The sequence below is a fragment of the Myxine glutinosa genome, chromosome 5 (assembly GCF_964187855.1).
Source record: "Myxine glutinosa chromosome 5, kmMyxGlut1.1, whole genome shotgun sequence".
Taxonomy (NCBI): Eukaryota; Metazoa; Chordata; class Myxini; order Myxiniformes; family Myxinidae; genus Myxine; species Myxine glutinosa.
In genome coordinates this window covers 80665615-80809793 of record NC_136265.1, presented here as the reverse complement: position 1 = coordinate 80809793, position 144179 = coordinate 80665615, and the positions used below count along the sequence as shown (strand labels likewise).

Here is a 144179-nt window from a genome sequence, read left to right as displayed (position 1 = left end):
CGCCGGCCTTCAGGACACGCCCATCGGTGTGCTCACCTCGGCCCTGGTTGGTCGCGCGACCCTCTGGCTCCGCCCTTGATGACGACGGGCGGGCACGCCCTTCTTCCCTGACCCGAGCACATGTTCAATGGTGGTTTTGGAGGGGATGTAATTTGCAACCGAGGCTTGGCAATGACGAAAGGGGAAATGGAGGTTTTGGGAATGGTAATGAAGAATGAAGGGAATCTATCTATTTCACTTGGTGCAATGGAGTGTCATTTTAATGGAAGACAACGCCTTAACCTAATACACAGAAAAAGGAAATAAACTACTGAACAGGGGTATTATAGTGTCCTTTATGTATGCTTTATGGAACTAACTACGGGAACGCCCTTTGACCTTTATACACACTGGAGCAAGGAGAGCTCAGAATAAAACAATAATAATAAAAACACAATAAAAAAACACAATCCTCATATCCACAACAATATATATCTATACATATATTTGTGCAGCGTCTGTCCTGTCCTGTGTTGTCACTGAACTACTTTCTCAAAGTTTTGTGAAATCGTACCAAACTTCTGGAATGCACATATCTCTCCCGTCAGTATGTCCTAAGGGTATTTTCTTTGAAAAATATTCCAATTTTTTTTTTTGGGGGGGAATTTTTTTTTTTCAACTTCAAATAAGCCCGTTCCTCAGTATCGACGCTTGGTGCGGCGAGCGCAGCGAGCCGAGCCAAGCTAGTATATATATTGTTACGGATACGGAGTACGGCTCTTCCCTCTTAGCAAGGGGTGGTTAGTCCCTTGTCTTGTTAAGCTGACCTTCTCCGCTCCTGGCACTTGTAACGCTATCCCGCGGGATGGAACGGATCAGGGTTATGGGTCCAGGGTTTATCCCGAATACCTTTATCCGTCCCTCCGCAGACTAGGGAGACAAGTACCGCTCGAACCCCGGTTTGGATGGTCTAGTTAGTTGCCGAGTGGTTTTTAGCAACCCGAAGTTCGAGTCATTAGCCTTCACTAAACCCGATCCTGAACGTTGGCCGAATCGCGCCACGTACACTCAATATGGAAACCTCTAAAGCGACCGAAAGAGCACGAAGAAGTAAAGACAAAGTAGGGAATAACAAGATTTATTACTATTTATACACACTAAGCAGAAAGGAAAAGAAAGATGATTTATAAGGCAATGGAAAGAGCAGGAGACATAGTGCAATGATTAGCTTATATATGGCAGTCTTAATTAATACCCCAAGACAACATGAAAGACGGACGAACAATCACACTTACACGGGGAAATGATGGCAGGAATCACTGGAGGGAGGAGAAGGTCCAAGCCGATGGCAGGGCAGGAAGGTCCAGGCAATTCCACACCGTCGAGGTCCACGTTCCGTGCTCGAAGCGAACAGCAGCTGGCAGCTCCGCGTCTCCACAACCGGCAATAGGGCCTAGAGGGTCTCGGCGTATTGCTGCAGTATCAGCACCCCCTCACGTCTCGTTCTCTCTTGGCTGCTTTAGCTGGATCGCGCATCTGCCGCACCTCTCTCTCAATCTTCTCCGGACCTCTCAATCTTTTCTCAGGACTCTGTGACTTCTCCAGGACCTCAATCTTCTCCAAAAAGCCCTATAGAAACCCGCACGTGTCCTTTTATAACGTGCTTTTGGGTTTCTTACCCGCGTGCGTTGTAAACGCCCATCGATCAGCTCGCCTCGGCCTTGATTGGTCGCGAGGGCTACCGATCCCGCCCCTCTTGATGACGCGTTGGCAAAGCCACGCATTGTTCCTCACGCTTGGCTGACTCCTCCCCCCGATGATGAGGTGGAGACACGCCTTTCTTCTCCGTTGGTTACCTCATGCGTAATGGAGTCAAATGCAGCAAACAGTGGACAGGGGATGAAATGCAGCAAAGTGGCTAAAGAGTCAATTGCAGCAAACCTGGCAAACCTGGCACTTGGAAGCTGCCATGGGGCGTCGGAGGGGCCTACTCTTATTTATTTCGGTGCAATGAAGAGTTATCCAAAGTTTATCCAAGTGCAAAGAAGTTTTATCCCTGGTGTTGGGCTAGCGGCTAGGGTGCCGGCTTAGGATCCTAGGATCCTGGGTTCGAATCTCGGTCGATCGCCGAATTAATGCCAGGGGGGTTGACTCAGCCTGTCATCCTTCCGAGGTCGGCTAATTGAGTACCAGTTCACTGGTAATTCCCTGTTTGTCGTTTAAGGCGGCAAAAAGGGTTGGCGTCAGGAAGGGCATCTCAGCCGTAAAACATTGCTTCAAAAAGGGGACCAAAAAAAACAACAACTACCACGGTCCCCGAAAAGGGCCAACCCCCGCTTTGCGGGGGAAAATGGCCTCTAAACGGTGTTGTTTGTGTTTTTTGTTTTTTTTTTTGTTTTTTTTTAATGAAGAGTCAAACTATTGGGAAACACATCCTTAACCTACATAAATAAGGGACTAACTATTTAAAAGCATATATGGTGTCCTGTGTGTAGGTTTATGGAATTAACTAAGAGGACGAGCTTACGACCTTTCTTTACATTACGGAGGGTGCCATTTACACACAACAAAACCTTAATTCTCACATTCTTACATTTTCTCAAATTCGTTACACTTCTCAAATTCGTTACAACATACTATATATATATATATATATTAGATTATATATATATATATATATACACACACAGACTTGGAATTTAATATGAATATTTTTTTTGTGGGGGTGAACTTACTTTTCAAGATGTCTTAGAACCAAAAGTTCATTGGAATTATGTTGAAATTATTCTAGATTTTGTTAATGTGACCGCCTGGGACCTGTTACGGTCCGCGGATTAGATGTTATTTTTACCGAGCGGAGGTACCGCGGCCAAACAGTTCTTCCCCGATTCACCCGATTCACCCAGACGTTGGCCGTATCGCGCCACAGCTACTCAATATGGAAAAGACTAAGACGACGAATGCAAAGAGGAAGAAGAAAAGGAAGACGAAGGCAAAGAAAGGTTTGGAAATACGATTACTATTTATTACTATTTACAGGCTCAAAATAACCAAGGAGAAGGAAAGATAAGAAAATAATATACAGAAGCTTTTTAGAGACACAGTGAATTCCTTATACAAGCTTAATTACCTACCCAGGACAGAACAAACAAAACAAACTCATGTACGCAAATGGGGAACTTGCAGGCAGGAATGGCTTGGACTTGGAGGATGAGCAGGCGGGATCACAGGGCACAGCGAGCAGGTCCACTCCGGGCGGGAAGCGAGGAGCCGGCAGCTCCTTGTATTCGGCTTTACACCGCACACCGTCAGGGCTTCACGCGGCTGGTTGAAACGGGGCTGGTTGAAGCGGCTCTTTGTCAAAGGCTTTTCATATCTCTCACGCAACAACCACCCAAAGGCTTTCCGTATCTCTCACGCAACTCCGGCGCAACTCGCAACTCTCTCCCGGTGGACTGCCAACCCTCTTACGCACCTGGACTCATCTGCCGTATATCTGTGTCTCTTCTCCAGCGATCGTCGCACCCTTCTCTCATACCTTCCGCGCGGGTCTGACACGCCCTCCTCCGTTTCGTACCGCCCTCCCCCCCCCCCCCCCCCCGCCCGTGCTCTGTTTCATGACCTTGTATGGTAATCCCACGGGCTTGTCTCCTTATTTGGGCATGGCGCCGACGGCACGCCCCTCGTGGCGAGCCACGGGCTTGTTTCCTTATTTGGCATGGGGCTGAACAGCCCCGCCCTTCGTGGCGCGCCCTGGGCTTGCCTCTCCCTGGCGACCCCGCCCCTCCTGTTCAAACAGAGCACGGAGCACATATTCACTATAGCAGCGAAATGAGAGGGCGTGCACCCCACGCTTGTGAACTGCTTTACCCGCAGATGGAGAGTTTGGCTGGGAAATGGAATTATTGAAGGGGAGCTATTCTTATTGATTCGGTGCAATGGAGTTTTTATTTAATGGAAGACAAGGCCTTACCCTAAAACACATATAAGATATAGCTACTGAACAGGGGATTTATCGTGTCCTTCAATGTGGCGTTTCATGAATTAACCTACCGAGACGCCCTTTTTACCATTACACAACTCTGGAGGCAGGAGGGCCATATCCAACCAATGTTACACAACAATTTACCACTAACAATACACACAATCAAAAAAATGCAATCCTCATATCCACAACAATATATATACATATATATATATATAATATATATTATATATATATATATACAGACTTGGCATTTAATATGGTATTCTTTTTTTTGTGGGGTGAACTTACTTTTCAAGATGTCTTAGAACCAAAAGTTCATTGGAATTATGTTGAAATTATTCTAGATTTTGTTAATGTGACCTTTAAAAGAAACAAAAACCACATTTGACATTTCGAAACAAATAAATTGATCCTTGAAAGTGAAGTAAACTGATATCGAACTCAAATTCATGGACAGTACTGTGTTAAACTTCTGTACATTTTCCAGAAGTATCTCTTTATTTTGCACATTAGCCAAAAAATTTTTAACAAAACAAAAGTAACATTACAACTGGGATTACGGACAGTAAAATTACAGTTCAGTACTTCGTGTAACCCCCACGAGCATTCAGGAGAGCACGTACACGTTGAGGCATGCTGTTCACGAGATTTGCCAAGGTTTGGACAGGAATCGCTTGCCATGCAGTGACAATAGCCTGCTGCAATTCACGCACAGAGGTCGGCTGCTGGTCCAAGTGGTCGATTTGACGCGTTAATTCTGCCACAAGTTCTCTATCGGATTCATATCTGGGGACATGGCAGGCCACTCCATATGCTCTACACCACGGTCAGAAAGAAAGTGTTGGATCATGCGAGCACGATGAGGCCGTGCATTGTCATCTTGGAAGACAAAGTTTCCTCGAAAGGCTGCACGAGCAAATGGAAGCAACGCTTCTTCCAGAATGACCCTGTACTTGAACTGGTGTCAGGTTTCCATTCAGAACAACCAGGTCAGTTGTGCCCCCTGCATGAAAAGCAGCCCAAACGGTCACCCTCCCACCACCTCCAGCTAAAATCTAGACTCGTCACTGACCAGATTTCTGGTCTTTTTTTTAGACCAGAAATCTAGACTCGTCACTGAAGATCACGTGATTCCAGTGTCCTGGCTGCCATTGACGGTGCTCTCTGGCCCACTGCAATCGGCACTGGCGTGTTGTCTGGTCAGGCGTGGCTTTCTCAGGGGACGCCTGCGCGATAGCCTGCTTGAACCAGGCGTTGGTTGACTAGTCTTCTGGATACAGGCACATTTGTCAGTTGCTGCCACTCAGCCCTAAGCCGATTAGCTGACTTGGTACGGCCATTGCGGACTAACCGGTGCAGCTGGCGATCATCCCTCCTTGTGGTTCTACGGGGACGTCCTGGCCTCGGTATTGGAGTAGGGACACCCCTCTGAGCATTTTGTTTCAGGATCTTTGACACCTGACCTTGAGTGATGCCATACTCTGAGCAATAGCACGCTGTTTCATGCTGTGATTTCGTAAAGCCACCACTCCATGACAAACAGCATTGTCGAGTTGACGGAACATCTCCAGAGGAAGCGGCAATAGCTTTTGGAGACGTGCAGCAGTTGTTTTCCACTAATACAGAACACAACAACCCTTGTATACCCGACTGTGAAGCCAATCATCAAATGCACCTGTCCGTACATTTTGCCATGCCACCTGTGATATAATCCTGTTGTTGACTTCTTGCCGCGACAGACAACCAGTGACATGGTTCTTTTAACAAATAAATCACCAAAGTGTAAAAGAAACTCACCAGATGATATACTGAGTTCAGAAAGTAAACCCAAGTCAAGAAAAAAAAATTCCATATTAAATGCCAAGTCTGTAGATATATATATTGTGAGAAACCCCCCGGTGAAACCACCTTTGTTCTCACCCAAATGAGTGCCCCGCCCACCACTGACGTAACCTCCTTGGAGCCTCACGCGATTGGGAGGCGAGTCGGGACGTGATTGGTGGAGGGTCAGAGAGCGCGCGGCCGCCATCGGATGATACGGACGCAGCTCGGAGGTTCGAGGCCTCGAGGCGAGGGAACTTTCGTTACGCCTCACGACAGCGAGTTGTGCTGATCGTTTTATAGTTATGGATTGTACGGTCGTGAGTGATTCCGGAAGAGAACGAGTGATTCCCGGAGATCGTAGATTGGAGACTGTGAGTCCTATATTGCCTGCTTCGTGTTGGAGCTCCTGGCCGACCGTTCCTGGCGGCCTTGTGTGGTATTCCATCCTGGTATCCTTCGAGTCCCGGAGCTCGTCGATTGGAGCCGCGAGGATCTTACCTGCGTCTTGTTGGAGCGTCTGTGGCCGACCGTTTCCTGCAGGCTTGTGCAGCCTATTCCATTTGTTACCTTTCATGGTTTTTGTGATCGAGCCAATAAAGCATCGTGCCTTACCCTAGAAGGCCGATTAAACACAATTGTGTTGATTACGTCTCTTTTGTCCACTCCGTGGATTACTTGAAGCCCGGACATTAACGTCCGTATTCCGTGCTGGGATACATTCCACAGACGGGATCGCGACAATATATATATTGTTGCGGTTTTGGAATAAAGGTTAATTCCCCCTCTTAGTTAGTTGCACCACAACATGTAGCCTCGCATAGTTCAGTTATTTCTTCGTGAATGTAAGCGTAGTCCTTTCCTGTGTTTAGTTTTGCGTTGATTAGGCCAGTGAGCTTAGGTGTTCTTTTGGCGCTTTGCTTTGGTGCTTTGGTTTGTCGCTGAAATTCCACGTGGTAGGCCTTCAACAAGTCTGGCAAGGACGAAGGGACGAGCTGCAGGGGGAGTGATCGGTAAGCAACGAGCCGCCAATCAGGGCTCGAGGGGAGTGGCTTACCACTGCGGCAGGAGGCAGGGCTTGGAACATTCGGGTAAGATCGGGGAGGTGCCATATAAGGCCCGGCCCCGAGCCCAATAGGCAGAACGCACGAGAACGCACGAGAGGAGAGAGCTGTGAGAGTTCCTGGGCGGCAGAACGGGTGAGATCAAGAACGAGAGACGAGGAGTGAAAGTCGCCCAGCCCTGAACAAGTCGAAGTGCTTCAATTGACTGATAACAGGAATATTGTTGTTGTTGTTGTTGTTGTTGTTGTTGTTGCCCAAACCTTTGACAAGCGAGGAATAACCATCAACGAACTCGCACTCCACTTTCACCTTCACAATAAAATCTGAAAATAAAAACATTACATTCAAACTCAACTTTAAAGAACATTTCTAAAGAAAATCATCACAATAGATACACAGAAAATGTGTACTTTTCAATCCCTGAAAAATATATTTTTGAAACTACTTGGAAAAGTACAGCGACAACATATTTTTTTTTTTTTTTTTTTTTTTTTTTTTTTTGTTTTGTATACTGAATCGAGGCTCGTGAAAGAGCTAACATTTATTTCACAAACAAAATCAACCAGACAAACAAAATACACAAAAAGAGGGAGCGGAAGACAAGATGGGGAGAGAAGGGGAAGCACACAACCACAACATTTGAGAGCAGGGAGAAGTGTGGGAGGGAGAGGGCTTGGGGGCAGGAAGCATGGGAAGGGGGGGGGGGGGGTGGGAGAAGTATAAAACACAAGGGGACCGAAATTAGCGGGGGTAGAAAAGATCAAGGTTTTGGATGGGGGAGGATAAGAGATGGTGGTGAACAGCTGTTTTAAAGACCTGGAGGGTGGCGTAGGATTGAAGAGAGTGAGGGAGTTTGTTCCAGAGGCGGGAGAAAAGAGGAATGAAGGAGTGAAGGTGAGCAGAAAGTCTTGATTTTGGCAGTTTAACCATAAGAGGGTTGCAGGCAGATCTTGTGCGACCTGTAGGAATATTTGGGGAACAGAGCCCAGAGAGGGCTGGGGGGGCAACGCCAGAGAGGAGTCGGTAGAAGACGGAAAGACCACCAACCTGCCTGCGGTGAGTGAGTGAAAGGCCCTTGGAGTTAGCTTCATCGCGGGAGATTCCAATGATTCTGAACGCTTTGGTTTCAACAGCGTGAAGACGGGCTAGGTGTGAGGCAGGAGCACCAGACCAGAGGGGAGAGCAGTATTCCATAGAGCTGCGGATGAAAGCCTTGTATGTGGTGAGGAGCTCAGGTGTGCCAAGGAAGGACTTCACACGACGGAGCCAGTCGGCGACTGGCTTTGGAGGCCAGATTTGAAATGTGGTTTTCCCAGGAAAGATCATGGCAAATAGTGAGACCCAAAAGCTTGAGTGACAGAACTTCTTGGAGAGGATTATTCAGAAAGTGGATGGGAGGGTTTTCCAGTCGGTCTTTTCGGAGGACATCGTAAGAGTGTGAGATTTATCAGGATTGAAAGACATGTTCCATTTGTTTGCCCAGTCTGTGATTTTGTCCAGGTCTGCAGAGAGTGAGGAGGCTGCAGACTGCCGATCTGAGGGATGAGGAATGGAGCGACAGAGAGTAGAGTCGTCAGCAAAGAGATAGAGAGGATTTTCAAGAGAGTCAGAGAGATCATTGATGAAGACCAGAAAAAGCACAGGGCCCAGAACACTACCTTGGGGAACTCCAGCCTGAACAGGTAGAGGAGATGAGAGAAACCCATTCAGGGCCACACGTTGACTACGACCAGAGAGGAAGTCCGCCAGCCATGCGTGGAGATTTCCATGGATACCAAAGGAGGAGGGTTTGGTGAGCAGAGCAGGGTGCCAGACCGTATCGAAGGCACGTGAAATGTCAAGGGAGACGGCTCTAATTTCCTGTTTGGCGTTGAGGACCTCCATCTATTGTTGAGAAAGCAGAAGCAGCATGTCCAGAGTAGAGTGACCAGGTCTGAAACCAAATTGATGATCAGAGATCAAGCCATTGGAGAAGAGGAAAGATTTCATATCTGAAGCAATGATGGATTCCATGACTTTGCTGATAATTGGGAGAAGGCTGATTGGTCTGTAGTTGCTGGGATCTGTTTTTGCACTTTTTTTGTGCAAAGCGGTGATGTTGGCTGATTTCCAAGCAGATGGCAGATGACCTTGAGCAAAAGAGAGGGTGAAGAGAACAGAAAGAGGGAGTGAAAGAGCGGAGGAACATGATTTTAGGACCCGTGGGCTGATGCCGTCAGGACCAGTTGCAGAATCAGAGTCGAGGGTTGACAGAAACTTTTCCACCTTGTCAGGAGGAAAGGACACAGAGTCCAGGAGCAGCTGGGTACGACTGGGTACGGTGGGTACAGAGAGGGATGGGTTTGGGACACAAGATTTAGAGGCAAACACAGAGTTGAGGCATTCAGCTTTTTCACGTGAGGAGTCAGCCGTTAAGCCCTTTGAGGTGAGGGAGGGGATGGAGGGGGAACAAACACCAGAAACAGATTTGACCAAACGCCACCAGGATTTGGAAGAGGGAGACAGATAAGAGAGTTCGGTCTTGAGAACGGTGAGATATTGTTTCCTGGCTCTCCTGAGGGTGGACACACACTTGTTTCGGGCTTTGTGAAAGGAAATGAGATTTCCTTCCGTTGGATTTGCTTTCCAGGAGACGAAAGCAAGTTGTTTCAGGGCAACAGCCTCACCACAAGATTCAGTGTACCATGGACGGGAGGAAGGGTATGACAACTGAAGACGAGATGGGATAAATCTGTGCATGCGAGAGAGCAATTTACTTTGAAAGAATTCCCAGGATGAGTTGATGTCAGAGGCGGTAGAGATGGGAGACCAGTCCAGATGATTGATGGCTGCTTGAAGACCGTGCCAGTTGGCCTGAGTGAAATGCCAGACTCGTCGATGCTGAGGAGGCTCTCTGAGAATGGTCAGAGAGATGTCCACTTTGACAAGCACATGATCAGATGAGCCGATTGGAGCAGAAGAAGAGCAGCAGACATTTTCAGGGAAGTTTGTCATAACCAAATCCAGAAGAGAAAATGCTCCGTTGACTGAGATCCGGGTCGGGAAATTGACAGATTGTGTCAGTCCCAGTGAGTCGCAGAAGTCCTTTGCTGAAGAGCCATGGCTGGTGAGAGAGGTACCCACACCCAGCCAACTGGCATGGTGACAATTGAAATCACCACATATGAGGAAGAGAGAGTTGGGATGGGTAGATAGAAGTTGGTCCATATTATCAGACAGCGAGATGTAGATGGAGTCATCGCTGTTTGGTGGACGGTACAACACACATATGAACAAAAGGTGGGAGCGAAGGGGAAGCCGTAGCCAAAGGTATTCCTGGGGGTGAGGTGGAGAGAGGGCAGTGGAGGGCGAGTGAGGAAGAGAGTTTTTTATAAAGATAGCAACCCCACCTCCAGGACGAGGCTCAGGTCTATCATACCGGAGGAGGGAGTAACCTGGGAGAGATACCAAGGCATCAGAGACATCATGAAGGAGGAAAGTTTCTGTTAAGCAGATCACATCTGGTTTGTCAGAAGCAACCTGTATGGAGAGATCAGTCAAGTTTGAGCGAAGGCCCCAGATGTTTGAGGTCCATACCGTTAATGAAGAGGAAGGGGGAGCATCGGGTCCAGAACAGGGGGGGGGGAGGGGTAGGGTAAGATGTGGAAGAGGAGGAAGAGGAAGGGAGAGCTGTTGAAGGTGTGTCAGAGATTTCAGAGATTTCAGAATAGCTTGGAGAAAGGGAAGAATGGGGTGGACAAAAGGTTTGATGGAGATTGGGTGAGGCACAGTGAGGTGTTATTTGAGGAGGGGGAAGAGCGAGGCAGAAGGTTGGGGGAGATGAAGGTGAAAGTTGGAAGGGGGAAGAAGCAGGGAAGATGCTTTGAGGAGGAGGGGTGAGAGGGGAGTCTAGGAGGGGAGGAGCAAGGGAGAGTCTCGGAGGGGAGGGGTGTGGGGGGAGTTTAGGAGGGAGGGGAGGGAAGGGGCAAGGGTGGAGATTTGAAAGGGATGGGTGATGGGGAGGATTTGGAGGGGAGGGGTGAGATTGGATTTTGAAAAGTGTACGATTCATGGGAAACGAACATTTTTTGCAAAATGAGTTTGAGACCTTCGAGTCAAAAATACGTTTGAGGACACTGGCAGAGGGGTGGAGTTCTGGATAGTTTAGGGAATGTAGAAAGGAGGAACTGTAAGAGATGGTATTATATATATTTTTTGGAATGAATAGATTTAGTGAGCAAGACGAAAGCATCCTTTTGTAGGAAAAGAAGAAAAGGGTGTTATAATATATGAGAGAAAATAGTTGTTCAGGGGAGAGATTATACATTTCTAACCACGTGATCGCGAACGAAGAACGAACGAACAAAAAAGAACAACAAATAAACGAATAAGATCTGGGAAGGAAAAAATGTTGGGGGTTTTTTTTTTTTTTTTTGAGTACAGATATTAAACAAGGAGGTATGGGGTGAACGACTGGGACGAAACAGAGAACGAAAATAAATGCAGCGCATTCGACGAATCGCTGAGAGAAAAACAAAGCCACAAGGTCGCAGACGGTACGGTAGCCAAGCCTACGAGTACTAGGCCTCAGAATACTCGATACGCATTAACCGACGATTGTGTATACATGTACGAAAAATTAACACCGAAAATTTTCCAAAAGATACGCTATAGGTACATACACCGAAAGATAGATACAGTCTCGACAAAAACACAATTGAGAAGGATCACTTAGCTTCGAAAGCGTCAGCGCAAGCGTCAGCTCGTCGCCAAAGCTCAAAAGACAATGAGCTTTTGCTAACACAAAGTACAGCAAACAAACCCAACGATCTCTTGGTAAATATTGACGAACTAACAAAAGGACTCGCCATTGCCGAGCAACACTCCCCCTCCCTCATCCAGCCACACCCTCAAGTACTCCCACGCCACGACTTCACCTCCATCCTGCTCCCAACCCCCTTCCCGACCCACACCATCTCCAAATTTTCGGCCTTTTCAATGACAAATTCTCAGCCTTTTCAATGACAAATTCTCAGCCTTTTCAATGACAAATTCTCAGCCTTTTCGATGACAAATTCTCAGCCTTTTCGATGACAAATTCTCAGCCTTTTTGATGACAAATTCTCAGCCTTTTTAATGACAAATTCTCATCCTTTTAATGACAAATTCTCAGCCTTTTTAATGAAAATTCTCAGGTTTTTCGTGGCAAATTCTCAGGTTTTTTTTTATGACAAATTCTCAGCCTTTTAAATGATAAATTCTCAGCTTTTTATGATATTCTCACCCTTTTAAATGATAAATTCTCAGCTTTTTTAATGACAAATTCTCAGCCTTTTCAATGACAAATTCTCAGCCTTTTCGATGACAAATTCTCAGCCTTTTTGATGACAAATTCTCAGCCTTTTTTATAACAAATTCTCAGCCTTTTTGATGACAAATTCTCAGCCTTTTTATGACAAATTCTCAGCCTTTTTGATGACAAATTCTCAGCCTTTTTTATGACAAATTCTCAGCCTTTTTAGTGACAAATTCTCAGCCTTTTCAATGACAAATTCTCAGCCTTTTCGATGACAAATTCTCAGCCTTTTTGATGACAAATTCTCAGCCTTTTTGATGACAAATTCTCAGCCTTTTTGATGACAAATTCTCAGCCTTTTTAGTGACAAATTCTCAGCCTTTTTGATGACAAATTCTCAGCCTTTTTTATGACAAATTCTCAGCCTTTTTGATGACAAATTCTCAGCCTTTTTAGTGACAAATTCTCAGCCTTTTTGATGACAAATTCTCAGCCTTTTTTATGACAAATTCTCAGCCTTTTTAATGATAAATTCTCAGCCTTTTTGATGACAAATTCTCAGCCTTTTTGATGACAAATTCTCAGCCTTTTTGATGACAAATTCTCAGCCTTTTTTATGACAAATTCTCAGCCTTTTTAGTGACAAATTCTCAGCCTTTTTGATGACAAATTCTCAGCCTTTTTAGTGACAAATTCTCAGCCTTTTTGATGACAAATTCTCAGCCTTTTTGATGACAAATTCTCAGCCTTTTTGATGACAAATTCTCAGCCTTTTTGATGACAAATTCTCAGCCTTTTTGATGACAAATTCTCAGCCTTTTTTATGACAAATTCTCAGCCTTTTTGATGACAAATTCTCAGCCTTTTTTATGACAAATTCTCAGCCTTTTTAATGATAAATTCTCAGCCTTTTTATGACAAATTCTCAGCCTTTTTATGACAAATTCTCAGCCTTTTTATGACAAATTCTCAGCCTTTTTATGACAAATTCTCAGCCTTTTTATGACAAATTCTCAGCCTTTTTGATGACAAATTCTCAGCCTTTTTATGACAAATTCTCAGCCTTTTTGATGACAAATTCTCAGCCTTTTTGATGACAAATTCTCAGCCTTTTTGATGACAAATTCTCAGCCTTTTTGATGACAAATTCTCAGCCTTTTTATGACAAATTCTCAGCCTTTTTAATGATAAATTCTCAGCCTTTTTATGACAAATTCTCAGCCTTTTTATGACAAATTCTCAGCCTTTTTAATGACAAATTCTCAGCCTTTTTATGACAAATTCTCAGCCTTTTTATGACAAATTCTCAGCCTTTTTGATGACAAATTCTCAGCCTTTTTATGACAAATTCTCAGCCTTTTTGATGACAAATTCTCAGCCTTTTTGATGACAAATTCTCAGCCTTTTTGATGACAAATTCTCAGCCTTTTTGATGACAAATTCTCAGCCTTTTTAATGATAAATTCTCAGCCTTTTTATGACAAATTCTCAGACTTTTTGATGACAAATTCTCAGCCTTTTTATGACAAATTCTCAGCCTTTTTATGACAAATTCTCAGCCTTTTTAATGATAAATTCTCAGCCTTTTTAATGACAAATTCTCAGCCGTTTTAATGATAAATTCTCAGCCTTTTTATGACAAATTCTCAGCCGTTTTAATGATAAATTCTCAGCCGTTTTAATGATAAATTCTCAGCCTTTTTATGACAAATTCTCAGCCTTTTTAATGATAAATTCTCAGCCTTTTTAATGATAAATTCTCAGCCTTTTTATGACAAATTCTCAGCCTTTTTAATGATAAATTCTCAGCCTTTTTAATGACAAATTCTCAGCCGTTTTAATGATAAATTCTCAGCCTTTTTATGACAAATTCTCAGCCTTTTTAATGATAAATTCTCAGCCTTTTTAATGACAAATTCTCAGCCTTTTTAATGATAAATTCTCAGCCTTTTTAATGACAAATTCTCAGCCTTTTTAATGATAAATTCTCAGCCTTTTTATGACAAATTCTCAGCCGTTTTAATGATAAATTCTCAGCCTTTTTAATGACAAACTGTCCATGAACGAATCTGCTCTTGGGAATCGAAATGTCCGTTAGAGCTCCGATTACAACAAACGGAATCGATTAAGGACATCAACATCAACTCAACACGGGCTCAGGACATCAACACGATCCTGTACGAGGGAACCCAATGAGGACATCAACACGTCCTTGTACGAGGAAACCCTACGGTATAGTCAGGTTCACTATGTTAACAAATTATAATTTCGTTCAAAATTTTGGTAGATTAGCAAAACTATACATTTTTGGAATATTCAGAGCATGAGGAATCCAAAAATTAATGTTTACATTTGCGTAGACACCTTTGCGAAAATGACACTCAGGACAGTGATGAAGATAGTCAGGTTCACTATGTTAACAAATATAATTTCTTTCAAAATTTTTGGATTAGCAAACCTGTACATTTTTGGAATCTTCAGAGCATGGAGAATCTGAAAATCAATGTTGGTATTTGCACAGACACCTGCATGGCCGCCATTTTGGATTTTGAAAATGGCCGCCATAAAATACATATTTTGCGCGATCTCGGCTTCTAGTCAACCTAGAGACTTAATTAAATATGCTAATCCTATGTTTTCTGGGTCAAGGAATCCAATAAAGGCCTCAAAATAGTGCTCAGGATTATAGAAAAGCAACAAACAAAGGTAATTGAAAACCATTGTCTTTATATTTGCGATATAACTGTATTACATAATACATGATATTGCAAGTCCTTTGAAGTTATAGGTTGTTATAGGAAGTTATAGGTAGTATCAGATTGAACTATAAGTCCTATACACAGGATCTACGAGGTCTATACCGTTCAGGAATATGCTTTTACAGATCTTCATCACTGTCCTGAGTGTCATTTTCGCAAAGGTGTCTACGCAAATGTAAACATTAATTTTTGGATTCCTCATGCTCTGATTATTCTAAAAATGTATAGTTTTGCTAATCTACCAAAATTTTGAACAAAAAAACATAGTGAACCTGACTAGTATCTAGACAACTCTTGTATGGTGCTGTTCTCTATTGCGTTCTCATCTTGTGTAATACTGCGCATTGTTATTTGCATATTCTGTATCTATTATCTTATTCTAATATCTACCATCGCTTTCTTTGTCTTGCAGATTGATTGTTCATCGTTGTTGCTAATAAACCTGCATTCAATTGATACATTCTTGTTTATGAACAATCAACTCATCTGAAGATGCCTGCTGCAGTCTGCCCCTTCCCGAGCTGTGTCTACGTTACTGACAGCACTGACAATGCCGTTGCTGCTATCCAGCTCTCCATCCACGCCATGACCCACACGTCCATTGCACCAGCCAAACCGGACAAAGTCAGCCGTCCTCGTATCCAAACCGGCGGTACCAGCAAAGATTGGCAATATTTCACCAGAAGATGGGATGGTTACAAGGCAGCGACCCAGATAATCGGCAATGATGTTCGCGTTCAACTCCTTGAATGTTGTGATGATAACCTACGACGTGACCTCCACCGCAGCAACCCACGCATTGAAATCAAGGACGAGGCAGCTATACTACAAGCCATTCGGTCCCTTGCTGTCCGAGAGGAGAATACCATGGTGTCCCGCGTAAACCTTCACAACATGCGACAGGACCGAGAAGAACCAATTCGTACCTACGCAGCCCGTCTGGCTGGTCAAGCTGAGATCTGCAAGTTTTCTGTTGTATGCTCATGCAATCCCCCTACTGATGTCAACTACACCAAGGACATGGTTCGCGATGTCCTATGTCGGGGACTCGCCGATCAAGATATACAACAGGACATTCTCAGTGATCAAAATCAGAACATGAGCTTGGAGGAAGTTCTCATTTTCGTCGAGGCCAAGGAAGCAGGGAAACGTTCCCAGAATGCCTTGCTCGATAGTGAAGGCGCTCATGGCGCAAGCCAATACAAAAACTGGAAGAACAAAAGAGCCCTGATCACTACCGACAAGCAGGCGGCCATTTGTAGTTATTGCGGCAAAACTGGTCATGGCAAACAGCCGAACATCGACCAAAGGCGTCAATTCTGCAATGCCTATGGGAAAACATGCAGTAAATGCGCCACTCGCGGCCATTTTGCACATGTCTGCTGGGGAGGCACGAAAAAGGCGGACAACAAACCTACGGACAAATCAATGGATGCTCATGATGTGGATGAAAGCAGCCAGGTCCACGATCTCCTCTGCTCTGTCACGGAACGAGAAACGGCCATTTGGAAGCCGCAAATTAAAAGGGCCATGGCCACCTTGTCAACTCCACTACACCTCGACCACCATATATTTGACCACCTCTCTGGCTGGACCAAGAAGAAGTCTCAACCACAGCCGTACATAAAACTCATAGCACGGATCGATAAGGAATCTTATGACCATTTCGGCCAGCCACTGTCATCCCGACCAAAATCGGCTAGGCTCCAGGCCATGGCCGACACTGGCTGTCAAAGCTGCCTCACAGGACTTAATATTTTCCACAAACTCGGGCTGCGTAATGAAGACCTGTTACCTGTCAACCTGAAGATGAATGCTGTTAACAGTGGAAGGGTCCGGATTATCGGCGCCATGCTCCTACACCTGTCTGGTCGCACAGCCAATGGCGACATTATTGAAACCCGACAAATCTACTACATCTCACCTGACACACGGAACATGTATCTCAGTCGTGAAGCATGCGTCGATCTAGGCCTCGTGTCTAGTAGCTTCCCAACCATTGGCGAATCCAACACAGTTGGTGCTGCAGTGGCAGCAGTTATCGATGCAAATTGTAACTGCCCGGTAAGATCGCTTCCCCCTACACTGCCTACATCTATCCCATTTCCGGCCACTGACGAGAACCGAGAGAGGCTGGAGAAATGGCTACTGGAGTACTACAAAAGCAGCACATTCAATGTCTGCGAACACCAGCCACTACCCCACATGGAAGGTCCGCCTCTCACACTGATGGTTGACCCCGAGGCAACACCAAAAGCGGTGCACACCCCAGTGCCTGTCCCCTTACACTGGCAGGCAGAAGTCAAGGCTGGTATCGATCGCGACATCAGGTTAGGGGTTCTGGAACCGGTGCCAATTGGTGAACCAGTGACATGGTGCAGCAGAATGGTCGTCTGTCCAAAGAAGGATGGGACCCCACGGAGGACAGTTGATCTGCAACCACTGAATGCGCACTGCACACGTGAGACCCACCACACCCAGTCACCCTTCCATCAAGCAATGGCGGTGCCACATAACACCAAAAAGACGGTAACAGACGCCTGGAATGGCTATCACAGCGTTCCAATCAGAGAATGTGACCGCCATCTGACAACGTTCATCACACCATGGGGCCGATACCGTTACTGCACCACTCCCCAAGGTTACATCGCTTCAGGTGATGGATACTCCAGACGATTTGACGAAATCGTATCGGACTTCAAAAACAAGTCCAAATGTATTGATGATACCATCATGTGGAGCGACACATTGGAAGAGAGCTTTTTTCAGACATGCAACTGGCTCGACCTGTGCGGCCGTAATGGGATTACGCAAAATCCGACGAAATTCCATTTTGGTCAGGACACGGTCGAATTCGCTGGATTCGAGATCACCATGGACAGTGTACGACCATGCCAAAGGTATCTCCAAGCGATACAGGACTTCCCCACACCAAAAACAATTACTGACATTCGCTCCTGGTTTGGGCTAGTCAATCAGGTAACATACTGCTTCAGCATGACCGAGAGGATGCGACCTTTTCGGGACCTCCTAAAACCATGCACCCCCTTCTACTGGGATGCAACACTACAATCCCTATTCAAAGAATCAAAACGACTCATCATATCTGAAGTCGCAAATGGGGTCCGGATCTTTGACAAGGAACGGACAACATGTCTCGCAACTGACTGGTCGAAGGATGGGATTGGCTTCTGGCTCCTCCAAAAACACTGCAGATGCCCTGGTGAAACCCCACAGTGCTGCCCCGATGGCTGGAAAAATCACCCTTGCTGGAGGCCGCTTCACCCATGCAGCGGAGTCGTGCTATGCTCCGATAGAGGGTGAAGCTCTAGCAGTGGCGGACAGCCTGGAAAAAGTAAAGTATTTTGTGTTGGGATGCAAGAACCTGATTATTGCCGTCGATCACAAGCCCTTAATCAAGCTTCTTGGTGACAGACGATTAGAGGACATCCATAACACGCGGCTTGCCAACTTGAAAGAAAGGACCCTAGCATATCGTTTCCGAATTATCCACATCCCGGGAAAACGACACTGCGTACCAGATGCGATTTCACGACATCCGTCGGGTGCCAGACCATCGGAACGACTGCCACTGGTGGATGACATTTCCTCCATTATGGATGTGGCCACATCGACTACACTAAGACAGCACACCTTGACTGGGCTGTGGACCACAGATGACGACTCTGGCATGGAAATGGCTATTTCTATGGCAGCCATCAAGACACTCGATTCTGTGCGGTCCGTCACTTGGGACGATGTTCGGGACGAAACAGCAAGTGACACTCAGATGCTGCAGTTACTCAATTCTATTGAGCAGGGTCTACCTGCCAGTCGGGACGATTTCCCTGTGTCCATTTTGGAATACTTTCCCTTCCGTGAACACCTCTACACTATTGATGGCATAGTGGTCTACAAGGGGAGGATTATCATCCCACCGAAGCTACGGAAGCTTGTCCTTGAGAATCTTCATGCTGCTCACCAAGGAGTCACGGCTATGACCACCCGGGCCAGCAGCTCGATCTTTTGGCCTGGAATCACTCCCCAGATTCATGAGATGCGCAATCGCTGCTCACACTGCAATCGGATGGCCCCATCGCACCCAAGTGCTCCACCTACAGCCTCAGCTGAACCTGCCTACCCTTTCCAGTACGTTTGTTCAGATTACTTTCATCACAAGGGTCGGAGTTATTTGGTCACCGTTGATCGTTACTCTAATTGGCCAATCATTCAGCTAACTACTGGCGGGGCACAAGGCCTAGTGAAATGTCTGCGGTCGAACTTCGCCACTTATGGTATCCCCGACGAATTGGCATCTGACTGTGGGCCAGAATTCACGGCACATGACACCCAAGACTTCTTGCGTCGGTGGGGCGTTAACCATCGGTTGTCATCCACTGCCTTCCCACACAGCAACTGTCGTGCCGAGATCGCAGTCAAAACATCGAAAAGAATGATCACCGATAACACTGGTTCCAATGGTGAACTAGACACTGATCGGTTCCAACGTGCAATACTCCAGTACCGGAATGCACCGGATCAGGACACTAGGTTGTCTCCAGCCATGATCATCTTCAAGAGGCCAGTCAAGGACTTCATACCCATCATCCCAGGCAGATACTTGCCATCGGACACCTGGCGGGAAACACGCAACAATCGTGAGGAAGCTTTGCGCATTCGGCATGCCAGGGAGATCGAAAGACTCTCTGAACACACGACAAAACTACCTCCACTGGCCGTCGGGGACCATGTCCGGATCCAGAACCAGACCGGCCTGGAACCACGAAAATGGGACCGGACCGGAACCGTGATTGAGGTAAAACAATTCGATCAATACGTTGTCAAGGTGGATGGCTCCGGAAGAATCACTCTCCGGAATCGTAAGTTCCTGCGACGTTTTACGCCTTTCAGCATGACAACTCCCACTACGACTGGCAAAAGTGGCATGCTGCCAACCGTTATGCCAAGTGTTATGCCAATCGTACCGAAATACTTAATGTCTGGTACCCAACCCATCGCCGCTCCAAGAGTCTGTCTCAATCCTGTTACCACTCCCCAGAAGGGTGAACCCCAACATGTCATTGCGCCGGGCTTACCATCACAGACACTCCGCTCCACCACCGCGATGACACCACCCGCGAGAGTCGCTAACCAACCACATGTGCAGACCACCGCCACACCTCCACGGTCACTGCCTATTTCTGCCCCCTTGACGGTTCGGGTGATGATGGACCAGCTGGAGGGGACTCCGGCGTCGGACAGGGCGATAGTGAACCACCCACCGGAGACTCCCACAATGGACCAGGAAATTACGAACTGCCCTCAGAGGACTCCGACGATTGATCGGGTGGTGACGGGCCGCCCGAAGCGAATTATCAAACCACCAGCCCGATTCAATTCAGAAGAATATCAATTATAAACTCATGTGATCCTTTTTCTCGGTCTCCAGTTTCGTTCTATTCTGTGTCACAATTGAACGTTTTTGGGAAAGGGAGATAGACAACTCTTGTATGGTGCTGTTCTCTATTGCGTTCTCATCTTGTGTAATACTGCGCATTGTTATTTGCATATTCTGTATCTATTATCTTATTCTAATATCTACCATCGCTTTCTTTGTCTTGCAGATTGATTGTTCATCGTTGTTGCTAATAAACCTGCATTCAATTGATACATTCTTGTTTAGTATCCGTATATCAACCTGATCTTGTACAAGGAAACCCCATTCGTAAATCGACACAATTTTTTACGAGGAAACCCGATCAGGACATCGACATGATATTGTACGAGGGAACCCGATCAGGAGATTGACACGTCTTGTACGAGGGAACCCGATCAGGACATCGACACGATATTGTACCACGGAACCCGATCAGGAGATCGACACGTTCTTGTACGAGGGAACCCGATCAGGAGATCGACACAATCTTGTACGAGGGAACCAGATCAGGACATCGACACAATCTTGTAGTTGTACGAGTGAACCCGATCAGGAGATCGACACGTTCTTGTACGAGGGAACCCGATCAGGAGATCGACACAATCTTGTACGAGGGAACCAGATCAGGACATCGACACAATCTTGTAGTTGTACGAGTGAACCCGATCAGGAGATCGACACGATCTTGTACAAGAGAACCCGATTCGTACATTGATGGTGTGATTCTCCATCTAAATTATTATTTATTTAAATAGTACACAGCACGGACTCCGCACGGGAATGAACAGTACGGCACGTACCGGGTCCAGACGCTTCATCCCCGGGGGAACGTCCCGGACTGACCCCGTTTCCTCCATCGGAGCCGCTCCTCCATCCCGGGGGGTTCATTCTCTGCTCCACCATGGACAAATTTTCGTTCATTACGTACAGTACATGCAGTACATGGGGTACAGTATTGTATAATACCACAGAGTTCAACACAGACAAACACCGCGTGAGTAAGACCACGTGAATGTACACGGAGGAATGAGTGAAGACCGACCGAGTGAGTGAAGAGTCAGTGAAGACTGAGTGAGTGAAGTGAGTGAGTGAGAGCGAGTGAGTGAGTGCGTGAGTGAGTGAGTGAGTGAGTGAGTGAGTGAGTGAAGAAGACCGAGTGAGTGAAAGTCGAGTGAGTGAGTGAACACCATGTGCTTAAACATTATCTTGAAAAGTTTATTCATCTATTCCAATCGGCAGATTCGTCACAAATCAAACACTTCGTTTCAAACATTCCGGGTTTTGATTAAAACCAAAGATACCAGGGATTCTGGATCTAACCCAGGCTCGTTTTGTACTATCACTCCGATAAGGTTGAAAACTATCCTTGGTTATCTTCCCGAACAGTAACCATAAAGATCGTTTTCGAAGATTTTAACACAATTGAGCATGGGTGTGACCATTAGTAAGCGGCTTGCAAAGCGGTTGATGCGGAACGGATGGCTTGGTAAGCTGTTTGCTTATGAAAAATACTTGATATACATCAACAACTTCGAGAGTGATAAAAGAGCATTAAAAGAGTTGGACAGACTGTACATCGACAAAAAGCCTCAATTCAGTGGCTGAAAAGAGAAAACATAAGCTCAACTAGGATGGCGATCGACTCATATTAAATTCTCAAGAACAACGAAAAAATACAAATCGCTTTAACCAAATACGTTAATCAGACAGGTGTTGCTTCTGCAAGGTGGAAACACAAAGTAGACATCACCTCCTCGCAGGGTGTGAAAAACTCATGTCAGAACAGCTGTACGCACAAAGGCACAACAAAGTATGTCGAGCAATCCACTGGCACAACAACAACAAAAACTTCAGTATTCCAGTTCCAGAAAACTCATGGAAACTTGAAATTTGTCCTTTGAACAAGGAATCGACTTTGACCTCTACACGGCATCAAAGTTTAAGTATTTTCCCATTTGTGTCTTTGTCAAATTTCCTCTCTTTATTTTATTGTGTATGTGTTACTGTGTGTTTCGAGTTAATCTTGGTTTGCAATTCGTGCAAACTTGTGTATAATTAAATCGTTTTCTGTTCGCACTGCGTACGCGGCCTGTTAACTTGAGGCTTTCCTCCCCCTTTTCCCTCTAACTTCCCTGAACATCAACCCTTTGTCTAACGTTTTAAATGCAACATTTTTTTTTCTTTCTCTCCTCGCCCCACCCCCTTATCTCCTTTTCTTCCACCTCTTCCTTCCATCTCCAGCCGTAACTCCGCTTTCAAATCCGAGTTTCCTCCATCTCATTCAACCCTTTCTCCTTTCTCTGATCCACGCCCTCACTTCAAGGATTTTTCCGATTGTTTTTCATGGTTTTGTTTAAATATGTTTAAACTTTCACCTGCAGAGTTTTATTCAATGGTTTATTACAACACGCTATTTTTTTCTTCCTATTTAAAAGGCTTTTTTCAATTTCCTCTTCAAATCATTCCACTTCAAAAAAAAATTCAATCTCTTAGTCATTCCTCCCGACATTCTCCAAACTCACCTTCATTCCACCCCTCCTCTATTGTTCTCAAATGGATCTCTGACTTGAAAATCACAATAAACACAGGTTGTAATAAATGTTCGTTTTTCATCAATCGTCCACTTTCTAAACTCCCCCCTCACCCCTCCCCTCCTAAACTCCACCTCTCCCCTTCAAAACACCCCTTCACCCATCCCCTTCAAAACTCCCTCCTCACCCCTCCCCTTCAAAACTCCCCCCTTACCCCTCCCCTTCAAAACTCCCCCCCTCACCCTTACTCTCTCCACCCCACCCCCAGGAGTACCTCTGGTTATGGCTTCCTCTCTGCTTCCACCGTTTGTTCATACGTGTTCTGTACCATCCTCCAAACAGTGATGACTCCATTTACATCTCCCTGTCTGACAATATGGACCAACTTCTATCCACGCATGCCAACTCTCTCTTCCTCATATGTGGTGATTTCAACTGTCATCATGCCAGCTGGCTGGGTGTGGGTTCCTCTCGCACCAGCCAAGGCACCTCAGCAAAGGACTTCTGCGACTCACTGGGACTGACACAATCTGTCAATTTCCTGACCCGGATCTCAGTCAATGGAGTGTCTTCTCTTCTGGACTTGGTTATGACAAACTTACCTGCAAATGTCTGCTGCTCTTCTTCTGCTCCAATCGGTTCTTCTGATCATGTGCTTGTTAAAGTGGACATCTCTCTGGCCATTCTCAGAGAGCCTCCTCAGCATCGACGAGTCTGGCATTTCACTCAGGCCGACTGGCACGGTCTTCAAGCAGACATCAATCATCTGGACTGGTCTCCCATCTCTACTGCCTCTGACATCAATTCTTCCTGGGAATTCTTACAAAGTAAACTGCTCTCTCATACACAGATTTATCCCTTCTCATCTTCATTTGTCATACCGTTCCTCCAATCCATGGTACACTGAATCTTGTGGGAAGGCAGTTTTTTTTTTGTACACTGAATCGAGGCTCGTGAAAGAGCTAACATTTATCAAACAAACACACAAACAAACAAGCAAACAAAGTATATGAAAAGGGGAGCGGCAGACAAGATGGGGAGAGAAGGGGAAGCACACAAACACAACATTTGAGAGCATGGAGATGTGTGGGAGGGAGAGGGCTTGGGGGGAGGAGGCATGGGAATGGAGGGGGGGGGGGGTGGGAGAAGTATAAAACACAAGGACACCAAGGACTTCCAGGACAGAAGTTAGTATTTCAGTTGCCCTGAAACAACTTGCCTTCACCTCATGGAGGTCTAATCCAACTGGAGGAAATCTCAGTTCCTTTCACAAAGCTCGGAACAAGTGTGTGTCTACCCTCAGAAGAGCCAGGAAACAACATCTCTCCACTTTCAAGACTGAACTCTCAAACCTGTCTCCCTCCTCCAAATCTTGGTGGCATCTGGTCAAATCTGTTTCTGGTGTTTGTTCCCCCTCCATCCCCTCCCTTACTTCAAACGGCTACACAGCACACGTGAAAAAGCCAAATGCCCCAACTCTGTGTTTGCCTCAAAATCTTGTGTCCTGAACCCATCTCTCTCTGTTCCCACCTGACCAAGTCGTACCCAGCTGCTCCAGGACTGTGTCCTTCTCTCCTGACAAGGTGGAGAATTTTTTGTCAAACCTCGACTCTGATTCTGCAACTGGAGCAGACAGAATCATCCCACGGGTCCTAAAAACCTGCTCTGCCGCTCTATCTCACCCTCTCTCTGTTCTCTTCACCCTCTCTTTCGCTCAAGGTCATTTGCCATCATCTTGGAAATCAGCCAACATTACCGCTTTACACAAAAAGGTGCAAAAGCAGATCCTTGCAACTACAGACCAATCAGCCTGCTCCCAATTATCAGCAAGGTCATGGAATCAATCATCGCCTCTGACACCAAATCCTTCCTCTTTTCCAATGGCTTGATCGCAGATCATCAATTTGGTTTCAGATCAGGCCATTCTACTCTGGACTTGTTGCTTCTGCTGTCTCAACAATGGATGAAGGTCATTAATGCCAAACAGGACATCAGAGCTGTCTCCCTTGACATATCACGTTCCTTCGATACGGTCTGGCACCCAGCTCTGCTCACCAAACTCTCCTCCTATGGTATCCATGGAAATCTCCACGCATGGCTTGCGGACTTCCTCTCTGGTCGTAGTCAACGTGTGGCCTGAATGGATTTCTCTCCTCTCCCATTCCTGTTCAGGCTGGAGTTCCCCAAGGCAGTGTTCTGGGCCCTGTGATTTTTCTGGTCTTCATCAATGATCTTTCCGACTTTCTTGAAAATCCTCTCTATCTCTTTGCTGATGACTCCACTCTGCCACTCCACTCCTCCTCCCTCAGATCGGCAGTCTGCAGCCTCCTCACTCTCTGCAGACCTGGACAAAATCACAGACTGGTCAAACAAGTGGAACATGTATTTCAGTGGTAAATTCGTGTGATCCCTGCGTTTTCTTGATCCCTAAGCTTCATATAAGTTTAGCTTTATAGCAGGAGTGAGGCAATGTATTTTGAAACCATTTTCAGTTATGGTTAATTTATGGTTACGGGTTGTTAGGGAGCAATTTCGGAAATATTGTTTCGCAATTAGTAAGAACTAGCCGAAACCCGTGGAACATCCACGGAAGGGAGGATGTGGTGTATGGATGGAGTGTACCATTATGGATGGCAGAGGGGATTTGCTTGTCCGAGTAAGAGTTAGGAAGAAAGATGAGAATGAAGAGTGCGAATATGTACAACGATCGCCGACACCGGCACAAATGCATGCTCTGGATTGTCCACTCAGTGGACGGCTTGCTTTCACCTTCGCCTGTCCAATCAGCAGACGGCTTGCTTCGCCTTCGCCCAGCAGACGCCAATACGATGGCGTTGTAAGATGGCGTCGTATCGGCAGTTAATCGGATGCTTTTGGGCCCCAACGTCGGCTAATTCAGATTTTTCGAGTATGGCTGTACGTGATAAACAAAGAGCGCAGTTCGTAGATCGTAAATCCATTCGTGCCGTGGGCATCGGGTCACTGGGTGCGGCGTAAAAGGGATAACAAAGTCGAGTCCTTACGCTATTATTATATAGATTCTGGTGTTTTTTTTGTGTTTTTTTGTACACAGAATCGAGGCTCGTGAAAGAGCTAACATTTATCAAAAAAACAAACAAACAAACAAGCAAACAAAGTATATAAAAAGGGGAGCGGCAGACAAGATGGGGAGAGAAGGGGAGGAAGCACACAAACACAACATTTGAGAGCAGGGACATCGGGAGATGTGTGGGAGGGAGAGGGCTTGGGGGGAGGCAGGATAGGTATAAAACGCAAGGACACCAAGGACTTCCAGGAAAGCAGTTGGTATTTCAAAAAAGTGGATTTTGGGTGAAATTAGCGGAGGTAGAAAAGATCAAGGTTTTGGATTGGGGAAGATAATATATGGTGGTGAACAGCTGTTTTAAAGACCTGGAGGGAGGAGTGGGATTGAAGAGAGTGAGGGAGTTTGTTCCAGAGGCAGGAGAAAAGAGGAATGAAGGAGTGAAAGTGAGCAGAGAGTCTTGATTTTGGCAGTTTAACCATAAGAGGGTGGCAGGCAGATATTGTGCGACCTGTAGGAATATTTGGGGGACAGCAGACAGGGCTGGGGGAGCTCGGCCGGAGAGGAGTCGGTAGAAGACGGAAAGACCACCAACCTGCCTGCGGTGAGTAAGTGAAAGTCCCTCGGAGATAGCGTCATCGCGGGAGATTCCAATGATTCTGAACGCTTTGGTTTCAATAGCGTGAAGACGAGCTAGGTGTGAGGCAGGAGCACCAGCCCAGAGGGGAGAGCAGTATTCCATTGAGCTATGCATGAAATCCTTGTATGTGGTGAGGAGCTCAGGTGTGCCAAGGAAGGACTTCACATGATGGAGGATGCCCAGTCGGTGACTGGCTTTGGAGGCCAGCTTGGAAATGTGGTTTTCCCAGGAAAGATCATGGCAGATAGTGAGACCCAAAAGCTTGAGTGACAGAACTTCTTGGAGAGGATTGTTCAGAAAGTAGATAGTGGGGTTTTCCAGTTCGTCTTTTCGGAGAAACATAGTAAGAGTGTGGGATTTGTCAGGATTGAAAGACATGTTCCACTTGTTTGACCAGTCTGTGATTTTGTCCAGGTCTGCAGAGAGTGAGGTTGCTGCAGACTGCTGATTTGAGTGATGAGGTATGGAGCGACAGAGAGTGGAGTCATCAGCAAAGAGATAGACAGGATTTTCAAGAGAGTCGGAGAGATCATTGATGAAGACCAGAAAAAGCACAGGGCCCAGAACACTGCCTTGGGGAACTCCAGAAGGTTAAGTTTAAGGTTAAGTTTAAGTTTAAGGTTAAGTTTAAGGTTAAGTTTAAGGTGAAGTTTAAGGTTAAGTTTAAGTTTAAGGTTAAGTTTAAGGTTAAGTTTAAGGTTAAGTTTAAGGTTAGGTTTAAGGTTAGGTTTAAGGTTAAGTTTAAGGTTAAGTTTAAGGTTAAGTTTAAGGTTAAGTTTGAGGTTAAGGTTAAGTTTAAGGTTAAGTTTAAGTTTAAGTTTAAGGTTAAGGTTAAGGTTAAGTTTAAGGTTAAGTTTAAGGTTAAGTTTAAGGTTAAGTTTAAGGTTAAGTTTAAGTTTTTAGTTTAAGTTTAAGTTTAGAGTTAAAGTTTAAAGTATTTAAAGAGTATCTTAAAGAGTATCTTAAAGGGACAGGATGTATCTTAAAGTGCCTTAAAGAGTTTACTCCACTCACTTGCACCTAACGTCCTCACCTTTCCAAGTTGGAGCAAATGTTACCAAGAAATGTGGAGCTTCAAATAGTGAGGATGGATGGGCAAATTATCAAATATTCAAAGAAAAAGGGAAATGAGGCAGAAAACTGTTGCAAGACATTTATGGACACCATTAAGAAAAGCATGTTTTTGCAAAACAACAATCAAGGTACATCAAAGCATTTTCTACCATCTTCCACCCAGTGTTTTCACACAGCAGGAATTTCCAGTTCAAACCGATTATCATTGAAAGTGTCAAAGCAAATATGCACTGTCCACGTGAAAGTTGTGCGGTACACATTTCTTCGTAACTAGGCGAGTTTCCCTTTCAACACTACGTACTTATAATAGACATAAGTACCAAGAAAGTAATGCCCATTTACACATGTGGAGAAAAATAAACTCATTTGGCAAAGCATATATAAACTTGTTGGCCAGAAAACAATTCCCAGGGAAAATACTCCTGATCATGACCTGCTCAACCAAATACTCCTGCTCATGACCATTCACTTTTTTATTCTTGTCTGCACTCATGGGCCCATCCTTTTCTCGATCGACACTGGCATCCACCGAACTTGCTTACATCCTCTCGATCTGGGGTCTATCATCATAACAAATGGTCGATCATTCCATAACAGCCTCTCTTACATCCTTTCTGTTCTGTCTCTAAAGCTCCTTGCTGAGTGAGGTGTTCGTAAATTTCATCGGTAATGAATCCTGTTAAAAGTTTGTCTGCTGTTGTTAAGCATGTTATTGGTCTATACTTGTGGGGTAGATGGGTTTCATTCGATTTTGGGATGAGAACAGTGTTGCCTTCTGTGAACGATTGATCCATTGGCTGTTCCCCTTAGATGATTTCGTTAAGTTTTTGAGCGAAGTGAGGGTGGAGAGCATACAGTTGTTTTTACCAAAGGTTTGGTATTCCATCTGGGCCAAGGATTTTGTAGTTTGCCATCTTTGCAAACTGCTGTCTTGTGTTTTCTGCATCAATTTTTACTTGGTGCAATTCTTCGAGATGTTGTTTCTTCTCTTCCAGGTTACGGATCCAATCTGCTTCCTTGTTGTGTTCTCTTTCGTCCCTTTCCAGAATTTTTAAAGATCCTCTTTTTTAGGGGGAGTTTTGTTTCTTTCCCTAGTTCTCTGTATAACTTTTTTGGGTTGTTTTCAAACTGTTGATTTTGCTTTATTCTGTTGTTGGTCTCATCATGGTTCCCACCCCGCCTGCTATCTGTTATTTGGAGCTTAATATGGGCAGCAAATGGTTTTACCCATTGTTTTCGATATTTTATTTCTTTTTTTATTCGTCTGATTCGTTTATTGAGCTTTGGACTTCTGTTTCCCTTCTTGAATTGTTCTATTTGTCCCGTTACCTTCCTCAGTCGGTCTCTCTGCTTCTCCAGTCTCTGTTTCCATGGTGGCTTTTTGTTTCTGTTCAGATTATCAGATGTATCTTTTTTGTTGTGTTGTTATTGTATGAAAGATCGAGGCTCGTGTAAGAGCTAACCTCGTTTGCTCGTGTAAAATCACATGAAAACAAATTCACACATAAAACATACGAAAAAGGGAGCGGGAGACAAGATGGGGAGAGAGAGGTAAGCACAGAAGTACAACATTTGAGGGCAGGGTCATCGGGAGATCTGTGGGGGGGGAGAGGACAGGGGGAGCGGGAGCATGGGAAGGGGAGGGGGGAGGTGGTAGAGGTATAAAACACATAGACACAGCTAGGACTTCCAGGAAAGAAGTCGATATTTCAAAAAAGTGGATCTGGGGTGAATTAACGGAGGTAGAAAAGATCAAGGTTTTGGATGGAAGATAAGAGATGGTGGTGAACAGCTGTTTTAAAGACCTGGAGGGAGGAATAGGATTGAAGAAAGTGCGGGAGTTTGTTCTTGAGGCGGGAAAAAAGAGGAATGAAAGAGTGAAGGTGAGCAGAGAGTCTTGATTTTGGCAGTTTAACCATAAGAGGGTTGCTGGCAGATCTTGTGCGACTTGTAGGAATATTTGCGGGACAGAGAACAGACAAAGCTGGGGGAGCTAGGCCGGAGAGGAGTCGGCAGAAGACAAAGACCACCAACCTGCCTGCGGTGAGTGAGTGAAAGGCCCACGGAGTTAGCTTCATTGCTGGAGACTCCAATGATTCTGAAAGCTTTGTTTTCAACAGAGTGAAGCCAAGCGAGGTGTGAGGCAGGAGCACCAGCCCAGATGGGAAAACAGTATTCCATTGAGCTGCGGATGAAAGCCTTGTATGTGGTGAGGAGCTCAGGTGTAGCAAGGAAGGACTTCACATGATGGAGGATGCCCAGTCGATGACTGGCTTTGGTGGCCAGCTTGGAAATGTGGTTTTCCCAGGAAAGATCATGGCAGATAGTGAGACCCAAAAGCTTGAGTGACAGAACTTCTTGGAGAGGATTGTTCAGAAAGTAGATGGGAGGGTTGTCCAGCCGGTCTTTTCGGAGAGACATAGTGAGAGTGTGAGATTTGTCAGGATTGAAAGACATGTTCCACTTGTTTGACCAGTCTATGATTTTTTCCAGGTCTGCAGAGAGTGAGGAGGCTGCAGACTGCTGATTTGAGGGATGAGGTATGGAGTGACAGAGAGTGGAGTCATCATGCAAAGTGCAAAGAGATAGAGAGGATTTTCCAGAGAGTCGGAGAGATCATTGATAAAGACCAGAAAAATCACAGGGCCCAGAACACTGCCTTGGGGAACTCCAGCCTGAACAGGAATGGGAGAGGAGAGAAATCCATTCAGGCCACACGTTGACTACGACCAGAGAGGAAGTCCGCAAGCCATGCATGGAGATTTCCATGGATACCATAGGAGGAGAGTTTGGTGAGCAGAGCGGGGTGCCAGACCAAAGGCACGTGATATGTCAAGGGAGACAGCTTTAATTTCCTGTTTGACATTAAGGACCTCCATCCATTGTTGAGACAGCAGAAGCAGCATGCCCAGAGTAGGGTGACCTGGTCTGAATCCAAATTGATGATCAGAGATCAAGCCATTTGAGAAGAGGAAGGATTTGATATCCGAAGCAATGATGGATTCCATGACTTTGCTGATAATTGGGAGCAGGCTGATTGGTCTGTAGTTGCAAGGAGCTGTTTTCGCACATTTTTTGTGTAAAGTGGTAATGTTGGCCGATTTCCAAGCTGAAGGCAGATGACCTTGAGCAAAAGAGAGAGTGAAGAGAACAGAGAGAAGGTGTGAATGAGTGGCAGGGCAGGATTTTAGGACCCGTGGGCTGATGCCGTCTGGTCCAGTTGCAGAATTCTTTTTTTTGTGTTGTTCGCCTGTTATTTTCTCTTGCACATACAGTGCTACTGATTAGGTGATTTGAGGAGATTAAGTGACTGCTTGGTTTATTCTCCTTACTTGTATCTTCAGTTTTTTGTTGTTTTTTATTCGGTGAAGTTGCGGTCTTTGCCGAGATGATATTAGTCTGATTTCCTCTATTTTATTAGCCAACGCCTCTTCAGGTCTATGCCGTTTGCCGTCAACCTCCTCTTCCCTGTGATCTGTCTTTGATGGTCTAATTTGTTTTGTTTGCAAGGTGGTATTTGGGCTGAGTTAGTAACTTCAAGTTGTTCTTCCTTTAGAGGTGGTGCTGCTGCAGCATTTGCTTTTGTCAATCTTTGATCCATTTGTAGAATTTCCAATTTTGGTTCCCGATTCAATTCGCCAATCTGTTGTCCAATCTCTGTCTCCGTTATTGCAACTAAACTTGAAATCCCAGCCGCTTCTGCTCTCCTCTCTTCCTGTTCTATCTCCTGCTCAACACCAGTAAGTTCCGTCAGTTGCCCCCTTTCTTTGGGATTTTGGACTCTGGGAATCTCATCCCATGTGTACGTCCCCTCATTCCGTTTCGGCATTAGCGGTAGTGCGCCATCTCTAGGTGACCAATTATTTCTTATTGTCTCGTCAATTTCTTCCTCTCTTATTCTAAGTTCCTCTGTGAATATTTTCTGATGGATGAAATTGTTTTCCCTTGAATTTAGTGTTGTGCATTTAAAATTAACTTTGTCAGGACACATTCTTTGGAATATCTGTTCCCAAGTGTTCCCCCTTTCATTTCTCATGGGTTTTGCTCTGGCATACTCCATTGCCCACAATAAGATCCATTTTCCTTCTTTGTCCAGTTTTTTTACATTCATTTTAATTCTCTCTTCTTGGGTCATCCAATTCATGTCTTCAAATGCTTGCTGTCTTGCTTTTTTGTTATTTCCATTATTCTTTCCTGAGTGACATATTTTTCCTTCATTGATGCGACTGAATTGAGGTTCCCTAATGGAACTATTTCAATCTTGGCTGCCAGCTTTGTTTGTTTCAACTGGTTCATGAATCTTTCTCCTTCAGCGTTAATAACCCATGCTTCATGCGCAGCGTACAGTTTGCACTTGAGGATGATATCCTTCTCCTCCTCTAAGCTCCAGCTCTGTTCATTTAATCTTCTCCCATTTTTCTGGAACCTGGTAGTTGTGGGTTGTGGAACAGGCGACTCTCTCTTGTGTGAATTCTTTCATGTCTTTTCATTGTTGAGGAACGAACAAAATTCTTGTTGCAAACAGGACACTTGTGTGGCTTCTTTCCTGTGTGTATTATTTCATGTCGCTGCAAATGTGATGAATAAGCAAAATCCTTGTTGCAAACAGAACACTTGTACGGCTTTCTTCCACTGTGTATTTTTTTATGATGATACAAATGTGAGGAATGACCAAAATCTTTATTGCAAACAAAGCACTTGAAAGGCTTCTCTCCTGTATGTATTCTTTGATGATTCTTCAAACTTGACAAAAGATGAAAAGCTTTAAGACACACAGAACACTTATGTGGCTTCTCTCCAGTGTGTATTTTTTCATGCCTTATTAATGCTGATCTTTCAACAAATGCCGTAAGACACACAGAACACTCATAAGGCTTCTCATTTGTGTGCATTTTCTGATGTCGCTGCAAATGTGAAGAAGAAGCAAAATTCTTGTTGCAAACAGAACACTTGTGTGGCTTCTCTCCTGTGTGCATTTTTTTATGTTGATGCAAATATGACGAATGAGCAAAATGCTTACTGCAAACAGAACACTTATATGGCTTCTCCCCTGTGTGTATCCTTTGATGATTTATTAAAGTTGCTTTATGACCAAATGCATCAAGGCACACAGAACACTTGTAAGGCTTCTCTCCCGTGTGCATTTTTTGATGTTGATGTAAGTATGATGCATAAGCAAAATCCTTGTTGCAAACAGAACACTTGTAAGGCTTCTCTCCCATGTGTATTTTTTGATGATGATGTAAGTATGATGCATAAGCAAAATCCTTGTTGCACACAGAACACTTGTAGGGTTTCTTTTCCATGTGTATTTTTTGATGTTGACGCAAATGTGATGAAGAAGCAAAATCCTTGTTGCAAACAGAACACTTGTAGGGTTTCTCCCCTGTGTGCCTCCTTTGATGATTTATTAATGTTGATCTTTGAACAAATGCCTTAAGACACACAGAACACTTGTAAGGCTTCTCTCCCGTGTGTATTTTTTGATGTTGATGCAAATATGACGAATAAGCAAAATCCTTGTTGCAAACAGAACACTTGTAAGGCCTCTCTCCTGTGTGTATTTTTTGATGCCTTGTTAATGTTGCTCTATAAATAAATGCCTTAAGACACACAGAACACTTGTGAGGCCTCTCTCCCGTGTGTCTTCTTTGATGACTTATTAAAGTTGCTCGATAAACAAATGCCTCAAGACACATAGAACACTTGTAAGGCTTCTCTCCGGTGTGTATCCGTTGATGTTGATGCAAATGTGATGAATAACCAAAATCCTTACTGCAAACAGAACACTTGTATGGTCTCTTCCTTCCTTGTATATTCTTGAGAGTCTTTGCACAGCTTTTACAACTGCGGTTGGAAGGTGCGTTACTAAACGTGTCAGTTTCTTGACAAACAGTCTGTGTCATGTGACGATTTAAAACTTCTGAGCAGAACAACTTAGAACAGTTGGAACAAGAAACGAGTTTCATTTGTTTCACTGAAACGACAAATCACAAAAAGCATTCAAAATTTACCAACACTTCAAAATGTTGGACAATTGATAATATTTCACTCAGATTAGATTAAACATTTGCTATATTTCTGTGCCTCACTCAATGGAGAAGCTCAATATCAAGGATTCAAAAATGGCAGAATTTTCCATTTTCAAAAATGTATCTGACAGTGACTGGGTAAACACAAGCTACCTTACCAGAGGTTATTCGATTATTCTTGCAGCGGAAAATGGCAAGGAGTGATGTGTGGTCCTTATTTATATTTTCTAAGGTCTCCCTTTATCCTCCTCAGAAAGTAATTCCAGATGCATAATTTTTCAGTCCAACATGACAAAGGAGGGACAGTAATTGAAAGGAAGAGAAGGTATAAGATGAAACTTTCACCAACTTATCCTCAGCAAGAGCAGAGTTTGTGCCTCAAACAATGATTTTCAAACCTTTGGCCTCTACAACCCAAGTGGAAAACGCATCAGCTTACTTGCAATCATCAGTAAATTACTGGAATCCATCATTCATCCGCAGCTTGATCGAGTACTGCTCTCCCCTCTGGGTTGGCGCCCCTGCATTATACCTTGCTCAGCTTGAGGCAGTGGAAACCAAGAGCTCCAATATTATTGGAATGACCCGCAATGAGGCAGAGGTTATGGGCCTCTTACTTTTCCATCACAGACAGGTCTTTGGTCTCTTTGTCTTCTACAATCTCATTTTTGGTCTTACATCCTCTGCTCTTTCCGTGCTCTTTCCGTGCTATATCCTATCCTCCCCTCCCCACACCCCCAGGTTTCTGCAGGATTCCTCTTTTCCCTTCAAACCTAGATGGTATTGTTATGTTTTTGGGCTATGGATGAAATACCTTAATTAAGTTCAGAATGTGTCGATTAAAATGCTCCGTATGCCGCGAAAAACCCATCTTGATGTATATAAGTAAGCCGTCTGTCCTGGTAAGAGCGTTTGTATATCGCCATGAGGGGCGTGGCTTCGTGTTAAGTAATTCTAGGGCTTGAAGATTAATTCCCCAGTGTGTAATTTGCCCCTGTAATCTTCCCTCCGTCCTTATTGCAATTAAAAAGCCGAAAAAAACCTATAACAAATGGACTCATTCGCTCACCACGCCGCCAGGTCCAACAAACCTGGCACATTTGCCGATCGTGCCAACCAGGTCCCACCTCACGGTCTTCGACTTCATCCGAACATTCGCGAAAGAGATTGGACTCTGCCCCCCACGACTCCCATGTCATTTTATTTTCAAGGAGTTTTCAAGGAGGCCATGCCCCAGCCTTCGTGATTGGTGGAGGCGTGATGGATGATGGGATAGCGCTCAGTGATTGGACAGTGTGTGACGTCATCGTGGAACATTCGAGAGTGAAGGGGAAAAAAAAAAAAGACGCAGTGGCGCCATCTTACTCACTCTTCTGGTCCTGGCTTTGATTGTGGGCAATCGCATTTCCTCCTTGTTCCAGCTTGGTCACGGGCATGTGGTCTTTGGTTCGTGTGCGCTCCTACAAAAGGGCTGGTGAGAAACAGCGGTTCAGGACAGTCGGAACGACAATGCACAGGATCGATGTCGGTGGTGGACTGGGTCCGCGTTGTGTTTCCTCTTGACGTTGAAGGGCACCACTCCGTGTCATTTTGTGTGTTTCCCGCACGGTGGTTTGGAGGCGACGAGCAACCGGCAAGCCTTACCAGCCATTTGGGGACACAAAGCTGAGTGCCGGCCGATTACCAAAGGATTATATATTTTCTTTTACTTTCGTTTTCCTCTTGTTTGGATATAGTCCAGATGCCAAACAGGCATTTCAAGGCAAAGCGTGCTTGAGCGTCATTATGAAGTTTTTTGGTCGATTCATTATCTCTGACCTATCCTGAAGCATAATCAGCCGGGTGCCAGATTGGCACCCTTGAGGAATTTTTTTTAGAGGCGAAAAACAAAATGGCCACCACGACTTTCCGATAAATTCTGTTTTTGCCAATATCTTCACTTCTAATGCACTTATAAAGACAATTTTGGTGTCTACTTCTAAACTTCTATGTTTTCATTGTCAAGGAATCCGATAATGATAAGATTAAAGGTGTATATATTAATCCTGTATCATATTTTCAAGATGGCCACCATTTCCCGATATAACAAGCGTTACGCCTAGGTCCCCCGTCGGGGAAGTGATGTGAGTTGACAAAGTGGAAGACGCAGAAAACATGCTATGATATGATATTTCGCTCACAAGGTTCAGACATACATGGAGGCGGCCATCTTGGATTTTGACATGGCGACCCAGTTTTCAATAGCATTCTTCCTTATGCCTAGATACACCCACACACCAGATTAGAAGTTGGTACTTCGCTTATTTCTCAAGATATTCTGCTCACAAGGTTCAGACATACATGGCGGCGGCCATCTTGGATTTTGACGTGGCGACCCAATTTTCAATAGGGTTGTTCCGTATGCCTAGATACACCCACACACCAGATTAGAAGTTGCTACTTCACTTATTTTTCAAGATATTTCGTTCACAAGTTTCAGACATATATATGGTGGTGGCCATCTTGGATTTTGACGTGGCGACCCAATTTTCAATAGCGTTCTTCCTTATGCCTAGATACAACCACACACCAGATTAGAAGTTGGTACTTCGCTTATTTTTCAAGATATTTTGCTCACAAGGTTCAGACATATATATGGTGGCGGTCATCTTGGATTTTGACGTGGCGACCCAATTTCCAATAGGGTTCTTCCTTATGCCTAGATACACCCACACACCGGATTAGAAGTTGGTACTTCGCTTATTTTTCAAGATATTCCGCTCACAATGTTCAGACATACATGGCATCAGACATACATGGCGGCGGCCATCTTGGATCTTGACGTGGGTTGCACCCACACACCAAATTCGAATGCGGTCCTTTGCTTACGCATGTACGCACGCCCGCACGCACGGACGGACGGACACACGGACGGAGGGAAAAAACATAGTCCCCCTTTCGCTCCGCCGTGCGACGGGGGACAAAAAAGGGGTTATGTTTGCATGGATGAGAAATATATATTGGGGAAGTAGCAGAGAAAATACTCCAATATCTGTTAGTTGCATTGGTAATTGTGCTGGCAGTAATTGTGGTAGCAGTCTGTATAAAAACTCTGGTGACAATTGGGTTAAAAAATTGATTATGTCCACCTGTGAATTGTGAAGTTTGAGCACCTGTGAATGAAATGAGATATTTTGTTAGTAAAATATGAAAGTAAGTTTGATGAAAGAAGACGAATAATTTGAAAGTTACAGTAATGATTGATTTTCTTCTCACCTTGTGGTGAGAGGACCACATGATCGTGCAAATGTTGATTAAATACATGATAAGCTTTGAGATTTCTGAGTGATATAATTTTGGATATTTTTTTTTGTTTTTGTTTTTTTGTATACTGAATCGAGGCTCGTGAAAGAGCTAACATTTACTTCACAAACAAATCAACCAGACAAACAAAATATATAAAAAGAGGGAGCGGAAGACAAGATGGGGAGAGAAGGGGAAGCACACAAACACAACATTTGAGAGCAGGGAGATGTGTGGGAGGTAGAGGGCTTGGGGGGAGGAGGCATGGGTATGGGGGGGGGGGGGGGGTGGGAGAAGTATAAAACACAAGGACACCAAGGACTTCCAGGACAAAAGTTGGTATTTCAAAAAAGTGGAAAATTTACTGCGTGGAAAAGTGGAAACAAAAAAAAGTTTTGTGAGGAAAAAGGAAATTTACAATTTTTGAAGATTTATTTAATACATTCAAATGTACTTTTGAGCCTGGTGTTGGCTTAGCGGTTATGGTGCCGGCTTAGAATCCTAGGATCCTGGGTTCGAATCCCGATCGATCGCTGAATTAACACCAGGTGTGTTGACTCAGCCTGTCATCCTTCTGAGGTCGGCAAATTGAGGACCAGTTCACTGGTAATTCCCTGTGTTGCAAGAGGCGACTAACAGGGTTGGTGGCAGGAAGGGCATCCGGCCATAAAACATTGCTTCAAAAAGGGGACAACGGTGGCCAAAAAAGGCCAACCCCTACTCTGCGGGGGAAAATTGCCTCTAAAGGTGGTTCTTCTTCTTCTTCTATTCATATGTACTTTGTTTATGCTTGAAACGTGTACACCCCTGATTTCATGTTTTGTTCGGGTGTTACACATGAAATAAATAATCTTTCAAATGTTCTCGGGGAACCTGTGAACCAATGTAAATTGTTATAAGGCAGAACATAATCGGAATATTAATTACATCGTCAGTTATAATGTGTTAATTCCATGTTTTTAAATGATTCTGCTTGATCCAGTGTGTCGGAAACAGGCTCTGGTGTGATTAAATGAAAGAGGAGAATAACCCACTTGTAAGATTCGAAATTAGGCTTTTGGAAGAGTTGCTGGAGATTAAGATCAGTGAATTTGGCTCAAGATGAAATTATTATGGCATGTACCTCCAAAACATGGAAAGACACCTTCCTTTGGAAAATTGATAATTGTGGTTAAAAAAATGATATCACCTACCCCCGCAGGAGTTTCAAGTGACCATTTGCCTGAACCACTGTTATATGTGGGTTGAAAGTGACCACCTGCTTCAGTAAACATCCATCATGTCAGCACCTGTTTTGGAGCTCACATCAACAGCCAAAGTTTCTTCTTCCATTGGCATAGCAACTTGCAGGTCCTGCCTGATGTTCCAGCATGACATCGTGACTCTGCTGATTGCCAAAAGGAGGATGAGTCCTGGATGGGACTGCTGGCCTGAGCTGGACACTGGGCCTTCATGGCTCCACTGGTTGTTCCTGGTGTGCACCATGGATCACCTGGACATCATGATCCTGGAGCCTTCATCGATGCACCTCCAGCTTTGGTCCATACCTCACACAATTCTGCTGATTGAGCGGGATTTGTCCAGTTCCTCACACTCTCTGCTTGAGGGCAGGTCAGATGAAACTGGATGGCAGCCTTGGTGAAGATCTGCTAACACTTGTTGTAAGAATGGCAGTGATGCTGCATGCTGTGCAGGGTCATTTTGTGATCTTGCCCATCTGCAACCATATTGGTGATTCAACACGCAATGGCTTGTGTGCTGCTGAAACGTGGCAGATTGTGCATTGCAAGCACAGAGAAGATTGTGACCTGTGCCTGGTTCCTCAAGCACATGAGATATTGGGTCACTCTTTGATGACAGGAGCACAGAGTTTCAGCGTTCATCCTGCCGCAGAGCATCACACATGAATAATCGCCAAATGTTAAAGGTGTCAGAAATGGATGATGTTGATATTGTCACCCAGATTGTGATGGAAATGAGAAGGGAAAATAGTAACTTTTATCGTGAACTGAAGTATTTTGTGCATTTGTATGAGGTGAAAACTTGTTTACAACCTCATATTTCACCAGGAAGTGGATCACTTGAATGAAAGGCTCCGCAACAAACTGAACTCTTAACGACGGAGGGATTCAACATGCAAGACGACGCCGAATAACAATCAAACTTTTCCATCAGGATGGTGCATGCATGCCTTAGGCCTGTCACACTGGATCGTACGATTTCTGGATCGTGCGATTGATGGCAATCTGGCTGAGGTACGACCAATCGTCAATGTTTGCTATGCTCTCCATTTGCGATCGCAAACAGCGATTGGTCTTAGGGATCATCGTACGATTGGTGGTACGCATGGTTGTGCGATCACCAACGATTGGAGAAGATCGATCGCAAGATCAATCGTAGGTAATCGTGCAAATAGTGGTGGTGATCAGCGACCAATCGTACGGTCAATCGTGGCGACTTGCGACCACTCGGACAATCAATCGTGGCGACCTGCGAACACTCGCACTACCGATCGTGAGGTTGAACGACAGGTGGCACCACCAATCGTCAGGTGGTAGGACCAGTAGCACGACCAATCGTGCGACTACTTGACCCGCGATCATGCACGACTGGTGGTGCGTCCATGCGCGACTGGTGGTACGACCATGCGACCATGTAAGACCTGTCTGCGACCTCTTACGATTTGGAATCGCAGGTCAGAAGTTTTGAACATGACCATCGACCTTGCTGCGACTGATTTTGCTCTGGCAATCACCCACGACCTCTGCAACCAGTCGCACGCTCTTTCTACGATTTGCCCACGATTCACAAAATTTTCGGTCGCAGCTAGGTCGTAACCTGATCGCAGGCCCGGTGTGACTGGGGCTTTAGGTAGAGGTGAATTAGACACCCAGATCCAAAAATAAAGGGTCTATTTTTATTTGGTTGCCCAGAGGGAAAAAGCGGGGACTGTGGAAGTCTATTTTTTAATGATGATGACTGAACACACATTGTTTACATATAAAGTCTGCAAGAACATCAGAGGCCTACACATATTCATCAATCAAAGGCGTGCCTTCTAGATGGATCTACGTGGGAGATGCAGGTGGACTTGCACCAGAAGCTAGCCTTTCCAGATATTGTGCATACAACCCTTCGGCCAGATGTTGTTATCTGGTCAACTCAGCGAAAGATCATCATCGTGATAGTTAGCAGTCCCATGGGAAGAAGGCTGCGAGGAGGCCTATGAGAGGAACAGTGCCAAGTACGCCGAGCTGATGGAGAGGTGTCAACAGAGGGGCTGGAAGACATGACTATTCCCTGTGGAGGTGGACTGTCATGGATTCCCTGCGCAGTCATTTTAGAGGATGTGCCAAATGATAGGTATTCGAGGAAGGCAGAGGAGGACAGTTATACGCAGACTAGGAGAGCAAGCAGGGAGGGCGTCATGCTGGTTATGGTATCGTCGCGAAGATCCCCATTGGAAGCCGCATAAAGACAAATGGGTCGAAACGTCCAGTGACAGTTGGCAACCATCTGATGATGTCAGCGGTGAAACAACGAGGGTAGTACGACGAGCAACCGGGGGGCATACAACTCCCAGAAGTCAGACGATACAAGCCTGACCAGAGTACGAACAGACACCATCATCGGTAAGTGGATTATTATATCATGTATATGAAATGACTGCAATCAAACGTATATCATTCTTCACCTGAAGTAACATAAAATGGCTCTACATTAAAATTTCTGTTTGCAAATGTCCCTATATATAACACACAACTTATAGATTGTATTCTTCAGTCCGTTTTTACGGATTTGAAGAATGTTTTTTGGGTGTAAATTACCCTCAAAATGCACTGGCACAGGGAAACTCTCCACAAGCGCACAGCCTATCAATTAAATAATTAATGACAGCCAGCAATGAAAAATATTCAACCTTCCCCAAGCTGGGCAAGTTGAGCATTTTGCATGAAAATTACACATTTTTTACATATTTTCCCAATTATCTCGACAGGTAGTGAACAAATTTCCTTTTAGTTTACTTTGAAATATGCCAAATGACATACTGAACATATCTTATGTAGGGTGCATGTGCCTCAGACCAGCCGATTAAAAGTTACGGCCAAATTTATGAGATATGAAAATTGATGAAATATGAAAATGGCGGCCATTTTATGGGTTTAGCTACCGAATTCAAATGTCCATCACATTTTTTCATACAGGCAATATGTAAGGCTAACTGAAAAATATAGTGGCGATTTGCCCTCTTTTTTGGTAGTCAAATTTTATCTGGCTCATGGACTAATGCGTGGAGATTTCCATGGATACCATAGGAGGAGAGTTTGGTGAGCAGAGCTGGGTGTCAGACCGTATCGAAGGCACGTGATATGTCGAGGGAGACAGCTCTGATTTCTTGTTTGGCATTGAGGACCTCCATCCATTGTTGAGACAGCAGAAGCAACATGTCCAGAGTAGAATGACCTGGTCTGAATCCAAATTGATGATCGGAGATCAAGCCATTGGAGAAGAGGAAGGATTTGATATCCGAAGCAATGATGGATTCCATGACTTTGCTGATAATTGGGAGCAGGCTGATTGGTCTGTAGTTGCAAGGATCTGTTTTTGCACATTTTTTGTGTAAAGTGGTAATGTTTGCTGATTTCCAAGATGCTGGCAGATGACCTTGAGCAAAAGAGAGGGTGAAAAGAACAGAGAGAGGGTGAGATAGAGCGGCAGAGCAGGATTTTAGGACCCATGGGCTGATGCCGTCTGGTCCAGTTGCAGAATCAGAGTCGAGGTTTGACAAAAAACTTCTCCACCTTGTCAGGAGAGAAGGACACAGAGTCCAGGAGCAGTTGGGTTCGACTGGGTAAGGTGGGAACAGAGAGAGATGGGTTTGGGACACAAGATTTTGAGGCAAACACAGAGTTGAGGCATTCAGCTTTGTCACGTGCGGTGTCAACTGTGTACCCTTTTGAGGTAAAGAAGGGGATGGAGGAGGAACAAACACCAGAAACGGATTTGACCAGATGCCGTCAGGATTTCGAGGAAGGAGACAGGTTTGAGATTTCAATCTTGAGTGTGGAGAGATAGTGCTTCCTGGCACTCCTGAGGGTAGACACACACTTGTTCCGAGCTTGGTGGAAGGAACTGAGATTTCCTTCAGTTGGATTTGCCTTCCAAGAGGCAAAGGCAAGTTGTTTCAGGGCAACTGCTTCACCACAAGATTCAGTGTACCATGGATGGGAGGAAGGGTAAGACAACTGAAGACGAGATGGGATAAATCTGTGCATGAGAGAGAGCAGTTTGCTTTGGAAGAATTCCCAGGAAGAATTGATGTCAGAGGCAGTAGAGATGGGAGACCAGTCCAGATGATTGATGGCTGCTTGAAGACCGTGACAGTCAGCCTGAGTGAAATGTCAGATTCGTCGGCGCTGAGGAGACTCTCTGAGAATGGCCAGAGAGATGTCCACTTTGACAAGCACATGATCAGAAGAACCGATTGGAGCAGAAGAAGAGCAGCAGACATTTGCAGGGAAGTTAGTCATAACCAATTCCAGAAGAGAAGATACTCCATTGACTGAGATCTGGGTCGGGAAATTGACAGATTGTTGACAGAGATCTCACAAGATTTGAGTTGAACAGATGACTCAGAAAAGTTAATCCCCCCCCCCCCCCCCCCCCTTGAAAAGTTAATCAGTGGAGAAACATATCGTACTTATCATCGCCAAGGAAGTGACATTGTAGAATCACCATGACACTGTGATGGTTGTTGTAGTGAATGAAGACCGTTGTTCAGCAATGAATAGGCCTGAATGAAACCATTCATTGCAGCGATCCTTCGTTTAGCGGTGGATACCTGCATATGCATAAGGAGGAAGACAATTGGTTTCAGGTAGTTTATAGTTCCATATCTTTTCGGCATATCTCGCAGCATTGCGAGTTGGACAGGTGACCATGACAGGCTATGATCTGCTCATGGTCACCTATCTTTTCCACATATCTCATGGGATTATGAGTTGAACAGGCTATTGGGATGGGTGATGAGATGGTTTGAAGGCTTGGAGTGGGGAGAGAATCGACACCCTTTGGAGGTAGGGGAAGTTGAGGACTTGGAGCCATATTATACGAGCCTCATACATTATATAGAATTTCCATTGGTCCCTGCTAGTTATTATTATGAACTAGCAAAAGTACCCGGTGTTGCCGAGTAACAATGAGTCGCTTCCTGACAGGAATATGAAGGGAGGCGGGGAGGAGAGGAGGGAGGGAGAGGCGAGGATGGAGTGTCGGGGGTAGGGAAGTGGATGGGGAGGAGGGAGAGAGAGGGAACGGGGAGGGGGGAATGGAGGGGGGAATGAAGGGGGAAGGAGGGAAGAGAAAGGGGGAAGGAGAGGGGAAGAGAGGAGGAGAAGGGGAGGGGAAGGGAAAGGGGGAGGGAAAGGGGGAGGGAAAGGGGGAGGGAAAGAGGGAATGGAAAGGGGGAGGGGAAGGGGGAGAAGGGGGAAAGAAAAGGGAGAAGGGAAGGGAGAGGGAGGAAGGGAGGGGGAGGGAGGGGAGGGTTATTATAGCGCACAAAAATGTTAGTCAATAAAAAAATGGGTACGTAAAAACAAAAAGGGAGCTCTGTCTACTGTCATGCCATGGCTTGCAAAAGCAGCCTGAATAGCGTTCACCAAGTGGTGATTAATCATATTTAAAAAGGGTGTTATAGCACACCCAAACTTCCCCGGCCTTGTGACTAATTAATTAAGTACACAGGTATTTCTGTCTTAATTTGTAGAGCCCTCGGCAAGCAGCTTAACCACCCCAGCAAGCGATAGCAAGCTGATTGCTTCTCGTTGAAATGGCCAAGGAATTTAAAAAACAGATCGCAGGTACAGTGGAGTCAGTGGCGTATCGAGGAAAAATGACACTCGGGGCGAGATATCAAATTTCCGCCCCCTCTTAACTCACATGCTTAATTAAATACAAAGTCTAATGAAATAATTTTAGTGCAAATCAAATTAAGTGCAGTACATTTACAAATAAACAGTGACACTTTTGTTTTCTGCCTTTCTAAATGGTCATTTGCTTCCATGCGCCACGGGAAAATCGTCTTCAGAAGTGTAAATAGATGAGAGATACAAATGATACAACAAAACAAATTTGCCCCCCCCCCTCCTCCCCCAAAAAGGGGTCATATGAAACACCACCCGGAGAGATTTTTTAGCAAATGTACACTTTTTTAGCCTGTCCCGTGCGCAGTAGGAGACGGGGTTTTGCAATCACTTCTGTGCGTGTGTGTGTGTGTCCATGTGCGTGTGTGTCCGTGTGTGTGTCCGTGTGTCTGTGTATGTCCGTGTGTGTGTGCAGTGTCTGTGTCATGGCTGTAACCTTTTTAACATTTGAGTTTTCTCATCAAATTTTTAACAAAGCTTTATTATGAGGATTTGGAGAAGGCAAATTAATAATTTTGTCAAAAGGTCAAAGGTCAGCATCACATAAAATCATCAATTTTCATGCAATTGACATGAAATTTTAAGAATTTGCATATTGGGTCAATTGATTTGTTAACCAATCAAAAGCTAAAAGCAGATTGGTTTTTATATCTAAAGCTCAAAGGTCAAAGCTGCAAAAAATCATCAATTTTCATTTTGTATTTTTTTTAAACTGTGCTATTTTGAGCATACGGAAGAAGAAGAAGATGATGTCTGAATACAAACGAACGTGGACAGGCTTTGCACTTTCAGATGCTTTCTGGTTTAGCAGTTGGAGCTGCTGTTTAGCTCAATTCCACTGTTTAAATTTTGAAATTCTGTTCAGGTTAAGTTTGTGGAGCACATTGCATTTTAGTTTGCAAACGTTGTGCGGAAATAAAATAAAGGCACGAACATCGCCATGTTGGGACTCTATGTACAGGGACCGACATCCTCCTTCCCGTTCCCTCTTTCCCTGTCCCCCCACCCCCCCACTCCACCCTCATATAACTCTCCCTCCAAAACCCCTCCACCCCCATACAACTCTCTCTTACCCCCTCCTACCCCTCCCAATGGCCGACCAAAAGTGCCTTCCACATTCTCTTTAATCTTATTCTTCCGTCCAGGTTTTCAAAAGTGCTGTCCACCACCATCTCGGATCATCCCCCATCCAAAACCATGATCTTTTCCACCCCAGTTAGCTCTCCCCAAGCCCATCTCTTTGCAACTTTCCTGTTTTTCCTTCCTCAGGGTTTGCTTTCTGTGTTCTTCTTGTCCTCCCCTTGTGTTCTCTCACAATGCTCATTCTTCTCCACTTCCCTTATCTTCAAATTCTCTCTCTCAATTTGTCTGTCCCTCAACAAACAAAAAAAATCACAGAAACAATCCAAGAAATGATGTGGATTTTCACTGAAAAGTCTCCAGAAAACGATCTTAGATGGTAAAGGAAAAGGTCCAGACTTCAGACTTGTCAAGTCTCAGTAATCTCAATTGGTTTGTTATTTACAGTTCACAGAGTGAATTGGTGAAATAAAGACTTTCAAACTTTAGCTTCTTGTGTAAAGTACATAAATATCTGTGGATTTCAACTGCAACCAATATCCCTTGTCTCGTTTACATAAAAACTGCCCGCGTGTGGAAACACGAAATGCATCTACAATTCTACAAGGATTGGAAATAAATAATTTCTTTGGGGAAATAAAAAACGCAATGTGATTTTGACATCTACAGTGTAGTGTTCTCTGTGTAACTCGGCTTACCTTCGAGCAGCTGATCAGCTTTGCTTGTCTCTGCCGGAGGAGAATCACATGGTTCCTGCTTCATATGCTCAGAGCACAAAGCATCCTGAGAGGTCTGAAGAGAGTTACTCTGGAAGGTTTCCATCTTCACCAGAGGAGCTTCATCTGGAAACCACGTGACATTGTGTTGCATGGACAAAAGGGATAAATGAGTGAATCCAATGAAAACAAGCGTTACGCCGAGGTCCCCCGTCGGTGAAGTGATGTGAGTTGACAAAGTGGAGGACGCAAGGCGGCCATCTTGGATTTTGACGTGGCGGCCCAATTTTCAATAGTGTTCTTCCTTATGCGTAGATACACCCACACACCAGATTAGAAGTTAGTAGTTCATTTATTTTTCAAGATATTCCGCTCACAAGGTTCAGACATACATGGCGGTGGCCATCTTGGATTTTGACGTGTCGACCTAATTTTAATAGGGTTCTTCCATATGCCTAGTTGCACCCACACACCAAATTCGAATTCGGTCCTTCGCTTACGCACGGGAAAACCATAGTCCCCCTTTCGCTCCGCGGTGCGACGGGGGACAAAAAAAGAAAGTTTTGCAAGATAATTTGGTCAAAACCCAAGCAAGCATTGTCACAAAAAGAAATGTCTCATCCTCAATCCATTTATCATCTGACAAGGTAAAAATAGAATTCTCATTTAACTTACGACTTTGATATCTCAATTTAACATTGACAAACGAAAAAGGAGTGAAAAAATCTCGTAAACAAGTCGAGCTACAAAGTACACCGCCCCATGCCAAATAAATAAATAACATATCCTTCAGGTGTGACATTGTCTGGGCACCTTTGGCACCTGCCAATGCCGCCGTGCAGCACATATAGACAGTATTGGGAGGGAGAGGTGTACAACAATTGATTGATTCAATGATTAATTCGGTAATCAAAATAAATAAAAAAAAATCGTAGAATAATTAATTTGTTCATCAATTGGCTAATAGCATACCTAAACGACCGCTGCTTCATCCAATGAAAAAAATAGCGGAGTTATAGCGTAGTTATTCGTAGTTATTTCCGATCAATTTTCATCTACAGTGTAGTTATTTCCTTATTGAATGTTTCGAGGAAGCGTGAACGCAGGTGGAAGAAAATCTCGCTGAAGTGTGTCCATCTCAGATAGATTCTGAGCAGGATTGTGGATTTATTTGTGTGTCAAACTAGTCTTCTCAAAGGAGCTTCCCTTACCTCTCTTCAAATAGCACCACAGCTGACCACTCGTTAGATGGCTGAATGGCTCAATTCTGATTACTTCCAAATCATGTGTCCCCCAGCCTCTCACTCTCTGTACCCTTCCTTCCCCGTCATACCCAACTGGTCCTGGACTCTGTCTTTTGCACCTGAGAAGGTGGATAAGATTCTTTCATCCCTCGACTCTGACTCTGCTCCTGCACCAGACGGCATCAGCTCACGTGTCCTAAAAACCTGGCCTGCTGCTCTTGCACATCCTCATTCTATCCTTTTCACCATTCATTTTGTGTGGGGTCATCTTCCATCTTTTTGTAAACCTGGCAACATCACTGCATCACATAAAAGGTGCAAAAACTTATCCCCTTACCTGCAGACCTTCAAGCTTACTTCAACTGCAGACCTCCAAGCTTACTTCCAATCACCAGCAAGGTCATGGAATCCATCATCACAGTTGACATCAAATCCTTCCTCGTCTCCAATGGCCTGATTTCTGAACACCAGTTCGGATCCAAACCAGGTCACGGTACATTGGACTTGCTCCTTCAAGACAGCTGTTCACCAACATGATCTCCAATCCAAAACCTGGTCTTTTTCTGGCTTTGGAAACCCCGCACTCACCCACGCCAATTCCTCCTTCCCAATTTCCAGTTTCCCCTCCTGAGAGTTTCTTTCTGTATCCATCTTGTCCACCTCGTGCATCCTCTCCTGCCTCCCATTCCTCCCCACACCCATTGTTTGTCCGCCTCACTCTGTCTTGGTCTTCGGCTCTGCTGTTGGTCTCCACTATTGCTTTTGTCCTGTTGTGTCCGGATTTGTTCAGTGTACTCGTCCTAGCTCCTCCACAAGCTTCAACTATGCATACAAAAACAAATCTGAACAGTGTTGTGGTTTAACATGTCGGAGATGTTCATTTGGATAAATACTGCACTGATGAAATGGACACTTCCATAATGGGAAACACAACAGGTACCAAATATAACGGAGCAAACTGTTTATATTCTGTAAGCAAAGTGTATTGTTATCATTAAAGTTGAACATTAACAGCACCATTGTTGTTATTGTGGTTGTTGCTCAAACCTTTGATAAACGAGGAGTTATCATCAACAAACTCGGACTCCACCTTCACTTTCACAATAACATCTGAAAATAAAAACATCACATTCAAACTCAACTTTAAGCAATACTTCTGAAGAAAATCATCATCACAATCGATATCCAGAAAATTTTCACTTTTCAATTCCCTGAAAAAGATATTTTTGAAACGACTTGAAAGAGGAAACACTTAAACTTCTCTCACACCTCGTCCATTAACGAATCTGCTCTCGGGAATCAAAATGTCCGCTCGAGCTTCGATTACAACGAAGGGGATCGATTAACCGGTTCAGGACATCGACACGATCTTGGAAGAGGAAACCCGATCAGGATCTCGACACGATCTTGTACGAAGAAACCAGATCTGGAGATCGACACGATCTTGTACGAGGGAACCCAGTCCGTAGGCCTACATGGTGTGATTCTCCGTCTAAATTATTATTTATTTAAATAGTACACAGCACGGACCCCGCACGGGAACGAACAGCACGTACCGGAACCGGATCCAGACTCCTCATCCCCGGGAGAACGTCCCGGACTGACCCCGTTTCCTCCATCGGAGCCGCTCCTACATCCCGGGGGGTTCGTTCTGTGCTCCACCATGGCCAAATCTCCCTTCATAGCGTACAGTACATGAGGTACAGTGTAATACAGTACGTGGGGTACAGTGTAATACAGTACGTGAGGCACAGTACAACTATAATACAGTACCACAGGGTTCAACACAAACAAACAACACCGTGAGTGAAGTTCGAGTGAGTGAACTCCGTGTTCTCAATCAATCTCTGAATGGAGTTAATTCATCAATTCGAATCCGCAGATTCGTCACAAATCGAACACTCCCTTAAAAACATCCAAGGTGATGTTTTAAAACGAAATGATAAGTGGGATTCTGGATCGAACCAGGGCTCCCTTTGTATTATTAGTTCACCCGCTCACTGTGGGAGCGGCAGGCGGAGAGGGGGTTTAGATGTACCATGGTGCACTATTAGAAGCGGCCTTGGAACATGCGTGACATTAAAACATGTTAAATCAGGTCATTGAAAACACATGAATATTACGGTATGCCATTATCATTAGTGTTGTTATTAACTTTGTAATGAGAAGCGGCTTTGGAAAAACACCACAACAAACGCCTTGGAAGAACTCGACGTTAGCGGCAGGAAGGATCATGTTATTATTCCTTGTTGGGTATATAGACGACAGTACATCTACGATCAGGTGCGTTCGGCAATGTCATGGGCATTGAGTGATGTCCAGATTCCTCCAATTTCTTTGTTTATTGTTATAAACAGCATTAGCGACTGTTTAAAAAGCTAATCAGATGTGTTTGTTGTTTATAAAAAAAATTTTTTTTTTACCTCTGTTAGAGGCCGTTGGGCCATTGCTCCCACAAAAATGCCACGATAAGCTATTTGTAAACATTGACATGGCGTTTGTTCAAGGAGAAAAACCCCTTGGGGAAGTGGGACATTATTAGTATTAATATTTTGTAATATTCATATTATGCTATTATCTATCATTCATTTTGTTATTAGAAGCGGCCTTGGAAAAACGCCACGATAAAGCTAACTTAACATGGATATACACCTCAACACGCAACCCCAATGTCGGTAATGGCGGGGAAAACCTGCTCGGGGGAGAAAACCCCCTTGGGGAAGGGGGCACATGAATGTGCTACAACCCTCATTGTGTAACCCTCAGTCATCCTGTCAAGATTGGTTGAGATTGGATAAGTAACGATGGAATGTATCGCGGTCAAAAAATCATCAGACAGACAGACCGATTCCCTACTCAGTTACATGGAGGTTCTTCTTCTTTTTCATGGCATTCGGAGCACACTACCCGATACAATCCGACCAAGACTAAGGGATTTCATTGCCTACCCCCCATAAACATAACAATACTCCTGATCATGACCTGCTCAACCAAATACTACTGCTCATGATGATTCTTTTTTTTTTCTCCTTGTCTCCACTCATAAGCCCATCCTTGTCTCATTTGACACTGGCATCCACCGCAATTGCTTCCATCCTCTCGATCTGGGGTTTTATTGCCCGATGGGGGTTACGTGGCGAAATATATTGTTGCAGTTTTGCGAAGCCCGTTCCCTTACAAAGGGGAGATTAAGCCCCTTTTTCTTTCTGGGTCTTCGAACCGTGAGACTGAGTCGCCACTTCCAGGCAGACGTGGAAAAGGGTTTCGGGACAATTTTGCACGGACCTAAGTACCCACACCGCAGCGGAAGCGGGGATCGAGCCTCGCACGAACCACGCATAATTGAGTACACCCGAGCGTATGGCGTACCACGTGGTCCGTGCTGTTACCTTGCTATTGGAACCCGATCAGAACGATCTAATTCATACCATGCTAAGTCAATGATGGAAGGGACGAAACGGTCGAATCAAAGGAAGAACAGATTTAATTATTATTTACACAATGTACGATGGTAGAAGAAGAAGAGACACAGGGCAGTCTTAAGCAGTCTTAACTTATTTACCCAGACAATGGGCCCACTCACACACACACAGGGAGATGAAGGCAGAATGTTCACGCGCCGGCTTTGGTCGCTCCAGGAACAGCTCACCCGGCGTGGCCCTCTGGCGGTCACAGCACGTATCCCGGCAAAGGCAGGCAGGCAGGCGGGAAAATCCTCGCGGCGCGTATCTCAGCAAAGGCAGGCAGAAGGCAATATGCACGCGTCTGTGGCCTGGCATGGCTGTCTTTTACAGCGCGATTAATACAACTGCGCGGAGCGCGGGGAGCACTTTCATTCTCGCAACTGACACAGCACAACTCGTCTGCACTCCTCGGGGATCTGACTCCAGCTCAACTCCACTCATAACTCGTAACTCTAACTCAACAGAGGATCCCGGCTCATAACTCAGAGGAGGACCGAATACAGCGCGTACCTTCTCATAACTGGTCACAGAGCGTCTCCCCTCATAACTGAGGTGGGGGCTCTGGGCACAGGGTTATATTGCCCCCGCCCTAGCCCGCATCGAATGTTCCAAACCCCGCCTTTTGCCACAGTGGTAAGTCACTCCCCTCGAGCCCTGATTGGCGGCTCGTGCTTACCGGTCACTCCCACTCCTCCTGTCCCGCCTTCCTTCGGCCTTGATCGACTTGTTCAGGCTGGCCTCATGGTATTTTGCGCCAAAACCCAAAGCATCGAGGCATCGTAAAGGACCTAACTCTCATTGTCCTACTCAATGCAAAACTAAACACAGGGAAGGTCTACGCTTACATTTACGAAGAAATAACTGAGCTTAAACGAGGCTACATGTTGTAGTGTAACTAAACTATGAGGAGAAATTAACCTTTATTATAAAAACACAAAACCGCAACAATATTCTTCCTCTGGGGATGGGTCGGCAAACTTTTTTTTTTTTTTTTTTTTTTTTTTTTTTTGTTTTGTTTTGTTTGTTTTTTTTGTATACAAGATCGAGGCTCGTGAAAGAGCGAACATTAATCACACAGAAAGACAAACCGACACATAAAACATAACATAGGGAGCGGTAGACAAGATGGGGAGAGAGGGGGAAGGACACAAACACAACATTTGAGAGCAGGGACCGAGAGACATGGAGACATCGAGAGATCTGAGAGAGGGTGAGGGCTTTGGGGGGGGGGGCGTGGGAAGGGGGCAGTGGGAGAGGTATAAAACATATGGACACTGCCAGGACTTCCAGGAAAGAAGTTGGAATTTCAAACAAGGTGGATCTGGGGTGAATTAGCGGGGGTAGAAAAGATCAAGGTTTTGGATGGGGGAAGATAAGAGATGGTGGTGAACAGCTGTTTTAAAGACCTGAAGGGAGGAGTGGGATTGAAGGGAGTGAGGGAGTTTGTTCCAGAGGCGGGAGAAAAGAGGAATGAAAGAGTGAAGGTGAGCGGAGAGCCGAGATTTCGGCAGTTTAACCATCAGAGCAGTTTAACCATCTTGTGTGACCTGTAGGAATATTTGGGGGACAGAGCACAGAGAGAGCTGGGGGTGCAAGGCCGGAGAGGAGTCGGTAGAAGACAGAAAGACCACCTACCTGCCTGCGGTGAGTGAGTGAAAGGCCCTCAGAGATAGCTTCATCGCGGGAGATTCCAATAATTCTGAAAGCTTTGGTTTCAACAGCGTGAAGCCGAGCTAGGTGTGAGGCAGGAGCACCGGCCCATAGGGGAGAACAGTATTCCATTGAGCTGCAGATGAAAGCCTTGTATGTGGTGAGGAGCTCAGGTGTGCCGATGAAGGACTTCGCACGACGGAGGATGCCCAGTCGGCGACTGGCTTTGGAGGCCAGCTTGGAAATGTGGTTTTCCCAAGAAAGATCATGGCAGATAGTGAGACCCAAAATCTTGAGCGACAGAACTTCTTGGAGAGGATTGTTGAGAAAGTAGATGGGAGGGTTGTCCAGTCGATCTTTTCGGAGAGACATAGTAAGAGTGTGAGATTTGTCAGGATTGAAAGACATGTTCCACTTGTTTGACCAGTCTGTGATTTTGTCCAGGTCTTCAGAGAGTGAGGAGGCAGCAGACTGCCGATCTGAGGGAAGAGGAATGGAGCGGCAGAGAGTGGAGTCATCAGCAAAGAGATAGAGAGGATTTTCGAGAGAGTCAGAGAGATCATTGATGAAGACCAGAAAAAGCACGGGGCCCAGAACACTGCCTTGGGGAACTCCAGCCTGAACAGGAAGAGGAGATGAGAGAAACCCATTCAGGGCCACATGTTGACGACGACTAGAGAGGAAGTCCGCCAGCCATGCGTGGAGATTTCCATGTATACCAAAGGAGGAGAGTTTGGTGAGCAGAGCGGGGTGCCAGACCGTGTCGAAGGCACGTGATATGTCGAGGGAGACAGCTCTAATTTCCTGTTTGGCATTGAGGACCTCCATCCATTGTTGAGACAGCAGAAGCAGCATGTCCAGAGTAGAGTGACCTGGTCTGAAACCAAATTGATGATCAGAGATCAAGCCATTGGAGAAGAGGAAAGATTTAATATCAGAAGCAATGATGGATTCCATGACTTTGCTGATAATTGGGAGAAGGCTGATTGGTCTGTAGTTGCTAGGATCTGTTTTTGCACCTTTTTTGTGCAAAGCGGTGATGTTGGCTGATTTCCAAGCAGATGGCAGTTGACCTTGAGCAAAAGAGAGGGTGAAGAGAACAGAGAGAGGGTGAGATAGAGCAGCAGAGCAGGATTTTAGGACCCGTGGGCTGATGCCGTCGGGTCCAGTTGCAGAATCAGAGTCGAGGGTTGACAGAAACTTTTCCACCTTGTCAGGAGGAAAGGACACGGAGTCCAGAAGCAGCAGGGTACGACTGGGTATGGTGGGTACAGAGAGGGATGGGTTTGGGACACAAGATTTAGAGGCAAACACAGAGTTGAGGCATTCAGCTTTTTCACGTGCGGAGTCAGCTGTGTAGCCGTTTGAGGTAAGGGAGGGGATGGAGGGGGAGCAAACACCAGAAACGGATTTGACCAGACGCCACCAGGATTTGGAAGAGGGAGACAGATAAGAGAGTTCGGTCTTGAGAACGGAGAGATATTGTTTCCTGGCTCTCCTGAGGGTGGACACACACTTGTTTCGGGCTTTGTGAAAGGAAATGAGATTTCTTTCCGTTGGATTTGCTTTCCAGGAGACGAAGGCAAGTTGTTTCTGGGCAACAGCCTCACCACAAGATTCCGTGTACCATGGACGGGAGGAAGGGTATGACAACTGAAGACGAGATGGGATAAATCTGTGCATGAGAGAGAGCAATTTACTTTGGAAGAATTCCCAGGATGAGTTGATGTCAGAGGTGGTAGAGATGGGAGACCAGTCCAGATGATTGATGGCTGCTTGAAGACCGTGCCAGTTGGCCTGAGTGAAATGCCAGACTCGTCGACGCTGAGCAGGCTCCCTGAGGATGGTCAGAGAGATGTCCACTTTAACAAGGACATGATCAGATGATCCGATCGGAGCAGAAGAAGAGCAGCAGACATTTTCAGGGAAGTTAGTCATAACCAAGTCCAGAAGAGAAGATGTTCCGTTGACTGAGATCCGGGTCGGGAAATTGACAGATTGTGTCAGTCCCAGTGAGTCGCAGAAGTCCTTTGCTGAGGAGCCATGGCTGGTGAGAGAGGTACCCACACCCAGCCAACTGGCATGATGACAGTTGAAGTCACCACATATGAGGAAGAGAGAGTTGGGATGAGTAGATAGAAGTTGGTCCATATCATCAGACAGCGAGATGTAGATGGAGTCATCACTGTTTGGTGGACGGTACAACACACATATGAACAAGAGGTGGGAGCGAAGGGGAAGCCGTAGCCAGAGGTATTCCTGAGGGTGAGGTGGAGAGAGTGCAGTGCAGGGCGAGTGAGGAAGAGAGTTTTTGATAAAGATAGCAACCCCGCCTCCAGGACGAGGCTCAGGTCTATCATACCGGAGGAGGGAGTAGCCCGGGAGAGATACTATGGAATCAGAGACATCATAAAGGAGGAAAGTTTCTGTTAAGCAGATCACGTCTGGTTTGACAGAAGCAACCTGTATGGAGAGATCAGTTAAGTTTGAACGAAGGCCCCGGATGTTTGAGGTCCATACCGTTAATGAAGAGGAAGGGGGAGCATCAGATACAGAACAGGGGGGAGGAGGGGTAGGGTAAGATGTAGAAGAGGTGGAAGAGGTAGGGAGAGCTGTTGAAGGTGTGTCAGAGATTTCAGAATAGCTCGGAGAAAGGGAAGGATGGGGCGGACAAAAGGTTTGATGGTGATTGGGTGAGCCACAATGAGGTGTTATTTGAGGAGGGGGAAGAGCGAGGCAGAAGGTTGGGGGAGATGGAGGTGAGAGTTTGAAGGGGGAAGAAGCGGGGAGGACGCTTTGAGGAGGGGGAGTGAGAGGGGGGAAATTGAGAAGCAATGAGGGTGGGGAGATTTGAAGGGGAGGGGTGAGGGGGGAGTTTGGGAGGGAAGGGACAAGGGGAGGGATTTGAAAGGGATGGGATATGGGGGAGATTTGGAGGGGAGGGGTGAGGCAGGAGTCTAGGAGGGGAGGGGCGAGGGGGCGTCTTGGCGGGGAGGGGTGAGGGGGTAGTTTAGGAGGGAGGGGGCAAGGGGGGAGATTTGAAAGGGATGGGTGATGGGGAAGATTTGGAGGGGAGGGGTGATGGGGAAGATTTGGAGGGGAGGGGTTATGGGGAAGATTTGGAGGGGAGGGGTGAGATTGGATTTTTGAAAGTGTACGATTTATGGGAAACGAACATTTATTGCAAAATGAGTTTCTTGTGACCTTCGAGTTAAAAATACGTTTAAGGACGCTGGATGGAGGATGGAGTGCAGGAGAGTTTAGGGAATGTAGAAAAAAGGCACTATAGGAGATGGATATTTTTTTTGGGATGAATTGATTTGGTGAGCAAGTCGAAAGCAGCCTTTTAAAGAAGAAGAAGAAAAAGGTGTTATAAAATATGACGGAATACATAACTTCAGGGGAAAGTGTAAACATTGAAGGTTAATGAGTGAAAAAACTATCTGGGGAAATGGGGGAGAAACACGTGGTCGAAGAACGAACGAACGAATAAGAATGAATAAACGAATGAGAACAGAGAAGGAAATGTTTTTTTTTTTTTTTTTTTTTTTTTTTGAGTTGAGATTTACACAAGGAAGTAGGATATGGGTGAAAAGCCTGGGAATACAGAGAACGAAAGTTATTGGATCACAAACGACGGACCACTGAGAGAAAAACAAAGCCTCAAGGTTGTACAGTGCACACTGTACAAGGCCTTGCTCGCGACACGGCAAACAGACGATCAATTTATGAAAGATAAACACCGAGAAACAACCAAAGTTGCACACAATAACTTCACACACCGAAAGATAAATACAGTTTCGACAAAATACAATTGTGAACAGACTTAACTTCGAAAAACGTGGAGACCGTGTGGAGCTTCGAAAATCCCTGCCGCCGTCTCCAAGATCTCGCGAGATCTCGCGAGATTTTACTCAGTTGTCATCCATTACTGCCGTTGGAATTTCGGTGTCGAGCCGTAGTCTGAATTAAACCTTGATGCAGGGTGTCACTATTCACAACAGTTTGGACATCAGGGCCTTCGGCTCCTTGAAAAGAGTGTGGCTCCAGCTCCTGTTGAGGGGCGAGCGCATCTTTTGGCTGCCAGTTATGCACATTCATCATAGTCTGTTGACGACATCCTTTCTTTGAAAACTCATACTGTGTGAAAGTCAAACAATAAATTGTATATCTCTCGGTGTTGTTTTATACTCACAGTGTTTTTAAAATAGTTATACCCACATGTGGTGCAGTGTCTCATGTTCAGCATTTGTCTCCAACTCACAGCAACACCCATTTTTGGGGAGAGGGAATTTGCATCCCTTCCCAAGGGGGTTTCCCACCTTGGGTGAAATCCGTGTCTCAGTTGTTCCTGGAAACGTTGTTCTTTTCTGTGAATCCCCAATCCTTCATGCGTGGAATATACTTTGCAATAGAGGATGGTCTCCTCTGTGGTTCAGTTCATTTCTTTTGAACTAATTATGTTCATCTGCAGCTTTTTGTGATAGTTTTGGGGCCAGTCGTGATCTCTTCAAGTTTTTGCTGAAGTGTAAAACCCTGTCTCATCTTGAGATTGATATGTTCTCTCTATTTTGTGAATTCTTTCATATATTTTCATTGATGAGGAAAGAACAAAATCCTTGTTGCAAACAGAGCACTTGTATGTCTTTCTTCTACTGTGTATTTTGTATGATGACACGAATTACAGGACAGACCAAAATCTTTATTGCAAACAAAACATTGAAAGACTTCTCTCGTTGGATGGTATCTCCATATGCTGGTTTTAGGAGATGGGAGGAAGTTCTTCGAGAACTCAAATTCCCAACATCCTTTTTCGGTAAAGAATCATTATTCATGAACCAGATTGTGAAACTTCCTTCTCATAGCTTTTTTCCAAGAGCTCTTTTTGGAACCCTCAATGAACCTTTGACAGCCTCCACCTGCAGCTCCTTTGTTGTGATATTCCCCGGAATGCTTTTCAAGTGCTCAGTGAGGGGGTTTCTTGATCATCCCTGTTGTTCCGACTGCGACTGGTACAATTTCAGCTTTCTTCAATTTCCAAGACGTCTTGACCTCATTTTTCAGCTCCTGGTATTTGACCATTTTCTTGGTCTCAGAAGCATTTAGCCCAAAGTCATTGGGAACCAAAACCTCAATCAACAGTGCCGTCTTTTCCTTTTTGTGTTTGATCACTATGTCCGGACGCAATGCTCCACCTGCATTGTCGACACTTGATGGGATCATCTTGTCAAGCGTGAGCACTATGTGTTCATTTTCAAGGATAGTTTGGTTTGTGTTTCCATGATTGATCTGGGACAGGAATGTTAAAATGTTTTGCAGATGTGCCAGTGGATCACTCGACAGACTCTGCCAGATCTTTCTGTGTACAACTGTTTCTGACATGAGTTTTTTACATCCCGAAAGGAGGTGACTAGTACTTTCTGTTTCTCCTCCACAGAACCTGCATTTGTCCGATTGGCTCAATCCTGCCAATTTCCTAAAGCCATTAGTGTGGTGTCCCTGGTCTTGGGCATTTATGATGACTCGTTCTCCGTCCCAATTAATTTTACCTTTTCTTAGCCATTCCGATGAGCCTTCCTTATCAATCCCTGTTCAGTCAAGCTCTTTTTTGAATCTTCCTGCTCTTTTGTCACTCTCCCATTTGTCAGAGTATATCTGCTGATATTTACCTCTGCCACCAAAGGTGGATGGAGGTTATGTTTTCACCCCTGTCTGTTTGTTTGTTTGTGAACAAAATATCTCAAAAAGTTGTGTACGGATTCGGACGAAATTTGGCAGAGATGTAGTGCATGTCACAAGGACGAAATGATTAGATTTTGGTGAAGATCCGGATTCGGATCCGGCTCCGAGAATTTTCAAGTGATTCTTCACTATTGGGAAAAACGATACATACATAGCAGGATATGTCAAAATGTTATGGACGGATTTGAACGAAACTTGGTGGACCGGTTGGGTGTCTGACAAGGACGATTCGATTCGATTTTGGTGAATATCTGAATATGGATTCGGATATGAGAATTATTTAATCTTTAAGTGCTTCTTCACCATTGAGAGGTAGGGCCCAAAACGATACATAGCGGGATCTCTCAAAAAGTTATGGATGCATTTGGACGAAACTTGTTGGACAGGTTGTGTGTCTGAAAAGGAAGGATCGATTCAATTTTGGTGAAGATCCGGATCCAGCGAGGAGAATTTTTGAAATGATTCTTCACCATTGGTTGATACGGCCAACCAGGCAGAGGTATGCTCTCTACTGAGTGCTGTTACCGTTCTTTATGTAGTTTTCCTGTTTCTTCTTTGCGATCATTGGGGCTGTATTTGTTTCTGTTTTGTTTCCCTGCGTAGTATCCTGCAAATGCAGCTGTTCTGGATGTTTGTTGATAAATGGATTAAGGATACCTTTTCTGATTTGTTATTTTCATGATCATGTACAAATATCATTCGATAGTCTTTTCAGAGCTTTTCACATACTCCGCTAGTCCTACACACAATGTTCTGTGCACTTGATTCAGCTCCATCAGACCGCCTCCTCTTCGTCTCGGCAAGTAAAACCTCGGAATGCATTGGTTTTTGTAGAATAGTTTATGAATAGTTCAAAGTTTCCTTGTTTTGGTGTCGAAGTTGTTGATTTCCAATTGTGGCCAGTTGATAATTGCACACCTGTACTGGAATACCAGGTACTGCGAGTTGGTTTACAGCTTTGATTTTGTTCATTGGAGAGCGGTCTGATTTCAGAATTAGTCTTATTCTACTGTAGGCACTCTTTGCTGATTAATTTTATGTATTTTTTGTGTTGCACTTGGGGACCTTATTTTCTGAGGTATTTGTCGGATGCTTCATTTTCTCGTTCCTGTATTGTTGTAATTTCATCGATTGAGATATTGTGTGTTCTTTATGTTTTACCGGATAGAAATGTGCATTTGGCGCATTTGTCAAGACCAAATTCCATTGGAATGGCCTCCAAGTACAACTTAACAAGTTTGAGTTGATCAACCAATTTGTTATCATTCACTGTAAACAGTTTTAGGTCGTGCACGTGCAGCACGTGTCACCGTTAGAGGTTATTTGGTCATTTTTATTTTTGACGTTAGATTGTATCCGTGTCCTTGTTCATTGATAAGTTTACTCAGTGGGTCCAGAGCCAGACAAAACAGGAGGGGGGAAAGGCTGTCTGTCACCTTGTAAGATACCACGTCGTCGTAGCTTCACCCTTGGGATCTCAATTTTTCCTTCCAAGTGAGGTATTATCAGTGTTGTATTCCAGAACCTCATTGCTTTCTCTATCAGTCTGACTATTTAGGGATTAACTTTGTATACTTGCATGCATTTTATAATCCATGAATGTGAGACAGTGGGACACTATCAAAGGCATTTTTGTAATCTATCCAGGTTGTGATGACTTCGTTTGTTGAAGCATTTTTTTATTTTCTTTTACTTTCGTTTTCCCCTTGTTTGTATATGAATTTCACCCATCCGAGATTCACCCATCTGTGGGTGTCGTGATCATGGCACATGCATGAGCTGAACATGAACAAACACTTCTGAAACTCTGAAAGTTCTTGCTGTGGAGTCTAATTGGTTCACGAGTTATCAAGTGACCACTATATTCGTCATGTGTGTGCGTCTGTCTCTGTGTGTGTCTGTCTGTCCGCAGAATAACTACCCGATGATATCATCCAATCTTGATGAAACTTGGGTGGGAGGTTGATATCATGATCTCGTTGTGTCCTGCCTAGAGTGGGCGTTTTGCACCCATTGTGGGCGGAGCCACGCCCGAAAAAGATGTCTTTTTAGGGGGTAATCAAGTTCAAGCTACATCTTCTCCGAGGGAGTGGGTGGAATCTGACACTGGTTTCGATATTTGGTTCGGCCAATGTCATGTGTCTCGCCCCACGGAGCTCGATTTTTCATTTTTTTCCCATTTCATTTTTCACCGAATTTTCGCTATTGTGTAGTTAACTAACCTCATAACTGATTGTACATTATTTTCTATCTCATTTCAAGGTCAGTAACCTTCGTTTTGACATTTCCGGGCCTGGCCTGTCCGGACCTGTTTCAGTTATAGTCCGTCCTTTGTCATTGAATACCGCTCGCTCGTGAACCATCGTCGTCTCCCGACTTTCTCATGTTTTTTCGTCGCCGGAGGCATTATGTTTTCAGGTTGTCCATCCGGCCTTGATAGATTTTCATTACCGCGATAACTTGAGAACTGCGAAAGAGATCTTAGTCAAACTTGGCACGGGTATGTAAAATGAGGTAAAGATGAACTAATTAGATTTTGGGGTCACGAGGTCAAAGGGCAAAGGTCATGTTAGGTAAAAATACTGTTACAGCGATAACTTGTGAACCAGTGTTGGGATTCTGACCAAATTTGGGACACTTATGTAGAATGATATAAAGATGAACTGATTAGATTTTGGGGTCAAGAGGTCAAAGGTAAAAGTCTGTAATAGGTCTACAACTTAGGAACGGCTGAAATGATCTAATTCAAACATAGTACACTAGTACAGGCATGTATAATGATGTAAAGATAAAAGGATTAGATTTTGGGGTCTAAGGTCAAAGGTAAAATCTGTAATAGATCTATAACTTGAGAATGGCTAAAGTGATCCAATATCGTAATGTAATAATTATAATATTATAATAATATAATTATAACATAATTATTATTATAATTATTAATATTATTATTATTGATATAATAAAATTGTATGTATAATATTGTAAAGATGAATTGATTCGATTTTGGGGTCTAAGGTTAAAGGGCAAATCTGTAATAGGTCTATGACTTGAGAATGGCTGAAGTGATCCAATTGTAACTTGGTGCAGGTATGTATAATGTTGCAAAGATTAAGTGAGATTGCAAAGATTAAGTCTATTGCAAGTGAGTGAGATTGAGTGAGATTGCAAAGTATAATGTTGCAAAGATTAAGTGAGAGTGAGATTTGAGATCTCGCGAGATCTTTGTCGGCGAGGTCACGTCTTTTCGAAGCTGTCCATGCGCTCACGCTTTCGAAGTTAAGTAATTTTTCACAATTGTGTTTTTGTCGAAACTGTATTTATCTTTTGGTGTGTGTACCTATAGTGTGTCCTTAGTAAGATTCTCGGTGTTAATTTTTCATACCTGTATAGAAAATCGTCGGTTAATTTGTGTCGCATCTTTTGAGGCCTACTAGGCTACCGTGTCCTACCTTGAGGTTTTGTTTTTCTCTCAGCGGTCCGTCGATTGTGCTGCAATTACTTTCGTTCTCTGTTTTTGTCCCAGTCTTTCACCCCATACTTCCTTGTTTAAAATCTCAACTCAAAAAAAAAAAACACAAAAAAATATTTCCTTCTCTATTCTTATTCGTTGTTCTTATTAGTTTATTCGTTCTTCTTATTTGTTAGTTCGTTCTTCGATCACGTGTTTCACCCCCATTTCCATTTTCCATTTCCCCAGATAGTTTTCACTGCTCAATTTTAAAATATTTAAACTTTCCCCTGAAGTACTGTATTCTGTCATATATTATAACACCTTTTTCTTCTTCTTCTTCTTCTTCTTCTTCTTCTTCTTCTTCTTCTATAAAAGGATGCTTTCGACTTGCTCACCAAATCTATTCATTCCAAAAAAAAATTCCATCTCTTACAGTTCCTCTTTTGTACATTCCCGAAACTCTCCTGCACTCCACCCCTCCTCCAGCGTCCTCAAACGTATTTTTGACTCGAAGGTCACAAGAAACTCATTTTGCAAAAAATGTTCGTTTTCCATGAATCATACACTTTCTATAATCCAATGTCACCCCTCCCCTGCAAATCTTCCCCATCACCCCTCCCCTCCAAAACTTCCCCATCACCCCTCCCCTCCAAATCTACCCCCTTGCCCCTCCCCTCCAAATCTTCCCCATCACCCATCTCTTTCAAATCTTCCCCCTTGTGTTACGTGCTTCTCCCCTACCCCTTGGTCACGGTGTACCTCCGAGCCCCGAAAGGAGTCACGGCAGAAAAATATGTTATCCAGTGTCAAAAATCAATGGTGAAACCACACCAATTGCAACTAATACAAACACCAATAATACAAACAAATATTGTATTAAAAATCACACAAGAATAACAGTACAACAATAACAGGAATCAAGAGTACAATCAATATCTCCTATGATGCTACCATCAGCTAGCATGCATAAGGTAACTCACTGTGCTCCAAGTGAGTGGAAAAGAACATTCCCCAATGTCTCTATATTCCCGTCTTTGAGCTCAGAGTTGATCTCCTCCAGTGATCAACGGAACGATGTCGAATCGAAACCAGAATCTCGTTCAGATGACAGGCACAGTCACGCCACCCAAAACGGCACAAAGGCGCACGCAGCCAAAGCGGAGAAAAGGATCACGTGGTTAAAGCGGCACAAAGGTGCACTCACAATGACTGGGAAATCCAAAGGTGCCCTCCAGGTATGAACTTTCACTGTTCACAGTCGGCGAGCCGCAAAGTAATTGTCAAAAGCTTCGGTGCACACACACACCACAGATACGTCTCAAAGCGGTGGAAACAGTTGACGAAGCAAGGAAAGTTTGCTCGACGCACGAGTCAAAATGGCCGACGGCTCGTCCTCGAGTCGCAACGACCCGGCGATGATTCTTCGGAATCTAACGCCAAACCTGACACGCAGGATGATCAGTCACAGCGATAACAACTTTATCGCAGGAATCCTTTGTCCCAGGAAACCCAAAGTACGTGACTAGCTCGACAACGTTCATTGCAGACCGCAAAGCAACCAGCTTCTTCTCCGACTCTTTCGCTCCGCCCTCTTTTTCTTCTCCTCCGCTTCCTCGTCGTCTGGTTCCGGTTTCATTTAAAACTTTAACCTTTTGACAACAATAACCGTCATTTCCCTCAAACCACCATAATAATAATACATGGAACCAGAAATGTTTCAAGTGGATGAAAACCACAACAACGGAAGTGATGAATCCGTAACACTTGCCCCTCCCCTCCAAATCTTCCCCATCACCCATCCCTTTCAAATCTTCCCCCTTGCCCCTCCCCTCCAAATCCTTCCCATCACGCATCCCTTTCAAATCTCCCCCCTTGCCCCTTCCTCCTAAACTCCCCCCCCTACACCCCTCCCCTCTGAGACTCTCCCTCATCCCTCACCCCTCCCCTCCTAGACTCCCCTCTCACCCCTCCTCCTCAAAGCATCCTCCCCGCTTCTTCCCCCATCCAACTTTCACCTTAATCTCCCCCAACCTTCTGCCTCGCTCTTCCCCCTCCTCAAATAACACCTCACTGTGCCTCACCCAATCACCATCAAACCTTTTGTCCGCCCCATCCTTCCCTTTCTCCAAGCTATTCTGAAATTTCTGACACACCTTCAACAGCTCTCCCTACCTCTTCCTCCTCTTCCACATCTTACCCTACTTACCCGACCCCTCCCCCCCTGTCCTGTATCCGATGCTCCCCCTTCCTCTTCATTAACGGAATGGACCTCAAACATCTGGGGCCTTCGCTCAAACCTGACTGATCTCTCCATACAGGTTGCTTCTGACAAACCAGATGTGATCTGCTTAACAGAAACTATCCTCCTTCATGATGACGATGTCTCTGATGCCTTGGTATCTCTCCCAGGTTACTCCCTCCTCCGGTATGATAGACCTGAGCCTCGTCCTGGAGGTGGGTTGCTATCTTTATAAAAAAAACTCTCTTCCTCACTCGCCCTGCACTGCCCTCTCTCCACCTCACCCCCAGGAATAGCTCTGGCTATGGCTTTCCCTTCGCTCCCACCTTTTGTTCATATGTGTGTTGTACCGTCCACCAAACAGTGATGACTCCATCTACATCTCGCTGTCTGACAATATGGACCAACTTCTATCTACCCATCCCAACTCTCTCTTCCTCATATGTGGTGATTTCATTTGTCACCATGCCAGTTAGCTGGGTGTGGGTACCTCTCTCACCAGCCATGGCTCCTCAGCAAAGGACTACTGCGACTCACTGGGACTGACACAATCTGTCAATTTCCCAACCCGGATCTCAGTCAACGGAGCATCTTGTCTTCTGGACTTGGTTATGACCAACTTCCCTGAAAATGTCTGTTGTTCTTCTTCTGCTCCAATCGGCTCATCTGATCATGTGCTTGTTAAAGTGGACATCTCTCTGACCATTCTCAGAGAGCCTCCTCAGCGTCGACGAGTCTGTCATTTCACTCAGGCCAACTGGCACAGTCTTCCAGCAGCCATCAATCATCTGGACTGGTCTCCCATCTCTACTGCCTCTGACATCAACTCATCCTGGGAATTCTTCCAAAGTAAATTGCTCTCTCTCATGCACAGATTTATCCCATCTCGTCTTCAGTTGTCATACCCTTCCTCCCGTCCATGGTACACGGAATCTTGTGGTGAGGCTGTTGCCCAGAAACAACTTGCCTTCGTCTCCTGGAAAGCAAATCCAATGGAAGGAAATCTCATTTGCTTTCACAAAGCCCGAAACAAGTGTGTGTCCACCCTCAGGAGAGCCAGGAAACAATATCTCTCCGTTCTCAACACCGAACTCTCTTATCTGTCTCCCTCTTCCAAATCCTGGTGGCATCTGGTCAAATCTGTTTCTGGTGTTTGTTCCCCCTCCATCCCCTCCCTCACCTCAACGGCTACACAGCTGACTCCGCACATGAAAAAGCTGAATGCCTCAAGTCTGTGTTTGCCTCTAAATCTTGTGTCCCAAACCCATCCCTCTCTGTACCCACCATACCCAGTTGCTCCTGGACTCTGTGTCCTTTCCTCCTGACAAGGTGGAAAAGTTTCTGTCAACCCTCGACTCTGATTCTGCAACTGGACCTGACGGCATCAGCCCACGGGTCCTAAAATCCTGTTCTTCCGCTCTTTCACTCCCTCTCTCTGTTCTCTTCACCCTCTCTTTTGCTCAAGGTCATCTGCCATCTGCTTGGAAATCAGCCAACATCACCGCCTTGCACAAAAAGGTGCAAAAACAGATCCTACCAACTGCAGACCAATCAGCCTTCTCCCAATTATCAGCAAAGTCATGGAATCCATCATTGCTTCGGATATGAAATCTTTTCTCTTCTCCAATGGCTTGATCTCTGATCATAAATTTGGTTTCAGACCAGGTCACTCTACTCTGGACATGCTGCTTCTGCTTTCTCAACAATGGATGGAGGTCCTCAATGCCAAACAGGAAATTAGAGCTGTCTCCCTTGACATATCACGTGCCTTCGATACGGTCTGGCACCCCGCTCTGCTCACCAAACTCTCCTCCTTTGGTATCCATGGAAATCTCCACGCATGACTGGCGGCCTTCCTCTCTAGTCGTAGTCAACGTGTGGCCCTGAATGGGTTTCTCTCATCTCCTCTTCCTGTTCAGGCTGGAGGTCCCCAAGGCAGTGTTCTGGGCCCTGTGCTTTTTCTGGTCTTCACCAATGATCTCTCTGACTCTCTTGAAAATCCTCTCTATCTCTTTGCTGATGACTCTACTCTCTGTCGCTCCATTCCTCATCCCTCAGATCGGCAGTCTGCAGCCGCCTCACTCTCTGCAGACCTGGACAAAATCACAGACTGGGCAAACAAGTGGTACATGTCTTTCAATCCTGACAAATCTCACACTCTTACTATGTCTCTCCGGAAAGACCGACTGGACAACCCTCCCATCCACTTTCTGAATAATCCTCTCCAAGAAGTTCTGTCACTCAAGCTTTTGGGTCTCACTATCTGCCATGATATTTCCTGGGAAAACCACATTTCAAATCTGGCCTCCAAAGCTAGTCGCCGACTGGGCATCCTCCGTCGTGCGAAGTCCTTCCTTGGCACACCTGAGCTCCTCACCACATACAAGGCTTTCATCCGCAGCTCAATGGAATACTGCTCTCCCCTCTGGGCTGGTGCTCCTGCCTCACACCTAGCTCATCTTCACGCTGTTGAAACCAAAGCGTACAGAATCATTGGAATCTCCCGCGATGAAGCTAACTCCGAGGGCCTTTCACTCACTCATCGCAGGCAGGTTGGTGGTCTTTCCGTCTTCTACCGACTCCTCTCCGGCCTTGCCCCCCCCCAGCTCTCTCTGGGCTCTGTCCCCCAAATATTCCTACTGGTCGCACAAGATCTGCCTGCAACCCTCTTATGGTTAAACTGCCAAAATCAAGAATCTCTGCTCACCTTCACTCCTTCATTGCTCTTTTCTTCCGCCTCTGGAACAAACTCCCTCACTCTATGCAATCCCACTCCTCCCTCCAGGTCTTCAAAACAGCTGTTCACCACCATCTCTTATCTTCCCCCATCCAAAACCTTGATCTTTTCTACCCTTGCTAATTTCACCCCAAATCCACTTTTTTGAAATACCAACTTCTTTCCTGGAAGTCCTTGGTGTCCTTGTGTTTTATACTTCTGCCACCCACCCCCCTTCCCACGCCTCCTCCCCCAAGCCGTCTCCCTCCCACACATCTCCCGATGTCCCTGCTTTCAAATGTTGTTTGTGTGCTTCCCCTTCTCTCCCCATCTTGTCTACCGCTCCCTCTTTTTATATATTTTGTTTGTCTGTTTGATTTGTTTGTGTGATAAATGTTAGCTCTTTCACGAGCCTCGATTCTGTATACAAAAAAAGGAGAAAAAAAAGTGAATATATCTTAGAGTCATCGGTCAAAGTCTGTAATAGGTCTATAACTTGAGAATGGCTGAAGTAATCCAATTCCAATTTGGTACGGGTATGTATAATGATGCAATGATTAAATGATTAGGATTTGGGGTCAAGAGGTCAACGGTCAAAGTTTGTAATTGTTCTATAACTCGAGAATGACTGAAGTGATCTAATTCAAACTTGGTACAGGTATGTATAATGATGTAAGCATTAACTGATTAGATTTTGGATTCAAGAGGTCAAAGGTTAAAGGTCAAAGTCTGCAATAGGTCTATAACTTGAGAATGGCTAAAGCTATCTAATTGAAACTTGGTACAGATATGTATAATGATGTAAAAATTAACTGGTTAGATTTTGGGGGTCCCAAGGTCAAAGGCCAAAGGTCAGAGGTCATGTCAGGTAAAAATGTGAGAACTTGTGAACAGCTGAAGGGATTTAAATTAAAACTTGGTACAGGTATGTATAATGACGTAAACATGAACTGATTAAATGTTGGGGTCAATAGGTCAAAGGTCAGAGGTCATGTCAGGTAAAAATGTGAGAACTTGTGAACAGCGGAAGGGATTTAAATTAAAACTTGGTACAGGTATGTCTAATGATGTAAACATGAACTGATTAAATTTTGGGGTCAATAGGTCAAAGGTCAGAGGTCATGTTCGGTAAAAAATGTGCAACTTGGGCACAACTGAATGGATTTAAATCAAAGTTGATACAAGTATTATAATGACGTAATAATGTGGGCGGAGGCGTATCAGTCACGTCGTGACATCGAAGAGTGCCGTTCTAGTTTTTTTAATTGAACCCTAAAACACCATTTCCACCTGTATCATCAGTAGAAGGTCGAGATATGAGTTCATTCATTTTGCTGGCCATATTTTCCACAATCTTGAATTGGGGGTTTCCGGCTAAAATTTCAGTTTGGCAAGTGATTTTCGTCATCAGCAGGGTCGATTTAGTCCAGAAAGGTATGTTGCCAGAAATAAGCATAACTTGTCTCCTCTTACATTGCATTTTTCATTTTTCATGCCGAGTCTATCAATTTTGTCTATGTTTGCAATTATATTTTTGGTTATTTGGATCATGGCTTTCAATGCAGGCGAGTCACATGCTCTAACAATCTCTCCACATGGATTGGCAATTGAAAAAAACAATCTACTTTTCTGGATACCAATGGAAGAAGTGCAGTCCTTGTAAATCCATGCACTTTTCACTGTAACCCCTTTCATGGGAGGGTCATATCAAAAAGCCGTCATCAAAGGTGAATTTCCATCTGGGTATTCTCCTTCGAACTGAGGAATACCTGAGCTGAATCTAGCTCAGAACGGTGAGTAACACTTTCACATAGAGCTCAATTGGGTTTGGCTGCCCATTTTGGATTGATGCTCCTGCTGTTACGGATTCGTCGCTTCCGCCTTTGTTGTTATTATATACTTGTTGGATTTTTAGTTTCAGGTAATATTGTTGGTAACATTTCTGTGTGAAATGGAGATGACTTTAGTAAAAGGTAAAAATAAATGTTTGTGAAGGAAAAGGGAAAATGCGGCAAAGAAACTGGAAGAGGAGAGAGGAGGAGATCGGCAGGGAGAGGAGACGGCCATGAGAGATACAGCCGTGAGTCTCATCGAGGCTGCAAGCGGACTTTTTCGATATTGGTCGCGAATGAATTGGATGGGGACTTAACTAACCAGAGCCTGTTAGGGTATTGAGGGACACGGGAGCACATCAATGGTTGATGCTCAAGGGCATTTTGCGATTGTGTGAAAAAACTGCAACTGGGGTTAGCGTCCTCTTACAGGGGTTTGATGGCTTAGTTAAAGCTCCTCTTCATGTGATCCATTTAAAGTCTGAGTTGGTGTCAGGACCAGTCACCATAGGTTTGCAAGCCACTCTTCCTGTGGATGGAATTTCTTTTATTATCGGGAACGATTTGGCCGGTGGTCGAGTTTCAAGTAATCCGATGTTGGTTGAAAAGCACAGGATGGGAAAAAACACAGCACAGTTAGAGCAGGAGAATCCGGGTATCTTTCCATCATGTGCAGTGACGCATGCTAGGAATAGGAAACGCTCTGAAGAGAATGAGAAGGAAGGTGATGTGGATTTTGGTTCCATAGATATATTGGAGGAATGGTCTGGGAGACGCGGTAGGAAAGAGAGTGACACCAAGGAACCTAATGATAAGGTTTCATCTGGACTAAAAAGGATAAAATGGAGTGTCCGTTTAATTGTGGCTTATGGGACTTGATCAGCCATAGTTTTTATTTGTAGTTTACTGGGTGTGAGTATTACTTTTGGTTGTTAAAGACATTTTTGGTATGGAAATAAAGTTTTCACCATGTTCAAACTTTCCTCCTTGAAGGCGGGAAGTGTTACGGATTCGTCGCTTCTGCCTTTGTTGTTATTATATACTTGTAGGATTTTTAGTTTCAGGTAATATTGTTGGTAACGTTTCTGTGTGAAATGGAGATGACTTTAGTAAAAGGTGAAAATAAATGTTTCGGAAGGAAAAAGGAAAACGTGGCAAAGAAACCGGAGGAGGAGAGAGAGGAGAAGACCGGAAGTGAGAGGAGACGGGCATGAAAGAGATGGCCGTGTGTCGCATCGAGGCTTTTTCGATATTGGTCGCAAATGAATTGAGGCTTCCTGTGAAAGGGATTGCCCGCGAAATCGTCCCACATTGTGATTGCAATTAAACCTGCGTCTCAGGTTTTGGTACCAAGCATGAACGATTGTTGGTGGGAAAGCAAGCGCCTCCATTACAGGCCAATCTGCCATTTTTCCTCAAGGAGGCCGTCCACCTCGTGGTTCGTGTTTTGTCGTTGGGATTCCCATATTGACATCATCGTGTGGATCACCGTTGGTTTCCATAATCGGCTTAATTTCCATATCGACATCAATGTGTGGAGCGCCGTTGGTTTCCATAATCGGCTTAATCTTTGATGGACGTGGGGCGTGGATTGCATTCACGTTTTGGGGGATCATTACCATGCCGCAATCTGCCCAACCTCTCACGTCGTCCGCAGCCGCGTCGATACCTGCATGTTCTTGCCGTTCTACACAACTTCGACCTTCACCCGCGTAGGGATTTGTGCACGGACTTTGGGGAGTGTTTCATTCCACTCACGTTTGGCGTATTGTAAGTTTATTGCTTTGAGAGCATTGGGGAATGATGGCACCATCATATGTATTGTTCGTTCGATGCAAGTGATATTTTCATGGTACTTTCTTTGATAGTGTTATTATTCTGTATGTGAGAGTTCTTAACACAATTACTTGTTTTGTTCTACACAATTGCATTGGTGTGGTTTTACCATGGTTTATTAAAACACTCAAAATAACAAATCTTTCTGCCGCGTTCCCACTGGAGACTCTGAGGGGCACCGTAACTGGGGTTTGGGGAGAGAACACATAAAACTGCCTCACACCTTGCTCCTCTTGAGGCAGTCACAAACAAGTCCTTTGACAACATTGCAATCTCAAGACAGGAGATGTATTCCCAGGAATTGTCACTCTCCCACCAGCAGGAAGTTGGTGGGCTCCTTATTTTATACAAAACAAGCAGGGGTAACTGGCTTTGTCAGGTGCTGTCCTAATCCTGTTGCCATTTTGAGTTGTTCGGGTTCAAATCAAAAGGGTCAAGTTGTTCGGGTCAAAATCAAAATTTGTTTTTTTTTCTATGTTTTATTTTTGTGGGGACCAAAAACACTTCCCAACCGCCATGAAGGAATGGGGTCAGGGATAATTTAATATTACCTTTATCATCGATATCATAAATGGTGCTCTGTCTGTCTGTCTGTCATGTGATATCTTGAGAACAGATTAACGGATTTCAACAAATCCAACTATGGTGGATTCAGGGAAATCCCAGGAAGGTTTGTGATGCAAAAAACAAAATGGGTACATGGGCACAAGTGGCGATACGACAAATGCCAACTTGCGACGCTCGTTATCCTTCCCTGCATGGAGTGCAGGATCTCCCAGGAAACCTTTTTTGTTCTTGCTCCATAGATTAGCCATCACAGCTGCGCCGAGGAAATGGAAACCACCAATGGCGCAAAGGCAGTGATGAGGACAACTCATACAGTCGTTTGATTCTTGGCATGGCATGTACCAAATTAATATTCACTCCAGACAGTTTGATCAAAAGAAAAAAGGGGGGAGAGGGAGCGAGAAATTATTTATATTTTGATCTTCCTCGTTGTGTGTTGTTGTATATTATTCGTAATTCAGCATCTAAAAAGGCTGCGATTAATATCCTATCAACAATCTCCTCGATACACCAGCCAATTTTATTTTTCGCCTTACCAAAATCTTTTTTTTGCAATTACACAAAGATTGGTATTCCTGTAAGCGAAGCGATGGGTCTTATATTCTAGTATCTACAAGAGCTGTGGAATTAAAGAGCGATTTAAAAAAATAAAACTTTTCAAAAAAAAAGTGTTCTCACCACTCACCGGCACTCACTGATGAACCTCTGAAAGTTGGACAAAGATCCACTTGGCCATGTTTGAGAAAAATGGCAGCACACACACACACACACAGACATACCGAGAAACATCTCTCATACACAATGATCGTACTGCCCTTTCCTAATACGACCGGAATCCCCTCTTGTGAAAGCCCTGGTTGTAGTATGTTCCTGAAAAGAAATAATTAGGAATGTGTTACGTGGTCCCCTCGGTGACTGCCTGGTCTCGGTGACCCCCGGACCGTGAGAGGACCTTCGCCAGAAAGTAGTATTATATATGCGCTTGCGCAACGCAATACCTATGAATTCCACCCAAGAGAAACTGATGTTCAATGATATATTTCCAGGGTAAGGATATCATACAATTTCAATGATACAATCACGGATATTCCCCGAGCAATCAACAACAAACAACCATCAACAATTCCCAATCCACAATCAATTCCCTATATGATTAAGATGGCCATCTTATATATGTGTGTCCCCTTCTGTACTCACGACCCCCTTTTGGTCTCTGCCCCTCACAATGTCTCTGGGCCCCTCCTGACCAAGATGCTGGTCGGCGTCGCCGCACTCGGGCAGTTGAACGAACCCCGGGTGGACGTGTTTCCACCGGGCAGGTATCGTACCAGGCACCGCGGCTGCAGCCCCTCGTGGCCACGCGAAGCGGGTACGGTAAAGCAAGCCAAAAGCCCCACGCCGCTTGCAAGGCGTGTTAGGCCCCAACGTGCGACCCGTACGCGTCTGTTTAGACGGTGCCGCGAACGGTGCCAGACGCGGGGTCGATGCACGGCCCCACGTCAACTTGACGTCTCCACCGGGTAGGTACACGTCCCGGTAACTCCTCTCGCCAGACGGGCTTCGGAACACCGCTTTTCCACGCGGCGCAAGGTCGATCCCACCTTTCGTCGGAGCGGGGCGAGGAAGAAGACTACTCGTCCCTTTTCTTCCTCGTGTCTTTTTTCTTCCGTTTCCGGTAACTTCCGTTTCCGGACACTTTTTCAGAAGGGCTCCTGACCCTCCAACCACAACAACCCTTAATCTACTCCACATGGATAAGCAAAGACCTGAATGGTAATTCACATACATTCACATAAATACGTAACACTCCCCCCCTTCAAGAAAGAAAGTTTGAACCCAGCGAAAACTTTCTTTGCCGGCCAATTTGGAGAAACAAACCAGACAACTCAACCCCCCCACATTATCAGTTCCCCCCGGGCACAGTTATCACTTAAAAATAAAGCAACCAAAATTTCACCACAACCCCTCCAGATTACTCACTCTGGACTAAGCACCAGCGACGACATTGTCCCTGCCAAATCAAACTCCATCTCATGACCCTCTGACTTTGACCGTCAGTTTCTTGTGAATGAAGGTTAAGGGGTTGATCAAAGATCCAAAGTTAAGCCACTCGATAGCACTTCTTTCCGGGAGGCCAAGCCGAGTATTCACTACATGGATGCCTTTAGGAACGTGGAGTTCACGGTTAGTCCGTGCAGGAAAGTTCTCTACATGGGCGCCTTGAGGAACGTGGAGTTCACGGTGAGTCCGTGCATGAAAGTTCACTACATGGACGCCTTTAGGAACGGCGTTCACGGTTAATCCGTGTAGGAATCTTGGCTCGGCGGCTCCGCCGCATTCAGTGCTTCAACTTCTCAGAACTTCCCTAATAATTAGGGTGGGACCACTTGTCCCTGTAGTCCCATGAATAGCGGTCTCCTTCTCGGCCACTACTTTGCCAATCCTTCCTTCGGGAGCGGCCGTAACTCAGGGAGCCTCCATAATAATATTGATTGCGGCCACCACCAAAACTACCACCCAGTTGTCCTCTCCTGTAGACCTCTCGACGCCTATGAAATGCCTTCCCTACTGTTATGGTCCGACCCTCCAAATCCTTGCCATTCCAATTCTTCTCTGCCTCTCTGGCGTCTTTTGTGCTGGCAAACGTGACAAAGCCGAACCCTCTTGACTGTTGCGTTTCCCAGTCTCTTACCAACTGCACTTCCACCAGCGGCCCATATCTGTTGAAGACAGAGGTCAGAACTTCTTCCTCTGTTTTGAAGTTCAGTCCCCCTACAAATAACTTGGCACTTTTGTCGCCATCCCGAGCTGGTGTGGTGTTATTTTCCCTGCTGGGCTCTTTACCACCCCTCAGGTTACCATAAACTTGACCCCTGGCCAAATCATTCCCGATAACCACAGATACACCCTCTACAGGAAGCGTGGCTTGTAAACCGACGGTGACCGGTCCTGACACCAAATGGATGACATGAAGGGGAGCACTAACACCGCCCCCGATCCCCTGTAAACGAACACTATCCCCCGTTGCCGTCTCCTCGGACCATGGCAAAATGCCTTCAAGCATTAAAGATTGATGTGCCCCTGTGTCCCTCAATATCCTAACCGGTTTCCGGTTAGTCGAGGCTCCATCCCGTGACACAAACCCCTCTGAAATAAATGGTTGGTAACCCTTTTGATGGCGATTTCTCACAATGGTCATTGCATTTGGAGTCGTAATAGTCGGACTCCGCTCTGGGTCTTCCCTTTTCATGTGGTAACAACTGGACATCAAGTGTCCAGGTTTCTTGCAAAAAGCGCAAGTAGGCCCGGAGGAAAAACTCGTGGTCTGCCTCGGGCCCCCCAAACTATAAGTTTGTCTTGGGCCCGCATCCCTCTGATTTCGAACAGGTGGGGTATCATAGTTGTCCCCATAATCATCTCGAGGCCGCCGCCATGTAAGGTCGTTCTCCGCACCGGGTGTTCCATAACTCCCCTGCTGAAGTCTAGGCGAGGAGTTAGGTTTGTGGACCCCTATTCGGTGGGTTAAGGCATAATCATCTGCCATGGTGGCTGCGTCCCACAACTTTGGTACTTTCTTTTCCTGCAGGTACACTTTGATGTCCTCGTGGACACACTGCTGGAATTCCTCCACCAGGATCAAGTCACGCAATGTTTCGAAGTCTTTCCCGACTCCTTTTGACTCACACCACCGATCAAACATGTTTTCTTTCACTCTGGCAAACTCCACATGGGTCTCACTCTCCCTCTTCCTGGCATTCCTGAATTTTTGCCTGTAAGCTTCCGGAACCAACTCATAGGCTTTGAGGATGTGCTTCTTCAGTACCTCATAATCTGCACATTGGTCCATTGGTAGCGCCGAATAAATTTCCTGAGCTTTCCCCACCAGCACACTTTGCACGAGTATGGTCCAGGCCTCCTCCGGCCAGTTTAATTGTCGAGCCACTTTCTCAAAGTGTGGAAAAAATTTCGCGACTTCCTTTTCACTGAACGGTGGAACCAGCCTCACCTGTCTGCCCACATCCCAGGTTTTCTGGTTAGGTGTCGACCCCGTCAGCAAGGGTGGTGCCTCTCCCCGTTCTCTCATTAACTCCAGCTCCTTGAATTTGATTTCTTGCTGAAGCTCCATGTCACGTTCCTTTAATTCCCTTTCCGCTTTTCTCTCCTCTGCTTCGAGGTCCCTTGCAGCTCTCCTCTCCTCTGCTTTTCTCCCTTCTAACCTTTCCTGGAGTTCTCGTTCCACTCTCCTTTCCTCTGCTTGTTTCTCTTCTCTCCTCGCTTCTGCTTTCCTTTCTTCTTCTGATCTTTCCTTTTCTGCTTTCCTTTCTTCTTCTGCTCTTTCCTTTTCTGCTTTCCTTTCTTCTTCTTTGATCCGTTCCTGGCTCCGTAATTGCAACTCCAGTTTCCGGAGCTCAACGTCTTCTGGTTCTTCGGGTAGCCACTCCCAGGCTAACTCGTCCCATGTTCCTAATCCCACCATAGATTGTATCACCGTGGCCTGCAACTCTGCCTTCCTCAAATTAGTTCGGACCTCCAAGTTATCAAGTTAAAATGTTAATCAAGTTAAAATGTTTGGCCAATTTCAAGAGGTCCGACTTTAGTAACGCTCGGAACTGTGCCTCACTCGGTGTTACCGCAAAGTTCTGTGCCACAAACGCCATGGTGACTATCGTTAACACCTGTTAACCTTCACCCAAGACTTTACCCCAATTTCCCCAAAAAATTACCAATTAATACTTAATTAATAAATTTTAATTAATAAAAATATTATTTTATTATTTTATACAAATACACTTTTAGATCCCGGACGTAGACCCAATTGCGAATCCGCAAATCGTAATTTGGACGAGCCCCCAATTCTGTTACGTGGTCCCCTCGGTGACTGCCTGGTCTCGGTGACCCCCGGACCGTGAGAGGACCTTCGCCAGAAAGTAGTATTATATATGCGCTTGCGCAACGCAATACCTATGAATTCCACCCAAGAGAAACTGATGTTCAATGATATATTTCCAGGGTAAGGATATCATACAATTTCAATGATACAATCACGGATATTCCCCGAGCAATCAACAACAAACAACCATCAACAATTCCCAATCCACAATCAATTCCCTATATGATTAAGATGGCCATCTTATATATGTGTGTCCCCTTCTGTACTCACGACCCCCTTTTGGTCTCTGCCCCTCACAATGTCTCTGGGCCCCTCCTGACCAAGATGCTGGTCGGCGTTGCCGCACTCGGGCGGTTGAACGAACCCCGGGTGGACGTGTTTCCACCGGGCAGGTATCGTACCAGGCACCGCGGCTGCAGCCCCTCGTGGCCACGCGAAGCGGGTACGGTAAAGCAAGCCAAAAGCCCCACGCCGCTTGCAAGGCGTGTTAGGCCCCAACGTGCGACCCGTACGCGTCTGTTTAGACGGTGCCGCGAACGGTGCCAGACGCGGGGTCGATGCACGGCCCCACGTCAACTTGACGTCTCCACCGGGTAGGTACACGTCCCGGTAACTCCTCTCGCCAGACGGGCTTTGGAACGCCGCTTTTCCACGCGGCGCAAGGTCGATCCCACCTTTCGTCGGGGCGGGGCGAGGAAGAAGACTACTCGTCTCTTTTCTTCCTCGTGTCTTTTTTCTTCCGTTTCCGGTCACTTCTGTTTCCAGACACTTTTTCAGAAGGGCTCCTGACCCTCCAACCACAACAACCCTTAATCTACTCCACATGGATAAGCAAAGACCTGAATGGTAATTCACATACATTCACATAAATATGTAACAAATGGAAGAAAGCCACCTCTCTTCTACATTATTGTCCCAAGTCAAAGACATTTCAAAGAGAAAATCTTTACTGTGGGATAATAAACAAGCACATTGAAGAATGCATCACTGCCTTGAAGAGGATACCCCACTCACATGGACTTAACCTTTCCAAGTTGGAATAAATGTTGCCAATAAATGTGGAAGTTCCAACAACGAGGATGGATGTGCACCTTATCAAAGTCATAGAAAAAGGGAATTGAGGCAGAAAACTGTTGTAAAACCTTTATAGACACCATTATAAAAACCATGAACAAAAATCTGGATGTGTTCAAACCATTTTCAAGCATCTTCCACCCAGTGCTATAACCTCAAAAATGTCGATCCCATTTTGGTGTTGCAGAAATCAAGCACATCAGAGATCATTGCTCTGAGTTGTCAGGTTTCATAAACTGTCACAAAGCAGGAATTTCCAGAGTTCAAACCGATTAAAGTTAAGAGTTTAAACAAAACTGCACTGTCCATGTGAAAGTTGTGCTCAGTTGTGAAAAACGAGTAAGGGTGCCAATATTTTTGGCCATGACTGCACCTCTACTTGACCACAAAAAAGACTTTCCACAGTTGACGACACTGAATCCAAATCCTGATCCTGATAAAGAGGATAACAAGGACCAAACCTCCACCATAAACTTTAAACAAGTTAATGAAGATTGTCATTAAAGAATCCCAGATAGAAAAACGTAGACTTCAATGCTGGTTGTAAAATGAGGGGATGTGGAAAAAAAAAGGAGAATACAAAACAACATTTGAAATTGGTGAATGCATGTTGAAATGACTGGTGCCTTAATGATGATTTTACCAATTCGGATTGAATCAAATTGATCTTTGTACAAAATACCTCAAGACACACAGAGCACTTTTAGGCTTCTCTCCCATGGGAACTTCTAAGATGTCGGTGCAAATGTGATGAATGAAAAAAATCCTTCTTGCAATCAGAACACTTGTAAGGCTTCTCTCCTCTGTGTATCCTTTGATGATTTTTTAATTTGCCTTTATCACCAAATGCCTTAAAACGCACAGAGCACTTGTGTGGCTTCTCTCCTGTGTGTATTCTTGGATGCCTCTTCAAAGTATGCGAGAGAGGAAAGGCCTGAAGACACAGCACACTTGTACGGCTTCTCTCCCGTGTGAATTTTTTGATGTTGATGCAAACGTGATAAAGAAACAAAATCTTTGTTGCAAACAGAACACTTGTAAGGCTTCTCTCCTGTGTGAAGTTTTTCATGATATGCTAATGATGCTCTTTGAGTAAATGCCTTAAAACACACAGGACACAAATAAGGCTTCTCTCCCGTGTGTATCCTTTGATGCTTTTTTAATGTGCCTTGATCACCAAATGCCTTAAAACACACAGAACACTTGTAAGGCTTCTCTCCCGTGTGTGTCCTTTGATGCTTTTTTAATGTGCCTTGATCACCAAATGCCTTAAAACACACAGAACACTTGTGTGGCTTCTCTCCCGTGTGTATCCTTTGATGCTTTTTTAATGTGCCTTTATCAACAAATGCCTTAAAACACACAGAACACTTGTGTGGCTTCTCTCCCGTGTGAATTTTTTCATGTTGATGGAAATTTGATGAAGAAGCAAAATCCTTGTTGCAAACAGAACACTTGAAAGTCTTCTCTCCCGTGTGTATCCTTTGATGCCTTATTAATGTTTGTCTCTGAGGAAATGCCTTAAAACACACAGAACACTTGTAAGGCTTCTCTCCCGTGTGTATCCTTTGATGTTTTTTTAATATGCCTTGATCACCAAATGCCTTAAAACACACAGAACACTTGTAAGGCTTCTCTCCTGTGTGTATCCTTTGATGACTTATTAATTTTCCTGTATCACCAAATGCCTCAAGACACACAGAGCACTTGTAAGGCTTCTCTCCCGTGTGTATCCTTTGATGTTTTTTTAATGTGCCTTTATCAGCAAATGCCTTAAAACACACAGAACACTTGTGTGGCTTCTCTCCCGTGTGAATTTTTTCATGTTGATGGAAATTTGATGAAGAAGCAAAATCCTTGTTGCAAACAGAACACTTGAAAGGCTTCTCTCCCGTGTGTATCCTTTGATGCCTTATTAATGTTTGTCTCTGAGGAAATGCCTTAAAACACACAGAACACTTGTGTGGCTTCTCTCCCGTGTGTATCCTTTGATGTTTTTTTAATATGCCTTGATCACCAAATGCCTTAAAACACACAGAACACTTGTAAGGCTTCTCTCCTGTGTGTATCCTTTGATGACTTATTAATTTTCCTGTATCACCAAATGCCTCAAGACACACAGAACACTTGTAAGGCTTCTCTCCCGTGTGTATCCTTTGATGTTTTTTTAATGTGCCTTTATCAGCAAATGCCTTAAAACACACAGAACACTTGTAAGGCTTCTCTCCCGTGTGTATCCTTTGATGTTTTTTAAATTTGCCTTGATCACCAAATGCCTTAAAACACACAGAACACTTGTGTGGCTTCTCTCCTGTGTGTATTCTTTGATGCCTTCTTAATGTTTGTCTGTGAAGAAATGCCTTAAGACACACAGAACACTTGTGTGGCTTCTCTCCTGTGTGTATCATTTGATGCCTTATTAATGTTTGTCTCTGAGGAAATGCCTTAAAACACACAGAACACTTGTGTGGCTTCTCTCCCATGTGTATTTTTTCATGTTGACGCAAATATGATGAACGAGCAAAATCCTTGTTGCAAAGAGAACACTTGTAAGGCTTCTCTCCTGTATGTATCCTTTGATGTTTTTTCAATATTCCTTTCTCAACAAATGCCTTAGAACACACAGAACACTTGTGTGGCTTCTCTCCTCTGTGTATTTTTTCGTGACATGTTAATGTTCCTCTCTTAATAAATGCCTTAAAACACACAGAACACTTGTGTGGCTTCTCTCCTGTGTGTATCCATTGATGACTTTTTAATTTTCTTTTATCACCAAATGCCTCAAGACACACAGAACACTTGTAAGGCTTCTCTCCTGTATGTATCCTTTGATGACTTTTTAATGTGCCTTGATCACCAAATGCCTTAAGGCACACAGAACACTTGTAAGGCTTCTCTCCCGTGTGTATCCTTTGATGCTTTTTTAATGTGCCTTGATCACCAAATGCCTTAAAACACACAGAACACTTGTGTGGCTTCTCTCCTGTGTGTATCCTTTGATGCCTTATTAATGTTTGTCTCTGAGGAAATGCCTTAAAACACACAGAACACTTGTAAGGCTTCTCTCCTGTGTGTATCCTTTGATGACTTATTAATTTTCCTGTATCACCAAATGCCTCAAGACACACAGAGCACTTGTAAGGCTTCTCTCCCGTGTGTATCCTTTGATGTTTTTTTAATGTGCCTTTATCAGCAAATGCCTTAAAACACACAGAACACTTGTGTGGCTTCTCTCCTGTGTGTATTTTTTCGTGACATATTAATTTTCCTCTTTCAACAAATGCCTTAAAACACACAGAACACTTGTGTGGCTTCTCTCCCGTGTGTATCCTTTGATGTTTTTTTAATGTGCCTTTATCAGCAAATGCCTTAAAACACACAGAACACTTGTGTGGCTTCTCTCCTGTGTGTATTTTTTCGTGACATATTAATTTTCCTCTTTCAACAAATGCCTTAAAACACACAGAACACTTGTAAGGCTTCTCTCCTGTGTGTATCCTTTGATGCTTTTTTAATATTCCTTTGTCACCAAATGCCTTAGGACACACAGAACACTTGTGTGGCTTCTCTCCCGTGTGTATCCTTTGATGCTTTTTAAATATTCCTTTATCACCAAATGCCTCAAGACACACAGAACACTTGTAAGGCTTCTCTCCCGTGTGTATCCGTTGATGCTTTTTTAATTTGCCTTGATCACTAAATGCCTCAAGACACACAGAACACTTGTAAGGCTTCTCTCCTGTGTGTATCCTTTGATGCCTTTTTAATATTTTTTTATCACCAAATGCCTTAAGACACACAGAGCACTTGTGTGGCTTCTCTCCTGTGTGTATTTTTTGATGATGATGCAAATATGATGAAAAAGCAAAAGCCTTGCTACAAATGGAACACTTGTGTGGCTTCTCTCCTGTGTGTATTTTTTGATGTTGATGCAAATATGATGAAAAAGCAAAAGCCTTGCTGCAAACGGAACACTTGTAGGGTTTCTTTCCTGTGTGTATTTTTTGATGATGATGCAAATATGATGAAAAAGCAAAAGCCTTGAGGCAAAAAGAACACTTGTAGGGTTTCTTTCCTGTGTGTATTTTTTCATGATATGTTAATTTTCTTCTTTCAACAAATGCCTTAAGACACACAGAGCACTTGTGTGGCTTCTCTCCCGTGTGAATTTTTTGATGTTGATGCAAATTTGATGAAGAAGCAAAATTCTTGTTGCAAACAGAACACTTGTAAGGCTTCTCTCCCGTGTGTATCCTTTGATGTTGACGCAAATGTGATGAATCAAAAAAATCCTTACCACAAACAGAACATTTGTGTGGTCTCTTCCTTCCTTGGATATTCTTGAGAGTCTCTGCGCAGCTTTTGCAACTGCGGTTGGAAGACGTGCTTCTATTTGTATCTGTTTCTTGACAAACATTCTGTGTCATGTGATGATTGAAAACTTCTGAGCAGAACAACTTAGAACAGTTGCAACAAGAAACCAGTGTCATTTGTTTCACTGAAAAGAAAAATCACAAAAAGTATTCAAAATTTACCAAAACTTCAAAATGTTGGATAATTGATAACATTTCAGTCAGATTAGATGAAGCATTTGCCATATTTCTGTCCTTCATTCAATGGACAAGCTCAATATCAAGGATTCAAAAATGGCAGAATTTTCCAAAATGTATCTGACATTGACCAAGCTACCTTACCTACCTTACCAGAGGTTATTCGATTATTTTAGCAGCAGAAAATAACAAGGTGTAATGTGTGGTCCTTATTTATATTGTTACGTATGTGGGGGGTAGGCAAATGATTACCATGTAGCCAGGTATAATTGTACAGATTACCATGCTCTGAATGTCGTGTCGCCATCTTGATGTACTGTTACGGATCCCGGATTTAGGTGAATTACTATTCATGTCATTGCTTATTAATGTTTATTCTATTAAAGGTTGTTGTGGTTAAATGGTTAGAGAGGCTCCGGATAACAGGAGAACAGAAACGGGATAGTGAACCGGAAGAAGAAAAACAAGTCACGAGGTCCTGGAGAAGCAGCGATCTTCTTCCTCCTCGCCCAGCTCCGACGCGAGCGGTGTCGATATTGAGCAGCGTGGGGAACGCTGCGTTTGAAAGCCCGTCTGGCGAGAGGAGTTACCTGCGCGGGGTAATTACCGGTTACGCGTCAAGTTGCCGTGGGTTCGTGCATGGAACCAAGCGTCCGGCACAGTTCGCCTCAACGTCTACAAGGACGCGTACGGGTCGCACCTTGGGCCTCGTGCGCTTTGCGAGCCGCGCTTTGCTTTGCCCGCTTTGCTTTGCAGCAGCTGTTCCCGGTACGCGACGTGCACGTTTGGAGCACGTCAGCCAGGGGTTCGTTCAACCTCCCGTGTGCGGAGAAGTCGACCTTCACCTTGGTCTGGGGGGGCCCAGAGACATTGGGAGGGACAGTGACCATTGAGGGGTCGTGAGTGGGGAAAGGGGGGAAATATATGAGATGGCCATCTTAGTAATATTGCGGATTGATTGTTGATTGTGTTGATGGATTGAGAATATATTATTAATTAATCCGGATCCTTGGTGTGGGGTTGCTTATTGACCTGAATTGTTTGTGTCTTTCATATTGATTGCATTACGAACGCGTATAAATCAGAGATCTTTCTGGCGGGGTCCTCCCACGGCCCGGGGGTCACCAAGACCAGGTAGTTACCGGGAGGACCACGTAACAGTACATACAGTGCATTCAGAAAGTATTCAGACCCCTTCACTTTTTTCACATTTTGTTATGTTGCAGCCTTATGCTGAAATGGTTTAAATTCATTTTTTCCCTCATCAATCTACACTCAATACCCCATAATGACAAAGAGAAAACAGGATTTTAGAAAGTTAAGCAAATTTATTAAAAAGAAAAAACTGAAATATCACATTGACATAAGTATTCATACCCTTTGCTATGACACTTGAAATTTAGCTCAGGTGCCTCCCATTTCTCTTGATCATCTTTGAGATGTTTCTACACCTTGATTGGAGTCCACCTGTGGTAAATTCAATTAATTGGACATGATTTGGAAAGGCACACACCTGTCTATATAAGGTCTCACATCTGACAATGCATATCAGAGCAAAAACCAAGCCATGAGGTTGAAGGAACTGCCTGCAGAGTTCAGAGACAGGATTGTGTCGAGGCACAGATCTGGGGAAGCCTACAAAAAGATTTCTGCTGCATTGAAGGTTCCCAAGAGCACAGTGGCCTCCATAATTCTTAAATGGAAGACGTTTGGAACAACCAGGACTTTTCCTAGAGCAGGCCGCCCAGCCAAACTGAGCAATCGGGGAAGAAAGGCCTTGGTAAGGGAGGTGACCAAGAACCCGATGGTCACTCTGGCTGAGCTCCAGAGATCCTGTGTGGAGATGGGAGAAACTTACAGAAGGACAACCATCACTGCAACACTCCACCGATCTGGGCTTTATGGCAGAGTGGCCAGACGGAAGCCTCTCCTCAGTGAAAGACACATGAAAGCCCGCTTGGAGTTTGCAAAAAAGCACCTAAAGGACTCTCAGACTGTGAGAAACAAGATTCTGTGGTCTGATGAAACCAAGATTGAACTGTTTGGCTTCCGTCTGGCCACTCTGCCATAAAGCCCAGATCGGTGGAGTGTTGCAGTGATGGTTGTCCTTCTGGAAGTTTCTCCCATCTCCACACAGGATCTCTGGAGCTCAGCCAGAGTGACCATCGGGTTCTTGGTCACCTCTCTTACCAAGGCCCTTCTCCCCCGATTGCTCAGCTTGGCCGGGCGGCCAGCTCTCGGAAGAGTCTTGGTTGTTCAAAACTTCTTCCATTTAAGAATTATGGAGGCCACTGTGCTCTTGGGAACCTTCAATGCAGCAGAGATTTTTTCGTCGGCTTCCTCAAATCTGTGCCTCGACACAATCCTGTCTCTGAGCTCTGCACGCAGTTCCTTCGACCTCATGGCTTGGTTTTTTTTTTTTGCTGTTTTTTAAAATTTATATCCAAGATCGAGGCTCGTGAAAGAGCTAACATTAATCACACAAAAAGTCAAACCGACACATAAAACACAAAAAATAAGGGGAGCGGTAGACAAGATTGGGAGAGAGGGGGAAGGACACAAACACAACATTTGAGAGCAGGGACATCAGGAGAAATGTTTTAGGGGGAGGGCTTGGCGGGAGGTGGGAGAGGTATAAAACATATGAACACTGCAAGGACTTCCAGGGAAGAAGTTGGAATTTCCAAAAAAAAAGAAGAAAAAAAGAGTATCTGGGGTGAATTAGCGGGGGTAAAAAAGATAAAGGTTTTGGATGGGGGAAGATAAGAGATGGTGGTGAACAGCTGTTTTAAAGACCTGGAGGGAGCTGTGGGATTGCAGGGAGTGGGGGAGTTTGTTCCAGAGGCGGGAGAAAAGGGGAATGAAAGAGTGAAGGTGAGCAGAGAGCCTAGATTTTAGCAGTTTAACCATAAAAGGGTTGCAGGCAGATCTTGTGCGACATGAAGGAATATTGGGGGGACAGAGCACAGAGAGAGCTGTGGGAGCAAGGCTGGAGAGGATTCGGTAGAAGACAGGAAGACCACCAACCTGCCTACGGTGAGTGAGTGAAAGGCCCTCGGAGTTAACTTCATAGCAGGAGATTCCAATGATTCTGAAAGCTTTGGTTTCAACAGCGTGAAGATGAGCGAAGTGTGAGGCAGGAGCACCAGCTCAGAGGGGGGAACAGTATTCCATTGAGCTGCGGATGAAAGCCTTGCATGTGGTGAGGAGCACAGGTGTGCCAAGGAAGGATTTCGCACGACGGAGGATGCCCAGTCGGCGACTGGCTTTGGAGGCCAGCTTGGAAATGTGGTTTTCCCAAGAAAGATCATGGCAGATAGTGAGACCCAAAAGCTTGAGCGACAGAACTTCTTGGAGGATTGTTGAGAAAGTAGATGGGAGGGTTTTCCAGTCGGTCCTTTCGGAGTAACATTGTAAGAGTGTGATATTTGTCAGGATTGAAAGACATGTTCCACTTGTTTGACCAGTCTGTGAATTTGTCCAAGTCTGCAGAGAGTGAGGAGGCTGCAGACTGCCGATCTGAGGGATGAGGAATGGAGCGGCAGATAGTGGAGTCATCAGCAAAGAGATAGAGAGGATTTTCCAGAGAGTCTGAGAGATCATTGATGAAGACCAGAAATAGCACAGGGCCCAGAACACTACCTTGGGGAACTCCAGCCAGAACAGGCAGGGGAGATGAGAGCAATCCATTCAGGGCCACACATTGCCTACGACCAGAGAGGAAGTCCGCAAGCCATGAGTGGAGATTTCCATGGATACCATCGGAGGAGAGTTTGGTGAGCAGAGCTGGGTGCCAGACCGTATCGAAGGCACGTGATCGGTCAAGTGATACAGCTCTGATTTCCTGTTTGGCATTGAGGACCTCAGTAGGGAGATAATGGGGCTTCCAGGACACCCATGTATTTAGATGAGACTTTTCCCCAAACTGCCCATTTTTCCCCTGATTACCGCGACACCCCTTTCTCCTTTTACATGTAAGTGAATGGGGGAGTCCTTACTTAACCTCCAAGGACCACGCAATATTCAAAATCCCTCATTGATCCTATTAATATTTGCTCATTTTCTAATTTTTTTAACAACTCCATTCTCTTATGGAACTCATTCCCATCTAGGATATTGATAAACTTTACATTCAGTACCTTTCTTTGTGCGTTTATAAAATGATATGTTTCACAGAGGGACCTGGTCTGTCCTCCTCCCGATCCACATACCATTTTAAAATTATAATATTTATTATCCGGTTGATAACCATCAAAGTTCTCACTCCACTCTAATATATTTTTCTTCCCGCCCTCCATTACCCCACTTAACAAATGAATACGTTTATCCGTCTTGAGGACCTTCTGACCAGTGATCCTCTCAACCTCTCGGATCTGATATTTCTCACACTCATTATGTTTTCCATTTATATACCAATCTTGAGATTTTCTCCATTCTTTATTCATTTATATATCACCAAAAGGTACACACATGACACCACCATCTAAAATATATCGTTTATCATCATATGCTCCTAGTGCTAGTTTATTTATCTCTTCTGAATATAATTCATGCTTATAACTCCTAATCCCTTTTACCTTTCTATACTGTTCCTCCCCACTCATCAAACATTGATAATAATGACCAAAATTTATACTTTCTTTAATTACATTTTTCTTAATCCCCTTGAGCTTCTGATCACACTTCTCCACATTCCCAACTCTATATTTATACGCATAATCCTTTGCTCTCAATGCTATGAACTCACTCAGAATATTTCCACCAAGCTCATCCTTGAACTTTCCAATCACCTTTTTATTTTGATTCGAGAACAATTCACTCTTTTGATCATAGTTGCTTGTATCATAAATTACAGAATCAGCTTTCATATCATCATAGACGTCATCTGTCTTGATACTCAGAATGAAGCTGTCCGTATCCATATACATCAACATGACGTTATCATCATACTTTGTTTTCAAATTTTCATAATAATATTCATACATCAGTAGTTTTGATAGATCGAGAACAGCAGTACCAATATAAATCGGTTTATTCATCTCAATTTCTTCTTTCATCATATGAACAGCACAAAAGTTTTCTGTAAAGATTTCAACACGCTCAAAGCTCGGTCTGTTGATTAGTTTGGAAGTTTGTTCCCAGGAAGTTGTCAACTTGATATTTTGTCTCTTTCTAACATTTTCCATAGTCTTCCCAAATACCGCGTTATTCATCAACTTATAAAAATCTTTCTCAAAGTCAGTCTTTCCAAGCGTTCTCTTTCGAGTGTTAAAATCAATATATTTCATTAACCAATAACTCTGTTTGAATTTCAAGACCCGATGAACTTTCTCAACAATTAGACCATGTTTCACAAATTGTAAAAGATTTCTCTGATGTCGTACATAGTTCTTCTTATCAAAGAATGTTGTTAAAAGTTTTTCTGTTCTTGATCCCTTATCAAATGATTTCTGATATTCACTCAACCACTCTGGGTTTGTCAATTCTTTCTCACACCCGAAAGGAAGATCTTTATGTTTCTCAAAGAGTTATTTTGGATACTTTAGATCAACCTCCAGGAAATACCCTTCTTTCCTTTCATCCAACTCTTTTTGTGTTGATCGCAGAATCTTTTCTAGAACACCCTCATGATCACTCTCCCATTTCAATCCTCCATAAGGTTGTGCTTGGGACATTGCCCACCCATAGAGGTTGTTGGCGTCATAATACATGAGATAGGAACTATCTTTCTTTGGATCATAATCTGGAAGATATTTGTTATTTGCTTTTGAATATCTTGATGAGCAGACTTGTGAAATTCCCCCTCTCTTTGCTCTCTCTATCATCAGGAGCATATCAACATCGGTTATCAAATCCAAATCTTGTTTAGTCATTTTCAACATAGCACTCCAAGCAAGACCCGGTGCTGTGAAATAATGAGCAGAGTCCAAGCCATATCCAGAAAGACACACGGATCTAAATGCTTCGAATACATCTGCTAGAAGAAGGACATCAGTCTTGAGATAGAGATCATGATAATCACCCATATTATTGATATTGTATTTTTTCCAAACATTTTGAGCATGTACATAATCATCATCTGAAACATTGCTATTATTTAGAATATTGTAAAAATCTTCTTTTGGAGGAAGTTTCTTTTCATCAAATCTTTTAAATGAATCCATATAGTCGTACGGGTAAATTCCCTTTTGTGTTAGGAGTTCTGTATCCTCATAATTATTCTCCAAACATGGAAATTTTTTCAAATTTTTAACTAGGTTAGCAAGAGGACTAGCCATGAATTTATATGTATCCAATAATCGAATTCTTGTAGTTGCTCTTGTTGGAATGATCTTTGTAAAGGAGATGTATTTTTGATCTGTACTTGGAATAGCACTGATACTCCCAGGAGTCTTTGACAACTCTTTAATAAACAAGTGTGTATCATAATGAGCGTTGTTATGAAGAAAGACAGGAATGAAAGAGGGGAGTTTATAATTAATATTACAACTTTGATGAGCCGGACCTCTAGATTTACCAGTGAGATGGCAATGATCTCTAACCTTTAGGCTTTCACCAATTTTTTCCTCACAAATATGACAGACATTGTTTTTTCTAAATTCCCTTTTCTCTTCACTCGTCAAGTACATTGGTTTATTGGTTTCTCTCATTATCGTGGTTAATCGAACACAGTCTTTTTCTAGTCGTTTCACAAACTCCTCTGGGGCATTTGAGCCTCTATACTCCTCTACCTTGTTATATTCACCACCAACGGATGATTTGATATAATAACAAAATCCGCAAGGAGTATGTTTTTGATACTTATTTGTGTATGATTCTTTTGGATCTGGAGCCGCTGTTGCTATTTTCTCCAAGATACTCTCAAAATCAGCATATATCACAAAAGGATGTTTAATTGTTTTATTTTGATCTTTGAATGAAATTTTAGAACCAGGCTTTGGAAGTGTAATGACTGTTGCTTTCTCATTTGAACAATATTGTTTATGAGTATCCAATCTCTCCTGTGAATGAAATGTATTCAAACACCGACGACATGGATAAACTTTACATTTTCTAGAATAGACTTGTGATTTAATCAATCTTGAAAAGTTCTTGATATAAGCATAATGTTCAATTTCACCAGATCGGAAATACAAGAGGTCAACATGTTTTTCTTTCTCATCATCTGAGATTTGTAAAATCTGTACTTTATTATTTTTAGTCAACCCATAAACATTTATAGAAATATTATTTAACTTTTCAAACTTTGAGATATTATTAAGAGTCATCGGAAATTTCAAATTTCCCATATTCAATTCATTTTCATATTTCATATAATTGCTTACTCTTTCAGCATGTTCTTTTGCTGGATGTAGATATGCTAGTACAGACCACAAGAAGCACTTGTTATCAGTATTCTGAATATTTACTATAGCATTTTTATCTTTGATGATTTTAGGAAGTTGAATATATGATCTTGCTTGTAGTGGATCAGATTTTAAAGTGTGAACATCAACAAACAGAACCTTTTCAACAGTGAGACCGCTTCCAACAATAAGATCATCAATATCATATTCACTATATTTAAGCTCATTAAAGACCTGTTCTTTATTTCTATTATAATCATTCTTATTAAGTACCATATAAGTTGTTGTATGTAGGTAAAAGTTAAATGGTGGATCTTCCTTTTTACAAAGAACCAATTTAGCCCCCAAATAATATTTACAACTTCCCATTTCAGATATAGTCTCATCAATCTGATCATCTATTCCTTCCTTTGTAAGATCAACAGCAGCTCCCAGAGAACGGGGGACTGGATCTTTGAAACGGAACAATCTAATTTTAATATTTCCTTTGAAAGCACCATCGAAATTTTCAATCTCATAATATGGAACTTGGTGTTTCTTTGTCTTCTCATGGCGCTTCCAATCCTTCTTGAGGATGTTGTGTTGACAGCGTTCACAATAGACCTTTGGAAGAACCTTTGGTTTGAGATTCTCCAAATGTTTTTGAGTATCTAAGTGTTGCTCATACCCACTTCTCAGAACCCATGTCTTACAAATCTTACAATACTTATTATCTATACTCTTTAAATGTTTTTGTGTTTTAGAATGTTTATTGATATGTTTGTAGTTCTGCTCACAACTCTCACAGTAAGTAGAATTCATCTTATTTATATAGTAAAAAACTTCACTATTTACGAGTTATCTTTTACTTAAAATAAAACATGAAAAAATTGAAAACAAGTCAGGAAACTCAATTAAATTTGGGACAACTTATTCATATGATTCTTGGTTAGGATGTGATATCTATAACTAGTCTTCTTCATATCCTTATCACAAAGATCACAATGTTCCATCTCTTCTTCTTTATAACCGTTAAGAACATTATCTAAATGATGCTTTGTTTGTTTATGTATCCGTTTACCAAGTACTCTAATTAGCTTATTACAAGGTTCACATCTTATCATATTTTTACTCTTATCAGATGTATTGATAGCATGTTTAATGGTCCTGACATGAGCATCATATCGATTGTACTGTTTATCACAGGCGGAACAATAACCAGAATTCATGTTTTGTTTTGTTTTTTTTGTTGTTTTTTGTATACTGAATCGAGGCTCGTGAAAGAGCTGACATTTACTTCACAAACAAATCAACCAGACAAACAAAATATATAAAAGGAGGGAGCGGAAGACAAGAGAATGGGAAGCACGCAAACACTTGAGAGCACACAACATTTAAGAGCAGGGAGATGTGTGGGAGGGAGAGGGCTTGGGGGGAGGAGGTGTGGGAAGGTGGGGGGGGGGGGGGGGGGTAAAGGCCGACGTTGGGTTCCGTAACAATGTGTGTATATATATATATATATAATGTTATTTATATAGTGAAAAAACTTCATATTTCTTCATCACTAAACTCTATATAGTAATCGGAATTATCAATAAAACTACTCTCATAAATATCATCTGAACAGATACTAAAGCTATTTTCTGATCCGAGGCTCTCAGAGTCTGAGCAACTATCAAATTCAGAATCACTGAAAAAGTCTTCTTCGGAATAACTACTCATTTAATTAGTAAGAAACACAATTTCCATTTATATCAATACACTTTCTTTCAATTACAGAATCAACTACATGACTCAAATTGAATGTAATTTTCAAATAATCATGAATAATAAGTGTTCTGAGAGACAAAGTCCCAGAAATATTAACATCTTTATTTATTTCAATACCTTTGGGTTTATTAAGGTATATACAAATGTCTCCACGAGAATTGTCGATGGTCTTATCATTCATCTTTAAAGCCTCAGGATCAATTTTAGATTCTAGCCTTGTCAGAATAGCCAGTACAAGTGGAGATACTTTTGTAAGACTTACCTTGAGTGATGACTTTACAGGATAGGCTCTTCCTGTGACTGGAATAGTGGAACTCATTTTGTTCTCCATTTCCGTCTTTATCCAGAAGTTCCCATATTTATCTTTGTTCAATTTAACATCTTTGACATATTTTTCTGCTGGTACCGAAGTAGAGATTGATTGAAATTTGTCTTTTGTGTTTTGAAACATTGTATTTATTGGCTAATAAACCTGCGTTTAGTTTAAGTAAAAATTTATTATATAGATATGATAGAAGGATATTTAGAATTTCCAGACTCTCCATATGATAAATTAGAGAATTGTCCGGCTTGTGATAGAGTGGGGCTTAATGATGAGGATTCATATAAACAATGTTTATTCTGTGATTATCTTCTAATTAATGATAATAAGAAATATAAAAAATATATATAACTTTTAAATTAGAACCAAAAATGAATTACTTTACAAGATTAATAAGAGATGAATGTTAAGTATTGTGATGATAATACACTATTTCTTTCAAGGGAAGAGACTATTTGTATTGAGGAAATGTATAAGGGTTTAATGATATTTATTATTCAAAATAATTTTAATGGAAATGTCAATACAAGATACTATATAAATAAAATAATGAATTATTTTGAAATTAAACCTGAACTCAGGATAAAATATAGAGTTTCTAAAATAGCTCAAAAAAAGTTAGATGACTTGTTTTCCAAATATATAAATGAATGATTTTTTACCCGTTTGGGAAAACAAGATAAAATTTAACAACCATAAAAATCTTCCAAATTCATTAAGATGTCTAATAATCGGTTCAAGCGGATGTGGAAAAACCTGTTTGCTTTTAAAGATGCTCCTTACCCCCAACTTTTTAGATTATGATAATTTAATAATTTTTACGAAGTCAAGTTTTCAACCCGAGTATCAACTACTATCACAAGGTTTTAATGCGGGTCTTAAAAAGGAAGACATTATCGGTTTATTTAAACTTCAAAACAAACTAAATGATTACAACATTGAGGATATAATACAACTATTTTGTGATACACAGAAATCAAAATCAAAACCCATAACTTGTATTCTCAGTGATAATACGGTTGATATACTTTCACCTCAAGATTTGGATAAATCAAAAAAGAACCTCGTCATCTTTGATGATTGTGTTAATGAGAGAAACCAAACAGTAATGGATAGCTACTATACAAGAGGGAGACATTCTTCTTGTAATTGTATTTGTCTTAGTCAGTCATATTTTCAACTCCCTCGACGCTCAATAAGAAACAATGCCAATACTTTTATTTTATTTAAGTTAAATTCAATAGATGTAAATAATTTTTGGAGAGATAATTGCTCTACGTTATGTAGTAAAAAAGAATTTGAGGCTCACATGAAACACGCGATTGGAAAATATAAGTATATTGTTGTGAAACAAGATGAGATACTAAATGATATTTTTCAATAAATAAATACAGAAAATGAATACCGAAGAAAGAGCAAGAAAGTTTAAAGAACATCAAGAGTTGGTTTCAAAAGTTGTAAAGCAACAGGAAGAGATAAAGAAGAAACGGAGACAGAAACTAACTGGTGAAGAAGCCTTTGAAAGAAAACAAGAGAAATTTTTTAAACCACTTAAAAAAACTCAACAAACGATTTCACCTACAGTTCCCACATTAGAATTTACTCCAAAAAAACTTCAAATGCTCAAAGATTTTAGTCAAATGACAGAGCTAGAACTTGGAGAATTAGAATATGATGATGAAGGATTATTTCGGAAACTTGAGGAGGTAAATCAATCCCCTAATTATGTTGTGGAAGCTCTTCAAAACAATGAAAATTCGGCGGATTCAAAAACCAGAGCAGCTCTCATTCCAACAGAAGAACCAGCACAGTTCTATCTTGTGAAAGAAAAGGTATTGATATTTAATGATAAATTGGTGTTCTTAAGTTCTGCTCAACGAAATGTTGAATTAACCTCAAGATTAATGTTTCTTCTAACAAACTCTGGATTTAGCGGTTCAAAATATTTTGAGGAACCACTTGATATGGAAAGAGAGGAAGATAGAGAGTATATTGAGTTGCTAAACGCACTTGATTATGGAGTTTCTGTTGCTGGTAAAAGGAAGAAGAATGAGAAGGAGAAATATATGTTTGGTGCTTTAGGTAAGCTTGGTTCAGGTGTTAGTTTTCTTCCAAATGACCCATCACAATTAGTTAATAGGCTATTATTGCTGTTAGGTAGTAAGAAGGCTGGAAACAACAATTGTTTTAATGAAACCTCAGCCATTTTAGATCAGTTGATGAATATGAAAATAATTAATAAATGTCAATACAAAGATATTTTATTAGATATTAAATAAATGAGAAGCACAATTCTTCGTTTTAATTTCACAACGAGTGATTACACAGCTTCATTCCCTTACCCACTACAACTTGACCCCACAAAAGAATATGAGGCTTCTTTGTTGTCAATGGAGACTTACAATACCCATTTTAATATCACAGAGAAAAACAACAAGTTTAGTTATAATCCAGGAAGTGGATATAAAACTATAACCGTTTCACCCAGAGCTTACGAGATTTCTCAAATATCTTCAGAAGTCTCTCGCCTTATGAAAGTAGGTGATGAACCAAAAAATATTGTAATAGATATTCAAAAACACACTTCAAAATCAACTATTAAACTTAAAAATAATTATAAAGTTGATTTCACGATTGAAAATTCGTTCAGAGAGCTATTGGGTTTCTCTTCAAAAAGATTGAAACTAACGGGACGGTTTACAGTGAGAATGTCATTCAAATATCCTCCGGTATAAATTCGGTATTAATTCATTGTGATTTGATTGATGGTGCTTATAACGATGGAATAAGAACAAATACAATATTTTCATTCAGCGCATACTCAACCCCGATTGGTTATAAATTCAATATGGAACCAAAAAATCTTGTTTATTTACCTGTCAGGAAAAACCATATACAGAGTAAATTTTAGGATAACCGATCAAGATAATCGTATGATTCCCTTTAATGAAGAAATTATATCCATCAGAATTCACCTACGTGAAGTTTTTCAATAAATAAATAATGGTTATTGTGAGAAAACACGAGTTGGGAAAATATAAAATAATTACAGGGGATGGGATGTTCCTTTCACCATACTATAAGGGTGAAGGTATGTTTCTTGGTAGAGGATACTATAAACCAAAGAGACAATGGGGTGTGGGGCATCAATTTAGAAATAAAGATGGGATAATTGATACTCTAATGGGTATTGGTTCAACCATTCTTAAACACTAGGGCATGCCCGTACTATATATATATCTAAAATTATATCCCCCCCCCCCCCTCTATTTACATGAAATGGTTTGGTCCAAAGCGAACGGCTTGCGAGTACGGTGACAATCCCCCCCCTCTATTTACATGAAATGGTTTGGTCCAAAGCGAACGGCTTGCGAGTACGGTGACAATCCCCCCCCCCCCCCTCTATTTACATGAAATGGTTTGGTCCAAAGCGAACGGCTTGCGGAGTTTGGTAAAGAAATCGCCATCGCGTGCACAAACGCGCAGGAAAGCGAATGAATCGCAAATTAGTTTTAATTAGTTTTAAAACATAGTTTAACGGCAACATAGTTTGCCAACGTGAAATAAATGAATACGCTCTCAAATGTGCCGTCCGAGGCAGAGTCTGTTCGCCACGTTCGGCACACGTGATAGCTCGCTGCTCTCTGATTGGTTGAATCGTTTTTTGGACATAGCTCGGTAACTACTTCTCCGATTAATATGAAACCTTGAAAAGGCACATCCTCGGGTCCCCAGCAATATACCTGGCAAGTTTAAAGTATATCGGACCGGTAGTTGTCGAGAAACAGCGGTCACAGACAAACATACATACATACATACATACATACATACATACATACAAACATACAAACATACAAACATACAAACATACAAACATACACACAGAGATTACTGGAATTATAGATAGATAAAGACCTAATTGGTTCAACTGCTTCTGCCGTGGGTTCAGTTGCGGGTGCTATAAAGAGTATAAAAGATGCTCAAAATGAGTCTCATAAATTACAAGCAATCAAAGAAATAAAAAAAGGTAAAACTCAACTATCTTCACAAGAACGACAAAAAAATCATTAAAATACTTGGGTCAGTGTTTCAACGATTTTAATGCTATATAAATACAAGTATGGAAGTGATTGATAGTATCTATGATTTGGATGATACGATTATCATTTCAAACTCCACGAAAAAGGAAGACTATTTTAAGGTAAATGCTATAACAGGAACAGACTGGAATTCAAACGGAACAAAAAGTTTTGTAATAAATAATCAACAAACTTACTTGAATCTAGCTGATAGCTTCTTGCTGTGTAAATTTAAATTCACTAAGGCTGCGAATAACACTAATGCTACACTCGTAAATGATTTCTTCTGGAAAATGTTTGATAGTGTCCGCCTGTATATTGGAACACAAGAGGGGTTGAAGCGGTTGATTATGTCTCTGCTACATCTGAAATGATGAAATTTACACTATATTCGTTTAGTGATAGAATGGGTAAGGGAGCTGTTGAAGGTTTTATTCCTGATATGTCAACGGGAACAAATGCTGACCCTGGTTATAGTCAAAGGAAGTCAATGTATAATGATGATACAAAAGCAGAGAATAGTTTTACCGTAGCAGTACCTCTGAAAGGTATATTTGGATTTTGTGATTATGATAAAGTTTTGTATGGTCTTAAAATTAGATTTCAACTACAAAGGAATGATAATGTAAATAGGTTGCTTTTTGGGGCTGAAAATGCTTTTGGCGACAATAATAAATTTGTTGTTAATGATTTGTGTTGGTATATCAGTGAATATACTCCTAATCTTAAAACGGAAGAGATGTTAAATAGAAGACTTAACTCAAAGAAACCGCTAAATGTATCATACCTTAAAAGAAGATGTCAACACGTTAAACTGGAACACACTACCTACACTTGGCATTTGGGTGTTCTTGAAGGAAAGCCACGATACCTATGGCTCATTTTTTAAAAACCAGATGGAGAGGAGGGTACTGATAAGAATAATTCGCTGAGTGATAATGCTAAGGTGAAACAACTTCGGGTTTCTCTTGATGGCACATTTTATCCGCGAGATAGATTGGAAATTGATTGGGAAAAAAATGATTATGCGGAAGCCTACAAGTCTTACCAAAAGGTGTGTGAAAGCAACGGTAATAATGACCCTATTTTGGATATGGTTGCGTTTCAAAAACTTTATACGATCTACGCAATTGACCTGAGTTCTCAAAAAGAAACTATAAAGTCTAATAGAGTGGATACTTCTCTATACATTGAAAGAGGGGAGAGTGAAGAGGTTAATGCATATTGTTTGCTTTTGGAAGAAACAGAATTACAGATTAATACAGATAATGGTGTTATGATTAATATCACATATATTTTTTCTCATAAATAAATGGTAGGGGTATATGTTAATCAAATCAATCTTAATAAATTAACATCTTGTATTCAACATCAAAAGCCTTGTATTATTAATGTTAATACAATTCAAAGAAAAGGAGCAGTAAGAATTGATGTTTTACTCACAAGAGAGCAGGTAAAAACACTAAATGATGCTGGATCACTTAAAATTAAAATGACAAAACCTATGTTAAAGAAATATTCAATACAAGAGGGAGGATTTCTCCCGTTTCTAATTCCTTTATTTGCTGGTTTAAATGCGGCGGGAGCATTGACTGGTGGTATTTCAGCAGCGGTAAAAACTGCTAACGAAAGGAAGGCACAACTAAAAGCTCAAAAAGAATTGGAAAGACATAACAAGGAGTTGGAGAAACAAATTAGTGGAAGTGGTGTAATTGTAGATTTTGCTCAAAAACTTGAAAGTCTACCTGATAAAGCTAGATTGTTAGTTGGAGATATGCTTTCCTCTATCGCTCAAGCGGGTGTTAAACTAACTAAAAGGGGTAATGGGTTATATCTTTCTCATAAATAAATGGATAAATGGTTTAAACAATTTGGAAAGAATACAACGTCAAATATAGAACTTGATAAATATTGTAAAAAACAAAAAATTGATTATGTGGTTATTTGTATGAGAGATGAATTAACAAAGTTGTCCAATAATACAAAGAATATTATTATGAATTTAGACACACAGAATGGTTCTCATTGGGTTTGTATTCATAATAGTCAGGATAAATATTATTTTGATAGTTATGGTATGCCACCACCTGATGAAGTAATACAATTCTTACAGAATGGTGTTTATCAAACATTTCAAGTTCAAGAAATTAATTCTAAATGTTGTGGCCAATTATGTTTATATGTATTATTTCAACTCAACAATAATGAAAATTTTTATGATGTCATTTTAAATCTAATATAAATGACTTATGCCGGAAAAGATGGTTCTATCTTTGGAGAATCCTCTCAGGATATTGATTTATCAAATTATTATACAAAGGCACAGGCTGAACGACAAAAATATAGTATAAGTAAAAATATTAATATGAAAAATACTTATAAATTAATCAATTATCCAAACCCTACAGATGCGAATGACTTAATTAGATTCAGTGATTTATCACAATATATATCTTTAAATAAAACAGCACGTTTTGTTAAACAAGTAAAATTTACAACCACAACACCTGGTTATACTGACCATACACCTTTCCTCATTCAATTTAACTATCTGCTTACAATTGAATTTTATAAAGAAGGACATATAGTTAATATGTGAATTAATAAATGGGGGTATGATATGCCTGATTTAAGGTATAATTGGTCTTTTTCAATAAACATAGAAGACCTACATGATTTTAATCAGTCTCGTAAAGAAGAATATTATCCGCTTGGTGAGGATAAGGATTTATGTGGAAGTACAATTAATAAACAACAAATACACGGTTTTAAGAAAAGAAAAATATATGATAGTATAGCGATGGTTAGCATGACAAAGAAGGAAGGTAATGAGATAAGGATAGAAAGCCGAGGAATACAAACCGATTTGGTAGTGGGAAGATGGGGTGGTATTACCTGTCATAATATTAATCTCACATATATTTCTGATACATAAATGGCAGGAAGAAGACTACAAGAAAATTATAATTTTTGTATTCAGGGATACCTACAAGAAAAGGGCACTCGGTATTACATACCTTATGATTTGGAGCATATACATGGAAATTTTGTCATTAAAAACTGGCCTTATACTGATATTGCTAAACCCACAAATAGAGACTTGTTTAAAATATTAAATAAAAATGAACTTCTCAAAGTTATGAAATATAAAACTCTTTTAGAAATCATCAACAAATCTTATTGGTATCCTATTATGAGAAAAATAATTATAGATACAAGAATATCTCAAAATCCAGATGAATATATGTATAATATTCTATGGGGTTCAAACTCAAGGGTAGCAAGGGATGAGGAAGGAGTTGAGGAGAATGAGGAAGGAGTTGAAGAAGAGAAGGAGGAAAGAGAGAAAAAGGAGGAGGACAGGGAGAAAAAGGAGGAGGAGAGGGAGAAAAAGGAGAATGAGGAGAGGGAGGAAAGGGAGAAAAGGGAGGAAAGAGAGAAGGAAGAGAGGGAGGAAAGAGAGAAAAAGGAGAGGGAGGAAAGGGAGAAAAAGGAGGAGGACAGGGAGAAAAAGGAGAAGGAGGAGAGGGAGAAAAAGGAGAATGAGGAGAGGGAGGAAAGGGAGAAAAGAGAGAAGGAAGAGAGGGAAGAAAGAGAGAAAAACGAGAGGGAGGAAAGGGAGAAAAAGGAGAGGGAGGAAAGGGAGAAAGAGGAGATGGAGGAAAGGGAGAAAAAGGAGGAGGAGAGGGAGGAAAGAGAGAGGGAGGAAAAATATAAAAAGATGGAAATCAGTGAGATTAATGAAAGATTGAAGTTATTATGGCAAATAAATCAATCTCAACGCACCGAAGAGGAAAATAAAGAATTAATGACTCTTACGAGGATATTGGTTTTTAAATTTGCTATAATGAATTCAGAGAGCAGATATACAACATATAGTTGATGATGTTGGTGTTATTGACTTTAGTTAGTTTTATTTGTAAATAAATGGAGGAGAGAGTGAAGGCATTCCTAAGGATTCTTTATGTTTTAAAAATCAAGATAGAAATGTATATGTTGAAAACCAAAAAGGTTTTGGCACTATGTAGGACTTTTTCTCATAAATAAATATGAGTTATTGTCTCAAATGTGAAAAGAAAACTAAATCTAAAAATATCTCATGTTAAAGCTAAAAATAATAGAGTTTATCAAAAAGGAATATGTCAAGTGTGTGGCTCTAAAAAGTGTCAATTCATCTCTCCGAAAAGTGGAGGAGACATACAAAAATCTTTGTCAGGTAGCAAATTTACAACAACTGGAATTCCATGGGAATTACACCTTCCAGGGTATTCTTTCTGTGGCCCAGGAACAAACTTGGATAAAAGATTAGATGAGGCTGACAATCCTAAACCTTGGTCTAAACCTACAAATAGGGTTGACGAAGTGTGTATGGAGCATGATATTGCTTATGGAAAAACCACTACGTTGACTGAAAAACATAAAGCCGACAGAGAAATGTTGTATAATTTGTCTTTGATACAAAATCCAACGTTGAGAGAGAAAGTTGATAGGTTTATTGTGAGAAATTTGATAAATGCTACATTGAAACTTGGTCTTGGTTATTCCTCAAAAAACTATTAGGCTCTAATGATGTCATCAAGACTGAGGAGCTTTTGGCTGAAGAATTACACAAACCTATAATCACCAAGTTTAAAAGAAGGAAGGTTTATTGCAAAGACACTAACTACATATGGTCCGCTGATTTAATTGAATTGAATAATGACAGGGGGTACAGGTATACTTTAACCGTTATTGATTTGAGGAGTAGATTTGCCTGGGTTGTTCCTTTAAAAAATAAAAAGGGTGATACTTTAATGTTATCCTTTAAGCTAATATTTGATAGGGATAAAAGAAAACCAAAGAAACTGTGGACCGATGAGGGAACAGAGTTCTATAACAAAATATTTATGAAATTTCTTAAGGGGGAGGGTATTAAATTATACAGCACCTTTAATGAAGGAAAAGCAGTTGTTATTGAGCATTTTAATCGTACTTTGAAAGAGAGGCTATATAAAAAATTCACACAACTCGGTTCTCAAAAATGGGTGTATTTAATTCATGGTATCTATCTATAATTCCAGCAATCTCTGTGTGTATGTTTGTATGTTTGTATGTATGTTTGTCTGTGACCGCTGTTTCTCGACAACTACCGGTCCGATATACTTGAAACTTGCCAGGTATATTGCTGGGGACCCGAGGATGTGCCTTTTCAAGGTTTTAAATTAATCGCAGAAGTAGTTACCGAGCTATGTCCAAAAAACGATTCAACCAATCAGAGAGCAGCGAGCTATCACGTGTGCCGAACGTGGCGAACAGACTCTGCCTCGGATGGCACATTTGAGAGCGTATTCATTTATTTCCTGTCGGCAAACTATGTTGGCGCTATGTTGGCGTTAAACTATGTTTTAAAACTAATTAAAACTAATTTGCGATTCTTTCGCTTTCCTGCGCCTTTGTGCACGCGATGGCGATTTCTTTACCAAACTCCGCAAGCCGTTCGCTTTGGACCAAACCATTTCATGTAAATAGAGGGGGGGGATTGTCACCGCACTCGCAAGCCGTTCGCTTTGGACCAAACCATTTCATGTAAATAGAGGGGGGGGGGATTGTCACCGTACTCGCAAGCCGTTCGCTTTGGACCAAACCATTTCATGTAAATAGAGGGGGGGGGGATATAATTTTAGATATAGATATAGTACGGGCATGCCCTAGTTGTAGATAATTACAATAATACCGTTCATTCATCAACAAAATCAAAACCATCAGAATCATTTTCAAAATTAGAATATGAAAAGGAGATTAATTTGAGAAAACCCAAGTTCAAAGTTGGTGATATTGTAAGAATATACAGATGGAAAAGCCATTTTGAGAAAGGTTATACAAAAAAATGGACTAATGAATTATTTAAAATCATTGATGTAATGGATACAGTCCCTTGGACCTACAAATTATATGATTTAAATGGAGAAGAAATCTTGGGTTCATTTTACTCACAGGAATTACAAAAAACAAAGCTGATTCTGTAATTTATTATACAAGCAACTATGATCAAAAGAGTGAATTGTTCTCAAATCAAAATAAAAAGGTGATTGGAAAGTTCAAGGATGAGCTTGGTGGAAATATTCTGAGTGAGTTCATAGCATTGAGAGCAAAGGCTTATGCGTATATATATAGAGTTGGGAATGTGGAGAAGTGTGATCAGAAGCTCAAGGGGATTAAGAAAAATGTAATTAAAGAAAGTATAAATTTTGGTCATTATTATCAATGTTTGATGAGTGGGGAGGAACAGTATAGAAAGGTAAAAGGGATTAGGAGTTATAAGCATGAATTATATTCAGAAGAGATAAATAAACTAGCACTAGGAGCATATGATGATAAACTATATATTTTAGATGGTGGTGTCATGTGTGTACCTTTTGGTTATATATAAATGAATAAAGGATGGAGAAAATCTCAAGATTGGTATATAAATGGAAAACATAATGAGTGTGAGAAATATCAGATCCGAGAGGTTGAGAGGATCACTGGTCAGAAGGTCCTCAAGACGGATAAACGTATTCATTTGTTAAGTGGGGTAATGGAGGGCGGGAAGAAAAATATATTAGAGTGGAGTGAGAACTTTGATGGTTATCAACCGGATAATAAATATTATAATTTTAAAATGGTATGTGGATCGGGAGGAGGACAGACCAGGTCCCTCCGTGAAACATATCATTTTATAAACACACAAAGAAAGGTACTTAATGTAAAGTTTATCAATATCCGAGATGGGAATGAGTTCCATAAGAGAATGGAGTTGTTAAACAATTAGAAAATGAGCAAATATTAATAGGATCAATGAGGGATTTTGAATGTCGCGTGGTCCTTGTAGGTTAAGTAAGGACTCCCCCATTCACTTACATGTAAAAGGAGAAAGGGGTATCACGGTAGGTAATCAGGAGAAAAATGGGCAGTTTGGGGAAAAGTCTCATCTAAATACATGGGTGTCCTGGAAGCCCCATTATCTCCCTACTGACCTCCATCCATTGTTGAGACAGCAGAAGCAACATGTCCAGAGTAGAATGTCCTGGTCTGAATCCAAATTGATAATCAGAGATCAAGCCATTGGAGAAGAGGAAGGATTTGATATCCGAAGCAATGATGGATTCCATGACTTTGCTGATTAATTGGAAGCTGGCTGATTGGTCTGTAGTTGCAAGGATCTGTTTTTGCACCTTTTTTGTGTAAAGCGGTAATGTTTGCTGATTTCCAAGATGCTGGCAGATGACCTTGAGCAAAAGAGAGGGTGAAAAGAACAGAGAGAGGGTGAGATAGAGCAGCAGAGCAGGATTTTAGGACCCATGGGCTGATGCCGTCTGGTCCAGTTGCAGAATCAGAGTCGAGGTTTGACAAAAACTTCTCCACCTTGTCAGGAGAGAAGGACACAGAGTCCAGGAGCAGTTGGGTTCGACTGGGAAAGGTGGGGACAGAGAGAGATGGGTTTAGGACAAAAGATTTTGAGGCAAACACAGAGTTGAGGCATTCGGCTTTGTCACGTGCGGTGTCAACTGAGTAGCCATTTGAGGTAAGGGAGGGGATGGAGGGGGAACAAACACCAGAATCAGATTTGACCAAATGCCACCAGGATTTGGAGGAAGGAGACAGGTTTGAGTTCAATCTTGAGTGTGGAGAGATAGTGCTTCCTGGCACTCCTGAGGGAAGACACACACATTTTCCGAGCTTGGTGGAAGGAACTGAGATTGTCTTCAGTTGTATTAGCCTTCCAAGAGGCAAAGGCAAGTTGTTTCCGAGCAACTGCCTCACCACAATATTCAGTGTACCATGGACGGGAGGAAGGGTATGACAACTGAAGACGAGATGGGATAATTCTGTGCAGGAGAGAGAGCAGTTTGCTTTGGAAGAATTCCCAGGAAGAATTGATGTCAGAGGCAGTAGAGGTGGGAAACCAGTCCAGATGATTGATGGCTGCTTGCAGACCGTGCCAGTCAGCTCGAGTGAAATGCCAGACTCTTCGGCGCTGAGGAGGCTCTCTGAGAATGGCCAGAGAGATGTCCACTTTAACAAGCACATGATCAGAAGAACTGATTGGAGCAGAAGAAGAGCAGCAGACATTTGCAGGGAAGTTAGTCATAACCAAGTCCAAAAGAGATGATACTCCATTGACTGAGATCCGGGTCGGGAAATTGACAGATTGTGTCAGTCCCAATGAGTCGCAAAAGTCCTTTGCTGAGGTGCCATGGCTGGTGAGAGATGAACCCACACCCAGCCAGCTGGCATGATGACAGTTGAAGTCACCACATATGAGTAAGAGAGAGTTTGGATGAGTTGATAGAAGTTGGTCCATGTTGTCCGACAGCGAAATGTAAATGGAGTCATCACTGTTTGGAGGACGGTACAGAACACATATGAACAAAAGGTGGGAGCGGAGAGGAAGCCGTAGCCAGGGGTACTCCTGGGGGTGGGGTGGAGAGAGGCCAGTGCAAGGAGAGTGAGGAAGAGAGTTTTTGATAAAGATAGCCACCCCACCACCAGGACGAGGCTCAGGTCTTTCATACCGGAGGAGGGAGTAACCAGTTAGAGATATTAAGGAATCAGAGACATCTTGAAGGAGGAAAGTTTCTGTTAAGCAGATCTCGAGATGTGGTTTTAAGTAGATGTGGTTTTTGTTTTGCTCTGATACGCATTGTCAGCTGTGAGACCTTATATAGACAGGTGTGTACCTTTTCAAATCATGTCCAATCAATTGAATTTACCACAGGTGGACTCCAATCAAGGTGTGGAAACATCTCAAAGATGATCAAGAGAAATGGGAGGCACCTGAGCTAAATTTCAAGTGTCATAGCAAAGGGTATGAATACTTATGTCAATGTGATATTTCAGTTTTTTCTTTTTAATAAATTTGCAAAACTTTCTAAAATCCTGTTTTCCCTTTGTCATTATGGAGTAGTGAGTGTAGATTGATGAGGGAAAAAATGAATTTAAACGATTTCAGCAAAAAGCTGCAACATAACAAAATGTGAAAAAATTGAAGGGGTCTGAATACTTTCTGAATGCACTGTCAGTCAGGCCGGATGTCGTGCAAGTGTATAATTGTTCCCATGACGAGGGGTGGGGTTATGTTAATTAGTTAGGGATTAATGGTTAATCCGCTGTATGTAACTGCCTCTGTTATTTCCCCTCTGTTCCTTGTGACAATGCAGCACACACACAAAACCAGGCAATAGCGCATTAATAACACGAAATAAAAACTAACCGGAAACAGGACATTGAGAACTGTCGGTGATACCACCGATGGGTGATCACAAAAGCAGGCAGGTCCGTGAGGCCATGCCCCGAAGAGCAGTGATTGGTTAGGACGGTCATCGAGCGATGAGAGGAACTCGATGGTTGGAGCAGGCACGGTCGGCGTTGGATGACATCAAAGCCCTAAGTACAAAAGACCAGGGTTCCCAACATTTTCTCTCTTGCAGTGGGACACACTCTTGCGTTGGGACAAGCTCTTGCGGTGGGACAAGCTCTTGCGGTGGGACAAGCTCTTGCGGTGGGACAAGCTCTTGCGGTGTGACAAGCTCTTGTGGTGGGACAGTCTTCACGAACAGTCATATTTCTGCCCTTCTTGTGTGGGGACATTGATAGCGAACGGTCGCATGCTCTCTCGGGTCCTGGTGTTTGTGGAAGGCGGATATCTCTTGCGCTGGATTGTCGATACGAATGGTCTTGAGTTGGGACTTTGATAGCGAACAGTCACGGTTTTCGCCAGTGGTGTGCCGAGTTCCTGCAGATGGTCGCGGATCGTGCATTCTTTCTCTTTGGTCCGGGCGATCGGCTGCACGGCCGCATTGTCCTTTCACTGGCTCGTGAGTGCTGGCTGTGCATCGTCTCGGTGCGCTGAGAGACGGCGGTGCTGGTGAAGCAAACGATGAAGACAAGCACGGCTGAGTGAACAAGGGCGTGCTGAGGCCTGGTTGCTGTGCCCAAACGGCACCAAGGTGTATTTTCCCACCAAGGATGCGGGGCCTGGGATGATCAAGGGGACCAGAGATAAGTCACAACTACACATTTTTACTTTCGTTCACCTTTATTTTCCCCTTTCTTTGTATTTGAGTCCATTGGGGGCGCTCCATTTTAGATTCTTAGTTTTGTCGTGCATGATTTTGTTCCTGGCATTTATTCAATAAAACCGGTATTTTTGTACATTTGAAACAGCGTCGGTTTGAGTTAATTGTCGCAGGTCCGAAGACGTCCCGTGAAGGTAAGAGCTTCGCTGCTCCCCCCCCGGCCCCCCCCCCCCCCGCGCGTATTAACTCCGCCATTGTTGACTGAACACCTCGGAGTGTTAAGCTCGATTGGCAATCCGTCCGAGATCGGTCTTTATCGGCACGGACACGACAATATTTTCCAAGGTCTCCTGTTATCTTCCTCAGAAAGTGATTCCAGATGCATCATTTTTCAGTCCAATACGATGAAGGAGGGACAATAAATTGAAAGGAAGAGAAGGTACAAGACCAAACTTTCACCAACCTATCCTCAGCAAGGGTAGATTTTGTGCCTCAACTAATGATTTTCCAAACTTTGGCCTCGACAACTCATGTGGAAAATGCATCCACTTACTTTCAGTCATCAGTAAGGTCATGGCATCCATCATGCATCTGCAGCTTGCTGGAGTACTGCTCTCCTATCTGGGCTGGCACACCTGCATTACACCTTGCTCAGCTTGAGGCCGTGGAAACCATGACGTCTAAGATTATTGGAATGACACCCAATGAAGCAGAGGTTATGGGCCTATCACTTACCCATCACAGACAGGTCTTTGGTCTCTTTTCTTCTACCATCTCATTTCTGGCCTTCCATCCTCTGTGCTTTCCAGGACAGTAACACCCTCGCCACGCCACACACAAAAATGCAGGCACAGAGCTCGCACTGACAGACCAACACGAAAACCATGGCATTCCCTGTTCAAACTGCACACAGACCTCACTTTGGAAATTAACTGGAATTATTGAATTAACTGGAAATGGAATTCACTGGATCTCCCCATCTTGTCTACCGCTCCCGATGTTATATGTTTTATGTGTCGGTTTGTCTTTCTGTGTGATGAATGTTCGCTCTTTCACGAGCCTCGATCTTGTATACAAAACAAACAAAAAAAAAAAAACTCTTCTCACCTCTAACGACTACTCAGTTATCGTTCCGTCACACGCCCAGACAACCCGATGTTGATCTGGCCCACCACGAGAAAAAGGTTGCAGATCACTGGACTAAAGGGCTTCAAAACATATTGGATTATCGAACCAGTCTTGCATCTGCGTAGGATGGACAAGGACATTGTCTCCAAGGAGCAAAGCTTTGTTGGTGAGATAGTTCTTCTCGGTGTCATTTTCCATGAAGCTGGGGAAGGCTTGAAGTGGAGAGGGGATTGGCATTCTCTCGAGCAGGGCTTAAACCCATGTCATCACAAAAGTTTCTTTTTCAACAATGTGTATTGTGTTAATGTGCATCAGGAAGAGGATAATTGGTTTGCGTCATTCATTGTTACAAATTATTTCCGCAGATCTCATGGGATTTGAGTTGGACATGTGACTCAGAAAAGTTCACTGTCTCGTTGACATAAAAACAGCCCACGTATGGAAACGCTTTGAATCTACAATTCTACAAGGATTGGAAATAAATAATTTATTCGGGAAAATAAACCAAACAGGTAAACATAATGTGATATCTTCTCTGTGCAACTCGGCTTACCTTCGAGCAGCTGATCAGCTTTGCTCGTGTCTGCCGGAGGAGAATCACATGGTTCCTGCTTTATATGCTCAGAGCACAAAGCATCCTGAGAGGTTTGAAGAGAGTTACTCTGGAAGGGTTCCATCTTCACCGGAGGAGCTTCATCTGGAAACCACGTGACATTGTGTTGCATGAACAAAAGGGATAAACGAGTGAATCCAATGAAAAAAAAAAAAGAGAAGAGTTTTGCAAGTTAATTTGGTCAAAACCCAAGCGAGCATTGTCACAAAAATAAATGTCTCATCCTCAATCCATTTATCATCTGACAAGTTCAAAATAGAATTCTCATTTAACTCACGACTTTGTTATCTCAATTTAACATTGACAAATGAAAAAGGAGGGAAAAAATCTCATAAACAAGTCGAGCTACAAAGCACACTGCCCCATGCCAAATAAATAAATGAAAAATCACTCATAGAGTGACACTTGGCAAAACAGTACAAAGTAGAATGCCACTCAGTAGGGAATACTTTTGACCTCAAAAATAATTTGTGGCTGAATTCAGTGACCTGATATGCAAATCGTCTTCAAGGTTTAGGTTAATCTGAGAAAATTGACAATTTTAGAAATTTGGCCTATGTTGAACTTTTGGCCTATGTTGACCTCAAAAATAGTTGGTTGAATTCATTGATCAGAAATGCAAATCCTCTTGAAATTTCAAGTCAATCGGATGAAAATTGAGGATTTTAGAGATTTGTAAAATGTGGTTGACCTTTGGCCTTTGTTGACCTTTTGACCTTTTGACCTCAAAAATATATAGTATTTTGTCGGACCACAAACTCTATAATTTGGTAATGTTTCGTGAAGATCGGTTTAAAATTGTGACCTGTAAGCAAGTATAAGTGAGCGGACAGACAAACAAACAAACATACAATATGAAAAATCACTCATAGGGCGACACTTGGCAAAAGAGAACAAAGCAGAATGGCACTCAGTAGAGCATCCTTTTGACCTCTTATATAATTGGTGGTTGAATTCAGTTAGCTGACATGAAAATCCAATTTAAATTTCAAGTCAATCGGAAGAAAATTGAGGCATTTAAAAATTTGAAAAAAGTGGTTGACCTTTTGCCTATTATGACCTTTTGGCCTATGCTGATCTAAAAAATAGTTGTTGGTTGAATTCAGTTCACTGATATGTAAATCCTATTCTAATTTCAAGTCAATCGAGTGAAAATTGAGGATTTTAAAAATTTGAAATTGTTGTTGACCTTTGACCAATTGTGATCCCAAAAATAGTTGGTGGTTGAATTTAGTTTGCGGATATGTAAATCCCATTCAAATTTCAAGTGAATCGGATGAAAATTGAGGATTTTAGAAATTCGAAATTGTTGTTGCCCTTTGGCCGATGTTGATCTTTTGGCCTATGCTGATCTCAAAAATAGTTGGTGTTTGAATTCAGTTAGCTGATATGAAAATCCTATTCAAATTTCAAGTCAATCGGATGAAAATTGAGGATTTTAGAAACTTGAAAAAAACGTGGTTGACCTTGGGCCGATGTTGAACTCAAAAATAGTTGGTGGTTGAATTCAGTTAGCTGATATGAAAATCCTATTCAAATTTCAATTCAATCGGATGAAAATTGAGGATTTTAGAAACTTGAAAAAAAATTGGTGGTTGACCTTTGGCCTATGTTGACCTTTTGGCCTATGTTGATCTCAAAAATAGTTCGTGGTTGAATTCAGTTCGCTGATATGTAAATCCTTTTCAAATTTCAAGTCAATCGGATGAAAATTGAGGATTTTAGAAATTTGAAAAAGGTGGTTGACCTTTGGCCTACATTTACCTTTTGACCTATGCTGATCTCAAAAATAGTTGGTGGTTGAATTCAGTGAGTTGATATGAAAATCCTATTCAAATTTCAAGTCAATCGAATGAAAATTGAGGATTTTAGAAATTTGAAATTGTTGTTGACCTTTGACCTAGGTTGACGTTTTGGCCTATGCTGATCTCAAAAATAGTTGGTGTTTGAATTCAGTTAGCTGATATGAAAATCCTATTTAAATTTCAAGTCAATCGGATGAAAATTAAGGATTTTAGAAACTTGAAAAAAACGTGGTTGACCTTTGGCCGATGTTGAACTCAAAAATAGTTGGTGGTTGAATTGAGTTCGCCGATATGTAAATCCTTTTCAAATTTCAAGTCAATCGGATGAAAATTGAGGATTTTAGAAGTTAGAAAAAGGAGGTTGACCTTTGGCCTACGTTGACCTTTTTGCCGACACTGATCTCAAAAATAGTTGGTGGTTGAATTCAGTAAGCCGATATGTAAATCCTATTCAAATTTCAAGTCAATCAGATGAAAATTGAAGATTTTAGAAATTTGAAAAAAGTGGTTGACCTTTGGCCTATGTTGACCTTTTTACTTTTTGACCCCAAACATATATAGGATTTTGTTGGACCACGAACTCTACCATTTGGTAAAGTTTCATGAAGATCGGTTTAAAATTGTGACCTGTAGGCAAGAAAAGTGAGCGGATAGACAAACAAACACACAAACAAACCGGAGTGATCAACATACTTGCAAAAAAAAAAAATTTTTTTGCCAAGTCATGAAAAATCGCTCGTAGAGCGACACTTGGCAAAAAAGAACAAAGCAGAATGGCACTCAGTGGAGCATCCTTTTGACCTCATATAATTGGTGGTTGAATTCAGTTAGATGACATGAAAATCCTATTCAAATTTCAAGTCAATCGGATGAAAATTTAGGCTTTTAGAAATTTGAAATTGTTGTTGACCTTTGACCGATGGTGATCTTAAAAATAGTTGGTAGTTGAATTCAGTTTGCTGATATGTAAATCCCATTCAAATTTCAAGTGAATTGGGTGAAAATTGAGGATTTTAGGAATTCAAAAAAAAGTGGTTCACCTTTGGCCTATGTTGAGCTTTTGGCCTGTGCTGATCTCAAAGATAGTTGGTGGTTGAATTCTGTTGGCCGATATGTAAATCCTATTCAAATCTCAAGTCAATTGGATGAAAATTGAGCATTTTAGAAATTTGAAAAAAGTGGTTGACCTTTGGCAGATGTTGACCTTTTGACCATTTGACCTCAAAAATATATAGGATTTTGTCGGACCACGAACTCTACCATTTGGTGAAGTTTCGTGAAGATCGGTTTAAAATTGTGACCTGTAGGCAAGTATAAGTGAGCGTACAGACAAACATGAAAAATCGGTCAGAGACCGAGGACTTGCCGGATTGTACTTTTTTATCGGCCATTTTGGACAAATATGGTGGCAGAACCACGTGACCGATGATGTCATCATTATTTGTTTTCTAAACTAATTTATTCCTTCGATGATGCTCAAGAAATTTAATCATGATCGGATGAAGTTTTGCACTTGTCGAATTATGACGTCAAAATGGAGGCACCTATGACATCATCATTAACATACTTTATTCCCCATGGAAAGTTCTTTACAATGAGCCATGTCTCAATTTTTTCTATTCAGCACTTTCGGAGATATAGAGGTGCAAAGTGTTTCCGTTTTTCCAAGATGGCGGCCGAACCATGTGACTGATGACATCATCAATTGGGCACAGTCTATTCCAGGGCAAGACAAATACGTGTGCAAAGTTTGGCGATTCTACGTGCAACGGTGTAGACGAAGTGCTGCAAACAGAGACAGACAGACACAGACAAACAGATGAAAAATCGGTCAGAGACAAAGGACTTGCCGGAATGTACTTTTTTTATCGGCCATTTAGGACAAATATGACGGCCGAACCACGTGACCGATAACGTCATCATGAACATATTTTATTCCCCATGGAGAGTTCTTTACAATGAGCCACGTCTCAATTTTTTCTATTCAGCACTTTCGGAGATACAGAGGTGCTAAGTTTTTCGGTTTTTCCAAGATAGCGGGTGAACCAGGGAAGTTTGTCATAATCAAGTCTAGAAGAGAAGATACTCCATTGGCTGAGATCCGGGTCGGGAAATTGACAGATTGTGTCAATCCCAGTGAGTCACAGAAGTCCTTTGCTGAGGTGCCATGACTGGTGAGAGAGGAACCCACACCCAACCAGGTGGCATGATGACAGTTGAAGTCACCACATATGAGGAAGAGAGAGTTGGGATGAGTGGATAGAAGTTGGTCCATGTTGTCAGACAGTGAAATGTAGATGGAGTCATCACTGTTTGGGGGATGGTACAGAACACATATGAACAAAAGGTGGGAGCGGAGAGGAAGCCGTAGACAGAGGTACTCCTGGGGGTGAGGAGGAGAGAGGGCAGTGCAAGGAGAGTGAGGAAGAGAGTTTTTGATAAAGATAGCCACCCCACCACCAGGCCGAGGCTCGCAATGTTGCAGGTTGTCCATCTTGCAGGTTATCCATCTTGCAGATTAATCAATAAATCAAAAATATCATTGATAGCCATATCACTTGGTCACTGTCATGTCCAAATAATAGCTTCCAAGCTCAAAAGGTGCCTGAGATATTGGCCAAATGAGAAAGAAAATAAATAAGTGATTAATAATGAAAAAAAAAAATAGTAATCATTAAAAAATTAAATTATTAATCAATTCGGTCACAGAACACATAAACCACCATCATTTCATCAGAATCTGTAACTTAATTTTATTTTTTTTAGTAATTAATCGAATAATTAAATAATTAATCGATTAATTGATTAATTGCTCAATCAATAAATCAAAAATATCCTTGACAAGTACAGATACATTCAAAGTACACCGCCCCCATGCCAAATAATTAAATATCCTACAGAGCGGCATTGCCGGGGCGCCTCAGGCGCCCGGCAATACCGCAGTGCAGCTCATTGAGGCTGCATTGGGAGGGAGAGGTGTACACTAATTGATTGATTCATTGTATAATTAAAATCAATAAAAGATTATCACAAAATATTTTCATAATCAATTGGCTAATAGCATACCTAAACCACTAGTGCTTCATCCGAAGATGTATCTTTTAGAAATTTAATTAAATAAGTCATTTATAAAAAATTAAATAATTAATTGATTACTCAATAAATAATTAATCGATTAATCAATAAATAATTAATAGATGAAATGATTAATCAATAAATCAAAAATATCCTTGATAGCCACATCACTTGGTCACTCATGTCCAAATATTAGCTTCCCAGCTCAAAAGGTGCCTGAGATATTGGCCAAATGAGAAAGAAAATAAATAAATGATTAATAATGAAAAAAAAAAAAATCATAAAAAAATTAAATTATTAATCAATTTGGTCAGAGAACAAATAGACTACCACTATTTCATCAGAATCTGTAACTTAAAAAAAAATTTTTTTTTTGTCATTAGTCGAATAATTAAATAGTTAATCGATTAATTGAATAATTAATAAATCAAAAATATCCTTTGCAGCACAATCACCTGGTCATTGGCGTGTCCAAATATCAGCTTCCTAACTCAAAAGGTGCCTGAGTTAATGGTACGAAGAGAAAGGAAATTTAATTAATTAAATAAGTACTTAATTAATCGCTAATAATTAAATAACTCCTCAATTTATTGATTCATCAAAAAAAAAAAATACCGTTTTTGACAAAGGACTTGCTCACTATTGTGCCGAAATTTCAGCTTCCTAGCTCAAAGGATGGCTGAGATATCGCCCGGACAAACAAACAAGAAAGAAAACAAGAAAGAAAACAAGTACACATACATTCAAAGTACACCGCCCCATGCCAAATAATTAAATATGCTGCAGCGCGGCATTGCCGGGGCGCCTCCGGCGCCCGGCAATACCGCAGTGCAGCTCATTGAGGCTGCATTGGGAGGGAGAGGTGTACACTAATTGATTGATTAATTGTATAATTAAAATCAATAAAAGATTATCACAAAATATTTTCATAATCAATTGGCTAATCGCATAACTAAACCAGTAGTGCTTCATCCGAAGATGTATCTTTTAGAAATTTAATTAAATAAGTCATTTATAAAAAATTAAATAATTAATTGATTACTCAATAAATAATTAATCGATTAATCAATAAATACTTAATAGATGAAATGATTAATCAATAAATCAAAAATATCCTTGATAGCCACATCACTTGGTCACTCATGTCCAAATATTAGCTTCCCAGCTCAAAAGGTGCCTGAGATATTGGCCAAATGAGAAAGAAAATAAATAAATGATTAATAATGAAAATAAATAAATAATAATCATAAAAAAATTAAATTATTAATCAATTTGGTCAGAGAACACATAAACTACCACTATTTCATCAGAATCTGTAACTTAAAAAAAAAAAAATTTTTTGTCATTAATCGAATAATTAAATAATTAATCGATTAATTGATTAATTAATAAATCAAAAATATCCTTTGCAGCCAAATCACCTGGTCATTGGCATGTCCAAATATCAGCTTCCTAACTCAAAAGGTGCCTGAGTTAATAATGGTCAGAAGAGAAATGAAATTTAATTAATTAAATAAGTACTTAATTAAACGCTAATAATTAAATAACTCCTCAATTAATTGATTATTCAAAAAACAAAAAATACCGTATTTGACAAAGGACTTGCTCACTACTGTGCCGAAATTTCAGCTTCCTAGCTCAAAGGATGGCTGAGATATCGTCCGGACAACCAAGAAAGAAAACAAACAAGAAAACAAGTACACATACATTCAAAGTACACCGCCCCATGCCAAATAATTAAATATGCTGCAGCGCGGCATTGCCGGGGCGCCTCCGGCGCCCGGCAATACCGCAGTGCAGCTCATTAAGGCTGCATTGGGAGGGAGAGGTGTACACTAATTGATTGATTAATTGTATAATTAAAATCAATAAAAGATTATCACAAAATATTTTCATAATCAATTGGCTAATCGCATAACTAAACCACTAGTGCTTCATCCGAAGATGTATCTTTTAGAAATTTAATTAAATAAGTCATTTATAAAAAATTAAATAATTAATTGATTACTCAATAAATAATTAATCGATTAATCAATAAATAATTAATAGATGAAATGATTAATCAATAAATCAAAAATATCCTTGATAGCCACATCACTTGGTCACTTATGTCCAAATATTAGCTTCCCAGCTCAAAAGGTGCCTGAGATATTGGCCAAATGAGAAAGAAAATAAATAAATGATTAATAATGAAAATAAATAAATAATAATCATAAAAAAATTAAATTGGTAATCAATTTGGTCAGAGAACACATAAACTACCACTATTTCATCAGAATCTGTAACTTAAAAAAAAAAATTTTTTGGGCCATTAATCGAATAATTAAATAATTAATCGATTAATTGATTAATTAATAAATCAAAAATATCCTTTGCAGCCAAATCACCTGGTCATTGGCATGTCCAAATATCAGCTTCCTAACTCAAAAGGTGCCTGAGTTAATAATGGTCAGAAGAGAAATGAAATTTAATTAATTAAATAAGTACTTAATTAAACGCTAATAATTAAATAACTCCTCAATTAATTGATTATTCAAAAAACAAAAAATACCCTATTTGACAAAGGACTTGCTCACGACTGTGCCGAAATTTCAGCTTCCTAGCTCAAAGGATGGCTGAGATATCGTCCGGACAACCAAGAAAGAAAACAAATAAGTACTTAATTAAACGCTAATAATTAAATAACTCCTCAATTAATTGATTATTCAAAAAACAAAAAATACCGTATTTGACAAAGGACTTGCTCACGACTGTGCCGAAATTTCAGCTTCCTAGCTCAAAGGATGGCTGAGATATCGTCCGGACAACCAAGAAAGAAAACAAACAAGAAAACAACCAAGAAAACAAACAAGTACACATACATTCAAAGTACACCGCCCCATGCCAAATAATTAAATATGCTGCAGCGCGGCATTGCCGGGGCGCCTCCGGCGCCCGGCAATACCGCAGTGCAGCTCATTGAGGCTGCATTGGGAGGGAGAGGTGTACACTAATTGATTGATTAATTGTATAATTAAAATCAATAAAAGATTATCACAAAATATTTTCATAATCAATTGGCTAATCGCATAACTAAACCAGTAGTGCTTCATCCGAAGATGTATCTTTTAGAAATTTAATTAAATAAGTCATTTATAAAAAATTAAATAATTAATTGATTACTCAATAAATAATTAATCGATTAATCAATAAATACTTAATAGATGAAATGATTAATCAATAAATCAAAAATATCCTTGATAGCCACATCACTTGGTCACTCATGTCCAAATATTAGCTTCCCAGCTCAAAAGGTGCCTGAGATATTGGCCAAATGAGAAAGAAAATAAATAAATGATTAATAATGAAAATAAATAAATAATAATCATAAAAAAATTAAATTATTAATCAATTTGGTCAGAGAACACATAAACTACCACTATTTCATCAGAATCTGTAACTTAAAAAAAAAAATTTTTTTTGTCATTAATCGAATAATTAAATAATTAATCGATTAATTGATTAATTAATAAATCAAAAAATATCCTTTGCAGCCAAATCACCTGGTCATTGGCATGTCCAAATATCAGCTTCCTAACTCAAAAGGTGCCTGAGTTAATAATGGTCAGAAGATAAATGAAATTTAATTAATTAAATAAGTACTTAATTAAACGCTAATAATTAAATAACTCCTCAATTAATTGATTATTCAAAAAACAAAAAATACCGTATTTGACAAAGGACTTGCTCACTACTGTGCCGAAATTTCAGCTTCCTAGCTCAAAGGATGGCTGAGATATCGTCCGGACAACCAAGAAAACAAACAAGAAACCAGAGTGAAAACTGAGTACTCTCTTTCAGCGTGCGTCACTGCCGAGCCCCCTTTGGTGCCCGGCAATGACGATTTGCAATGCCTGGAGGTGGCATAGGAAAGGAGCGGTGTACAACAACCAAGAAAACAAACAAACAAGAAACCAGAGTGAAAACTGAGTACTCTCTTTCAGCGTGCGTCACTGCCGAGCCCCCTTCGGTGCCCAGCAATGACGATTTGCAATGCCTGGAGATGGCATAGGAAAGGAGCGGTGTACAACAAGAAACCAGAGTGAAAACTGAGTCCTCTCTTTCAGCGTGCGTCACTGCCGAGCCCCCTTTGGTGCCCGGCAATGACGATTTGCAATGCCTGGAGATGGCATAGGAAAGGAGCGGTGTACAACAAGTACACACACATTCAAAGTACACCGCCCCATGCCAAATAATTAAATATGCTGCAGCGCAGCATTGCCGGGGCGCCTCTGGCACCCGGCAATACCGCAGTGCAGCTCATTGAGGCTGCATTGGGAGGGAGAGGTGTACACTAATTGATTGATTAATTGTATAATTAAAATCAATAAAAGATTATCACAAAATATTTTCATAATCAATTGGCTAATCGCATAACTAAACCACTAGTGCTTCATCCGAAGATGTATCTTTTAGAAATTTAATTAAATAAGTCATTTATAAAAAAATTAATAATTAATTGATTACTCAATAAATAATTAATCGATTAATCAATAAATAATTAATAGATGAAATGATTAATCAATAAATCAAAAATATCCTTGATAGCCACATCACTTGGTCACTCATGTCCAAATACTAGCTTCCCAGCTCAAAAGTTGCCTGAGATATTGGCCAAATGAGAAAGAAAATAAATAAATGATTAATAATGAAAATAAATAAATAATAATCATAAAAAAATTAAATTATTAATCAATTTGGTCAGAGAACACATAAACGACTACTATTTCATAAGAATCTGTAACTTTAAAAAAAAAAATTTTTTTATCATTAATCGAATAATTAAATAATTAATCGATTAATTAATAAATCAAAAATATCCTTTGCAGCCAAATCACCTATTCATTGGCATGTCCAAATATCAGCTTCCTAACTCAAAAGGTGCCTGAGTTAATGGTCAGAAGAGAAAGGAAATTTGATTAATTAAATAAGTACTTAATTAATCGCTAATAATTACATAACTCCTCAATTTATTGATTGATCAAAAAAAAAAATACCGTTTTTGACAAAGGACTTGCTCACTATTGTGCCGAAATTTCAGCTTCCTAGCTCAAAGGATGGCTGAGATATCGTCCGGACAAACAAACAAGAAAGCAAGAAAACAAGAAAGCAAGAAAACAAACAACCAGAGTGAAAACTGAGTACTCTCTTTCAGCGCGCGTCACTGCCGAGCCCCCTTCGGTGCCCGGCAATGACGATTTGCAATGCCTGGAGATGGCATAGGAAAGGAGCGGTGTACAACAAACAACCAGAGTGAAAACTGAGTACTCTCTTTCAGCGTGCGTCCCTGCCGAGCCCCCTTCGGTGCCCGGCAATGACGATTTGCAATGCCTGGAGATGGCATAGGAAAGGAGCGGTGTACAATAGCTGCATCACTTGGTCACTCATGTCCAAATATTAGCTTCTGAGCTCAAAAGGTGCCCGAGATATTGGCCAAATGAGAAAGAAAATAAATAAATGATTAATAATGAAAATAAATAAATAATAATCATTAAAAAATTAAATTATTAATCAATTCGGTCATAGAACACATAAACCACCATCATTTCATCAGAATCTGTAACTTAAAAAAAAACATTTTTTTAGTCATTAATCGAATAATTAAATAATTAATCGATTAATTGATTAATTGATTAATTAATAACTCAAAAATAGACTTTGCAGCCAAATCACCTGGTCATTGGCATGTCCAAATATCAGCTTCCTAACTCAAAAGGTGCCTGAGTTAATGGTCAGAAGAGAAAGGAAATTTGATTAAATAAATAAGTACTTAATTAATCGCTAATAATTAAATAACTCCTCAATTAATTGATTAATCAAAAAACAAAAAATACCGTTTTTGACAAAGGACTTGCTCACTATTGTGCCAAACTTTCAGCTTCCTAGCTCAAAGGATGGCTGAGATATCGCCCGGACAAACAAACAAACAAACAAACAAACAAGAAAGAAAGAAAGAAAACAAACAAACAACCAACCAGAGTGAAAACTGAGTACTCCCTTTCAGCGTGCGTCACTGCCGAGCCCCCTTCGGTGCCCAGCAATGACGATTTGCAATGCCTGGAGATGGCATAGGAAAGGTGCGGTGTACAACAACCAGAGTGAAAACTGAGTACTCCCTTTCAGCGTGCGTCACTGCCGAGCCCCCTTCGGTGCCCGGCAATGACGATTTGCAATGCCTGGAGATGGCATAGGAAAGGTGCGGTGTACAACAAACAACCAGAGTGAAAACTGAGTACTCCCTTTCAGCGTGCGTCACTGCTGAGCCCCCTACGGTGCCCAGCAATGACGATTTGCAATGCCTGGAGATGGCATAGGAAAGGTGCGGTGTACAATATCCTACAGCGCGGCATTGCCGGGGCGCCTCTGGCGCCCGGCAATACCACAGTGCAGCTCATAAAGGCTGCATTGGTAGGGAGAGGTGTACACTAATTGATTGATTAATTGTATAATTAAAATCAATAAAAGATTATCACAAAATATTTTCTTAATCAAATGGCTAATCGCATAACTAAACCACGAGTGCTTCATCCGAAGATGTATCTTTTATAAATTTAATTAAATAACTCATTAATAAAAAATTTAATAACTAATTGATTAATCAATAAATAATTCATCGATTAATCAATAAATAATTAATCGATTAAATGATTAATCAATAAATCAAAAATATCCTTGATAGCCAAATCACTTGGTCACTGTCATGTCCAAATATTAGCTTCCCAGCTCAAAAGGTGGCTGAGATATTGGCCAAATGAGAAAGAAAATAAATAAATGATTAATAATGAAAATAAATAAATAATAATCATAAAAAAATTAAATTATTAATCAATTTGGTCAGAGAACACATAAACTACCACTATTTCATCAAAATGTGTAACTAAAAAAAAAAAAACGTTTTTGTCATTAATCGAATAATTAAATAATTAATCGATTAATTGATTAATTAATAAATCAAAAATATCCTTTGCAGCCAAATCACCTTGTCATTGGCATGTCCAAATATCAGCTTCTTAACTCAAAAGGTGCCTGAGTTAATGGTCAGAAGAGAAAGGAAATTTGATTAATTAAATAAGTACTTAATTAATCGATGATAATTAAATAACTCCTCAATTTATTGATTAATCAAAAAACAAAAAATTCAGTTTTTGACAAAGGACTTGCTCACTGTTGTCTACTCTCTTTTACTGTCACTACTCTCTTTCAGCGTGCGTCACTGCCGAGCCCCCTTCGGTGCCCAGCAATGACGATTTGCAATGCCTGGAGATGGCATAGGAAAGGAGCGGTGTACAATATCAATGAAGTCAGCGGTTATTGTGGAATCAGTGGAGTCCATGTGGATATTGGAATCACCGAGGGGGAGGGTTGAGGGGGAGAAGGAACAGAGCTGGGTCAGAAAGTAACAGAAGTCAGACAGGAATGATGGGTGTGGTTTGGGAGGGCGGTAGACAACTGCCATGACTGACTGTGTGTAACCAGAAAGTTTAAAAGCCAGGTGTTCAAATGATGGAGCAGATGAGATGGAGATGAGGCTGGTCTTGATGTCCTGTCGGTGTATTACAGCAATTCCACCACCTCGGCCCTCCGAGCGTGGTTTATTGATGTATGAGTAACCATTGGGTGTAGTGAGGTTGAGTGAGAGGTCGTCCAGAGGTTGTTGCCAGGTTTCATTCAGACAGAGAAAGTCCAGTTTATTGTCCAGAATCAAGTCGTTCAAGATGTGGCTTTTATTGTTGAGGGACCGGGTATTGAGCAGAGTAAGCTTCATATTGCTTTGTATGGTGCGGATGGACTCAGGTGATTTTGCCAGGGCTTGCAGACAGGGGGCGCGTTCGTGTATATTGCTGTGATGACGTAAGACGGGTGATAGTGCGCTCAGCTGACCAGAGTGAGTGGATGGAGTGACCTGTCTGGGAGTAAACAAACTTGCGACCGGAGCCTCTATGGATGTATCTGGGTCGTCGTAGGAGTCCGTGGTTTTTGATGACAGAGATGCATGGCGGAGTGGAGTGGTTGTTGAGTTGAAGAAGCCTAGCGGCAGAGTACCTCAGTGCCATGCCATGCAGGAGCGAAGGGGCACAGAGCCCGGAGAGGTCAGCCGGCAGCCGCAGGCTGGCTGACCAAAGCGCCAGGCACAACAGGCTGGTCCAGAGCACGACATGTGAGGAGGGTCGAGGAATGAAGATGAGCAGCCCGAGGACCAATAGAGAGCCGAGGACAAGCAAGCCGAGGAGCCGAGGAGGCAGCCGGGCAACAGCCAGCGAGTGTCCTGCAGCTCGACGACCGCAGCAGTGGCCAACAGGGAGCCAGCCTGCCGTCCAGGCAACCCACAGGAGAGCAACCCAAGAAACAAAAGGCAGGACGGGTGCGAGATGCCCGGGAGCGGGCAGGAGGCAACGGCGGAAGAGCCGGACAGGTGAAGCCGGGAGGATCAAGCAGAGAGCAGACCCATCGGCCAAAAAGCCGCCAAGAGTACTAGAAAAGCAGATTCCGTACCTTTCGATTCCGTATTCCGTACCATCAAAAGCAGATTCCGTTATCCAGCCGGAGAACGCGCGGCACGTGCGCCTTCCGTTGGAGAACAAACAGCACCAGCGTCCCCATACGCGACGCCATGGCGGCATCCACAATCCACAAATCAAAGTCCACAATCCACAAAGTCCACAGTCCACAAATCCAATCCAATCCACAATCAACAAAAGGCAGGACAGGTGTGAGATGTCAGGTCAGAAAAGTAGAAGCAGACCCTGTCCATCCATCCAGTCGGAGAAGCGGCGAACATGCAGCGCCAGCGTCCTCTCGCAACTGCACCCGGAAGTCAACATAGCACAATGATTGCTCGTAATTTTCTCAAAGTCTGTGTCCGTTTCAAAACCCTTGAAATCGTTCACATATCTCTTCATGACTTTTTTTTTCCACACTCCGTTCATACATTGCTTTGTGACATCATCGCACGCCCAAGAAATGTTCTTGATGCAGTGGTACATGTTATATTCTTTCCAAAACTCCTTCAGTGTCTTCTCGTCATCCTCCGTTGCAGAAACAGCCATTGCAAAGGTCCTCCTAAGATAGTAGGACTTGAAAGATGCAATAGCTCCTTGATCCATAGGCTGAATCAAAGAGGTGGTATTCGGTGGCAGGAAAACCACTTTGATGTTGGGGTGGAGGTCACCAATGAAGTTTGGATGACTTGGAGCATTGTCCAAAATCAACAAAATTTTGAACACTACCCCTTCTTCTATGCAGTATCTTTTGAGGTCACCAGCATAGCAGTTGAGAAGGGCATCCTGGAACAATGCTTGCATCATCCATGACTTTTGGTTGGCTCTATAATACACTGGCAACACATTGTTGCGATTTTGAGTTTGTAAAGTGAATCTAATAAAGGTTAAAATTTGCCCAAAATAGTTAGTCACACAAGCAACATGTAGCCTCGCGATAGTATAGTCATGTCTTAGGATTTGTGAGCTTCGTTCCTTTCCATTGTTAGTTCTGCGTTGAGTAAGAGCCAGGAGAATAAAGGCCCTACTGCCACCGATCATCCAACGTCCGTAGCCTCAATCCTTTTTGCACTAAACGTTTGTTCATTATTGGGCGAGTTAACACAAGGCAGGCTAGGAGGACCGGGGCGGAGTCGAGGGCGAAGCGGCAGCAGCGCTGACGGTAAGCACGAGCCGCCAATCAGGGCTCAGAGGTAGTGACGGCGGCGTTGCGTCACAGGGCGTGGTGAGAAGGGTGAAGTGTTCCAGAAGGTTCGGGGGCGTAGCTACAAGACCCGCTGCGCAAAGCCCTCGACAGGACTTGAAGCAGAGGAGTTGCACGAAAGGACTCGCAGGACTAGCGCTGGAGAACTCGAGAGGACTCACGTGCACGAAGCAGTAAAGGACTTGAAGCAGAGGACTTGCACGGGGGGACTTGCATGAGGACTCGCGTGGAAAAGGACTCGCAGGACTGGCGTGCACACGAGAGTAAGGAAGGACTTGCTGCGAGAGAGAGGACTAGCGCTGGAGAACCCAAGAGGACTCGCATGCACGCAGCAGTAAGGACTGCACTTCAAGCAGAGGACTTGCATGAGGACTTGCTGTGAGAGAGAAGGACCAGCGGTGAAGGGCTTGCACGAGAACTCGCGCGCACTAACCAGCTCAGAGGATCGAGAAAGAGGAGTTGGCAACGTGTGACAACTGTACAGATACGCGGGCGCAGCCAGACGCGCATAAGCCGATATACAGTGCATTTGAGACGCGCGAGTGAGAACGGCTGAGTAATCGCCAGCCACACTAAAAGTCCCGCCCTTTGCCGTTCCACCCCATCATCTGCCTTGTTTGGGAGACGCGCTACGGGTTCCTGCCATTGCCTGCCACCATCTTTGCGGGACGTGACGGGGCCGTGGAGAGCCGGACGTGGACCGTCTCTGGACGACCACGTCGACGCGTTGGGGAACATCTACCCATCTGCAATTCCCTGTGTGAGCGTGAGACGGGCATGTTGTCTGGATATAGGTTAGGACTGTCTAAGGCCACTCTGTGTCTCTCCATCCCTGAACATTGTATATACATGTGGGAATAATTAAAACCTTTGTTCTTCCTTTCTTCCATTCAACCGTTTCTGTGGTTTCTTCGATTGGCTAAGCGTGGCACGAATAGGATCGCTCAAATCGGGTTCCACTAATTAAAACTGCACGGACCACGTGGTACTCAATCCGCTCGGCATACGCAAACCACACGTGGTTCGTGCGAGGCTTGCTACCTCATTTCCGTGGCGGCGCGGGTACTTAGGTACGAGCGAGAATTGGTCCCGAAACCCGACTTCGCGCTCGCCGGGGAAGGGTGTTTCAAGTCTCGGTTCCGCCAAGCCCAGCAAAGACAAGGGGATAATCCCCCCTTGATAAAGGGGAGAAGGGTGGCGTAGAACTGCAACAATATGTTTGTTGATATTTTTAAAAGCCCTGGGGTTCTCGCTCTGCCACACCACAAAAGGTTTCAAATTGAATCCGGCAAAACTCCTCCCCCCCACCCCCCAACATCACAGTCACGTGGTCCTTGAATACCTTAAAGCCTGGATTCGACTTGGCCTCCTTGTGTATGAATGACCTTTCGGGCATCCTCTTCTAATACAAGGAGGTTTCGTCCATATTAATTATTTGCTGGGGCAAATATCCTCCCTCGCCGACAAGCTTGTCCAAGGTATCGATGAATTCCGCTGCTGCTGTAGAATCCGCATTCACCGACTCGCCGCTGACTTTCACGTCATGAAGCCTATCGCATTGTTTGAAGCACTTGAACCAGCCAGAGCTTGCGGAAAACTCTGTCGTAGGCGGCTCCTGCTTGTTGCTTCAACATCTCGAACAAACTTTTTGCTTTGGCCGTGATGGTTAGCGTGCTGAGTGGGACTCGCTTTTGAGTCTGGTCTTCAATCTAGGTCATCAGCATCTTTTCCATATTCGATATCGGCCCCTCTCGAAACTTGGTCAATCTTGTTGCCTTCATTGAAGCCGATCCTTTTACCGCTTGAAGAATCTTCTCTTTGTTTCTCATTATCGCCGTGATTGTAGAGTGGGACCTGCCGAAACCACGTGCGATATCATTCACAGATTTGCCGCCCTCATGCTGTCTTATTATTTTCTGCTTCTCCTCCAAATCAATGCTCTTGCATTGTTTCTTACTGCTGCTACCACTAGGGCTGGTTGCGCAACGTTTGGGACCCATGATTAACTCATGATATGCGGGGATTACCGAGACTGGATGCTGATGATGCTGCGGCGCTGCCGACGATGCAAAACCAAGCATACACTGTTATACAGTTTGTAAACTTTTTATTTCGTAAGTACAACAACAACAACATATAGCCAAAAAACATAAACCAGTAACATAGGCATTTCATATATCTATCAAAACATGTTATGGATATACAGTATAGTTATGGGCCATGGACGTGTATGCGATCGGACGTTGTTCGGACGGACATAAAACGATGCATGACAGTAGTCAAATCTGCCATTGATCGTCGCCTCAAATTAACGATCGAATTGCTATCCGTGATTTTCCAGTCTTAACCAAAAGGAATCACGCAACAGTATTTTTGCGGGCACAAAATTTTTTTTCCCCATGAGACGCGAACATGAAACAGTTCTAAAACATATCCTCCACCAGCCATGCACAAAGCAACTGGACATGCAAAAAATATATCTTCCACGAGCTGTGAGCATGACCTGAATCTACATTCGCAGGTCTGTGCTTCGTGTTTTCATGGCTTTTCGCGGCCAATTAACAATATTTCAGCCATGCTACAAGCTTGCTTTGTGGGATGTCCCACCATTCACACTGTGACTATAGCTTTGTAGGGTATACCACCATTCACAATGAAAACATAGCTTCGTGGGATATTCCACCATTCACACTATGAACATAGCTTCGTGGGATATCCCACAATTCACACTGTGAACATAGAGTCTTGGGATATCCCACCAGCTGCTTAACATGTCATTCCTCGTGAGTTACTGTGCAGAATGAAAACACTCCACCGCATCTATCAGCTGTCCCTCTTTTCCCCATTGAAACAATGCCCCAACATTCATGGATTTCCCTCGGCGTTCACGGCCATTTCCCTCGGCGTTCACGGCCATTTCCCTCGGCGTTCGCGGCCATTTCCCTCGGCGTTCGCAGCCATTTCCCTCGGCGTTCGCGGCCATTTCCCTCGGCGTTCGCGGCCATTTCCCTCGGCGTTCGCGGCCATTTAACTCGGCGTTCGCGGCCATTTCCCTCGGCGTTCGCGGCCATTTCCCTCGGCGTTCGCGGCCATTTCCCTCGGCGTTCGCGGCCATTTACCTCGGCGTCCGCGGCCATTTCCCTCGGCGTTCGCGGCCATTTCCCTCGGCGTTCGCGGCCATTTCCCTCGGCGTTCGCGGCCATTTCCCTCGGCGTTTGGAGATTTTCCTCAACATTCGTGGGATTTTGCGTGAATCCAGAACCGCCGGGAACCTAACCCCCCTTTTTCCATTGAAACAATGCCCCTACATTTGCGGCATTTTTCCAGGAACAAATCCCCCGCGAATGTATTTTATGTGAAACGTGTATTTTAAATGAAATTGAAATTGACCTTTTATTGTGCAAAGTTCGAATCAAAATTATTTAAGTGTGAAAGAACAAACAAAACAAGTAAACAAAATGAGATGTGATGTATAGAGACCTGGTCTTACCTTCAATCAGCTGAACAGCTTTGCTCGGCTCTGTGGGTGGAGAATCACACAGTTCCTGCTTTACATGATTATAGCTCAAAGCATCTTGGGAAGTCTGAAGAAGGTTGTTTTGGAAAGTTTCTGATTTCACCATTTCAGCTTCACCTGCAAAACATGTGACAACAGTTCATCTATCTATAATTCCACTAATCTCTGTGTGTATGTATGTATGTATGTATGTATGTATGTTTGTCTGTGACCGCTGTTTCTCGACAACCACGGGTCCGATATACTTTAAACTTGCCAGGTATATTGCTGGGGACCCGAGGATGTGCCTTTTCAAGGTTTCATATTAATCGGACAAGTAGTTACCGAGCTATGTCCAAAAAACGATTCAACCAATCAGAGAGCAGCGAGCTATCACGTGTGCCGAACGTGGCGAACAGACTCTGCCTCGGACGGCACATTTGAGAGCGTATTCATTTATTTCACGTTGGCAAACTATGTTGCCGTTAAACTATGTTGTAAAACTAATTAAAACTAATTTGCGACATATTAATCGGAGAAGTAGTTACCGAGCTATGTCCAAAAAACGATTCAACCAATCAGAGAGCAGCGAGCTATCACGTGTGCCGAACGTGGCGAACAGACTCTGCCTCGGACGGCACATTTGAGAGCGTATTCATTTATTTCACGTTGGCAAACTATGTTGCCGTTAAACTATGTTTTAAAACTAATTACGTGCACGCTATGGCGATTTCTTTACCAAACTCCGCAAGCCGTTCGCTTTGGACCAAACCATTTCATGTAAATAGAGGGGGGGGGATTGTCACCGTACTCGCAAGCCGTTCGCTTTGGACCAAACCATTTCATGTAAATAGAGGGGGGGGGGGGGATTGTCACCGTACTCGCAAGCCGTTCGCTTTGGACCAAACCATTTCATGTAAATAGAGGGGGGGGGGATATAATTTTAGATATATATATAGTACGGGCATGCCCTAGTTTCAATAAAAGAAGGGATAAACAAGCAAATCTAAACCAAAACAATCATTATAAGTAGTGGAGAGAAACGCACGGGGTCGACAACAGACAAACTAATTTTCCCACTTAACCAAAGAGGTCAACAAAGGAGGGGGTTAATGGAAAAAAACCTCATTAATATGAAAGGGCAGGATGGTCAGAAAATAGAGAAAGTGCATGATGAAATGACAATTTGGTGGTCTCGCAGCGTAACAGCTGGGTGCATTCCATCGTTTTGTAATAATTGTTCTGTGAACTCTTAATTGATGCCCAGGGATTATTATCTCCGCCTCACTATGCACCTTTGCTAAAAATCAAAGTCTCAAACATTTGCCACGGCCTGGTTAAACACGGGGTCACTTTTCACCATCACCCTTTTACTCCTCCTGCTTCTGCAGGTGATACCACCCCTCATACCCACTCTTACAACCAGACTAATTCTCACACATCTTTGCTTTGTTCAAGGATACCCAGCATTTTTTGATGCCTCTCATACTGCTTACCTCATCGTTTATCATTATATTGTGATGTGGAAGGGAGGGGAGGGGGAGAGGGGAAATCCCACAGCATGAATGTGGTAAGAATAGCATAGACAGTGTGTTTGAGTTAGATATAATTACTCTTGTATGAGGGATCTGGCAGGGCTACACTGTATGTAATATGTGTGCTGTCGGGGCAGTGCGTACAATGTACACGCACACATAAATGTCTGCAACAGGAACAAGCAGAATGTCCATTTGGTTCAGACCTTTCTCCTGAGACATTGGATCATCTTCAAACTCAGATTCCACCTTCACTTTCACAATCAAGTCTGAAAAAAAAAACATCCTGAAATGAATTAAAACAAACAAGAGGGAGAATTGATTTGCAATACATGTCCCCGACCAATCCTGATGAATGTTCTTGTTCCAAGCAAAAAAGGCAGAACTCCGTGACAAGTTGGCAAAAAAACCCCGAAACTCAAACGTGTTCTGTGCCTTATCATAATAAAGGCATGTACCAAGTTTCAGTTGGATATGTTAAAAGGTATGGATAAAAAAGTCCAGAAAAACACATGTGTGATGGACGGATTGACACACAGACAGAATGGAAGCATTTAGTCCCCTCTGGGCAGGTGACTAATAAACATTTTATCGTAGAGAATTATCAAATAGAGCTATAACATGAAGATTGTTGTCATCCAAACCTTTGCCGAGTGAGGAGTACTCGTCTGGAAACTCGGATTCCACCTTCACAGCCACAATAAAATCTGAAAATAAAACCTCGCACTCAAACCCAATTTTAAAGGAACATTTCAAACAAAACTCACAATACGTGTTTAAGAAGTGTTTGCTTTTCAATCTCCGATATATACTTATTTGAAACATGTTTAAAAAGTAAACCCAATGATCTGCCCCATTGGTCAATTCTTTCCAAAACGAGTAGTTCACATAATCTTTGAACTCCATTTACTCTTTGTACATTTGTAACACAAAACCCACCGATCGGTTCAAACAAAGACAAACAATAAAATACTGCAAGAAGACCCTTTCTACTCTCCACCTTACCTTCTGCTCATCCTACCTCCTCTTTTGCTTTGTCAGACCTCTTCACTGTTTCCCCTGGTGAAGCAAGGTTGCATATTGTCCTGCTATTTGGAATACCGTAGTTATAGATTTTCTTTGAAACAAACGGGAGCATGTAAAAAAGGGATTGAATGATCGAAGAACAACCTTGAAGATTTTGACTTTGCAGCTGATATTTCCTTGCGGAGTGCTTGAGATGCAAATGGAGGCAGACGCGCTGGGAAGCATTGTTGTAGTCGAGCCCACCTGGTCCGAGTCCGAGTTCAAGCTATCAGAGTCCGAGTCCTGTGCTGAAAGTGTGTTGTAACGTGGCAAAAAAGAGCTAACTTATTTGTGCTTATATATTATGTAAATGAAGACAAGAAAATATCAAAACCGACGAACAGTGTAGCTTGTGAGTTGCATCAAGATTTTATTCTACATTATGGACCTCTTGCTGTACTTTGGTCATTCTTTTTGGACTACAAATTTTATGATAGCATACGAATCTTGTCCAGAAAATATAAAAGTAAAGATTGGCATTTACACGTCAATGATCAAAGTTACGAAAGTCCAAAACAGCATCAAACAAACATAGCTCATATTATATGGTTGCTTTTCCCCTGACTTAATATGGGCTGCTATGTTTCCTTTACCCCTTATTATATAATCAATAAATGCTTTAATGGGATCGCAAGGAAGGCCTCTTAATTGTGTTTAAACTGCTGTCATTTAAAGCAAGCATAATTACTTTGCGCTCGAGAAGCGAAAAGCAAGGTTTGGCATTCGGTTGCGTACGTGTGGCATCCGTGCATACGTGTCTGCATTTTTAAAATTAATTTCCCTGCAAACGTTGGTCCAATTGACACGAACTTTTACCATGGGAGTGCCTTGGCCTGTCAAATTATTTTATTTATAATTATGACGTCATAGGTCACGTGGTATGGATGACGCCATCTTGAAAAAACGTTACAACTCCATATCTCCCAAACCGCTGAAAGGAAAAAATTGAAGTATGGCTCATTGTCAATGACTCTCTATGGGGAATAAGATATGTTAATGATGATGTCATCGGTGCCTTCATTATGATGTCATAATTTGACAAGTACAATGCTTGATCTGATGAGTATGAATTTTTTTTCTTTATCTGCAACTGTTCGTCTGATGGACACGAAATTTTCAGAATATGAACGGCTTCTCCTCTAGAATTTTTAAAAATGATAATTATGATGTCATAGGTCACGTGGTATGGGCGCCATCTTGGAAAAACCGAAAAACGTTGCACCTCCATATCTCCAAAACTGCTCTTTGGAAAAAATTGAAACGTGGCTCATTGCAAAGAACTCCATATGGGGAATAGCTGTTGTTAACGATGACGTCATTGGTGCCATAATTATGACATCATAATTCGACAGGGACAACACTTAGTCTGATCAGTTTGAAATTTATTGAGTGTGATCTATGCAACAATTATATGAGGGAATATTAATTTATGATGTCATTGCTCATGTGGTCTGGCAGCCATATTGGATGAAATTAAGAAAAAAACGTTTAAAAACAGAAGAGTTGGCTTGCACCAAGTTGATTGCGCAGAGTAAATTTGCTATGAATACTATCCAGCTTTGGTAATTGTTTTGCAATGTTTTTCAACTTTTCAAGGTGTTTCATGAACTCTGAAAGGTCTATCAATGTGAAATTCAACCAACAAACATATTTACATGTCCACTTGAAGTTGTGTACAAGAAAAAACACACGGCGGGGTGAGAGAGTTAGGTGAAGATGAGGCTAATGGTTAGTTGGATTTTTTTTTTTGTGTGTCCAGCATCTGCGTCTGGTTCCGAACAACCCGTACGCTAAATTTGGTTGACACGGATTTAATTTCTAGATCCGTTTATTTGTTAATTAATTATAAGTATTCTTAATAGTTAATTAACGATCTGTTAATTTCTTACAATTTTTTTAACCTCCAAACCCAAACATGCATACTCGTGCTAGCAAAATTAATGATGGCGGGGACTCGTTGAAACAAATGTCCCAACAACTGTATTTCATTTATTTTACATCGCACAAGTTCATGCGACCATTCCTTCTCAGACACATCCCCTGCACAGCGTGATGTCATTAAAAATGAGAATTCCATGTTGAAAAAAACCTTTTTCGAAAAAATAATAATAATGAAAAAGCAAAAACAAATAAACAAAACACATCGGGAACCTTTGTTTCAATTGTGAAATATATCTTATAAATTGTCTTTTCATTATTAATTTTTACGTGATCGACATGGATGCTGGAGCATTCTCAACTTAAAGTGACATCGCTTACTCAACAATCCTCTTGTAATTTACTGCAAAACAAAACAAACAGCGTAAAGTGAATGCTCCATCGCAAGGAAAGAAAGCGCACGATTAGATTAGATTCAGGAAAGTCTCGATACTTTAATACATCAATAAAGGATTGGCAGACTCAGTTTAACATGAAGAATTGTAAAGTGCTGAGGATGGGTTAGAATAATAAATACAGAGATTATATTATGGAAGGGGAAATCTTGGGATGTGTCACACAGAAAGGGATGTGGGTGAGATCTCTGTTCCTGTCATGACGTCCTCATCTTCACTCCCAATCCTCATTCCTCTAACCCCTCCCCCCCCCCCCCAACCAAATCTTTACTCCTCTAACCCCACCCAACCCCCCCCCCCCGTCCCCGCCATCCTAACTCCTCTAACCCCCATCTCCAATCCATTACCCCTCCCCCTCCCCACCATCCTAACTCCTCTAACCCCCATCTGCAAACCATTACCCCTCCCCCTCCCTGCCACCCTCACTCCTCTAACCCCCATCTCCAATCCATTAAACCCTCCCCCTCCCCGCCATCCTAACTCCTCCAACCCCCATCTCCAATCCATTACCCCTCCGCCTCCCCGCCATCCTAACTCCTCTAACCCCCATCTCCAATCCATTACCCCTCCCCCTCCCCCCCATCTCCAATCCATTACCCCTCCCCCTCCCCGCCATCCTAACTCCTCCAACCCCCATCTCCAATCCATTACCCCTCCCCCTCCCCGCCATCCTAACTCCTCTAACCCCCATCTCCAATCCATTACCCCTCCCCCCCATCTCCAATCCATTACCCCTCCCCCCCCCCCCCCATTCATCCTCATGAAATTAAGTCCTTTTGACGGATTTATTTTATTTAGTGTTGGTGTGCCACAGACATGAAGGGCCGAATATCCTCTAATTTCCTCATTAATTAATTTGACTGATGGACTCTGTCATGTATGCAGTGCAAATGTTCACCATTGTATCCCTACACCGGGACCGGGTTGTATCCCTACGCCAGAGCTCGGATGGCGCTGCTGTGAATCGGGCCTTGATCGGCAGAGTGAATAAACGCGTACGACAATTGATCGCAGTTTGTCGAGATACTTTACATGGCGACGAGGAAATGTGACCGACGTGACCGACGTTTTGGGCCCCCTTTATCGGCTTTTGAGGAAAGGAGTCTCCTGGAGCTGGGGGTCTACTGAACAATCAGCATTCCAGACCTCTAAGGATCTGCTCAAATCGTCCAATGTTCTCGTTCATTTTGATCCAGAGAAGGATCTTGTGCTGACATGCGACGCCTGTCGGTATGGAGTGGGGAGTGTATTATCGCACGTGATGCCTGATGGTACGGAAAGACCGGTTGCATTTGCATCCAGAACATTGTCCCCGGCAGAGAAAAACTATTCCCAACTTGACAAGGAAGGATTGGGAATCGTTTTCGGCGTCGGCAAATTTCGCCAGTACCTTCTTGGACATCATTTCACGATTCGCACTGATCACAAGCCGCTGATCAGTCTGTTTGGTCCAACTAAGGCGACATCTGACACACTACCGCCCAGGATCATCCGCTGGTCCCTGTTTCTCACTGCTTATGACTACACCATATGTTATAAGCCCGGTTCGTCTATCACAAATGCAGATGCCATGAGTCGGTTACCCCTTCCAGAATCCGTTGACGATTCGCCTACACCAGGATCCATTATCGCACTGATGGATCATCTGGAAGATTGTGCTGTCGATTCCGGCCAGATCCGCACTCATACTCGACGAGACCCCGTTCTGTCCAGAACTGTCCAGGCTGTACAGCTTGGATGGCATTTGCTACCTGAGGGTGCCCCAGATTTTGCGGCTTTTAAAGCACGTAAAAACGAACTCAGCGTGGAAAATGGTTGCCTACTCTGGGGATGTCGTGTCATGATCCCGAAAAATCTGCGTTCCAGGGTCATGGATGAAATCCATGACTGTCACCCCGGGATTGTGAAGATGAAGTCACTCGCCAGAAACTATGTGTGGTGGCCGAATCTTGATGCTGATATCGAACATCATGTTCGACATTGTTACCCCTGCCAGAGCACCCGGAATACACCTGCGAAAGCGCCACTGCATCCCTGGGAATGGCCCAGCGAACCGTGGCATCGCCTACATCTCGATTATGCCGGGCCTATTAACGGCAGCATGATTCTAATAATTACGGACGCGCACACAAAATGGATTGATGCCTATGTGACGCGTGGTACTACGTCAGCCATTGTCATCGAAAGACTCAGACGCTGTTTCGCCACTCATGGTCTGCCCAGGATGATCGTGAGTGATAACGGTTCGTGTTTTTCCAGTACCGAGTTTGCCAAGTTCACACGTCGGAACGGCATCAAACATAAGTTTGTCAGCCCACATCACCAGGCTTCAAATGGCTTGGCCGAACGATCCGTGGGAATCATCAAATCCGGATTGCAGAAACTTCAGGAGGGAACCCTGGAAACAAAGCTGTCTCGTCTCCTGTTCAAATACCGCATCACGCCACAATCAACAACCGGTGCAGCTCCGTCTGAGTTATTGATGAAACGACACTTGAGATCGACACTTGACAATCTCAAACCAGACATATCATCAAATGTTTATCAGAGCCAGCTTAATCAAAAGTTGGTGCACGATAAGACATCCAACAGTCGATGTATCAACATTGGAGATCCAGTGTTTGCCCGAAATTTTGGTGCAGGTGCGACGTGGCTACCGGGAGATATCATCGAGAAGCCAGGTCCACTGTCCAGTGTGATTCGCCTGCAGGACGGCCGCGAAATTCGTCGACATCAGGACCACATAACCTACCGTCACTGTGAGTCGATGGAGCCTGCAGCATCGTCACAGTCAGGACAACAGTTCGACCCGCCACTGCCGGAGATCGTCGTGGCCGCTCCAGCCGGCTCGGATGCCCCGAAAACCTCTGCAAACGCTACACCCTTCGTGGAGACCAAAGGAATCACCTCGGACTCTGTATCCACTGGTACACCGCGACCCAAAGGAATCACCTCAGACTCTGTATCCACTGGTACACCGCGACGCTCAATGCGTGAGAGAAAAGCACCCGACCGGTTGAATCTTTGAAGATGTTTTTTTTTCACGTTGACACATGTTCTATTTTCACGTATTTTCATTATTCTCATAACCGTTTGCACACATATTTTCACATGGTTTGGAAATGTTGCTTTTGAAATGTCAATTCTGGAAATCTAGCACGTATTGCTCTTGGTAATTTTGGACTTAAAGGGGAGGATGTCATGTATGCAGTGCAAATGTTCACCATTGTATCCCTACACCGGGACCGGGTTGTATCCCTACGCCAGAGCTCGGATGGCGCTGCTGTGAATCGGGCCTTGATCGGCAGAGTGAATAAACGCGTACGACAATTGATCGCAGTTTGTCGAGATACTTTACAGACTCCGATCTTACACCGTCCGAACTATCATCTATCTATAATTCCAGTAATCTCTGTGTGTTTGTTTGTTTGTCTGTGACCGCTGTTTCTCGACAACCACGGGTCCGATATACTTTAAACTTGCCAGGTATATTGCTGGGGACCCGAGGATATGCCTTTTCAAGGTTTCATATTAATCGGACAATTACTTACCGAGCTATGTCCAAAAAACGATTCAACCAATCAGAGAGCAGCGAGCTATCGCGTGTGCCGAACGTGGCGAACACACTCTGCCTCGGATGGCACATTTGAGAGCGTATTCATTTATTTCACGTTTGCAAACTATGTTGGCGCTATGTTGGCGTTAAACTATGTTTTAAAACTAATAATAAAACTAATAAAAACTAATTTGCGATTCATCGTAACTGCGATATACGACCTTCCGGAGCTCCTGTGAGAGCGTGCGCCATTACGGATAGTACGGGTACATGCATGCCATATGTTGGCGTTAAACTATGTTTTAAAACTAATTAAACGGACAAATTTCATGTCATGTTTCATGTAAATAGAGGGGGGGGGGGGGGATTGTCACTGTACTCGCAAGCCGTTCGCCGTTCGCTTTGGCGTTGCGAATGGACCAAAACATTTCATGGACCAAACCATTTCATGTAAAGCGTTCGCCGTTCGCTTTGGCGTTGCGAATGGACCAAAACATTTCATGGACCAAACCATTTCATGTAAATAGAGGGGGGGATATAATTTTAGATATAGATATAGTACGGGCATGCCCTAGTCTTAATAAATTACAGGTTAATGTGCCTGATCCCATCATGGTCTTTTCTGCTAAATAAACCCAAGTCCTCCATTCATTTTGTCTATAACAGGGAGAAACGATCGAACTGCTCCTCAAAATCACGATCTTGTACGAGGGAACCCGATCAAAAGATCGACACGATCTTGTACGAGGGAACCCGATCAGAAGATCGACACGATCTTGTACGAGGGAACCCGATCAGAAGATCGACACGATATTGTACGAGGGAAAACGATCAGGACATCGACACGATATTGTACGAGTGAACCCGATCAGCACATCGACACGATCTTGTACGAGGGAACCCGATCAGGACATCGACACGATATTGTACGAGGGAACCCGATCAGAAGATCGACACGATCTTGTACGAGGGAACCCGATCAGAAGATCGACACGATCTTGTACGAGGGAACCCGATCAGAAGATCGACACGATCTTGTACGAGGGAACCGATCAGAAGATCGAGACGATATTGTACGAAGGAACCCGATCAGAAGATCGACACGATCTTGTACGAGGGAACCCGATCAGAAGATCGACACGATCATGTACGAGGGAACCCGATCAGAAGATCGACACGATCTTGTACGAGGGAACCGATCAGAAGATCGACACGATATTGTACGAAGGAACCCGATCAGGACATCGACACGAGATTGTACGAGGGGACCCGATCAGGACATCGACACGATATTGAACGACTGAACCCGATCCGTACATGGTGTGATTCCCACATAAACTATTAACGTACATAGCGCACAGCACGGACCCCGCACGGGAACAAGAACGTCACGTACCGGGTCCGAACTCCTTGTCCCCGGGAGATTTTCCCGGACCGAGCAGGTTCCTCCCATCAGAGATTCTCGTGGATCCCGGAGGGTTCACCTTGTGTTTCTCACCTGAGAGATCTCGGTTCATCGGACACAACTCGGTGTTTGTAACTTCGGGACAATTCATTCTGGTACAACAGAACCGAGGGACAGCGAAACAGGGGACCACGTGCTCTTCTTCCGTCACTGCATCTTCTTCTTCATTCAATCTGATGGAGTTTTCATCCCTTCTCGGATCTCCGTAGACCACGCCCCAACTCGAACTTGGATGCGTCCCGAGCACTAATCTGAGTAATCTCTGTACTAACCGGATCGGATGTTGCTCGGGCGGTTCTGAAACCACCCTAATTGTACCATCGGCCATTTTGTTTCCACCAAAAGATTGTCTTTGTCCTCGATTTTGGCTCCGGTCCGAATCCACATCCGAGGTACGCCCTCTTGTACATACGTATTTTATTTTTTACACAAGTGTCGAGGCTCATGGAAGAAATAGTCGACAAAAGGCAGCAGGTTCACAAACTACCAAACCCAAAGGAAGTGTGTGCTGTTGCGTTACAACGTCGACGATACGAAGTCGGAGAAGGAATTCCTGTGGTATTAATGGTGGAATTCCAGAGGCTCCTGCTGCTAAAATAAAAGGAAAAACAGACGGGGGTCTCTGACCAAAACCTAAATACAAACGGGACAAACGGCTTTCGTGTAGGTCTTCCATGGTGTGGCGATCATAAATACAGCAACTAAACGCAATCACCGTGCTAAGTCTCACTGACGCTTTATTAAATCTCGCGAGAGTAAGAAAAAAAACACATCAACAATAACAAAATAACCACAACAACCGGAAGCTGCCCAGGAAAATGATGGCCGCCGGTGCACTTCCGGTGGATTTTCGCTCTCGAGAGCTTGAAACAAGTTCAACAATGACCTTCCGGTTGCTGTCCTGTTGTACAAGTTTAAAAGATGGCCATTCGGACTATTTCGTCCACTTTCATACTCGTACCCGACTGCAAAGCCTCAATGAGCCACTGCGGCTTCCTCCACCAGAAGAAGTGAGCTTGCAGAAAGATCAGTGCCGACAGATCAAACGATAGCGCCGTTTCAACGGCAATATGTGACTGTCCTTAATCAAACTGAGCTTTCTTTCTTTATGTAAACCGCTAATACCGGTAGGTGCAGGACAACATGATAAATCAGACAAACCTACTGAGCATGGGAGCATGGGATTGAAGCCTAATTCGGCTTTTTAGGTCTACCACTAATGCCTTGGTCACAAATGCCTGCGGCGTGTTGGCGGCGGCCGTAAGTCCACAAAATTGCCACAACCGTGCGGTGGCCGCACGGTAGATACGGTAGCCGTGAGGCGATCTCAAGGTTTTTTGCTCGTTGCAGGGGCTTACGATTTTTTAAATTTGACATTAAACTTTTTTTCGGAAATCGCTAGGCCGTAGGCCGCAACCCCACCGCATGTAGTATCGCAAGGTCTTGCGACCTCCGTGAGATGGCCGTACGATGTTCTAAATATCGTATGGCGGCCGTGCAGTGACTTTAGTGCTGCCGTACGATGGCCTAATGGCAACCGTGACAACCGCAACAAATGTGCGGCGCCTTGCGATTGCCTTGTGGTCGCCGTGAGGGCGCCTCGCGGTTCGCCTTGCGGTCTCCTCACGCATTTTGATTTCATGACTTTCACGATTGCCGTGCGGACCCCGTAACATTTGTGAACACTGCTGCCGCAGCCCGCAAAGCCGTACGATTTGTAAAAATCCCATCTACAAACAGCAGACCGCAGAACCGTGCGGCGGCAGCATCATATGTGACTAAGGCATAAAGAAGAGAAAAATTTCGAAAATGCCCGAGTCGCGACTATTGTCACAAAGGGTGCACTAACCGGAGGTTACGTAGTTCCGCAGGCGCCTATTGAACTTTTTCGCAATTTTTGATGCATACTTCCGCATCTGCAAGATGGCGACCTCCATGGAACGATTTGGTGCATCAAAGCTTCGAAATTCTCATTGGATCCAGCAATCTGGCTTTTCAACAAAAGATTGTGAATCAAAAAAAGACGGGTGAAACAAACTCCTATTTAACTTTTTCGCAATTTTTTATGCATACTTCCACATCCGCAAAATGACAGCCTCCATGGAGCGATTTGGTGCGTCAAAGCTTCGAAATTCTCAAAGGATCCTGCAAAATCTAGCTTTTCAACATAAATAGTGAATCAAAGAAAAATGGGTGAAACAAACTCCTATTGAACTTTTTCACAATTGTTTATGCCTACTTCCGCATCCGCAAGATGGCGGCCTCCATGGAGCGATTTGGTGCGTCAAAGCTTCGAAATTCTCAAAGGATTCTGCAAAAACATGGCTTTTCAACATAAGATTGTGAATCAAAAAAAGATGGGGGAACCAAACTCCTATTGAACCTTTTCGCAATTTTTTATGCATACTTCCACATCCGCAAGATGGCGGCCTCCATGGAGCGATTTGGTGTGTCAAAGCTTTGAAATTCTCAAAGGATCCTGCAAAACCTGGCTTTTCACCATAAGATTGTGAATCAAAAATAGACGGGTGAAACAAACTCCTATTGAACGTTTCCGCAATTTTTTCATACATACTTCAGCATCCGCCAGATGGCGGCCTCCATGGAGCGATTTGGTGCGTCAAAGCTTCGAAATTCTCAAAGGATCCTGCAAAACCTGGCTTTTCAACATAGGATTGTGAATCAAAAAAAGACGGGACAAACAAACTCCTATTGAACTTTTTCACAATTGTTTATGCAAACTTCCACATCCACAAGATGGCGGCCTCCATGGAGCTATTTGGTTCCTCAAAGCTTCGAAATTCTCAAAGGATCCTGCAAAACCTGACTTTTCAACATAAGATTGTGAATCAAAAAAAGACGGGTGAGACAAACTCCTATTGAACTTTTTCGCAATTTTTGATGCATACTTCCACATCCGCAAGATGGCAGCCTCCATGGAGCGATTTGATGCGTCAAAGCTTCAAAATTCTCAAAGGATCCTGCAAAATCTGGCTTTTCAACATAAGATTGTGAATCAAAAAAAGACGGGTGAAACAAACTCCGATTGAACTTATTCGCAATTTTTGATGCATTCTTCCGCATACGCAAGATGGCGGCCTCCATGGAGCGATTTGGTTCGTCAAAGCTTCGAAATTCTTAAAGGATCCTGCAAAATCTGGATTTTCAACATAAGATTGTGAATCAAAAAAAGACCGGTGAAACAAACTCCTTTTGAACTTTTTCACAATTTTTTATGCACACTTAAGCATCCGCAAGATGGCGGCCTCCATGGAGCAATTTGGTGTGTGAAAGCTTCCAAATTCTCAAAGGATCCTGCAAAATCTGGCTTTTCAACATAAATTGTAAATCAAAAAAAGACGGGTGAAACAAACTCCTGTTGAACTTTTTCGTAATTGTTTATGCCTACTTCCGCATCCGCAAGATGGCGGCCTCCATGGAGCGATTTGGTGCGTCAAAGCTTCGAAATTCTCAAACGACCCAGCAAAATCTGGATTTTCAACATAAGATTGTGAATCAAAAACACACAGGTGAAACAAACTCCTTTTGAACTTTTTCACAATTTTTTATGCATACTTCTGCATATGCAAGATGGCGGCCTCCATGGAGCGATTTGGTGTGTCAAAGCTTCGAAATTCGCAAAGGATCCAGCAAAATCTGGATTTTCAACATAAGATTGTGAATCAAAAAAAGAGGGGTGAAACAAACTCCTTTTGAACTTTTTCGCAATTTTTTATGCCTACTTCCGCATCCGCAAGATGGCGGCCTCCATGGAGCGATTTGGTTCGTCAAAGCTTCGAAATTCTCAAAGGATCCTGCAAAACCTGGCTTTTCAACATAAGATTGTGAATCAAAAAAAGACGGGTGAAACAAACTCCTTTTGAACTTTTTCGCAATTTTTTATGCAAACTTCCGCATCCGCAAGATGGCGGCCTGCATGGAGCGATTTGGTGTGTCAAAGCTTCGAAATTCGCAAAGGATCCTGCAAAACCTGGCTTTTCAACATAGGATGGTGAATCAAAAAACAGACGGGTGAAACAAACTCCTTTTGAACTTTTTCACAATTGTTTATGCATACTTCCACATCCGCAAGATGGCAGCCTCCATGGAGCTATTTGGTTCGTTAAAGCTTCAAAATTCTCAAAGGATCCTCCAAAACCTGGCTTTTCAACATAAGATTGTGAATCAAAAAAAGACGGGTGAGACAAACTCCGATTGAACTTTTTCGCAATTTTTGATGCATACTTCCACATCCGCAAGATGGCAGCCTCCATGGAGCGATTTGGTGCGTCAAAGCTTCAAAATTCTCAAAGGATCCTGCAAAATCTGGCTTTTCAACATAAGATTGTGAATCAAAAAAAGACGGGTGAAACAAATATCGATTGAACTTTTCCGCAATTTTTGATGCATTCTTCCGCATACGCAACATGGCGGCCCCCATGGAGCGATTTGGTTCATCAAAGCTTCGAAATTCTTGAAGGATCCTGCAAAATCTGGATTTTCAACATAAGATTGTGGGTCAAAAAAAGACGGGTGAAACAAACTCCTATTGAACGTTTTCGCAATTTTTCATGCATACTTCCGTATCCGCAAGATGGCGGCCTCCATGGAGCGATTTGTTGCATCAAAGCTTCGAAATTCTCAAACGACCCAGCAAAATCTGGATTTTCAACATAAGATTGTGAATCAAAAAAAGACCGGTGAAACAAACTCCTTTTGAACTTTTTCGCAATTTTTTATGCATACTTCCGCATCCGCCAGATGGCAGCCTCCATGGAGCGATTTGGTGTGTCAAAGCTTCGAAATTCGCAAAGGATCCAGCAAAATCTGGATTTTCAACGTAAGATTGTGAATCAAAAAAAGACGGGTGAAACAAACTCCTTTTGAACTTTTTCGCAATTTTTTAGGCATACTTCCACATCCGCAAGATGGCGGCCTCCATGGAGTGATTTGGTGCTTCAAAGCTTCGAAATTCTCAAAGGATCCTGCAAAATCTGGCTTTTCAACATGAGATTGTGAATCAAAAAAAGACGGGTGAAACAAACTCCTATTGAACTTTTTTGCAATTTTTTATGCATACTTCCGCATCCGCAAGATGGCGGCCTCCATGGAGCGATTTGGTGCGTCAAAGCTTTAAAATTCTCAAAGGATCCTGTATAATCTGGCTTTTCATCATAAGATTGTGAATCAAAAAAAGACGGGTGAAACAAACTCCTCTTCAATCTCTTTGCTGAAGACTCCACTATCTGCCGCTCCATCCCTCATCCCTCAGATCGGCAGTCTGCAGCCTCCTCACTCTCTGCAGACCTGGACAAAATCACAGACTGGTCAAACAAGTGGAACATGTCTTTCATTCCTGACAAATCTCACACTCTTACTATGTCTCTCCGAAAAGACTGACTGAAAAACCCTCCCATCTACTTTCTCAACATTCCGCTCCGAGAAGTTCTGTCACTCAAGCTTTTGGGTCTCACTATCTGCCATGATATTTCTTGGGAAAACCACATTTCCAAGCTGGCCTCCAAAGCCAGTCGTGCGAAGTCGTGCGACCGGGCATCCTCCGTCGTGCGAAGTCCTTTATGGGCACACCTGAGCTCCTCATCGCATACAAGGCTTTCATCCACAGCTCAATGGAATACTGTTCCCCCTCTGGACCGGTGCTCCTGCCTCTCACCTAGCTCAGCTTCATGCTGTTGAAACCAAAGCTTTCAGAATCATTGGAATCTCCTGCGATGAAGCTAACTCCGAGGACCTTTCCTTCACTGACCGCAGGCAGTTTGGGGGTCTTTCTGTCTTCTACCGACTCCTCTCCGGCATTGCTCCCCCAGCTCTCTCTGTGCTTTGTCCCCCTAATATTCCTACAAGTCGCACAAGATCTGCCAGCAACCCTCTTATGGTTGAACTGCCAAAATCTAGGCTCTCTGCTCACCTTCACTCTTTCATTCCACTTTTCTCCTGCCTCTGGAACAAACTCCCCCACTCCCTTCAATCCCACTCCTCCCTCCAGGTCTTTAAAACAGCTGTTCACCACCATCTCTTATCTTCCCCCATCCAAAACCTTGATCTTTTCTACCCCCGCTAATTCACCCCAGATACACTTTATTTTGAAATTCCAACTTCTTTCCTGGAAGTCCTTGCAGTATTCATGTTTTATACCTCTCCCACCTCCCCTCAAGCCCTACCCCTCCCACATTTCTCTTGATGTCCCTGCTCTAAAATGTTGTGTTTGTGTCCTTCCCCCTCTCTCCCCATCTTGTCGACCGCTCCCCTTAGTTTGTGTTTTATGTGTCGGTTTGACTTTTTGTGTGATTAATGTTAACTCTTTCACGAGCCTCGATCTTGTATACAAAAAAAAACAAAAAAAATTAAATAAAAAAAACACCGCCAGGCCCTCTTTCTCAAGTTGAGAGTATTTGTTTTCAGCTGCTTCCAGGTTGCGTGAAGCAAAAGCGATGGTGTTCTCTGTTCCATCTGGCATACGATGAGACAACACTGCCCCAACCCCATATGGTGAAGCATCACATGCGAGTAGTCGGTCTTTCTTGGCATCATAATGCACGAGAACCATGGAAAAACTTAACAGTTGTGTGGAAGCCCTGAACGAATCATCTTGCTCTGAACTCCACTTCAAAATGGCTTTTATTATTTAGCATAGCATGGAGTGTCTCGCTCGCTATCAACGCGGGACACAAAGAGAGCAAGAGAATCGCGATGCTCTGCCTTTTCGTTCCTGGTCCTGGAACCTTCCATCTGACGTCACCCGTGCGCTCCAATCAGCGAGTGCCATCGCAGCAGTCCATCACCCTGACCAATCATCACCTCTCGTGGCGGGGCCCCCACAGCCCTGCCTGCTTGGTGCTGCGATGACTCGGCTGGTCGCATCAGTGGTAGTGTTCAATGTCTGAATCCTGGTGGCTTTTATTTAGTATTATTAATTTCGGTGCAAGGCTGGTGTGGTGTGTGTAATAAGGAACAAAGGAAAAACCACGATTTACATACAGGGAATATTCTTATACCCTAAATAATTAGCATAGCCCCACCCCTATCAATGAAGACAATTATACAACCTTTCCGGTCACACGGAGCTGACTTAAGTTACAGGTTTCTTCTTCTTCACGACAGTCGGGGCACACTACCCTAAACAATCCTATCTGGCCTGAAGGTATAGTATTGGTACCCCCCACAAACGTAACAATATTTAAACAAAACCGTGAAAATACACTCTGGGAAAAATCCCTGAAGTGAGGGCGTGGATCTGAGAAAGAAGGAGAAAGGGTTGAAGGAGTCGGGTGGAAACTAGAATTGGAAAGGTGAGTATTGGCTGGAGATGGAAGAAAGAAGTGGAAGAAAATGAGATAAAGGGGGCGGGGCGAGACAACAGCACACGTGGGCGGGGCCCGCGAGGAGAGAAGGGAAAAAAATTGTATTTAAAACGTTAGACAAAGGATAAGATGTTTGGGAGAGTTAGGGGAAAAAAATAAAATCAAAGAAAAAGCAATACAGCGAAGGAAAGAACTTAAATTCACAAAACACCGATGGGGGGAGGGAAGCCTCAAGGTTCCAGGCTGCGCACGCGGTGCGAACAGAAAACGATTAATTACACACAAGTTTGCATGAACAACAAACCAAGACTAACAAGAAACACACAGTAACACATAAGCAATAAAATAACGAGTGGAAATTTGACAAAGACACGAAAGGGAAAATACTGTCATGTGACTACCCTGTGTGGTTCACACCGCAGGGTGACATAGATCACCAAACGAGCTTTACTCCCAGGCGTTCAATCCAAAATGACGGTATTCTTTACACGTGAGGGAAAGGGGGATGACGAACTTACCTGGAAGGTTCCACCCGACGTCCTCGACCCTGCAATAAATCAACTCAAACCGACACGGAATTAAAATGTACAAGTAAATGCCGGCTTTAAAACACGAAATGTCGGTTGCAGAATAAAACACGGCAAACCTAAATTCCTAATTGGAGCACCCCCACACAGACTCGATTGCAACACAAGGGATAAAAGAACTGGAAAATAAATCCGTGTAATTTGTGGCACTTAGCTCAAATCGGCTGGTGTATCTCGTCAGGTATCGTCTGAGGCCTTGGCGGGAAAATGCACGCACTGCACTGCCGTGGGCGCGAACTAGGCCTCGCATACCCGCGTTCGCCCAGCCACGCTCATCTTCATTGTCCTTGTGTGGGAAACCACAGTTCTCGGTCTGCAGCTTTTCCTCCTCACAATCACGATCAAGATGTCGGAACACGACCGTTCGTGCGATGAACCTTCCTTGCGCAAGAGCAATATCGACCGTTCGCTATGGAATCCAGAACAAGAAGCAGAAAATTTCAGCACACGACCGTTCATCACCAGAACCAGAACCCGAGAGAGACAAAATGTCCGCCGCTCCAATTGTTTTGTCCTTGAGGCTCCGATATCATCCCACAACGTCTCCGTCTCCTATCAGCGAGTCTCATCTTAGCAGTCTTTTCGCCAATCAAATCCTGGACCAATCACTGGTCTTCAAGGCATGGCTTCACGAAGCTGCCTGTCCTGTGTGCTCACCAAGTCGGTGTTATCAGCGATAGTGTTTGATGCCTGGTTTCCGGTTGGTTTTTAATTAGTGTGGTTAATGGCCGATTTCTTATTAGGTGGGTGTCGTGTGGTGTCATAGGGAACACAGGAAAAGTTTTGAGGGGCAATTACATACAGGGGATTAATTTTCCCATAATCCCTAGATAATTAACAAACCCCACCCCTCTCATGGGGATGAAGATACACTGACATGACATCCGGTCTGAACGAATTTCCTACTTATGATCCATCAAGATTTCTTCTTCTTCACGGCAGTCAGAGCACACCATTCAATACACTCAACCTGGCTCGAAGGTAATCATTGTCTACCCCCAACAAACGTAACAATACTGAACTTTGATGACGTGGAGAGATCGAAGGATGCCTCTTCTCCAGAGGAACCGGAAGTGAGTATTGCCCCTATTTTAAGGTTATAGTATAAGGTGGAAACACAAGACACACATCACCTCCTCTCAGGGTGTGAAAACTCATGTCAGATCAGCTGCACACACAAAAGCACAACAAAGTATGTCAAGTAATCCACTGGCACAACAACGACAAAAACCTCAATATCTAGTTCCAGAAAACTCATGGAAACATGAACCTAAAACAATACTTCAAAACAAGGCAGTAACGCTCATGTACGAGGGACAACCTAATAATCCCATCGAGCGTGAACAGAGAAAACAAAGTATTGCGACCTGGGTGTGTTCCGTTATCAAGTTGCTTGCGATCGCTTACCAAGCCAGTCGTTCTGTATCAGCCACTTTGAAAACGGAGCAAGCGATTAAGAGTGATCGCAAGATTTTGGGTGATCTCGCGAGATCTTGGAGACGACGTCACGGATTTTCGAAGCTCCACACGGTCTCCACGTTTTCAAAGTTAAGTCTGTTCACAATTGTATTTTGTCGAAACTGTATTCATCTTTCGATGTGTGAACCTATAGTGTGTCCCTTGGGAGTTTCTCGGTGTTTATCTTTCATAAATTAATCGTTTCTGTTTGCCGCGCCACGTGTGAGGCCTAGCAGCCTCAAGCTTCCCCCGTCGAAGTTTGTTCCTTCCTTCGCTGTTTTTGCTAGGTTTTTTGATTTTCCCTTCTCCCCCAAACTTCACCGAACATCTACTCTTTGTCTGACGTTGTAACCCTCCCCCCACCCCCCCACCCCCAAAAAAAACAACTTTTATTTCCCTTTCTCCTTGTGTGATTTTGTCCCATCGTGTGCTTTTGCCTCTGTCCACGTGCGCTGTCCCGCCCCGCCCCCACTATCGCCTTACCATCCACCTTTTGCCCTGTTCAAGTGACTCGTGGTTGTCCCTCTAGGCTCCCTCTCCCCATTGGTATTTTTGTGAATATAAGAT

The 144179-nt window shown here is 43.0% G+C and overlaps 2 protein-coding genes and 1 long non-coding RNA gene across 3 annotated transcripts in view; all 3 read right to left on the bottom strand.

Annotated features, from left to right (window-relative positions):
* Nucleotides 1-32011: 32011 nt before the first annotated feature.
* LOC144892133 (uncharacterized) lies at nucleotides 32012-80840 on the bottom strand. The gene is made up of 3 exons (XM_078777358.1): nucleotides 80475-80840; nucleotides 77311-80390; nucleotides 32012-33410 (listed from the first exon to the last, which is right to left on the bottom strand). The coding sequence occupies exons 1-3, from the start codon at nucleotides 80838-80840 to the stop codon at nucleotides 32012-32014; spliced, it is 4845 nt and encodes a 1614-aa protein (XP_078633484.1).
* Nucleotides 45723-48555, bottom strand: LOC144892317 (uncharacterized). Its single transcript, XR_013623508.1, has 3 exons — nucleotides 48451-48555; nucleotides 47936-47998; nucleotides 45723-45764 (listed from the first exon to the last, which is right to left on the bottom strand). It is a non-coding gene; the product is annotated as an uncharacterized LOC144892317 (long non-coding RNA).
* A 23382-nt stretch (nucleotides 80841-104222) lies between the features above and the next one.
* Nucleotides 104223-144179, bottom strand: part of LOC137428502 (uncharacterized) — a 186720-nt gene continuing 146763 nt past the window's right edge. The window contains 6 exon segments of the mRNA XM_078777357.1: nucleotides 104223-104392; nucleotides 106115-106258; nucleotides 119212-119401; nucleotides 120012-120200; nucleotides 125971-126095; nucleotides 142407-142563. Of these exon segments, the coding sequence (XP_078633483.1) occupies nucleotides 104223-104392; nucleotides 106115-106258; nucleotides 119212-119401; nucleotides 120012-120200; nucleotides 125971-126095; nucleotides 142407-142563 (975 nt within the window).

Coding starts and splice junctions, on each gene's coding strand:
- LOC144892133 (XM_078777358.1), bottom strand. CDS start 80,840: ATGACACTGGTTTCTTGTTGCAACTGTTCTAAGTTGTTCTGCTCAGAA. Junction 80,391..80,474: donor AGTGCTCTGTGTGTCTTAAG/GCATTTGTTGAA, acceptor TTTTGCCTCAAG/GCTTTTGCTTTTTCATCATA. Junction 33,411..77,310: donor AAAATTCACACGGGAGAGAA/GCCGTACAAGTG, acceptor AGGAAGGAAGAG/ACCATACAAGTGTTCTGTTT.